Below are 121,896 nucleotides of genomic sequence, written 5' to 3' on the forward strand. Positions count from 1 at the left end.
CTAAAGGAAAAAAACTTGGGAAATTTAAGGAGGATATGGTTTTTACTGAAGATGCAGTAGTCAAATATTAATGAAATATAAAAAACAGCATTGTAAATTTCAGCCTGAAAGATGAGGTCTTTGAAGAAGAAAATAGGGAAAATGAGTGGTAGGATTCTTCTATCTTTTGTTTGTTGGCATGTTTGCTAAGACCTGCCTCATAATGGGTTAACATTTCAAATGTGAAGCCAAGTCTATCAATTGTATTGTTGTGGCCTGATCATCAGGACCAAAATGAGACACATTTATCTTTAAAATACCTCTATGAGTGCTAAGCATATGTGTGTATATGAAAGTACAGAAGAGTTTGATGAGGCAATACTATTGATTATGAATGGACATGGGCTAATACACATAAAAAGACTGGTGTGCAATACATGTGCAGAGGGAAGAGTTAGGCATTGCCACAACCATTCTTTCTGCAGCCCTAGAGCTGACATATCCTAATATAACTGCAATCTTCACCTTCACTATTAAAATAGGACTCAATATGGAATATACAGTAGTGGATACAAATAAATGCCTGCACATACACATGCTGTACATATATACAAAGCATGACTCAAAATACTTTGAAATCAGTAAACCTGTTTTAGTGGAGCCACGGCAAATAAATGTGATGTTCTCAATATAAATTAGCAATTTTAAATTTTAATGCATTATTAAAACCTAGTAAATATTTTTGTTTAGTATCTCTAATAGGAGATATTTCACACCTTCACATATAAGTTTCATAAACCAGACATTCATCATAAGCATGCATAATTTTGTCTTTCTGGCCACAGGATTTTCTGGATTTATGTGCAGGATAAACTCTGATAGTCTATTCACACCCTGCATTCTTAAGATGCCACTCAGAGTATCTCATAGTGAATTCACAGTTATTGCTGTTTCTTTAGACTTCACTCTACAGCTTATTTCAAAAGCACAATGAAATTTCTTAGGAGAAGGAAAATAACATTTAATCTCTTAATATAATGACCAGGTATATGAATCAGTTTACCAGCATTTGTTCCATTAAAGAAATATAGGAGCTTAGTTTCAAAAGGTCAGTAAGTTCTGAAACACTCTTGATTCTCTTCCTTGTCTGTAGCTGAGGAAGAGCAGAGACCACTTTATTCTCAACAGTAAAGTAGTAAGCTCTACTTAGCTAATTTCCCCACACACTCTGTAGCTCACTGGTGACATATGCTCAATGCTTGCCCAGGTTTAAAGGAAAAGGAACTCACATTTTTCCAAAGAGCCAAGACCACAGAGAAGATGAAATATAAGATAAAGTAGTAACATTGCAGTGGAGTGAACCCAAATGGGACCTTGATTTTTTTAAGGTGACATATTACAGACATAAACCTGAGTTGGAGAGATCAAATCTGTATCAGCAGCAAGAGCTAAGCTCTCCAAAATTTAGCAGGGCTCAGATCTCCTGGCTGGGCTTGCTCACATCCTTCTCTGAGAAGAAAATGTAATAGGAAACTCTAGCAAGAACATGTATTTTCAGCTCCATTATTTGATTAATATTTGTAGAGCACTTTCTACGTTACTCATACTGCATAGCATGCATTTCTCTTGAAAAGGATTCAATCCACTTTTAGACTGACTTTTATCACATTCAGGAATGCACAAATACTATGCTTTACATACATTCCATCATCCTGTGCATACCCTTTGTTTATATATCTGTAATAGCAATGTCCCTCAGACAGTTTTCTGGCAATAAAGCCAACCGCCAGTAGAACTGAAAGTAAGTTTGAGTGAAAAATAATTTTGCCCTCCAGAAAAGCACGGGCATGTTCAAACACTTCCTATCAGGCATGGTCATCAGGAGTGTATTAGTGGTTGTAGGTCAAGAACATGGAGATTGTTCCATCATTTTATCAATTTATGTAATTTTCCATACCTGAGAATGTTACCTCACTCTAATTTACCAGTACAGATACAGCATCTGTTTTTACAGTCAACTTACAGTGAGTCATATCTGCTCGTATAAATACATAGCTATAGTACTAAAACCATGAAAAAGAATACCTCATAAATAGCTCATAAGGAAAAATAGATTAGTACTTAATTTCACAGTGTTGGGCTCAATAGACCAAGGTTGTCAGAGAAGCGCAGTTATAGATTAGTTACGCCCATTTTTGTCCTATAAAATTTTAAGCATTTTATTTTCATTATTACTTATTTTCTAAGGATAACTCCAGACAGCAAGGTTTACTAGTGTGATTTCATTAGTAGAATTTCATTCATTGGTAGCATTTCAATTGATAGCTCTGAGAACAGAAAGAGAATAGAAGTGCTCTTGCTGGGAAGGAAGTGTCTGAGGGCAGAGGAGGATGAAGTATCTGCTGGTTTTTTGCTCTGGATGCCACTGCAAAATTTTAGCCATGGACTGCCACAGAAGACCTTGCAATAGCTTTCACAAGAACAGTTCAATGCATTTCACTTAGTTGTCACTTTTTTCAGAAACAGTGTTGTGCAATGGCAGTGGTGTGGAATAGAAGCTGAATTTCACTGTAGAGATAGCTACATTTCAGTGGTGGGTGAAGTGATCCCAGCAGACTTTGTGAAGCACTTTGAGATTCTTACAGATGAAAGGTGCTATATAAATGTCAGGTATTGTTATACACCACTTAGGAAAAATGTTCCCATTATTCGTCTGGATTTACTGTTGAGCATTTAGAGATAATCGTCATTGCTGATAATAATAGTAAGAACAGTATCTTGAACACTGCAGACTGTGCAGATTGTCCTGTATTCTACTGGCCTGTAGCAGGAGGTTGCATACTGATAAGAAGGAGGAATTTTTTGATAATGTGATTATAGAGAACAAGCTATTTTTCATATTATATGGTCAAAGTGCAGCAGTCAGTTATTTACATGGCTGCATCATTTACAGCCCAGGATTGTTGAAAAGACTCAGCTGAAAGGTAAGCTGCTTTCATGATGATATTCAAAACAATATAGTATAACATCTCTCTGTAGAAGGGCCATTTGTTTTACTGTATAACCTCTCTATACTTGTCTAAGTTCTGCTCATTCATTTTATTAATGGATTTTATTTAAATCATGACGGATGTTTCTAACAATGCTTACCCAAGCACTGATTAGAATTTGTTAGAGGGATTTCAGTGTTTATCTTAACATGAGCACTTTTGGATTTTGGTGTTTTGTTTAGGGTTGGGGGCATCACTTCATTTTAGCATAATGGAGTTCCAGATGTAGTTCAGTATGGATTTTAACAGGAGTGTAAAAGGCAGATGGCATTTGCCAGGTAGATGAGTAATTTCAGCAGTGCACTAGCAGATCAAATGGTCTTTATAGTACTGGAAAACAAACCTGCCCCAGCAATTCTCTTAACTGAGTAATACCTGAATATAAAGAAACTCACATTTCCCTTTCCTCTTCTGCTTCCCAGTCTCTCCTCTCAGATTTCTGTCTTCCAGTTGGGGTATCTCATTAACCTGCGGGCTCTGTCCCTGCCTCATTATCTTCTCCTGAACATCTGACGGAGGCAGAAGTGAGGCTGTGTTAACCCACTGATTGCTGCTGACCGACTGATGCCCCTGAGCCCTTTTGGAAACAGCTTTGGATGAATAAAAGCTGCTGGAGAATGTGGTCCAGGACTGACTATTGGCTAAGTATAGAAGCAATCTACAGTGGGGATTCCTTTTATTAAAACCTTGGCAAAACCTTTGTGTGGAAGGGAGCTGAATCTATCTCGGAGAAAGGCGTGCAAGCTTCCCTGCTATTCCCAATGTCTTTTAGTACAGAAGCTGTAAAAGCATTAAAATGTATAGAACTACCTCCTCTCCTTCCTGCTAGCCAGCAAGGGCATTTTCCCAGCTAATCCAGAAAAATTACCCCCTGGAGAAAGACTAAATGCTAAAGAAAACTTAATGTTGCTGAGATTCCTTTTACAGTCCCATACCCTTATTAAAAATGCTACATGAGAGCTAAATGCCCACAGCAGTGAGAGTACTGTGCCCAATACCTGCAGGATTGTATTTATGGCTCTATATATCCTATGCAAATTCCCAGAAATTCCCAGTCTTCCTAGAGTATTGACATTTACACCCACCTTCAGAGCACTGTTCAGAATTATCATAAAAGATCAGAGTGCAGCTTGGAGGCCAGTGTTAATCATAATTTGACCATGCTAGTATATTTACTCTAGATAATAGAGTTTATTTCTTCTTATTTTTCCTTTTGCTGCTTTTACCTTGGTCTCTCCCTGTGGAAGTTTAACTATCTACACTGACTATCATGGGAGGAAGAAAAATCTCAACATTCTGGAAAAAGTCTGCTAGATTTTTCCCACACACAAAGAAAAAACAGCCAAATAGCAGGAACAGAGATTAGCATCTATAGATTAAGGGGGGTAACACAGGATGCTACATGTTCCATGGGCTAAGCAAAAATTAAACACCAATTATATGTTCTTAAGGACTTACACAAGAGAAGGCATTTTAAAATGATAAATCTAGAATGAAACCTGTGAAGTACATATGCAATTGGTCAGACATGTGACTTATGAGGAAAGACATTTCTAAAATCTCATACAAAAAAATCCACAGAGCTTAAGGTTTACTCCAACAGCATCATAAATTCTCCTCACACACAGGGTTAGTACAGGAGAAACCAAAAGCATGGGATGTCTTTCAAATATTGACTCTTTTCAAATGAAATAATATTTAGTCAAATAAACATATACACAGAGTAGGACACATGCTCATCGTATGATAGGTGGTAGATCCATCTAACTCTTCCCAGAGATTTCTTTATGGAAGCCACCAAAGAACCTCTGTAATTTAATCACCGGCTGCTGCAACTGGCTGCCTGCCTGTTAATTGCTTGGACAATACCCAAATTGTCAGACCAAAAGACCACCCAGTGATTCATTGGGCTGTCACTTCATATAACCAAAGCAACAAATATAAGAAAGAGTGCCTGAAATGAGTCTTTACTTGTGATGTCTTCTCTGATATTTTCTCAGTATCCAATCTGTTAAAATTGTTCATCACCTTCTTTAAAAAGCTTGAAATGTTATTGCTGCAAATCTCAAGTTCCTAAGGAGCAGTTATACTCCAAAGTGATTCTGCAAAAATATGTCTAAGGAAAGCCTTTAGTTCTAAGAGTTTCTATATCATATTACTCAGGTGATTTTGCTGCTTAAGCCTAGTAAGTTTAGGCAGGGATAATGAAAATCTTCCAACATTTTTATTATGGAATTTTGCTTTTGTATTAACTTACAAAATGCCATGACCTCCTCTTATACAAAACTGCTCCAGTGCACTACACAGAGATAACACTAACACTGTGACAGTTATTGTAAGTTCCTAGGAGCTTTTAAAATATATTTTCATTATAGGTCATGAATAATCAGCACTGATATGAATTCTAAATGTATCCTTGGTTACAATGCATAGAACTGTCCCATAACTACACTGAGTATATTACCAGTGAGCTAGAGGGAAGGTGAAAATATATTTTTTTATTACTTAATCAGTGGCATAATTTTAAAAATATAGGAAAAATAGTGGATTTGAGAGACATTGAAGCAGCTTTCTGACAAATATCTGTTCAATGAAATGAAATCTAAGATTGATTTAATGGATGCTATGAAGTGAGAAGTAAAACCCATCAAATCTTCAAACTATATCCTAAAAGCAGCAAGAATATATTTGCTTTCAGCCTGCATTAGTCTGGAAGACATTTAAGAAGAGGAGTGCTTTTCCCATTAACAATGTCCAAGGCATTGTACTCAACAAGTGTAGGAGAGACAAAAGCTGGCTGCCCCAGTGCCTTGATGCAACACATGTCCAGTTGCTGCTCTTTTCTCATCACTCATCTACTTTTACTGTTGTCACACATTTTCTCAGCCAAGAATTCCTGCTTTCCCTTTGTAAATCCTTTTCCTAAAGCAGTAGTTGAAGAGTGCTGTCACTCCAGGACATGTATCACATCCATACCATAGCCCCATTAGACATTAGAGGATTGTTTGGTCAGAGCCCATCCACTGAGGCAGGGTGACAGAGCCTCCCATGTGGAATCCTGGCCTTTGCAGACTGCCTGACAAGCAGAGGATGATCCCCTGTGCCAAGAGTTTCTATTTCTTTCCACAGATCAAGGGCATCACAGGGATATCAGTTCCCTTTTCTCTCCCAGCTTCTGCAGAGGGTTAGAACAGACCTGCCCAAATCTGCAGCTGTGGCAGCTTGATGAGATGGCTCAGTGCCACAGTCTGCCCACTTTCCCAGTTGCTTTAGCTGATCCCACACTCAGTGTGGATTAAACTTCCACCCAATGCACCCTCAGACAGGATCCTATGGCATCAGATACGTTGTCCATAGGATATTTCATCTTCCCTTTCAGTTGCTACTCATTTAGAGGTATTGAGGGAGCTAGTGCTGGTGTACTTTGTATGACAGCTCACTGTAACAGTGCTGTTTGCCCCCAGCATTTAAACAGCATTTATTTTCTAGTTCAGGGCACTACCATCATTATGCTTTCTTGTGCTAGTTTTCCCTCTGTGCACAGTTCCATGTGTAACACCTGCTTTTATCTCTGAGGGCCTGGAGATGATCCCTCAAAGTCTCCCTGAGGTTTCAGCTGATGCTGCAGAGACTGAGTGCTAGACAGCTTTGACTCTGGGTCTCAGTTTTGCTGCTTCTCTTTCAAAATCTCTCTACTTCTTGGCCAAAGTAAATGCCAGTGCAGACAGTTCTACACTATGCAGAGATGAAGATATTTGGACCCTCAAAACAGTTTTTTCCAGATAATTCATGATACTTCCTATAAAGCACTGCAATTAGTAAAACCCATAGCACAAAATCCTACACTGTGTATCCCACTACCTTTATCTGTCCTTTCTTTTTGTATCTTTGACAAGGATGTCCACAGTCAACAGCTTTCCTGCCCAGGCTGCGGCTCATTCCACAAGGAAATACAATTTTGAACTTTCTGTTTGTCTTGCAACCTAGTGCAATGGGAAGAATTCTAGAAATTAAATATACAGGGGAAAAAAAGTCAAAATGTAGAAAAAAATAATGGTGGCAATTATACTAATACACACAGCTATGACTTACTGTCTTTTGAACACTGATATTATGAAGATTAAAGCTTCTTTAGAGGCATATGTTACTAAACTGATATCCATCTTTAATCAGGCTCTCAGTTCTGTCTCAGCAATAATATTCTTAAACATGTTTTTTTTGAACAAACTGAAGAAAAAGCTGGAGTGAATTTCAAGGCTTGAGTGCTGCTGCCATCTACATGGCAGGAAGACTATAAACCAAAACAAACAACAAAAATCTGTATGTTACATTAACTGGTCAGAGTTATAAGTCTTCAGATCTGTATGATGATAGAAAATACAGATCTGAAACTGAACAGAATCTTTTACTACCTTCAGTTTCTGTGTGGGAAATTCATGATGATTTTGGATATGATTTCCCCACATCCTTATTATCAAAAAGATCACACATTATTTAGATAAAATTTAAGAATAAATAAGGAAAATATCACTATTTCACTAGTTTTGGATATTAATATTTTTCTGATGAGTATTATGTTTTCAAATGCCAAAAAAAACCCCAAAAACAAGAAAGAAAATCTTCCAGTTGATGTAAAACTGGAGTCACTAAGATACTAAATGAAACAACATATACTACTTACATATGCTACTTACTCCAGAGAGGCTATTTTTCACAACTGTCATATTGAGAGTATTGCAGAGGAAGAAACATGGTTTTTATTGCTATATTTGCACTGCACAATGTAAATTCAGGCAGCAGAACTCTGTACTCTGAAGTTAAACCTTCTTAAAATACATGAAAGAAAAAGATAAATGTAATTAAATTTGTACTGCTTAGAAATTTTCTCAAATGCAGCTTTCTCTAAAAATCTTCGCAGATATTTGCTAAGTTTCATAATCTTTGACATTGTTTAGCAACTCGCAGTGCTTCACCTTGGCAGCTCTGTTTGTACTGACCCATCACAGCCACATCCATCAGAAGACAGGGAAGAAAGGTGTTCTTGCTGTGATGTGCCTCTGTCCCACAGCACAGCTCTCAGACACACTTTAGACTTTCCAGCAGGTGTCATTCAAGAAACAAACTTCCCATGGGCCCCAGTAAGACAATCTTGGGTTATTGTGTGAATTTTATGTTGCATTCAAGTTCAGAACTACTTCTCCAAAAGTAAAATAGATGCATTTTCAGTTTGCGGATCTATAAATTCAAATGATACCCCAACTCAAATGCTAAGAGTAGTGCTAAATCTTTGTCTAGCAGTTCAGTCTACATATTCAATGAGGAGGGAAAAAGGGGAAAACCAGTCCTTGAAATTCCTCTGCATCCTTTTCTCATCCAAGAAGCATGGCAAACAAAATCCAGCAGAAATATCCATTTCAGGAAGCAGGACTTAGTCCTCACAGATGTGGATGCAATGCTATTCAACATAGCTCTGGGATTTGTGCTGGAGTTCACTGTCCTGTCTGCCTTCAGAGAACTTGTTCTTTCAAAAGGAGTAAAATCCTGGGCAGAGGTAATGCTGCCTACTGAACTGTCCCCTTCTTTTCTGAATTTTCAATGCTTCAGCTCAGTCAGATTTACAAAACCATTTCCCTTGCTAAGCTGCTGCTGTTTGGAGCCCCATTACATAGTGGTTTTGTGAAAGTGTCACTTTGTTTCAAACACTGAATCTCATTAAGTCCCATGCCAATGTGCTTTGGATTAGGGAAAGGCATTACTACACAAAATACAACCCCAAAACAGAAGCAGTTTATTACAATGATCAAATTTAAAATACATATATGGCACAAGAGATTTCAAAATATAATGTTTGGATTTGGAGACATAAATGAACAGTTCAAACTTTAGGGAGGTTTCCAGACAGAAATCTAGAGTTAGTGACCATTCAGTATGACCAGTCAGACCAAGTGTGAATTATTTGGAAAACTCAAAATCTCACAAATAAAAGAGGTGCTGAAGAGTTTTGATTTTGTCTTACACTAAAGCAATAAGTGCCTTTCAATTAAAAAAAAATAATATAATGAACTATGCATGTAATGTAAAAAATGCTTATAGGATTTGAAAGCCAAAAGTCTAGGTTTAAGTAAGAACCTTGCACATATCACCCTAAACTTCAACTTCATGCTCATTTTTGTGTGAACTGTCCCACATTTCCACTCTGGATTGCTCGTTCCTCCTCTGGTCTTTGCACTGAGGCCAGTGCTTGCCCTGGCACAGCCTGGGCACACAAGCAGTAGTGCAAACATAAATGAAGAGACACAGAAGTCTGAGGGTGGAGTGGGGAAAAATCACCCTGACTGTGAAACCATACCTTGAACTGTACAGGTCATTGGAGCCTGTGACTTCTGTATGGGAAAAAATACAAGCCAAACCAAAACACCAAATTCCTTAAACAGTTTAGGTATTCATGAAGCTTTTACCCCATATTTAAAGTTTAAACAACTACTCAAAAATATTAGCCTACTATTCCTTTTGACAGGATTCCTCAGAGTAACACAATAGAAAAAGGTATTCTTAATTGCCTTGGGACTTTGTTGTAAACTCCATCTCCTTTAGCATGAATGCAGTGATACATCAGACCACAATCCTAGAAAATGCTTCTTCAGTTTGGCTTACAAGAAGCTATCACAGAAAGTTAATCTGTATTTGTGTATTCAGCTCTGAAATTGTCACTTTCTTGCAAAAAAGATTTTTCTGAGTTCATTGTGAGCACATATAATAAAGTTGGTTGTTTGAAAGACATCCAGAAGACAAGGGGAATATATTTGCTTTACTGGGAAATAAATGTACCTAATAAAAAAGTTCCTGCTTTACCTTACTGATCCTGTAATGATAATTAGCACAAAGCACGCACAAGCATGTGCCAAACACCAATCATCACTGCACAAACCATTCCAGCGGGCTGGCTGTATTGGCAGGCTGCTGATGTGCACTGCTTTGCAGAATTAAAGACAAGCAATCAAATATCATGTTGCACAAATGTAATTGCTACTACAGCAGTACTGGGTGTTATGGACAGTGCCAATTCCTTGAGCTATGAGACCTCCTTGAACACACCCATTTCTGAAATATCTAGATGAAAGGGTTTTCAAAAAATTTGTTATCCTGGCCCAAGTGAGTAGATGCTGATGCAAAGCAGTGATGGCTCTTGTGAACAGACTCTTTAATGTCCATGGAAGAGACTGCTGCAGCAACTGGATGTGGTTGTTTATATGGAAGAGGAGCAAAGGAGGAAGACGGGTCCATCCTTTGTTTGCAATTTGTTCTACTCTCTGCAAGGTTCTTTTTACCTTCTTGATGTTTGCAAGTCTCATTCAGCCACAAAAGTTAAGAGGAGGATATATGTCAGCTAAAGACATGTTCTGCTCTCAGTTGTGGAGTGCAAGTATAAATACATCAATGATAATATTCCACACATCCAGCATAAGAAATGCAAGAATGAAGCCGTAGCACTCAATATTCAGTCACCATAATTCAAATACTACCACATATGAACAAAAGATACATTTTAGAGAGGAAAACTCCTTCTATGAACAAGGAAAGTTGTTTCTGAAAAATACCAAATGTGTTAAAACCATTGACTTTTCTGCCCAAATAAGTCATTTTTCTTCATGGTATTCACAGTCACAGAAAAAATAGCATTAATTATCTTTATCTTCTCTGGATTGCAGCCAAGTTGAATTACATATTCTTTAGCTGAATAAAAACTGGGTTGCTTCTCACAATGCCCTTCCACCACCCAGTGTGTCAGAAGATCATACACTGCACTGCAGGACATGGACTTACAGGATATAAAAAAACAGAAGGAAGAAGCTTTCACATTTGCTTCATTCAAACTATATTGTAGCAACAAAAACCAGGTTTTATCACTCCTGCAGCCCCAGAGGAAAAAATGAGATTCATTGCCAGAGAATCTTTTCACATTGAAGAAACATTGACTCTCCTGGTTAAGGGATCTTATGGCTGATGTGACAATTAGAAGGGATAACTCAGACCAGGATTTCCACCATAAGGTCCAGATCCACAAGGAACATCCTGAAGATCCTTTGCCTTGAGGAGCAGCTTCAACTATTGGCAACAAAGAAAGTGAGCTTACTGCTCTGAGCAGCCATTATGTGACAAACCAGCTTAAGTCCCACAGGATAGAAGGTGATAAATGGGTCTAATCAGCCACATATATTCTACAAATATAACAATATTTTTTTTTTAGGAGAAAAAAAAGTAAAAAAGATATAGCTGCTTTTTCCAATGAAAACCAATTGATATTCAATGAAGTACATAATTTCAGAAGAGGACCCCAATGGGCTTCTCCAGTTCCATACTGGTACTGCATTTTTACAGACGATGGTAATGGTAGTATTTAGAGAAATGGAAAATTTGCATTCTAGACATGACCAGATTTGTTATCAATTTCCTATTCTCTAATGTGTACAGATCATTCTTTGTATTTTAGTTATTTCTAAATTTTTCATGTTTAATTCAAATTGTGAATTTCTCTTTTTAGTGAAAACAGGAAATTATTTGAAATGCATTTGGTTTTACTCAGTGTTGAAATGTAAAAAAATTAAGAAAGAAGGAGAGAGAAAAATTTAAATTTGATGCATGTAAAACAATACTAAAATTGATATAATTGTTAATGGAAATCAAAGTTGTAAAGATCACTACATAAACAACTGAATGCTATCTAAAAATGAAGAGTTAATATTTTCTACTACAAAATGCTGAAATTCAGTTGAATACATGTAAATCTATTAGTAATGGAAGTGTGAATTGAAGCCAATAAATCAGCCAAAATAAGTTGGTCTTATGGAAGGTATTTCTTCTGAAAATGAATTGTTAAAGGTACTGTGATAAATCCAAAAAGCGATTTCATGTCCACCACACCATATATGTCCTGTTTTGGGCTGTCCTTCTACATCTTCCAATTCTTTCATCTCAACAGGCTTGTTCTAGCACACCTTACAGGAGCACACCTTAGATATCCAGGGATGTGGCTTCATGTCATCTGGAAAAGAAATGCACAGTTTCTTACTGATTCACAATCTGAGGCTTAGTTATTTTACAATATGAAGCAATAGCTGAGACTTCGTTACTAAAATACGTTATTTACAGTATTTTTATAGAGTAACAAACTCTATAATTTTTGTAACAGAATAAAAACTTTCAGCACCCTCATATTAGTGTTAAAAGGTCCAGAAATCTACTTCCAGAAGCACAGGAAGCAGTATGGAACCCAAAACAGCTCAAGAGAATTTATGGCATTCCTCAAAACTCTTTCCCTGTACTGATTTCTGCTTCTTCCTTTCTTTTGTTTTAAAGGAAGGTGCTCCAGTGGATCAGCAAAAAGATAATTCCTCTTTTAAATTAATAGGGTTTTATGTTTCCTCTACAAAAATAACTGTCAAATAATATATATTTTCTCTTAGCAGAAAATAATCATACAATAATAATCATAGCTGTAAGCAGAAGTAATGTTATATTATATTTCCTGTCAAGGCATTTTAAAATCCATAGAAAAGTTTTCAATCATCAATTTTGATCTTCATGTTTTCTTTTAATTTGATGTACAGTAATATTTACAACCTGAATTTTAAATGTTACTTGCATTAGAAATACTGCTCAAACAGGTACCACCACACTTTTCATGAGTATATGAACACAGAGAAAGCAGTACACATTATTTTATTGCAGTACAATGAATATTTTGTAAATTTATTATATTATCTATGACCTTTCTGTCTATCTGTATCATAGACACAGAGACATATGCATTTTCTTGATGACTATTAGGCAATCTTCTAATTTTATAGTTTAATTTGCTATTAAAAAACAAAACCAAAAGCAAACAAAAAAATCACAAATCAAACCAAAACATATGAGTCTTGATTCTAGTAACCCAGAACACTGGTAGAACATGGCACTACATCTACTGCAGTGAAATTATAATTAATACATCCATGTCTACACTGGAAATTCCAGAACTTCTTTCTGGAATATTCCTGAGCACTGACAATTTATGAACAGTCCCTGGGCCATCAGTGCCTGTGACCAGTGGGCTGCCCCTACATTGCATCTTCATCCTGCTTCATGCATCCTCACAAGCAACAGCCTCCAGCATCCCATTCCCAGGTCAGTCCTCATTTACTGCCTCCTGCTTTCCATGAGGATGCAAGCACAGAAAATCAGTATTTTCTAGAGTGCTTTGTACCTGAAAATTTACTGAATATTTCCTTTTCCATTCTGCCTGTGTTCTGATCAACATCCATAGAGGTGAGACAATGCTGATTTTAAAACCACCCTTCGGTGGATGGGACTTGGAGCTGGTGAGTATTTGATGCAGTAATTATAACTTGCCTGATAACAAGATAGTCACACTTCTAGTGCTGTATTTTTAAGCAGAGTGTAGCTAATAAGAATCTTCTGTTCTTCTTACATTTTTATTTCTATTTGCTACAGTTCTGCCTCCCACACACTATATTTCAGGGACAGTCAGAGACCTTTCCCATCTCTGTGCCAAGGTCTCTAAATAGGACAAGCAATTAAGCAAGACTGTGAAAACTGCTTGGATATCCCTATTATCTGTTATGCACCCAGAATTACATTCTGTCCTGAAAAGTGAAAAATTGAAGAGAAAGAAAATTTAATATGTGCAATGGTTTTGGAATGAAGGGACAGGAGAGATCATGAGCTGCAGAAGGGACCAGGCAGAGACTCAGGCAGAGGCTGTCTGATACCTAAGGCCATAAATATATAGGGGTTTTACCATTTTTGTGCTTTCTATCCAAAAGATGGAAAACACTGTACTTTCCATCTACAGCTTCCAATTCAATCTCCCATTATAGAGGCTCAGTTTCCCTCTATTTCCAAGTGAAGTAATAGTCTATTTCCTACTCTACTGCAACGTGTCTTTTGGGGACTATAAGAGGGAAGAAGCATCTGTGTCTACGTGGTGATTCTTGTGATTTCAGTTCAAGTCTATTCCTTTTTCCCCACAGGAGCTGCACTTGCAGAACCCTCCCTAGTGAGACTGCCCCACATATGAAAGCTAAGACACCTCAAGCTGTGTTTAGCCCCACTACAACCCTCTTAGATTTTGACTAAAAAGATTCAGAGCATTTTCAATCCCCTTAGGAACCATTTCAAGCAACTCCCTTTGGACAAGATGATCTGCATCTGGGGATGTAAATTTTCCACCACTATTTGTACAAGAAAACTCAGACCTAGAAGTCTAACTAACACATCCATGGGCACTCATTTTCAGCTTCTTTTCCAGTTTCCTTAAATGTGGAAAATTTGTCTGGTAAAATGAAAAACTGTTAGGAATATTTATTTAAAGAAAGGGTCACTTTAAGGGATAGTGCATTCTGCATGGGAGATTGATATGATTAAAAGTCAAGTTCTACAGAAAACTGTTGCAATTCTTATCTGATTATTACATTCAAGGCCAGAGCAGAGACAAGTTTGAAAAGCCAAGGCTTTGCATGTCAAACAGGAGTAGTCCTCAGCATGTGCCTCAGCAAATGGCAGTGATAAACCTACTATTAGGCATCTGGGAGAGAAGCCCAGCATCTCCTCTGTGTGGGGCCTAAAATAGACATGAGCCACTATCACAGATAATGGCAGCCTGTAGCCACATGAAGGGAGAAACTAAAATCTATTTCACTTAGACAAGAAACTGCAGTCTGATATTTACCTGTGTCCATCACTTGTGAAAAGTGTTTACTGTGAATTATCCAAGAGAAAAGTGCAGGTTGAGGGGTTTCATTACCTATCTGAGAGTAGTTCAGATCACACATTAAACACAAGAAATCACAGGTAAATCTTGGATTGGTGTCTTGGGTAGTCAAATGGATTCCTGCTATTCATCTGAGTATCTGCCTCCTACAATTGCTGGAGGCCCACACGCAGAGCAGTGAGAACATGTGCAGACACAGAATATGTGAAAGTAAAACAGAGTAAGTTTAATGTGATTTTTGAAAAAAAATATCACTTTGAAAATAAAGCTCATTCTAATGTCAAGGAAAGAGACTGCACCTTTCACCAGCAAAAACCACAATGTACAGATAGATGTGTTAATGGCTGCTCTGCAGCCTTCCTGAATCTGGTAGAAGTTGCAATAAAGAACACTTTCTAGGAATAGCTGGAATTCCTTCCAGGTATATTGCCATATTTTCACCTTTACTTCTTCAGAAGAGATAATAAAATAAATATATTTCTTAACATCATTTTTGCAACTATGACAATATCTGATAAGCGAAGCAAAAGAGATTTTTATAGATTTATTAATAAAAACTTATAAATTAAGTTTGCAAGTTTGCCCAGACTTTAAATATGTGTGAGAGAGACTCTTAAGTCACAGGTTTCACCAAATCAAATGCTGACTCATCATAGCCAACTGAATGTCATACTATTGTTTCAATGTTTGCTACTAAAAGTAAATGGTAAGCTTTAAGTAAATGTATTGTGTTACCAAATCTTTCCTTTCAAACAAGCACTTCTGTCAGAAGTGTCTTAATTTCTTATCACAGAATTTCATCCGCACAAGGAGCAATAAATAATTCATGTTCCTAGCTCTTTGTTGTGTGTCCCTGAACTGCACAGAGCTGGAAGGCTGACAGCTGTGTCAGGACAAGCACCAAAGATCTGACATGACAAGTGACTAACAAGTTTCTTTCAGTCTATAGTGAAAGAAGACAATGGCATAAAGTGCAAAAACGAAATCCTGAAACAAAATGAAACTGTTTCTTTCTCTTTACCTAAGTGTTTGCTATGAGCTTATTTCCGACCCATAACCTCTGGTCATTTTATAGTACTGCCCAACCCCCTTTACTCCTCACATTCGCCTGGCCATTTACGCCTGTCCACGGATCAATATGAGCAATTCTTGGAGAAATACGATGTCTCCATGACAACCAAGCCACAAATTCTCAGTGGAAAGCAGTGAGACCAGTAGTGAAATCTCCTGAGGTTTTCAGACCTATAAGACAAGATGTCTTAAAATGCAGGAATGGACAGAAACAAAAGCTAGAGTAATTCATTGTTTATTACTAGTTTAATGATGTCAGATGGACCGATTGGAACTCAGTTTTTAAGTTTGGATGCTTTATCAACATGTATTTTTGCCAGTCAATATTCACCTACTGACAGGCTTTTATTCTTCCTATTACTTCATATAGATATGCAGTGTGCAGAATTGGATATGTAAGTTCCCATCCAAACAGGTACACTTTGCCAGAGAGAATTAATTTAAGGCTAAAATTAGTGTTGTCTTTAAGGTACATTAATTATCTCCCAAACACTGTAGTGACACCTTGCTTTAATTCTTTCTCACTTCAAAACTGATCAAATCTTGGACAATCCATATTTTGGCTCATAATTTCTGCTGAAGAGACTACAGACGGTTTCTGAAGGAGATACTAAACACCACAGATTGTCAAACCTGGCTCCTTTCTGAGTAAATTATCTATTTATTTCTAAATCTCATGCTGGTTTCTGCTGGACAACATTGAGTCCAAGTCTATGTGGCTTTAAAATGAATAGAGATTTACAATTCATTGGTTTCAATTATTGTAACATACACTGGTGCTCATTTCTCTGGAAAAGATGAAAAGGGAATGTAGTTCAAATCAGGTATATGACAGTAGTTGAACTCCCAAGGAATCTTGGAAGAGTGGAGTGTGCTGAAATATAATCCCCCAGACATGGGTCCTATCCGGGTTCTGAGATGACTTAGGGGACCTGACATGGATTTCAGACTGCACCCTTTGACTGAAAATTAAATCTCAGCAGTGTTCCTTGGGGAAGGATCAGGGGACTGTTGGCAGCTGCCCCCTGTCAGCACAGCCTGCAAGATTTGGAAATCTCTTAACTAAGCTGACAGGCCGCAGAGACGATGAATCAAAAATATGATACACGGATCAGCACACAAAGATGCAGGAGGGTACAGAGAAACCAGATAAAGCAGGAAGGAAAATACCAAGTGAAGAAAGATGTTTAACTCTTTCACTAATGAGGACTATGTGTAGGTTATGTGTGGTGTATATGGGTCAAGCTCACAGTTCACTTAAAAGATCTTAGTATTTAGTCGCATAGAATGTTTTTAATCAGCTGTGACTGGATACAATTTATATTTAATTGTTTCCTTTTGGGATTCATTTAATAAATTTCGTAGATGTTCCATAACGAGAAAGATAATGAAACTACATGAAGATAAATCTTTCGGTTACCAAAAAGGATGCACTTTATGGATGTTCCTGTATTTAGCTGAATCAATGTTAAGAGTCATTAAAATGAAATAATGATTGTGAGCTGATTTAAAGGAAAGAATCAAGCTATTTAATGCCACCAATTTTCTTTCCTCCAGAGATACGGTGTTTGAGCGTCCGCTGCTGCATTCAGCTGCAGAATATACAGTACTTCTAATTTTTCATAATCTCACGCCACCTTCAAAGGGTCAGACATTGTACATATATTAAGTAAGCAGTGTAGTCCAAAAGTAATTATAATGAACTAGTAGTGTCAGCTTTCTTTTTGGTCATAAAGCCTTTATCCTTTCTAAGACCTGAATTCCTGATGAAAGAGGAAAGGATAACAGCTCCACACTGTGACCCCTGGAGGTGACCATTAATTTGACATTGCAGCTGCTAAAAAGGAAACAGCATTACAATGTGCTTTTTTTACAGACCCAAAAGCTGTGCCAGATTTATCACTTGATACTTGGTGGCTGTCTTAAAATGCCTCTCACCTGGACTCTCAGACTCTTCCAAGACACATCTGTCAGGCGTATCCTCCACATCTTGGAAGTTTGCCGAGTTGGAGCTCTTGTCATGCTTCAGCACACTGACTGGAACAACAAGGAATAAAAACACAGGGAGGGAGAAATGTAATGTATGCAGAAATCAACACTTCCTGGTTTTCTGCAGAGCCTTCAATGCTGAAGACATAATTTGTAAACACAAATAATAGATTGAAAAAACCTCCAGAAACACAAACTACTTATATGCAGCTACAGGACAGTTGAAAAATCCATAGACAAGAATGCATGCAAGGTGAAACTTGAGGCATCAGCTTAAATGAGGTCCCTTTGAAGCAGAAGACCAAGTTTTTTCTTACAGAAACCTAAAATAATAAAATAATTTAGAAGTCATAAAAAAATGCTTGTCTGTTCCACCAAAGAAGCCAGTAAACAACATAAAAAGATCAATTAGATGGTTTTGTAATTACTGGAGTCATTCAGCAAGGAGGGAAATGGTGTATGTTTTAAGACAAAAATATGTTGCATACAAAAATTGGAATGTGTAAGAAAATTACTGATAATTCCAAAGTGAAGTGAAACCCAGACTGAGTTGCAGTTTAAAGATTACCAAATTTAGTTACATGTTTTATGTATTTGCTAAAATCAATTTCATTTCAGAGCACACAAATATTTTCAGGGAAATAATTACCTCTCTGTATATGACTTTTAAATTCACTTGGCTTTTGAACAAATTCCACATAACTGTTCCTGAGCAGAAGAGAGGTACTTCCCTTTTCAAAGTCCATTTCCCTCTCTTCTGCTTCATATCTCTACATGGAGCCACAAATATAGCTTGAATAAGTATTTTAGCAATTATTAAACAGTATATTATAGAATAGCATAGTAAAGAATAGATCTCAAGTTTTTTGTCTGTTAAAACTCTTAGCTGATCCTATTTCCTAAGATAATAGCAGTGGCTAGAAAACATTTCTTTTTTTGTAATATCTAGAAAACCAAGCAAAGTTCCAAACTTCCAGGGGATGGGAATACCAAGGCCTATGAACAATCTCTGTGTTCATCTTCTTTTCAAAAGAGGAAATAAATTCCCTTATAAATTTTGATGGATCTTTTTTTTTCTTTTGACCAAATGAATATTTGCTGAAGGATTATGTAATTTAAACACCTATTTAAATTTTCCAAGATTATGAGTGAATCAACAAGGCCTCAGGGCAGTATGAAGACAAGCTCAAAAGACACATATCCCACTTCAGTGCTCTGTGCTTTCCATGGGCTTGCAGCTATTGATCCCAGGTCACCAAAAGGTTCCATCACTCTTGACTCGTGAGGCTACACAGAGTCTGTTTGAAACAATCAAGGCTTCAATACTATTGTAAAATTAGAATCTTGAAAAGGTAATATTAAAACATAATAAATAATGAAATATGTGATAGTGACACCATGCATTTCACCTGAAAAAAACAAAAAACCCAGTAAAATTTGCTGAAAAGATTTGCCTCGGGTAGCAACAAATCAGTATGTAAAACTCCACCCAGGTAAATTGGGGAGTCTTGACTTGATAATCTGCATGGGGTGAGGTTGACATTGGAGAACAATTACAGCAACAAATAACAAATTTTCTTGCTCACACATAAAAAAGCTACGATATGTAAAGGAAGAAATGGCTTTAAAGATATCTGTCCTTTTCTCTTTTGACAACATTTAAATAATTTTCAAATGCACTAAATGGAGATTCCCCCTTTGAAAGAAAAATTGGAATATACAATTATTCATATTATATTTAAAAACAAAATAATTTTATGCCAAATTTCTAGAACACCTTTTTCTAAAGCAGTTCTTCATACAGTGGAATCAGCTGCACTGTGCTGAGCAACAGATTGAGTAATTACAGCTGCATGAATTTTTAAGTCAGAACTACTCTGAAGTAGAATAATAGGAAAATTTCCAACAGAGTACCCCATGATGAAAGAGAGAAAACAAGAAGTACAGCTATGCCTTTGAAGAGAAAGCAAAAAATCACAAGACCTGTCTGTTTTGGTCTAATAGTAGTCACCAAAAATTCAGAATCAGCTTTTCAAATTGAATTGCATTGTGTACTTTCATCCAGTCAAGAACTCTTATAGTGAACCAAAGAGGGAAAACACTTCCACAGCACCAGAACCAGTCCCAGGTAGGAGCTGGCAGAGATTTCTCTTACTGGAAGTCGGTGCTGCAGCTCCTTGCATGGGACTCAGACAAAACCTGCTCAAGTGCTCTGCTCCTTCCCAGGCCGTGTCAGCACAAGTCAGACAATTTCAACAGACCAGCTGGATTTTACATCACAGTACTGACCAGTGCTCTCAGTGAAGGTACCAGATTCAGCTGGGAGGTAACTCAGAGAATAACAAATAAAACCCACTAGAAGCACACCCATACACAGATGAGGCATCTCACAAGGAAGGTGTGAAATGAACAAGAAAGAAATCAAGACAGGACAGAAAGATGCTTGAACAAAGCAGGAGGATTTCCAGTTGATGTAGCTGAGTAGGTGCTGCAGAGATTTGGGGAAATCTGGGAGAGGATGGAGTCATTAAAAGCCAAGAAAGACAAAAATGAGAAGAAAAGGAATGACAGGCAGAGCTGATAGAGCTGAAAAATGCCAAAAAGCATGAAACACCTGCAGTAATAGCTGGTCATTAGGAACAGTTTAAAAGGAGTGGAAAGCAGGGGTGGAAAGGGTTTTCATGGGAACAGAGAGACAGAACTCTGGACAATTTGTGAAAAAAAGCTGTCAAAGAAGGCAGTTCAGCAAGTGTGAGTGAAGGAGGGAAGTGCTTGTTTCAGAAAACGAGGATACAGGCTGGGATCAGGTCACTTGTGCAAATAAGGAAAGTCTCCCTCAGCCATGTCACCTGCTCAGAACTACACACACCTCCCTAGACAAAACCAGGCAAAAAAACTTCACAAGACCCTGGTATATGAAGTTACATAATGAATGCATGCAGTGAGCAAGAAAGGGACCAAGGCAGAGACCTTCAGATGTTTATTTTCTAAAACATCACGTTATATGCTCAACTGGAAAAGAAAGGTTTCTTAAAAATATCATAGAAGAACAAAGGGAATTGAAAAGTTAAAAATAAGGAAAGTACAGTCTGGCCCAAATAAAGGGTGAAAGTAAAAATGGCATTATGTAATCAAGGAAAAATATAAAAAAAATCTCAACACTAACACCTACTTTACTACATGTTCTCTTAGGGGAATAGGATTTGATAATGTACAAATATCAGTAGGAGAAAGAGGGTTCTAAACAGCTTATACTAAACATAAACAGTGCCATCTTTATTCAGAAAACACTCTGTCCTACTTTGGGTTTAAATGGACCTTAAAATTACTTTTGCTTCCCTTTGAAAGGTAATCTCTGTAGTCAAAGTGACATAAATAGAGTATAAATGAGCCCCAAATCTACGAGTCATAAGCAAGTTAAAAACCATTTCTGATATTATAACTCCAACAACATTTTCTTTCTATTCAGTGCAGTATAATTTCCCTTGTTACACAGACAGTAGAGATTACCTTTGTTAGCATGGAAATAAGGTAAAAGGACATATTTCATTGAAGCAAATGACCTTGAACTTAGCATATAAAAATGATATAAATCTTCATTGCACAGGATCAATCTTGAGAATTGTAGTATTTTTTTCTGATGCATCTTAATCAGCTGTTAGGACTTGTTTACTGAACTTGATACCCATTCTCTTAATTTATTGAAACAGAAAAAGTCATTAAAATAGATATGGGATTTAGAATAGTAAAGGAATGTCATAAGATCATAGTATTTAATGAAACATTTATGTGTCTAGTTTCAAAATATTTCAAGCAATTCCACACAATAAAAACAAATAATTTCCAAAAGGATACCACAGACTGGTGATCAGTCTTTAAAGAACAGTCTTTGAAAAAACTATTGAAGCCATTCTTTGTGAATATAGCCTAATCACGAAATACAGCAACAACTTATCATGGTGATTTACTTCTACACGTTTGCTTCAAACTCTGAAAAGCCTTGTTCCACCCTGGAAATACCCTACACTAAAGTCTAAAACACATGCTCTGCATAACAATTTTTGGAGGGCAGACACACTGAAGAAAGAAGTTTGCATAACTCAGGCTAAGAAAACATTTAGCATTTTCTGATAAGATGCCTGTGTTATTGATAAGGTGGATTAGTGACTTAAAGACAGTCTGTCTGCAGGGAAAACAAGAACTTATTTGTCATTCAAAACAACAGGACAAGGCAACAAAAATTATTTTTCATTCAAAGATATTAGGCCAGAAAGGATACAGGTGATAAATATATTTAAGGTTCAATATGAAATACAAAGCACCAGAATATATGTAAAACTGCATAAAAAAAAAAAAAAAAGCTCTAAAGGGAAACAAAATGTTGGCATTTTTAAATTTTTTGTAAATGGATAAAACAACTGTGCTGCAATGTCACTTCTGAGCTGTTTGGCTTCTACAGGCACTTACACCGAAGAAGCTTGATGGAGCAATAAATGCTTTGAGTACTATTTTAAAAGCACGTTTCATAGACGTCATAAAAATATAATGAAAAGTATAAGAACAGCCATATTTGCTGAGACTTAAAAATATCAGTGTAAGAGTCCAACAACCATAAAATAATACTTTACCAGAAATTTCTCCTAAAGTCCAGTTTGAAACTCAAGGAATTACAAAGAATTTTTTCCCCTCCTGGAATAAACCACATTAGATTTTTGTTTCACAAATTTCTTCAGTTTTTCCTTAAATGTGGAATTTTTGCATGGCTAACATCCTACACCCTAGCTCACTTTGACATGGCAAACTCCGTAATTTTATCACACAGGAAGACACCTCATTTTGTTTGTCTGCCTGTTCCCTGATGGCTTAATGTGCAACTTCTTGTTTGAGAAAAGGCACAGGTCTGAGCCCAGCACACTCTCTCCATGACCCCTGTGGCTGAAATCCTTTGTCTGCTCTCCAGATGCATGGCTCCTAACCTACTTTGCTTTTTCCATGTATTTCCAGACAAACTAAAAGGGTAAGATTATTTCATAAATATTACAAGAAAGGCAGAACATATCATGAGCTGCCAAGAGAAACATCAGCAGGAGCTCTGCACATCCCAGACACAGGAAAGGCAGGCACTGAGGTGACACTGTGCAGGTGGAGCTCCCCCTGCCCTGTGGCAGGTGATGCCCCTGCCCAGCAGGGTCCCAGCAGGCAGGAGCCTGGCTGGATGGGGATGTGGCCCTGCTGGCACCAGTGCTGAGGCTCACTCACAGGTTTTCCAGGTGATACTCCCTGGTATGGTGCTTGCCTTTGTTGCCACAGCAGGAATGCTGTTGACTAATGCTCAGCTTGCAGTCCAGATTCTTTCCTGAGAAACTGTTATCTTGCTTTTTCTTCCCCATCCTGACTCTTTGCAGAAGACTAATCCTGCCTCAATCTAGATCCCTGTCCTCATCCTTATTGAATTGAACCCTATTTTATTTCTAGACCATTTCTCAGGCTCTACAAACCAAAAATTCATTTCACTAACAGAAGACATCAGATGCTGATCATTTCATAAAGGTTAGTGTCATTTGAAAAAATCTGCACAGGCATATGTAGTTGTCATTTAATTGAGAATGGCTGGTTGTTCTCTTCTGATGATTAAATATCACACTGGCCCAGTTTTCATTACATTTTAATTTAAAAAAGAAAGATGAAGATATTAACCTAGAGAAACACATTATTATTATTCTGAAGTGAATGCTGCAGAATATGGAAGTTGAAAAAAGCCAGTATGGAACCAGTCAAACTGGAAGGTCCTTTAACTTGAATCCATAACAACAAATGCAGAAGTAGGACCTGATATGACACAGCAGAGCTCAGTTTGCAGAACAACCAATGCTTCTTCCTGGGAAGCCTGAGCTGGCTCTTGCACTTCAAAGGCACCTGCAAACAGAGCCTGTGCTGCTCGCCAAGAACATTTTTCCTTCTGTATGTGAGAAAGGTGTTAACATATCAAAAAAACCCTCCAAAGCCCATTTTCCTTTCTCCCCATATATATAAGGGCAGCATTCCTCCAGACAGAAAAACTGAAATTTTCAGTGATTCTTTTCCCAATATACCTGGAAGTTTTATTCACCCAGAGGGACTTCCCTATTTCTCTCAACTAAAATATAATGTCATGTAACAAATTATGCTCTCAAAGGACATCCCATTTTTGTTTCATTAGTGCAATGAAACATTCACTCAATTTTAAAGCAGTTGTCTTGATCTTAGTTGTGATTTATAGCAGATTCTGTCCATGTATTCTGTGTAGTATATATTATAAAACACCTAACTAGTTAAATTTGTCTCTGTGGGTTCTGCTGCAAGAAATAAATTCTTTCCCATAAAATTCTACAGAGCACCTACTGCACAGCTCTGAAGCACAAGCTTCTGTAAAACATAGGAGGATTTAAAAAAGGAAAAATGCATCCCCAAACTGCCTTTTATAAATTCTTCTATTGTTATGTACTGTTTCTTCTTCTCAAGGTCCTCTTTGGCTAGAAAGCCTAAATTTCTCTTTTCCAGTTTTGCTAAGTGTATCCTTTAATCAAATATGATGTGAGACTGAATTATTTGATCAACATTATTTCTCCCTCTCTTATTTTTTTCCAAACAGTAATTGAGAGAAAATAGGGAAGGAAAAAATGGTTACAGAATTAGTAAGGAAAGCCAGAAACTATTAGTTACTTGATAATCAGTCTCTTTTGTAAGTTAAAGTATATAGCATTTCCTCGCCTATCCAAACCTCTAAAAATATCACAGAATATGCTGAGATGGAGGGTGCCCACAAGGGTCATCAAGTCCAACTCCTGGCCCTGCACAGGACCATCCCCAAGAATCCCACCCTGTGCCTGAGAGCGTTATCCAAACTCTTCTTGGACTGTTTGGTGCTGTGACCGCTTCCCTGGGGAGCCTGTTCTAGTGCCTGGCCACCAACCACCAAGTATTAAGAAGCTTTTCCTAAATAAAGCAAAATTCTCCCTGGTTTCTGTACATCAGACCAATGGTGCTGCAGAGCACACAGTGCAAATGTGAATCCTATCCCTGTGTCAGTAGCACCTACAAAACCAACAAAGAAATACTTCCTATTTTTAAAATTGCATAATTGACAGCATTGACATTATTATTTTCATGATAATAGATTGATTTGGTATTCAAATATAAAATCATTAATCAGGAAGCTTGCAGAGGATTCTAATTCAGTCCCCTTCTACAGAGAAATTATTGCTGTAGATTGCGTCAATTTGCTTTTAAAACCAAAACGAAAATGTGCAGCACAGTTATGACACAGACACATCCCTGTGCATAATACGAGTGTTACAGCTTTTATAGTCTCCCCATCTCTCGATCAAAGCTGTCCAAATAGCTTAATCCATGAAAAAAAAAATACACAGAGCCTCTTTATTAACCTCTTCTGGCCAGATTATTGTTATTCTTTTGCATTATGGCCTCGGAGATGTATTACTGATAGGGAGGTAAAGCCAACTGCAGCACAGCATGACTCTGCTGAATGGCTGCTGTAGGAAAGTGGAAGTACTTATTTCCAAGACATTTCTGTGATGCTCCCTACTGTTAAAATGTTATCTGACTTTAAAAGATTTTCAGTTCAATTGTAAGCAATAAGTAAACTCAAGCAGTACAGAACCGTATACTGAGGAGTTTCACTGGCTGGTCAAACAGGCATTATTCCAAGAAACTAATGTTGTATAGGACTGCTTCCTGGTGGCTGAGACCTCTGATTGGCAAAAGACAGTGGACTTTTCAGTCAGCAAGCTAGTTACCCATGGATGTGGCTCAAGGCTGACACACAGATTGACTGGTTCACACTAATTTACTTCACACAGATTCCATTTATCTCCTAGAAGATCCCCTGGCAGCAGCTTATAATGGCATATCCTAGGATGCCTGCCTGCATGAGTTTTTAAAGCGGCAGAGCTTGATGAATCTAAGTCCAGAAAACAGTTCACAGATTGAGGACTAGGTGCAATCAAAAAACATCAAGTAGCACAGCTGGGACTTGCTAGCTTGCTTGACTGGTTTGAGCAGCTGAGCATTAACTACGCTTGCTTTCCTGCTGGCAGCCCTGTGTCACCAGGACAAATCGGAGCACTACCCGACAGAGGAGGAGAAAAAGAAAGGAAAGAAAGAAAGAGGAAAGAAGGAAAGGAAAGGAAAGGAAAGGAAAGGAAAGGAAAGGAAAGGAAAGGAAAGGAAAGGAAAGGAAAGGAAAGGAAAGGAAAGGAAAGGAAAGGAAAGGAAAGGAAAGGAAAGGAAAGGAAAGGAAAGGAAAGGAAAGGAAAGGAAAGGAAAGGAAAGGAAAGGAAAGGAAAGGAAAGGAAAGGAAAGGAAAGGAAAGGAAAGGAAAGGAAAGGAAAGGAAAGGAAAGGAAAGGAAAGGAAAGGAAAGGAAAGGAAAGGAAAGGAAAGGAAAGGAAAGGAAAGGAAAGGAAAGGAAAGGAAAGGAAAGGGAAAAGGAAAGGGCTGAACAGCACAGATTATTGCATTGCATGGCTACTATTTACAGATGCATGAATAAATAATTAGAATTATTTAATCCCTTTTCAACCCTAGGAGTATTAAAGTAAATAATCCACTGTTACAAAATAATGCAAATTTTGAGGCTGTATATCTGGAGAATTTTCTTTTGGTCATGGTGACAGTTCTTAGGAAAAAGACCTGAATGAAACTAAAGCTGTTCTCATTTCTTTCTTACTGGAAACAAAATATATTGTTTTAGTAATCTAATAATTCACGTACAATGAAAAATTGTTACCAATATAGTTGATTATTCATTAAAGCAATGTGAGCTACATGTCAATGCATTGCCTTGACCCCATGGAGAACAATAGACTTCAATACATGCAAGTTTGTAAGCAGTATTTTTAAAAGGACTGAAAATACGATCTTATACTCTAGCTCTCCAATAGGCTTAGAGCCTATTCTAAAAAGTACTTTTTAGAAAGGAAGCAAAAATTAATATTATCAGAGAATAACATTTGACAGCAAATGTATTGTGAGAGATCCAAAGCACATTTAGTACTTAGAAGGTTAAAGACTCAGCTGTAGTGCTAGTTGATGAAAAAGTAGGATTAAGGCTTTAGTATGAGTCTTGACATGATCATGTTGTCTGCCTGCTGTCTTAAGCTTTGAAAAACAGCTGGGATCATCTTCTTATAAGCTCCAACTCAAAGATGTTTAAGCAGTTCCAAATCCAATTAAACAGAGGTAAATATAAGGAAGGGCCCTACTGAGCCAAATCATCTTATTTTTTTAATGAAAACCAGCATAATTGCAGGTTACACAACTCCTTAATCTCACTTTAAACCTAACAGACTGCCGCCTTACAGTGCACATGGCAAGTCCAGTTAACCCAAGCATTCTATATTGCTGTGCTTAATTTTTGATCATTATCCTTTATTATGTTACTTGTAATCCTAAAAGCCTATGATTGTGTCCAGATATTTGGCAAGGATTGTACCTGGATATACAGGGATTCCTCTTCTAAGAGTAATGGATTAATTGGATAGCACTGTATGACTAGTAGATGGTTTGCAGTGAAACTGCTGTGCAGTTTTTAATTTGTGAACTTCCTTCTCCTTCTGTGCACATCCTTTAAACAAATTGCCTTTTTGAACATTAGCAGAGTTGCTGGAGTAACCTATCTATTCTCACCCCTAACATGACAATGGATTAGAAATAATACTGCCCTTTAGAGTGAGCTGCTTACTAAAATCCTCTTCATAAAAATTAATGGAAGATATGGAAATTTTATTTTTCACAGGGAATTGCATATTCAATTTAAAAGTGGCTATCTTACAAATATGACCCAATCAGACTATGATTACTTAAAGACTTAGAGCATTAGAACCTTTAACTTGCCATAGAGTCATAAGATTTTTGAGGTGATCATATTGTACCAAGGTATGTATTTTTTACATTAATACATTTAATACCCTAAAAGCAAAAAACACACATAGGTAATCCTTCTACTTTGTCCTATAAATATGTACAAGGACACTCTCCAAGGATGAAAAGGCAAAATCTCATCAGGGACTACTTCAAATACAAGCTCCTCATGTCGGTTAGAGCAAGAAGGAAATTTAAATGATCAGGAGCGGACTGTTTGCAGTAGCTGTGTTACATTATGCATGATTCTTGGCTGCATAGGATTCAATTAATGATTTCCAGTTACATGGCTAAGATGTGTAGTGAATTGGTGTTTAGGGCAGCAAACTAATATCTCAGAGCATAATTTTGTATTTTTTCCTAAACACCAGTTACTGGGGGTTGCTTTCCCCTTTGTTATTTTGTGGCTGGAAATCATTTTTGTATGTATGAACAATAATTCTGGGCTTTGTAACAGAAGCATGAATTTAGATTAATTTCAAGGCAGTTATTCTCCTGATGTAATTTAGAACAAAATTTGGACTTTGCTATTCTCTGAATTAATATGCAATATCTGTTGCTATGTGTAAATATAAAAGGTGCTTGTTGAACTGTGGGATGATACATAATTATATTTTTAATGAATGTGAATCATGTGCTCCAGTTGCCACAAAACAGACACAGGCTTGAGATACATGCCATCAACTTTAAGCACCACTGGATGTATCTCCAGAAAATGAATATGGCATTCCCTCAAATGAACAGATAAGCAAGAATCTGTGAAGTACTTAATGGCAAAAGATGACAAATACTGCACCTTCACCTACACTCAGCCCTATTCTTCAGGCCATCAGCAAGACCTATCTGTAAGTGAACAAAAGAGCCTGAGCCTCACCTTTGAGACAGGTAATAAAGAGGCAAGACAGACACCACAGGCACTTCCAAGAAGGTGGACATCTAAGGAGGCGACTGACAATATCTCTGTGCTCCAGAGGCTGTGTGACACCACGTGTGTGAAGAATTAAAAGGCATGAGTCCAAAAAGTGCAGCTGATCTGCCTTGCCAGGTAAGACATTGTACAAGACCACATTCTTACTGAAGTTAGGGACCATGGTGGGATAAAGAGCCAAGGACAAGAGCCATAAAGTGTGAGCTTTTCCATGATCTCTTTGATGTATTCAAATGTCATGTATGTGTGAGGCAGAAATTTTCTAGATGGAGAAGTGGCAGGATATCTTAAAATGTCAAATTCACTGCACTTTTCTTAAATAAGGTTGGTCAAATATAACAGGAGGATGCTGCTCAATGCTGCCAAACTTAAAAATCTATAATTAGTTCTGGTATTGCTCACTTTCAGCATAAGACTCAAGCCTCCAGAGGTATTAGGTTAAAAAACAAACAAACAAAAAAAACCCCAAAAAACCAACCAACCAACCAAACAAACAAAAAAAAAAAAGAGAAGAAAAAAAGTTTTATTAGGTTCTTTTTTCACTTTTTTTTTTTTTTTTTAAGTATTAGCCTTCTTAGGTGTTGAGCTTTTATTCCTCAGGAAGAATAATATGTGTAGAGCAATAATTGCATACTATCACTTTGCCATATGAACTAGGACTTTTGGGGAAGAAACACACAAGATACCATAAGATTTTCCATAAAATTATGAGGGTCAGTGAAACATTACATTCACTGGCTGTATTTGTACTACCATAGTAGCCAAATCACTGATTAGAATTTGATTTTTCATTGATGTCTGATCATTAGTTTCTTGTTAACTCCAAAAACACATTTATATTACTTTTTGTATTATACCTTGTGACAAGTATCTGGAATATCTTTATTTAGGTATTCTGAAACTTAAGTCTACCAGGGTGTTGTTTATTTGTGCACATCTATATTCTAATTCACACACAGAAGTTTACACTGACTATAGGAAATCATCCAGTCCTCCACAAGAAATTCCATATGGAAGTATCCTACCAGTCTGCTGCTGATACTTCAAATTGTATTGCAGGTATTCTTCTCTTTTAGCTGATTTGTTTCTGCTCCTATTTCCTTTCAACTACCAACTTGTCTGCACATTCAGAGGTGAATCTAGGGACAGTCATATATATCCTTGTTCATATGGAAGGATAAAAACAAATTTAGTGTTTCAGGATACAAAACTGCCAGTTCAAGAGATCACTGAAGGTTGCACTCCAGCTTGTAAGATGAGTGAAGTGGAAATGCCAAAAGGGCTCCTGCACAAAAAAGGTACAAATGTGCAGCAGGACCTTGGCTGCAGTTTCAAAAGCACTGTGCAATGGCTGTAGCATAATTAACAGAAAACACAGCAGTCTTGTAAAATAAATCACAGAATGCTCACTCCCTTCTTCACCTCTGTGTTGACTAGGCGTACTTTTATAAAAAGCAATAGAGCTGTTCTTGATTTAGCACAATCTGAGTTTGGCCAAGGTGACCGAGATGAAGCAAGCAGTGTAGAAATTCTAATGGATATGTGAAAAGGATCAGAAGAGATACTGTACAAGCAAGATGATTTTCCATAACTACTTTCAGAAGAGCAGAATACAAGTCCACTTATAACTGGCACTCAGGAATCTGCTTAATCTTTTCCAAAATAACCCAAGTAAATTCTGGGCTTCAAAACAGAGCTTCAGACTTTTTATTCCAATGATTTGAGACTGCATAGCTGCAGCACCACAGTGGAACTGCTTTCAATTGTTAATTAAATGCACTGAGCCCATTGAAGCTCACAGACACCTCAGTCTTTGCACACCCTTTATCACATATTACAAATGCAGACAAATCTCTAGCCATAAACTGCTCCCATAACCCAAAGCTTTTCCCAGAGAAGAATAGCCTACCTCTGGCAAGAGAGCTCCGCATTTTTACATTGCTACAGAACTGCAAGAACTCCTGTGGCAGCATGTGAAAAAATACCTACAGGGCCTGTTGGACTTCAAGAGGGTGCAAACAGATCTACAGCAGCATAAGGCATTAGTACCTAGGGGTATTAATTTACTTAGAGACACTATTTTTCCTAGAAAATATGAAAGGCTAAAGAACAGATTTAAATAGTTCTCACAATGAGAAATGTTAAATTCAGTATTAAAAAAATGGGATTACTGCAGTATTTACCACACTGTATTGTCACAAAAACATTACCTCCACCTGACACTTTTACAGTTGCATACACAGCTGCCACTTCAGGTTGCATTCCCAGGGAATTACTGATTCAGAGCTAAAGGAAAGTGAAAATGTGTTTTAGAAGAACAAATTACTTGATTTGTTTTAGCTCATGAAGACAGCTTCAGAGTGCAAATGAATAGGCAGGGCTCACTTTCCTTCTTGTCTTGTGTCACCTTCTACAAAGCCGCTTTTTTTTTATTTGTTTCTTTGAGACTGCACCCTCTTCTGGATACATATTTATTTTCTTTACTTTTGACTTCTCAGGGAGCTTCACTTACCACTCAAGGTAAAGACAGAAGAGGGGTTCTCCTTTCTTTTTGTTTGTTTGGTTGGTACTTGTAAAGACAGGTCAATGTCATGTCAAATGTTTGTTAAAAGAGGAAGATGAAATTTATTTTTTCATTAATCTGTTAAGTAACGTTTTCTATGTATTTTTCTGTTCATTATGTGTATGCAAGTATTATAGTTGAATTGCTTCTCACTTTTAACTAGCAGTATTGCTTTTTTGCATTGAGCAATAGGATGCCATTCTCCACATTTCTTGAATCTAAAGTTTAGAACCTTTGAAGTGTTTTTATGACACTATGAAATATAACTTTGGTCCCTTCTGTACACACATCTCCTGCAAATTATCTTTCATGGACATGTAGCATTCATAAAATGTATAAAGAAGAATGATAAATGCCTTTTTTCACTTTATAAAGTACACTGAGATATGCGCTAGAATGTTTCACAAATGTTAAGACAGTGTTTCTCAAACAAACTATTGTGAATATTTATTGGACCTTGATTGTTATTTTTTTATTTGCCTGATAATAAAGTCCAGAGGACTTTATTAGGACTTGGGGTTAACTTGCATATGGCAGCACACGGCCATGTCTCTAGAAGATCCAGAGGGAGCACTGAGAACTCCCCACACAGCTCATCTGTACTAAAAATAAGTTCCTTGTTTGGGAGCACTGTGTGTAGGTAGAAGCAAACAAGTATGATATGTAAAATTACAGAATACCTGCAAGATACAGACATTGCTTGTGAACATGAGAAACTCTGCACTTCAAACACTCACAGGGATAAATCCTGAATTTCATTAATACCAAGTGGCTTTAACTTTCACTTTAAAACAGCTCAACCACAAAAACCCTTAATGTGCCATCAAGACAGTAATGTGTACAAGACTGTAAAGCTGAAGAATTTGTTAAAAGGACTACTGCACCATGTTACAACTCTCCCAACAAGCAGAATTTTAGTTGACCATTGTTAGAAGAAAACACTTAATTCCTACCAAATGCTATGCACACCTTGACATCTTACTAGCATACATTTTTTTCTCCCCTACTAGAAAAACCCAAAGAGAAGAGCTGATGACCTTACTGAATACTAATTAATGACATAAGGCAATTGACTACAGGTATTTGAAACACTAGAAATACAGTATGTACAACAGTTTGAATATCTATATGAATACAGTTGTTCAGGGTTTTTAAATATCATTTTAATTTACCACTACTTGTTCATAGCAATTTTCTTCATTTATGTACATATGATTGATCATATTTAAGACAGATACAAATTCTGTTACTTAAAGAATTTATTTTACAGCAGCATTTAAGAAACCATAAATTTATGACAGTATTACTAGAGGAAATCCATTTCTATGAAAGCTGTATATTTGCAATACATTGTTGAAGTATATATTGCATTAATACTTCACTGTGCTTCTAAACGTTAATATAGGTTATTTGTTTATTACTACGTCAAGGTTATTCATCATATGCAGTGTCAGAAAGCACAAGCTGACATCTCATATTGTCTGCTTCAAGGGCAAGACCAATGTGACCTTTGGCTCCTTCTTTTAAAAAGGATGAAATCATTCCAGAGGGATAATGCTGAACTGCACAGCTCCCTTTAAGAATCAATCTGCCATTTATGGTTTCCAATTTTCCATACTGTAGTATGGCTTGTTAAGATCTCATGGCTAATTTTCAAAGTTTAGTGTTCTAAAATTCCCCAAATATGTTTCTTGTTGCAATGTTATTTATGCTTCCTATTTCAATCATCACAGAACTAAAATTTCAGATCACCAGTTCTTCTTAATTTTGCCAGGGTGCTTCTGGATTCTGTTTGGACCAAAATCATGCTGGCCAGTGACTTCCTAGATCTAGATCAAATCTTGAATCAAAAAATATGTTGGAGTCAATGTGGGTTTTTTTTCCAGGTTCTGTTATAATCTCCAAGAAAAAAGCCTTCATATTTATTAACTTTTCTTGCTTTTCCATGCTTCTAAATTCTTCTATATTCAGATACAGATGTGCAACTGAAGGTAGAAGATACAGTTAGTGAAAATGCATCAAAAATAGAAACAGTTAATAGGTAACCATGCAAAAAGTATGGGAGTGATAAAAATGAGAGGTCATCTGTTAACTACAGAGCTCTGCCTTCAGCTGCCTCTGTACCACACCAGGGGAAAGCAGATGCACAATCAAATAATGAGCTAGATGTGAAGCTACGTGTGTTTTTCACAAGGATGACAAGGCACCTCCATGATCTGGAAGCAGACATGTTTGTACAGGCAACTCTTCCAACTTCATCAACCTCAAAGTGAGTGCATTTTTGGAGAGAGAGGGATGAGATTCAGGTGTATTGGTAATTTTATTATCTGTGCGTGATACTGATTTCACTATAAAATTCGACCAAGGAGAATGCAGCATTCTTTGACCTAGCTGATAAAAGGTCAGAAAGCAATTTTGAATAATAAATGAGACCTGCTGACCTCATGACCCAAGTCTGGCAGGGTCAGCAGCAGCCCTCTCACCAGATGCTGATGGCAGATATACAAACGGAGACAGCTCAACTAATGAGCTTCCCGGATAAAGGTTTTAGATACAGTGACATTTAAGTGCTATGCAGTATATAAAATAAACTTACAAATAATCTGTGCCATAAAAAATTAAAGTGATATTTACAGTGAGGTACAATACGACATACTTTGTAATCTTCACTACAATGATTATTTTACTGCTTCTCCTAGGTGGCCATTAACCAGAAAATATAATACCTAACATTTCCTCTAAGGTCTTTTCACGCTTATATGGTTCCCATTCAGTGGATGTACTTTGAAAAGACAGACATTGATAGTGCTTTTGCTTGGCACCTCATTTAATAAAAGTCAACAAAAATTACTTTTAAGACACGTTTGAATTTATTTTATTTAAAGTCAAACCAACATATTTTTCCTAGTAAGTAAAAGACAAGGGTCTTTAGGGTATGCAACACCAAGAACTGTTTCTTCTCATTGCTTCATGAACACTTCCACCCAGAAATGAGTTACACAGTAGATGGTTCATGAAGAAAAGAAGGAAGTGTGCTAGAATTCATTCACTCACCTACCTTATATTTCATTTCTGCAAATGTCTTATTTCATCCAGGTTTCTTCACCCTGTATGCTGGGTCTGAGTTTCACAAACTATCATCTCATTCCTCAGGTATATTAGCACTGCTTGTTTGAATTTGTAGGAATATATATTTATGCTCTGCATGAATTAGCAGAGCAAGGACAAATTTCTAAATTTGTGAGGAAAGATAATTGATTAGGTTCTCTTCATCTGCAAATAATTCACCGTGAATACAATTAACTACAGGAACCACAAAAATCAGCCTTTCTGTCTTAAAAGTCACTATTATTAACTCTATGGAAGATGTATTTTAGCCGCTTACTGAAGTCTAGAGACTACATTAAAAATGTTACAGAAAAGTTCAATTCTGTGTTCCTTTGCATAACCAGTTTTAACCTATACAACAACTGGTGTTTAAGAACTCAGAATAATTCAAATATTTTCCAGAGATGAAGGAAAACATAGTGTCTCATTTCATTGAAGGGGAATCTGAGACACTAGGTTACATGAAGAAATATTTTCTTTTAAACTTTCTGAAGTTTCAGCCTTTGGATTTAATTGCATTCCTGCATGTTCTTGAATTGTGAAAAAGGATAAAGAATGATTAGCTGATTTAATTTTGTCAAACAATATGTATACTTCTACAATATTATTTCCAATTTATCTCCTCTTTAGGATAACCAGCTTTTAAAATTACATTTATATTGTTAATTTTTTTTGCCCATCTCTAAGGTGTCCTCTATTTAAGCCACAGCTTTTCAAAGTCAGTGAAAGAGAACATGACCTCTCCAAAAGGCCTCCCAATCAATGTACATAATAAATTTGTAATATTTGGAGTGTTATTTACATTCTTCTTATATCTTCACAGTACATCAGCTCCTCTGAGTGCCACTGTACAACTTTTGACTGAAATGTTACCCCTGACATTTATAGATGGAATTTACCTACCCAGTGGTGACTGGCATACCACTAGGGAGAGAGCATCTGTATCCTTCTGATCCTGGGGCTGCCAGGAGCCATTTAGATCTTTTTAATCAGTGCTGATTAAGGCAAGTCAGATGACTACCCTCAAATTTATCACTGCCTCTAAAGACCTTGTAGCCGCCAGTAGCTTGGGTAGCTCACGCAAGGGATTGTCTTGGCCACTCGCCTTCCCTCTGCACTTGGGAGGACTTTGCAAGGGGAATTACACACTGTCTCTACATAATCTATCCCAATTTTTCACTGAGTCAAGTGTGTGCCCAGAATACAATTTTGGGACTTCAGTACTGTGTGTAGATACCAATTAAACTCATTGTTAGTGAACACAGCTTCTAAATCTTAGTGCATTCATTTAGGGAACCAGTAACAATAACCAGAACCAGCTCCTGCACTCTCAGCCTGCATGCAATTGAAATAGAATTTGATTATAAATAGATTAAATTATAAAAGTTGCTCAAAAATCTGCCTGTCACTTTGCTTCATGTATTTAAAACAGTAGCTTCCACTACCAAGAAAGATTTTCTTTCTGCATCCAGTATATATCACTAAAATGTACTCAGTCTTGCTGCTTTTATTTGTCTTGCCACTAGACAATTATGTGTATATTGCTGTAAGTCTGCTAGATTTCCTTAAAAACATTACATCCAATCTGTCTTAAAACGGCTTCTCCATTTCATAGCTGAGAGAGTAAAAGGAATTTTGGAAGTCAAGAGTTGTTCACAGTAGCTTCATACCCATTTTCCCCCAAGACCAAACAAAGCTGTGCACCAGCAAAAGCTCGTTCCTAGCAGAGTAAATATTCCAATACATAAATCAGCTTATGTTAATTATTTACTGGTGAAACATTGTGAATTCCTGAATCTGGAATTAGATTCAGGATTTGGAGGAACATCTCTTAATGAACACCTGAAAATCCTTTAATCAAAGAGAGAGAGGAGGACTCAAGATCCACACAGTGGGATCACCTATGAGCAGAAATTCCATTTAGCTTTGCTCAGCAGGAGAAAACAAATGCAAATGACAGAGTGGATCTCACTATAGGCATACATGGATATATGTATGGAAAGGAGAATCAGAAAAATTACTGTACCCAACTGGTACTGTAATATCAGGAAACAATTCTTTTACAGAAAATCATCCTAGATAAGTACTACACACTAAAATTTTTAAACAAATCTAGCTGTGTTTTGATGTACCCTCTGTCCCTGCACCATTGTAGTGACAGCTAATGCATGGTGAGCTGCTCTTTTCCACTGCTTGTCCTGCTTTTCATGCAATACAACACCACCATCCCATTTCATTTTTTATTCTGCACATTTATGCTGTGACTACGTCCACCAAAAGATCCATTTTACCTCTGTACTCTAAATGAAGAATGTGTAAATTAGTACTGTTCACATGCTTTTCAGAGTGTACAATATTTATTCTTCTTAACCTGGAATAGCGTATTCCCAAAAGCAATTAACATGCCTTATGTTCTTTCCTCTCCTCCTCCTAAAATCGCTACAAAGAAAACTAGAAACCAGATCTTCATCTTGGTATGTTTTATCCAAATACAGGCCAAAAAATCAAAGCCCTACTTGCCAGTCTTCTAGCAAAATTATGCTTGATAGGAGCCACATTCATTTATTCAGAACAGTTTCTGCTCTCTGTGGCTTTTGCTTTAGGAAATTACATATGCCACTTTTCCTTGAAAATATTGTTTTATTCTGATTCTGAATGTGTACTATACTTCTGCAACTTGAATGAACTAATCAGCTGTGAATTCTCTAAGTAGAACTTGCACATTATCACAGTAATAAACATACTGTGATCATTTTTTTTTATTTCAAAGAAACAGTTTCTCTGCATATAAGCTCCAAAACATCTAATAACCCAAAACATAAAGCTTTTACTTGTATTCTTGTTTAGGACCTTAATTACTACAACAGATTTTACAAGTGTTTTGTTATAAGTCATCGTATTTTCTCAGTCCTTAAACTGCACTTAATTTCAGTCTTCTCTTTTGAATTTCACTTAGGACAGGCTCATAAATCAGAGGCAAGGAAACACTGGTCTTCATATATAATTGCCTAAAAAGATATTAGGGATTTATACTTGTTCATACAGATTCCCTTTAATTTTTTTTCTTTATACTAGGTAGCTTATTCACTGAGTAAAATCTAGTTTTCTGGCAGTCCATTGTAAAGCATGGTAGCTTTCAAATGTTACCTTTGCCATAGGATAACAGGAAAAAAAATAGATAATCAAAGCCTGTGGAATAATAATTGGTAAAAAAAGCAATGTTTCTGATGAAAACAATTAGTTACAAGCACTATAAGTTGAAATTCAGTTCAGTGTTAAAGAGACAGTTTAGAAGCACATGGTACATTTATCACAGCTCCACAGACAAGTTATTGAGCTGTCTGTGAAAAACAGAGCCAAACAGGAAAGCTTTCAGCAGAAAGCAGTGGTTGAGGTCCTTGATTGATAGAGTTAGATGATGCAAAGCTGTCTGATGGCCTTTCTGCAAAATAAAGTGAAGGAACTCAAGGTCTTTCATGACGATCTCTGACCACAGATGAACAGCTACTTTATTACAGCGCAGATTGAGGTTGCACCTTAGTCCATATTCTGCCACTTTTGGATGCACACGGTTAACTTTACCAACAATCCACTGTGTTTAACATAAGTGTCTGCCATCTTTATACGATTTTAAAAGGGCAGCAGATTGCAGTAGTTAAAAGCTTAACCTCTTTTCTATTTAACTGTGGTGATTGAAAAAATATAATCAGTTTTATCACAGGGTTCTTATTGCAGTGATAGGGCTGATTGTTCAGGGAGAAATGCCTCATTTAAAAGCTACAGCAAAATCCCTGCAAAATGCAAAAGAGCAAAATCTGCTTGTGCTGCCTCCCTCAGAAATGAACTAATTTATTCTTTCCAAAATATAAATCCTGTCTTCCTGATGACTTGGGGGTGGTTCTATTCTTAACTGATGTGATACTACGGATATCATAGAATACATCTTTGAAAAGCCTAAGAATGATTATAGCACATTTAATTTTAGCAGAAATTGAATATTTATCACCTTGTTTGTGATATTTAATAAACATTATTTTTTAGGAAAAGACTGCCTCATGTGAATATGAAGTGCTTACAGCCACATAAACAATCCTGACTTGTGGGGCACAATCCAGGCAGGAGCAGTGACTTCTCTTCACAGTAAGAGTTGAGGATTCTTTTGCCTGGGGTTCTCACAGCTGCCTGTGATTCACACTGGCTGAGGCTGTACTGCCTCTTTCTTTTGGAAGTCCAACCAGGAGCCAAATACTATACTATGACCCAGTCACTTCTGCACTTCTCACATTGACTGACATTTCCAATTTTAGAAAAGCAAAAAATTCCACAAAGAATTTTTCAGAGTACATCAGTTTGATACTGGGCCATGTATTTTAGTTAAAGCTCCTATTAGCATAGTTGGCTAACGGGGTCGCTAAAGCAACTTTCCACACGTTACTCTCATTCACTATCTTCAACTGTCCTTTGAAGAAAAGTATGTTTTTGGATATTTAAAGTACTTTCTCCTTAATTATAGGTCTCTCTCCCTCATTGACAAGGCCAAAGTAGTGTCCTGGACTAAACAATTGTCATAGACTCCTTCCAGATGAACTACTCCAGTCTAGTGCATTTTAGATTTGAAATGCCTCAATTCATCCTGACATTCATTTGTAGACTTCACTCTGGGTTTCTCTCCCAGCTCCAGTGCTCCACTGTGAGCATCCTCAGAGCAGAACAAGTCACAGTCAAGCAGTAAACATCCCTCCCCAGGAAGTGTCTCAGTAAGCAACCAAAGTGTCATTGACTGCAAAAACCTCAGTTCCAACAAGGCCAGGTTCATGTCTTCAGACACTGTCTACAGAAATTATTCAGTTTTCTAACATTTTCTGTTCTGCAGTGATGAGCCTTGCTAATACCAACACATATATTCCCCAATTCTTTGACAACCTTGGTTTTAAAGTCAGTGTTAATCACTACTCCCCAAACTCTTTTTTCAGAATAGCTTTTTCTTTCCATTACCTTAGTTTAATATTTACTTTAGAGGCTGCTGCCTAAATTGTCTGGTTATGGAATTCAGTGTGTCATCTATCAAAAGGGTGACAAGAGGAAGCCTGCCCTGAAATTCTGACTTTTAAATTCACAGAACTGCCTAGCTTCTTTTTCATGGTTGAAGTGGCATACAGATACTATGACCTATGTACTCAGCTTTCAACCCAGTTATTTTGCCATTTTTACAATAACATACATGAGTAGCAGTTTTAAATTGTAACATTTTAAACATCTCTGTTGATATTATTTGGCTGGATCTATTCTGTCTGCTGGCACAAATGCTGCAAGTCTTGCAGGACTTCTATGCAAAATGAGATTTAGAGAATTATCTAGGTTTTTCCTCCTGTATCATATAAAAGACTCTTCAGCACAGTACGACCCCACAAAAAAGAAGATGCTCTCAATTTCCTGGGTTTGATACTGGTGGAACAGAGTTGAGGAAAATGAACACTGAGTGCTATCAGTAGAGAAAGGCATTAAGAAATAAAAATATATTTCAGTCTTAAACTTTAAACTGATATTACTTGTTTGTAAACACAAAACTGTAAACAACTTATAAAGCATTTAATATTATCTCAAAATAGTCTTTCTCTCTGATTAACATTAGGAACACTATGTTTTGACATACTAAAGGCTGAACTATGACAAGGACTGCTTTATTATACCTTGATTGCATAAGTTCAATCTTGAAATAAAAAACCCTTTAAAAACAAAAGGCCATGTCTGGTTCATATAAATAAAGGTGTTTTAAAAACATGTATTGACTTTTCCATGTTATTAAGCTTTTTAGATTAATCCAGTTGTTAAATGGTTGTTCTAGTAACTGGCCTGTCATCTGGAAATGTTCTTAGATTGTTTTTTTGACAGAATGTCCCTGCAGAAAGTTGGGCAGTGTGACACAGAGAGCACAGGTTTGCCTATCACACTGATTACTTGATGTAATAGTAAGCAAGCTTAAGTGAACTGTGTGTCTTCAATCTTTCCAATCACTTAGGGATGGGCACCAGAGGATACCATCCATCATCCATGGCCTGAAACATATGGTGTATCAGCAATCTTAGGCTGACCTAAATGATAGTAAAAGCTGCTATGCTGTTCACAATAAGGAATTGTTGTCCACTGAATTACAGGATTGTGATTAGATTGCTAACATGGCCAACTTGATGTATAAGTGAAGTGTCCAGGAAAGATATTCCCTAGGATCCTTTGAAGATTAATTTATACCCTTGAAATGTGCACCAATCACAGAATGAAAAAATATGTCAAGGTATTTTTCTTGTGAACAAAAAAAGCACTGCAGTGGTAACAGCTATTAATTTATTTTTGGCAGTTTTAGCCAGCAGAATTCAATAAACGATGTTCTTAAATGTTTTTGTTTTGTTGCAAGATTTTTACTCCTTGACTCTTAAAAGCACTGAGTTCTACAACAATAGCTTTTATAAGGGGGACAATTCCCCCTCATATTGTATTTGAAAATCTCATAAAGATTTGTCTAAGTATTACACAAAGGCAGCAAGAAAAAGACTGAAAATTCTTCATTTTGTATTATTATATTACCTTGTAATGGGCATATAAATATACTGCAAGATTATGTATCTATTTTTAAGATAAAAAACCTACACATCTGACCACTAATCCCAAAATTATCAATTTTGTCTCTCCATAAATCAGATTATGCTTGTCATGTTATTCATTCATCAATTTAGGAAAAACCACCCACATCACAGAGCTAAGGCTTCAACTGCAATATCAACTTTGGTGTGACTCAGGTCAGGAGGCAGCAAGGAAAGGGGGAGTTATTATTCCAGACTAGCTCTATCCCTTAAATCCTCTTTAGGAAGTAAAACACAAATAGTGAAAAGCACATTTTGGGAAGCATGGAAGCACGGTGAAAATGAAAATTATAATAGCTATGAGCTGTATTAGAACATAACTAAAAATCAACATGCATTTGTGCTGAGCATTCAAAAACCAGCTTACTCCATGCTGAGGGAAATGACTCCCTTATAAGACATGAAACTTCAAAGAAATTGTTTTGGAAATATGTCTGCTATATGCAATTTTCATGAGAAGACTGGAAACAATGGTCTTCTCTGCCCTATCTGCCAGTCTATTTTTCTTTTGTGACTTGCTTTGCCTTTCCTGGAACATGTGAGGCAGATGTGCCTGCTGTGCCTGTTAGCTCAGACCTTCTGCTGGTGCTTTTGCTTTATTTCTAGTGTGCTTGTCACCAGTCTAAGTCCTTAACCACATACAAGTCCTATTTTAAAACATTCCTAGCCATGCAACTAAACCATTCCATTTCATTACATAAAAGCACAGGTTTAAAGTCATGGACTTTTTTTTTTTAAACTATTCCCCAATATAATCTGCTGACAGAAGTGTAATTCATATAATATACCATATATCACACCTTGACACAGATAACAATGGTCACCAGTGAAAGGGGCTCCTATTGAACCTCTCAAGGGGACATACTAATTAAATAATAAATTCCTGTGCATTGAGAATGGCCTTAATCTGCTAAAAATATCTGAGACACACCTATTAGAATGATCTGCCTAAGATATCAAAATGTTACTTTTCACTGGAAACACAAGCTAGGAACAGTGACTGTTTAACTTATATAAAAAAATATGTTGCCTTTTCAGTCAAGATAAAGACTTCTGTTCATTGCCAGCATTAAAACTGACAGTTTTGTGAGATGCAAAACCCTGACAGCACTTCATGTCTAAAAGAAACAGAAAAAATTTAGCATTAGCATATTGTTAGTACATTAAATTGAGCTTGTATGCTTTACATTATGTCAGATAGGGTTTGCTTCTCTCTTTTTACACTTTTGAAGAAAAAAGGAAAGGAAAAAATAAACCCAAAACCTATTCAGATAAAAGGATGGCAGAGAGAAAATAATAGAGCAGACAAGCTACTATTCTGCAGGAAATACTTCCTGGATTCAGGCTCCTACTTCACCCTCTTCACTAGGCTATCTGAGCATCTCCTAGTAGTGCAGCAGGTGATGTGACCAACATCCATCATATGAGAACAATACAGGCACCTGGTCTTTAGGGAATTAGTGATACATATCTTAAGTGTATTATAAGTTGGATTTTTCCAAGAGTAGGGAGAAAAAATTGTTCTGCTGAAACAGTGGAATCTGACAAAAAATTTCCTCAGATACATCAGAAAGGTTTTTGTATTCTTTAACATTTGAATAGTCATCCTTACTAACAATGCAATTGAAAAACTAGAACTTGATGCTGAAGAAAGATAGAATACTTGGTGGACATAACTTTGGTCTCTTAAAATAACACATATAGTGAAACATTAAATATGAACCAGTCATGAGAGAATACTGAACAACTTAAGTTTCAGAATTTGGGAGTCATTGTATGCTGGTTGGTTCTGTGCACCATGCAAATATGAAATACTATTTCTATTAATGATGTTCGTTGGCTTTGAAACAACACTAAGTTTATTTATATAACAAAGAGAAATAGATTATGTACATGAGACATGAAATACAAATAGATGCATTAAGCCTTCTAAAAATGTGTACAGGTACAGAAGTGCATCCAGAGATGAACACACTGTCCAGCCTGAAATCTAACAGTTCTGTTGAGATACATTCCAATGGTGATGGATATATATATGTACCTCCAACTGGTTCAATATTTCCTTGATAAGCTTGGCAACCAAGAAGGCTACAAGGCTTCTTTTGAGCTATTTCCATTTTTTGTTTGCCAAGACAGATGTCTTGATCTCATTATTAGAAACAAGCACTGTTCAGTTGTGTTAATCTGCTGAGTGTTAGCTGGGGCTCTCTACTTCCATACTGGTAATGACTTGTATAAATAAAGTAGTTTTACCTTTCAGCATGATTTTCACAAAATGCATAATGAAAAATTTCCATCTTACTGAAAACTATTAGAAGCAACTTGAGGTAATTTCTCTTTTTCTGCAAGGTTTTTTTTAACAAACAAAACTATTAAAACATTTAAGGTGTCTTACTGCCAGATAATATTAACAATACTGTTGGTTCAATATTTGCATTATCTTAATTTTATAATTTCCTTCCAAATAACGTAGGTGAGTCTGTTTTTCTGGAATTTAAGGACAGAAACTTTTCAAATATATATAGAGTAGGGTCAGAAACCCATTCTGTACCTCCTAAAAGTTTAAAAAATATAAGAGACAAAATTCAAATATACCTTGCTTCATAGACCATTAAAAAGAATCCGTTCAATAACATGTATTCCAACTACATGACAGAAAACTAAACAAAGCATGACACAAATTAACTGCACATTGCAGATTGTTCTGCCTTCCCTACAGCCCAGTACAAGCCATAGGTAACTGCAGTCAAAATGTCTCAGAAAGATTTTATTCCCCATGATAAGGAAAATTCAGGCAACAGAGCCCAAAGAAAATATTGCCAAACTCCTGCAAGCCTTTTTCAAGCATGGCAGCAATATAATCATATAACGTGGAGAAGGGGATCATCTCTTTATCCATGCTGTTCTGAACCACTCCTTTCTCAGAAAGGCATCCATCCAGCTCTACAATCTTTCTAGGATAGAATCTATTTAAGTCTTTCCTACCCTTTGTGTACTCATAGTATCCTACAAGAATATCAAATGGCAAAGAAATTAATGAAAACAGTATCAGGAGGTGGGAAATTACACAACTCAAAGCACAGAAAAACTCTAGATGGTGTCGTATAAATATGAACAAGGTATTCTGGTACTGTGTTGTTATCTATGGCTGTGAGCACAGAGCTCAGTTGTAGTGTTAATTATGGATTATGCACAGTAGTACTTCTTCCCCCACCTCAACCTGCTTCTCATAACAGAAACATCTAGAAAATCACCAGCTTTGCAAGGACTAATTGCACAAAAAGTTCTAGGAGAAGTCCTGGAATTTAAGTACTCTACTTTTGCTATTTTAGTCATATACAGAAGCTGAGCAAAAAAGGAGAGAGAAATAGGGAAACATCACTAAGGCCTATGTATTCCTTAAAAGTGTGGGCAATAAAAAGGACAGAGCCTGAGCAGTTAGAGATTGATTATTACTGAGTTGAAATAGTAGAAGGATGAACTTCAAAATATATCCTAATCAAGGGGAACACATCAGGTTTTGTTCTTTCTACCTTTGTGAATAAAATTAACACTATATTATACAGACACAAATTGATTAAAAAGGAGAGTATGACAAACACGAAATTAAAATGTTACTTTGTAACTTACACACTTATTATAGAATGTTCATATGTCTTCCAGTTTATTTGGGGTTTATTTGACCCATGGCTCTGTGAACTAAATTAGTCACAAGAAATCCAGGACTCCAACTAAATATAAGGATTGCAGATTATATATGTACTATTAGTACATCTGAACACTGTGTTGAACTAAGAACAATGATAACAAGGTGACATTCAGACTAAGGAAACAAGATGCAACAAGGAGTGGCTCCAAAAAACCCAAATTAAACAAACCCAAAACCCAACAAAAGAACGAAAACACAAAAAAAACCAAAACAGTAGCAGACAGCCTTAGAGGAGACCAAGTAGCAGGGAACATTTGCAGTTCCTTCACACATTATTTTGAAGCCCCAAGTCCGAATGAGCTGTGAAATCTTTCCAAGATTAGCACTGCACTTTGCCTCACCAAGTGACCTAAATAAACAAAAGAGACTAAAAATGAACCAATGATCATTTTATGTCTGTATTACCAGCTCCTCCCCTCCCAAAATGTTTACCTTTAAAGATTTAAATAGAGCATTAGAGATTCTCTGCATTCAGTAAACACTGACAAAAGCACATAGAAACCAAAATTGACTAAAGCTTACTGTGCATTTGAATTTGGAATATATGTCATCCTTATGCCTCCCTTGACCAGTGAATCCTATCTTTCCTAATGTTTTGTAGGAGTCTGAGATGGCGCCTTTAGAATTTGATTTTGTGTAAAAATACACACCAAATCTGATTTCTGCTACATTAAGGAGTCCTCTGGTAAAATATATGACGCATGGAATGAAATAAACTGTAGTTCTAGAATGAGTCTTTAAGCTTACTTCCTTTAGTACTTGACCACTAATATTAAAGACTACTGGATCAAACTACAGTTTTAATTGAATATCTAAGACATGATACAGTAGTATAGTTAAACTGCAAGTTAGATGCTAAAATACAGCATTGATTTGTATTTTTTTACTGAAAATATTAGTAATATGAAACTAGGATACAATACACCCATTTTTAATGTGTATTCCATACAGAGGAAAGCTATTACTGTCACAAGCTTATGCTCAAAGTCCATTCATCAAGTAAATGTTAGATTAATTGGTTTGCTGTTTCTCAGTCTAAAATGAGATTACAGATTAATCTAATTCTCATTAATAGTGATGAAATGTTGATTATAAAATTCTTACACTGCTTATTGCTAATGCACACACACAAAATTTTTTAAAATAGCCTGATGTCTAATAATTTCATGAATTGTTACATATAGGAACTTGCCCAAATATCAGTTCCACCTAAAAACTTTGTTTTATTGGATGAAATGTTTGCACTAATAAGACAACCAGATTGAATAAAGAAAAGAAATTTCATTTTGGAGATAATTTTTAATATTTTCATGATTAGTATGAATTTTTAATTATGTCATGATTAGTAAGTGCAATCTATTTGTCCTAATGCACTTTTTCCTAAGAAATTTAGTTCCTCCAAAGCAATAAAATCTTGAAACATAGGATAAATCACCTTGGGTTTCTTCAAATATCTTTATGTTAGAAAAAAAAGAACATTTGTGAGCTTAACAGTTTATAAAAACCTAACACAAACACCTTGCTTTCCTTTGGGACATCTGCCACAATGAAAGATACTTATTGTCTTTGATTTTTATGCGGACAACTGAATTGTCTTTTCATTTTTTAAGTGATTTGAATGAAAAGGAACATTTTCTCTTATGCTTTTCAAAACCCATGCTGTTAGTGTACACAGATTCCTAACTGCTTGTACACTTAATGGTCTCTTTTCTCAAATTATTTTGATCCAAAATAATTTACACTGTGAGAGTTTCCTCATTCCAGTTAATCTCAATAACCTCTCTCATAAAAGAAATGGGATCAAATTCTATTCTTCCAATTTTTAAGCAGCAGCCAGTTTCCCAGACATGATTTCCACTGGAAAAAATGGCACTGTTTTATACCTGTTCACATTGCCATGCATCTATTACAATCTTTTTCTTCTCCATGTTCCTACTTTTTCTGTTTAACCCTGGTTCCTTCATGTTGCATTCTCCTCTTTAGCTTTTTGTTTATTAAAAATGCTCCCATGAGTTTGCTGCTGTGCATCCTCTCACTCTCTTGTCCCTCCCCAACAATTCCTGATCGTACAAGCAGTCAATTCACAGGAGAAGAAGAATTTCCCAACAGCTGCACTGGTAGCTGCCAGTTTCTGGTCCTGCATTTCTAGGACTCCAACATATTTTGCCTGGAAACCTTTTTGCAGATCCTGTTTGATTGCTTTATTTATGCTGGATATGGAGCCCAGCCCCAGCAAAGCAAGCAGTTCACAGATTGAATACATTACATACATCACCTTATATACATCACCAGCCCAAATCCAAACTTGAAACACAGTAAGGGAGATGTAAGGACATGAGGACAGGTGTACATTTATCTGAATGCAAAGTGTTAGACCAGAAACTGATTCCTCAGATTCTGTTGGAGTTTTCTGGGCGTTTAATATCTTACCAGAGCACAAACAATATAAATTATGTGAATGTGTTTATAAAAAATATTTACACCTCAAGAAGTTTCTTCCTCAGCATTCAGGCAACAGAAGTTTTCATTAAAATCTTGTGTAACTTTCTTGGTGTCCAGTGATCCAAATGGACTAATGCTCCAGGTCAGGATTATCTTTTGGGACTTTGTTTATTTAAATACAGTCCAAATGTGTGTCTGGACTAAAAGAAAAAGGCAGTAGGGTTGTAACAAGATGGCAATGTGAATGAATATATCAGAGACAGAACAACCCTTCCCTTTGGCTGCACTTCCTTGACAAAAACTTCAGCCTTAGCAAGAAGGCAAGGAGTTTCATTTGCTGTATAGAAAGACAGGCAAAGAATTACTTCCTAAGAGCTGACATTAAAAAGTTGTCTGTAACTGAACAGATTTCTGAAACCCTGACAATGGAAGTGCTTAAAGCCCTGTGCTGCAGGTCACTATTCCTCTCTAGTGCACAGGAGCTGTTGTACCCCGCCTTTCATTGATTTACCATTACTGAACGGATTCCTCATTTTAACAAAACATATTGTTATATTCCAGATAAGTCTTTGACAATTCTTTACACTAACCTATGGAATTCAATTGCCACCATTAATTTCACCCTGGTATTTATCAGCAGAAGCTTTTTTCCTGCAAGAACCAATTTATTTAATTGAATAGTTTAAAGGGCTCCAAAACCACATACAAAAGATGAGGTTATAGCTAATAGCTTTCAAATACACTTAAAAGCTTGAATCATTAGCAGTTGCTTAAACTAGGAACTTTTAAGTGCAAGCCAGAATTTATTGCAAACTAATCTTAGTATTGTGATTTTTCTCATTTCATTTTTTTCACAAATACAGAAGGCAGTTAAAATATTATGCTGTATTTAGGAATAAAACCTTTGCTATCCTTCTACTCTTCCAGTTTTTGGAATTCCTGTAATATCACATGCATCATTTCCTCGATTTCTTATCTGAGTATTAAGTTCCTAAACACATTTATCCACACAATTTTTTTAAAAGGTAAATAAATCCAGTTCTTCACATTTTACAAAAAACTGAGGCATGCAATTCCAGAAGAATTGGAATGCTGTAATGCTGCTCCAGATAAGAAATTTTTGGCTCCCTATGCCTTAGAAGAAACAGGCATGAAAGGATGGCACACGAGAAACTGCTTCAGTGCAGTAGCTATTGGGAGATTGTAGTCCTACACACAAAATCCACCTAGAGGCTAAAGAATCTCATTTCTAGCTCTTACCCAAGCAAATATTTTGATATTTCTATGAAAATGGAAAAAAAATTTCTGTAGATGGGCCATTGCTCAATGCCCTGGGGATAAGAAATGAGTTACCACTGAGAAAGATACAGGTTCAGATCTAGTCCAGGAGGGAATATCCAATTTCTTTGTGTCCAATCAGTGGGCTAGGGAATGACAACAGTGGTATTATTCCCACACTTCCTCTGATCAAAGAAGTTCTGCACGTGACTGGGTATGGATTAGGCATGTATGTCATAAGATCAAACACTACAAATGAAAAATGAATGCCAGCATAGTTCCTCTTAGCTTTATGCTAAATGGATATAAAAGTAGATAAATAAATTTTTAAGACATGAAAATCACTGCCTCTGACTCACAAAAGTGGAAAACAAGACCACACTGACAACCTGTTAAATGGTACTATTAACCTGAGATTATTGGTGTGTAGAAAAAGGCAAGAAGGCAGAAAGTCCAATATTCTTTTTCAGAATTATGATGAATGTTAAAAAAATTAGGGAAAACCTAAGCTTCTTTGAAGAACTGAAGAAAATCCTGCAGGAATCAATAGTAAGATTGCTATCAATATGTTTGGAACAGATCCAAAATTATTATCTCTGACATTAACACAAAGAAATTGCAGCTGTTTGCATTTATATTTCCTTTTAGCAACAGTGGAAGAATGTACTAGGGCAGAACAGAGTTAACCCTTTCTCTGGCATGCTTCACATGCACAGATTGGATATTTTTAAAATTCCTTATCTTAAAAAAATATGAGTTTGGTGACTTGGATTTTTTCTTTTGTTTGTGTTGTGGTTTTGTTTGTTTGGGATTTTTTTTATTCAAAAAAGCAATTCTGTCTGTATGGAACCACAGAAAAATATGACATTTTAAATTATTAATCAAGTGAAGCTGTTGTCTACATCTGATCACCCTTAACCATGAAGGAATGATGCAGGAGCTTCAAAGGAATAAGGACCTGACAAAAAACCAAACAATTACATAATATACTATAAAGATTAAAACTGAATGGCAAATTCTGAAAGTTTGTTTTTAAAATAATGTTTGGTTTTGGTTTTTTTTTGTTTTTTGAAAAGCTTTAAAAAAAAGCTTCTACTCCAGTGGAAATGTGTTGAGTTAAATTAGATTAAGCATCTCTAGATCTAATCTACTAATTCCAATTAAAGAAAAGTGCAATGGTGATGGCAGCCAGGATTCAGATTATTTTAATTTAGATCAGAGTACAAAGACAGTCTTGAACTATAACTTAAGAACCTGAAATAGTATTTAACCTTTACCTTGATATTGCACAAGATGCCAACTACTCTATAACCCATAAATAGAGAGTATTTAATAAAATATGACATACCTATCAGATAAATTACTAAATTCAGACATATGTACTTGTCTTAACAATTACTCTGGTTGTGGACTTACTCCTGCATGGGTTTTTAATAATTTCTGCATATCATTACAAGCCACAAATAGTTATAGTCATTCATCTAGAAATCACAAAAAGATTTGTCCAATTCTCTATGAACTCATTAAGTTTTACAATACATATGACAAAATCATACAAGCCAAAGCAAGAATACTTCTGCTATTTACATACTGTGATAAATAGTGCAACAAACATGAGTGGAAATGAGAAAAAATCTAATATAATATTAAAACCATGCAAAATCTCTTTTCCAATCTGTTTCCATATGTCTGTATGTTTTCTACCTCTTTCAGAATACATTAAATTCTGAATATGTAAAACAATCCACTCTTTTTCACAGCATATATTTATGTATTTCAGATCATGAAGAATGAAAAAGTCATAGCCAGTGCAAATGCTTGGGCATACTGTTCTCCTAGAAAATCAATTTTCTAGTTTTTTGAATAACCATCAAATAATTAAGAACAAAATGACAGTAAAAAGCATGTGTTACTAGACATACAAATAAATCCCCTTTCAGAGAGTGGAAGTAACTCTCCTAAATTCATTACTTGTTTCAAACTTAATTAGAATTAAACATAATTGACTACTAGAATCATATCAGCACTTTTTATGTAACAGAAATGTTTTTTTCATCTAGTACAGAAAGTTTTGAAATAAACCCCAATATCTAAACACATCTGGATTTTGGAGAGATCTGCATTTGCAACTTTCAGTTAGTTCCATTTAAGTTGGAAATCTTTGTCAAAATACTTCACTGAAATACACCCTGAAAATTCAGGAAATTGGAAATAAAGTCCACACATGAATTTTACAGCTGGGGCTTCTTTAGTTACAATGTACCTGGAGGCAAACCACATGAACAAAATGATTCTAAACAATCTTCAATGTAAGTAAAGTATAAACTCATATATGACAATCAGTGGAAGTGTTTTGCATTTCAAAATTATAGAGACACATCTTTGTATTGTGGCCTGAAGCAAGTATCACTGATCATTTTTAGTATGCTGGGACAAGGATATTGGTAACAAATTTTCATGACAGACACACACACTCAATGAGATAATAAATTAGTTTCCCAAGTGAAGGCTCACTAATAAGATTGGATCTAAAATTTAGGTCACTTAATTTTAAGACTCAGCTAATGGAGTAAAAAAAAAAGTATAACTTCATAACATAAATTCAGATTCAATCTTTTTTACCATAAACATTAGCACCATTGTAAAGTTGCAAAGAGTAAGCTTCTTGTGAAATGAAATGATCTAATTGTAAAATGCATTTGAGATCTCCTTGCCGGGAGGTTATTTCTAAAAGAAAAATAAAATATTCTGTATTACATTATGAAGTTATAAAATTTAAGCAATTAATTTTTAGTGCTGTGTAAAGTCTGATGTCACTGGAAAGATAAATTTGTAAAACTTCTTTATAATATGATTTATTGATTCTATATCAAACACAGTGCTTCTTTTATTTGCAAATACCAGACTTATTATACAATCAAAGAAACTTTACCTTTTCTTCTTTAGCATTCAGAGGTAATCAGAGTGTGAAAGTCCTTTAACTCCTTGACAATTATAAAAGAAAATTCCTAGCCTGATAAGGTTAGAAATAGGACATTTGGCCTGTCACACACAGAAATAAAGTATTGTGAATTTATACTCCCAGCTTATTCTGGTTACTAGAAGTTCTTTTCATATAATATACCAACAAATTTTCCACTTACAAGGCAAATAAAATTTTCTGAAAGGCATGTTTTACAAGGTCATGTAGTGATAGAACAAAGGGTAATGTATTTAAAGTGAAAGAGGACAGATTTAGCTTAAATATAAGGAAGAAATTCTTTATTGTAAAGGTGGTGGGGCACTGGAGCAGGTTTCCTGAAGTTGTGGATGGCCCATCCCTGCGAGTGTTCAAGGCCAGGCTGGACGAAGCCTTAAGCATTCTGGTCAAGTGGAAGGTGCTCCTGCCCATGGCAGGCAGTTGGAACTGGATGATTGTTTAAGCCCTTTCCAACCCAAACCACTCTATTATTTTTAATGTATTGCAAATCCCTCTTCTCCATCTTTGTCAGTGTCCAAAACTTACCATTTCCATTCTCTACTATGGCCAGTGGTTCTCTGCAAACTGTCGTCTTTCTCAAGGGATTAATAGTCCTTTGAACTTCTGCCAGCAGCACTGCTTGCATTGCCTCAATAATCTGTCATAAATGCAAATTATTATTGGATGATATCAGTGCCTCAATTATTTATCTAAGTATTAGGCTATTTTAACCAACTAGCACAAAATCTGGAGACTGTCCTGCTGAATGTCAATAGAAAGTCAACACATATTAATAAGTCTTTCAGACAGGGATAATCATGTGCCTCTACATACACATTGAGAAAAAAAGGTTAACTAGATAGCAATAAAATAGTGTAAGTTGTCAGTCAGGACTGCTTCCCAATAAACATTCATTTTCTTTAATGTCAAATCTAAAACCAGTCTCCTTCTGCCTCCTTGACTTCAAGGATAAACAATTACTAACAAAATATGCTAGGAAAGCACAAGACAATAATGGCTAATAAGTATTTTCATTCTTTTTTTCTGATTCATGCAAAAGTGCTTGATAGGCTGAATAACGACCTTGTTGTCTTGGGGTGATTTGGTTTTGACTTTTTTAGAATTTTTGGCATCTAATCTCTCTGATAAAATTTAAAGAATGTTTTGATATTAGTGGTGATGCTCTATTCCTCTAGCTTAAACATAACACCCCCGCATTTTTTGTTTAACATGGAGAAATACCATTCTTCAAACTTTTCTTATGCAAAAGGAACAGCTACTGGAGTTGTGAGCAGCCTGTAAATGGCACTTGCAGTAGCTGGTGCACCTCATGTGGGCACTGGGACAATGCAGTGTGGAGACTGACTGAGCAAACACTTTCCTTCTCTAGCAAAAAGGTGTCATAATAACTAAGGATATTTAAAGATGTAAAGATGCTTTAAAAGCACACAAGCACCTTAGACAAAAGACCCCAAACCTTTGTAATTCTTAGTCTAAATTTAAGCTTGGTGCACCTTCTTTGCATTTGGCATTTCCTTCAAAAAAAGAATACGATTTTTCCCATTTGGGAAAATATTCATTCTCAAGTACAAGAAATTTCCTGAAAAACAGGGTGAACTAAGGTTTCAACCTCAACTTACGTATTAAATTGAATAAAAAACTTTAATATATTTTATTATATATTTTAAGCTTATATCCTACTTATATTATAAAAAAGCTATTAAAATTAGTTGAGTTTCACATTAATTGAAGATGATATGCAGAATCCTTCAAACTGGCTGGAAGAGAGATCATTTCAGCTCACTAATCAAGTGTCTGTCCTCAAAAATATCTCTAACTGCCCTTGTAAATTCAAATGATGAAGTGGAACAAAGGCTCTGGGTGTCCTTTGTGAAAAAATCCTTTATTGTAGACAAATATACCATAGTCAGGTCCACAATGTAAAAGATCACTGCAAGTGAACCCAGCCCTATGTGATTAAACATAGCACAAACCTTCATCTTGTTATAATAGAACTTTATTTTATAGGGGACACCAAAGGCAGTTTCCAGCTCCTCACATCTATACAGCCCTGAGCTTTGGGGATTACAGATCCTGACTTTGCAGCACACTCTTACAATATATCTACAATAATTAAGAAAGAGAAGGAAACACAAGCATGTTTTCATTGTCCTGGGGAAATTTTTGACAAAACAATTCTTACAGAGGTACACACACAACAGAAATCTGCTAAGAACTTGCCACTTCATCTGGATCAGATGCTCTTCACTTGTATCACTGCTGTGCATGCCAGGCAGCTTTTGTAATAACTTACTCTAACATCTTAAAGCAAAGAACTGTAACAAATGGCACAACATGATATTACTGTAGAGGCACCTGTAGATGTCTCTGTATGTTACTTGACTGTGTCTTTGTTGTACCTGCATTTCCACAGTGCTTGGTGTGGTTTCACATTTAGTTTTGTCTTCTCATGGAATCTTACTCCAAAATTTATATACCTCATCTATCCTTATCACCAAGTTTAACTATCTCCAGCAGTTTTTCTTGTTTTTAAAATATAACAAATATACATGAGCACCTTTCACTTTTTCTGATAATTTCCACTTTAGAGTTCTTCTGGATATAAATTAGCTACCTTATTGGCTACATATACTTTCAATTTTTTCCCTATAATTGTAATTGCTGTTGAAAATACAATGTGCTTTTTAGTTGGGATTGTTATATGTGATAAATTATGCTGTTTCTTTGACTGAGGAAGTATAAATAGCATATGTCAACCTATAAATAATGATATTAAAAGTGAAAGATAATTGCTTGACTCTGAAGCAGCAATAATACAGAATAATTCAAAAAGACAAGTGAACAAAAGTTGAGGTAAGTTGTACTGTTACATCTATACTAAGTTATCCTGGCTTTCCTTTCTACACTTTATCAATTACTTCAATTCTCTTCCTAATGAGTGGGTTTAAGGAGAGAAGTCAATAGCTATCACTCCTGGTTATTGCTCAGGCCATAACCTCTACAGGTCTGAGCCTTGCAGAAACTGCCTCCCAGGTGCCTCCATAACACAGTCACTTAACAGAGCAAAAAATACACATTGAAACATTAACCTGAATGGTCCAGTCTGCTTTGCTCTAATTCTGCACAGTAATTGTCAGGAAAGCTGTCTACATACTTCTACTGAACTGTATATTTTTCTTCATATATCTGTCTGGAAAGGTGAACACACAGGTAATTTCTGGGTGGGACTGGAGTGTGGCAAGGAATGGCTATATTTTTTCTGAATGAACAGCAAAACAGATGACCTTTCCTTTCAAACCATCTGGGGAAAAGAAAACACTAAAAAAATACTTTTAACACATACACGTTTTTAAAACTTGATTCAGAAAATGGCAATCCTACAATATTCAGTTTCAACAAATCAGTTGATAAAACAAGACCCTTGATAAAACATTTGCAGCAGGTTTTTTCAGCAGGCTTTTACAGTTTCTTTTTTTACACACAATCTGTTACAGTGCTGTAAGGGGATGAGGTATCAATAATTGGTAACTCCTTTGGGTCAAGTCTCAGAGTCACTATCCTTCACAGAAGATCATAATAGAAAAAATTTTTAAAAACAGCCTAAACAGTGATGTTTTTGGTAAATGTACACGAGTGCTTAACTAGGCTGCTCAGGACTAATACATTGGTTGTCAAACTGTGATTAAATAAAGTTTTAACAAAACCATTTTATTGTCAACAAAACCTATCATTTCATACCGCTAGTCACTAAATATCATACCAACTGCCAAGGCCTTTTTTTTCCTGAATCTTGAAATTTTTATGGCACTTTGGTGGCAAGAAATCCAAAATCTGCGCTAAGTGGGCTAACAAAGCTTAGTGCAGCTACAATGCTGTACATGAATAATGTTAAAATTGGAGAAGCGTCGAGAGCATGATATTTCCAGTACTTGACAATTTAAGTGTCCAAATTTAAAGTCTTTTCATGTGAAAAAATGTGAGACAGCTTATTCCATACCTGATCTTCCAGCACACTGACCTCCTGTGCTAGATAAGACCACTATCATTGTATACTCTGATCAGTTGCTAAATACACTCAAAAATATAAATAACTAGATAATCAATTATTCCACAAACACAACTTCCATAAATATATGAACTACTCTCTAAAGAGTTTTGCTGACCAGGTCAGCAAGAGATTATGTACATTCCACATGACAATTGCAGTTATTGAGGTGTCAAAATAAAAGGAAAAAACTTTAAGAGAAAGGGAAGAGAAAAATAATTCAGAAATAATATGGAAGATGTGCAGATAGCAGGAATATAACAAACAACTGATAAGTACAAGATGGAATGCTGGAATCAATTGAATGTGAATATTTGCAGAAACTATTTTTGTCTAACAGAGCAGGCAGGCTATCACTGCAGCACCCTTGCAAAAATACAGCTCTGGAAAATCTTTGCATTTGAAGCAGCAGAGAGTTGCATTCAATTTCAAAAGTAATATCATAAACTAGATTTGTAATAGGTATTTCCCCTTTCTGGAATAAAATCCATTGTGGTCAGAGTATAACATCTTGAGTTTCGTATCCCTGAATATCAACCCACTCAAACAACTTTATTTAAATGCATATTTCCAAAATGAAAAATGGTCTCTAGATTTCACTGCTTAGGTTGTTTCACTGCTGCCTGTCAACTCTCAAAAAGTTATTTATCTCTCAAGACTTCAGATTCTTAACTAATAATAAGGATAAACATCATCTGACCTGAAGAACCCATAATTACATGACTTGCAAGTTGTTCTTAAAGAATGCTGTAATAATTATAGACTCAGGATATTTACCCTTTGCTAAGGTATTTTCAGTTTCTTCTATAGTAATACATTAATATAGGACACTGCCCTTATTTTGGCCTTTTGTTTTCCTGGAGCCAAAAATGGCATTTTTGATGTAAGCTATGTGTAGCTATGTGTCAGAGAAAAAATAACTAATTTCCTAAATAAATGCTATGAACAGGAGCACTTAGATGAAAGATTAGTAGGAGAGTTACTCTGTCATAACTAAACATTTACTTTAAGGCTAAATAGTTTCATGAGTGGCATACTTCATACTGTAACACTAATCTGCTTTCCACAGACCTGAATAGCATGACTTATGTAATAGTTTCCCCATAAATTATAACTATTAGGTCACATTACTGATTCCAAATACTAAATTACAGCAAATGGCACTTAAGGATTACATTGCTACGACTGACACAGGCTATTTCCTACCTTTACAGATTGGTCATTCCAACAACAAATGAGTTTCAGCAATGAAATGCTCCCAAAGTCTGGGGAATGATATCTACTCTTACCTGAAAAACACAAATATACTTTATGGACTGACAATATATAGAGAAGCACACAAACATAAAAATATTTTCAGCAACATACCTGAAAAAATTTATTTTCTTAGAACGTGCTCTCATCTGTTTCAATAAGCACAAAGTGTTCAGACAATCTATTGCTTTAACATTTATTCTCATCCTAAATTAAATTACTGTTGGGTTTTTAATTCTTTCTCCCGGGTTTTTTTGTTTGTTTGTTTTTTTGAACAGAGAAATTACTGTTGGGTTTTTAATTCTTTCTCCCGGGTTTTTTTGTTTGTTTGTTTTTTTGAACAGAGAACTGATATCTCATGGAGTAATCTTTCATCACAATTTTCTAAATATATTAAAAATACCTACTCTTTTAGACTACGTAACTATGCATTCCCTGTTCTGATGTCCAGCATGTCCTTGATGCTAAAAACCAGGTTGTTCCTAGAATCTGAGATCTGCATGTCTCAGATTAGATTTTAATTTGTAAATCTGAACAACTGTATGAAGTATGAGATAAGGTGTATGAGTTAGATTACCTTAGAATTTTTAGGTCACTCAGTAAATCTATTTTTATGTTCATGTACCTTTCAGTCACCTCTATTTCCATACCTTTCCCTTACCTATTTTCTATTGTCACTTGATTTTATGTTCCATCTCTTTTTTCCAAATGGACAGTTCTGCTGTCATTGCAAGTTCTATAGTTTTGGTGCATATTAGACTCAGAGAAGGAAAAATAACTTATTTTTGATGGGGATATTAAGATTTATCTATACAGCACAGCATCATGATTTGATGTAAAACAACTTGTGTTTTCAGTCTAGACATGGCTTATTCTGTGAGAGGAACACTGTTTTAGTCAGGTAATGTGTCCTGACAAACATCCATATTCTGTTCAGGTTTTTATTTAAATGTTCTTTGGTTAGTTACATACAGTAAACAAACCAAGGCTGGCTTGCAAAGCCAAGATTGACGAGCAATGGCCTGTGGGACATTAACAGGAACAGATTACTTTATTCTGCCCTGAGCCAGAAGTCTAAAGGCATTATTGAACAGTCAGGGTGGCTCTTGCATTACTAAGGCAACAGTTTGCTTGGAGGGCTGTATATATTATTGGGTGGGCACATAATGGTGATGAGGGAGATGGGGGAAGGGGGTGAGGGCAGTGATTGTCTTATTACATTTCTGCTTTTCTGATTGCTGGAAAGTGTCTTTAGAAGCTCAGCTAAATGTCTTGTCATAACAGGAAAATTATCATTGATTCCAGTTAACACTTTGTTTACACATTTTTCTCAATGTTCACAGAAGAAACGGAGTAATTCAGTTTCTCTGTTTGCAGATTGGACAGCATAAAGAGCAATACTTTTATCATTATTGAAATTAAATTCCATATTTTAGCAACAAAAAGCATGCAAAAACAGAACACTTAAAAGTTAATACTGCCAATTTATATACTTACTGCTTGGTAAGTCTCCATAAAAACTGGAGCATGAAAGTGTTACAGCTTCTACATTTCGCCATTTGTCATGTACAGATTCTGGTTTCTGTGGACTAAAGTAATAAGAAACTATTAAACAAAACCTGAACACAAATACGAGAAATCTTATGTATTAAGGTATGGTTGGGTTTTTTGTACAGTAGGTACTCTGATATAAATTGCCATCAACACCAATTAAGTTTCTCCTCAGAAGTCACTCACATTCTTTTGCCTACAACTTGGTATTGAAACATTCATAAATATGCAACACTAAAAAGCAACATCCAAATTAAGGAACTTAAACCTAATAAGCTTTGAGCCAGATGTAAAGATTTATTTTGCAATAAAGAAAGAAATTCATATGTAAAAAACTGAATTAAAATACCATTTTCACAAAAGAATTTGTCTGGGGTTTTTTTTCTAATACATAGGACAAAAGTTCAAGGGAAACTAAAAGCCTTTTTTTTATAGGTTTCTTTTTATTTTCCACAGTGGTAAATAATTTAGAGTATCATTACAATACTTGGGATTTCAGTGGATGGCTAAAATTTAGGAGACTAGCGTGTATATATGCTTTCCAAGCATATGTGACTCTTTCTGAGTCACTAACTCAGCAACCTAACCCTTGAAAACAAAAGACATGGAGGGCAGAGAAAAAGTGAAAAAAACCACTGCAAACCCTTGCACAATTTAAACTATTTATTTTAGATAAATCATTATAGTGACCTGCAAAAACTACATTTATGGGTCATTTTAAAAATAATATATTTGCCTTTCAAATTCACTACAATGAATACCGAGTCATAACATTCCAAATGACTTTACAATACCAAACAACTCTGAAAGCTTGCAGCTTGAGAGCTTTAAGTTAGAAACATAAACATCAAAAAGCAGAAGAAAACAAACTCTGTGAAGATCTTTCCTTCCCATCTTCTTCCTGTTTCTGTCCCACTTATATGATCTGACACATTTTCCTGCACATTCCTTTTTTTTCACAGGCTGTGTCAAGTTGCAAAAAAACAACAGACAAACACCAAAACCTGTGCAAGCTGTGAGAGCAGTCCTACTAACTACTTCTGCAAATGCTGCAGTGAATTAGAATTCAGTATGTAGGTTTCTTTTCCTTTGAGCATATTGCAGTTTTGGATAAAGTAACTGTCCAGAGAGGTTTGGCTGCATACTGTACTTGGTGAAGGAAAACTAGCAAAAATAACATTTGCTAAAGTTGGTAGAGTTCATGTGTTTATGTATCCTGGAGAAAACTTAAAATTATATCTGAAGAAAAAAAAAAAAGAACATTTTTTCCTTGCAGCAACTTTAATAGTTTTAATTTTACAGGATATATGTCCCAAAGCCAGGACGTGCATGTCTGGGAAAAATGTTTGATTCTGGTACGCTAATCAATTTCACTTACACAATGTCTTTCCAAAAGAGTGCTGCACAAGGTAAGCATAAAGTAATTTTTTGCATAGAAAAGAATTCATGTTCAAGCTGGAATCCTGAAACAAATATTCATATAAGAGATTGTATTGAGTATGGAGCAATAGGCAACATGATTAGCAGTAAAAGCAACTGAGAAATGTGCATTTGTCCCGTGGGATGGTGCACATGTCTTGAGGGATGCTGAGTGCCTAGAGCTTTGTGGGAAACACAGATATTTACTGCAAGATGAGTATTTTCTGTCCCCCCTTCTTGCCTTAGGGCCATAGCATCACCAACACTGAAGTTAATTGTCCCTAAAAAACTAAATACAAACCAACACTATGTTTGCCAAACAACAAAAAATCCGTGGACAATATCCATTGCCTCATTAACATGCTCTATTTGGCTTGGTCAAATAACATTGAGCATGTTATTTTTCCTTTAATGCTGAAAAAGCATTTAGTCAATAAATTTGCTTTGAGTACCACAAAGCTATTCAGGATGGTCCTCACAACATAAGAGCTGATGAGGCATTCATTCCCAGTAGGTGCCATCACTACTGGGGGCATTGTACTATAGATAATATAACTAGGGCAGACTGTTCTTCTCTCATGTTTTATTTATCTCTGAAGTCAAGGGTTCCATGGCAAAGGAGGTATATTGCTTATAGGGAGTGGAAGTTTAAACAGCACAAATGTGCTTAATGCACATCTCACTTTGTGCCTAAAGAGACCTCATTACTCTACTTAGTTTGAACTCCAAGAAAGAGAGTGATCTCTGGAAAAACTGGGTGTAAGGCTGGATAATTCAAGTTCTTGCTCTAACGAAAAAAATCTTCCATCCATTCTCATCTGCTAAACTGAAAAATGGAAATACACTTAATTATATGCTGATCACCTTTCCTTCAAAGAACATCTGTCAAAAAGCTCTAGAGAAAAAAACATAAGCACCATTAAAGAAGTACATATTTAAGAAAAGTTTGTTTCATTTTTTAACCACTACAAAGGAAGACTCAGAATATCCTTAGTTGGAAGGGACCCACAAGGACCATCAAGTTCAACTCTTAAGCAAATGGCCCAGAGACGGATTGAATACCTCAGTGATATTTGCACTGTTCTCTAACCAGCTGAGCTAATCTCAAGGTCAGACAGAAGGAGCACAGAAGCTGAAAGTATGGAGATGTACTCCATGAAGATCCTTTTCCCAAAAGGTATGTGACTGGCTGCGTGTTACCTAATAACCGCTTCAGAGGTAAGGTTTGGGACAGGAATAATACTGATTTAATAATTTATGTTTAGAGATCACTCTGCTGTGACTTGTTCTTCAAAATCAGGGTGTTGTCTTGGTGTTTTATTTTATGGCATCCCTCTTTTATGTGTTTTCAGGGCAGAAAGGTACAACAAAGTGCATTAGTGTGACTAGGAGGAATCGGGTCTAGACACAGAGACATTAGAAAATATAATCCATTCATAATGAAGATGTTCTTACCTTTCAATTTCATCGGTAACTGCTGAAGATGTGTTAATTATCCTGTTGATAAAAGCTATTCTGCTAAATAAGAAAAATACTGTTTCCAAGTCCCTTGCTCCATAATCATCATTCTCAGGTTCATCCTTCTTTCCAGATTGTCCTTCAGTTGCAGCAAGGTATTTGTTTGATAAATCAAGGACCCTTTTTGAAAACAAATTGAAAACTTCATGTTCTCCTGGCACACCACAATCACTACATTTCCATCCTGGTAACATCAGTGAGAGGTGGCTTTCATCTGACACAAGCCCAAAAGAAACAGGGCACTGAAGCCTCGAGATATCCAAGTGTCTAGCACAGAGATTGTCTATTTCTTTATCTAAACCCCATGGTAGGAGACATGACAAAAACAGTTTAGCTGTATCGGTGGTGACGTTCACATCGATGTTTCCTGAGGGCTGCATTCTGATCTTCCTTGAGCTCTTCATTTTTTTCCATCTTTTCATGCCTCCACCCTCTTCCACAGGCCTAGCTGCATTATTATCCCTATGAACTTGGTCTGAACAAACAGTCTCTGCCTGTCCATCCACTCGAGGTACGAAGGCAGTACTTTTATTTCTTTTTAATGTCAGTGCCCTTTTCTCAGTAGTACTTTTGGCTCTTTCTAGAGTGGATTGGTTGTGGAATGATTTTGATGATTTTAATCCATTGAGTTGAGATGAGAGAAGTTCCTCAAGTTTTTCCAGGTCAAATAAGAAAATATGAAAGTTTGCATTGTTCCATTTTGTCTTAGCTGGTAAAATAGTAAAGGGTTGCTGGATGAAGCTGGTATCAGTCAACTGAAAGAAAAATATTAAATGTCCAAACTAAAATCCAACAGTACTGTGTAAATTTCAAGACAGCAACATGGAATTGCCTATGGAATAGACAAAACCTATTAGCTCCTTTAAGTTCAATTTCATTATATTTATTCAGTTTTGATTAAGTAAAAAAGATTTGCTTCCAAATAGCTTAAGATACGCAGTGACATCTGTGTGTAAATTCTATAAAACAGGCTCCTGAATGTCTTCAATTATACAACCATACTATAGATTACACATATCTTCACAAAAATTCTAGGCTGGTGTTTCTACTGCGAAGTCTTATTTCAAGCTAAAAACATTTTTGGAAAATTTTAAAGCATAAAACCTTTTTTTTTTTTTTAAACTAAATCTAGATAAGCAAATCCTACAATACTGCAAAATTCTTGCAAACCCCCAGTGTCTGTATGCCTTTTTGCAATTTGTTATATGGGATATATATTTATATATATAGATATATATAGAGGATTTGTATGGGATAAAGACTATGCCTTTTGCTATTTCAAAACATGCAATGCTACCTAAAAGTTACATCCTGCTGAGATAAGTCACGTATCAAGAACAATAAGGTAAGGAGAACAATACCTAGGTAAATAAATCACACACAAAATTGTCTTAGCTGAAAATAATTAAGAGAAAAAGGCTACTTCAATGTTTGTGAACATCTGAGTACCTTGTGCCATCCTATTTCCTACCTGCATCTTTCTAGAATTCTCCATACTTTTTCCCCAACTTTGAAGCCCATTCACAGTAATGGCAATTTGTAAAGCATAATTTCAATTCTATATACCAGCATCATAAATACACATGGCTAATTAGGGTTGTTAATAAATGACCAAAGAAAATTTGAGAAGAGCTACAGCTGCTCTCAACTTTAGACTCACATGTTAACTTACAGAAGTAACTTAACAATGATGGAACTGTCAGCTGAACATAAGGAAATGTTCAAATACATCTTCACAAAAAATAAATAAAAATTATTCCTTTAAAGCCTTGCAGTTTCATTATTTAAATGATAAATTGTCATTAAGAAGAAAATTTTACAGCTTTTATACCCTTGGCATAGAGTTGACACTATGGTGTGACAAACTATCTCCAGGCACATTGATGATGAGACAAATGAGCTGATGAGTTCACACAGTGACACAACACCTTATATCACAATCCTGCTGCACCTACTAAAGAAGTATCTTTTACCTTTAGGGAAACACCAGGAGTGAGGAAATATAAACTCCTTGTTGACACTTCTGCCCTTTTCTTTAAGCATTTATGACTGGTATGTTTTTATTGTCCCACACAACCTTATACTCTCAGCACCATACTCAGCCTATTTCACCTTTACAAGCAGAAAGACACATCAAGAAACAACTTTTCATTTCAGCAATACTTCTGCAAACAATCATGCCAGCTTCCATATCACAGGTGATACAAAATTTTCCGGAGTACTTAGTTTTATTTTTCTTTTGATAATTTAAAACATTCCACAAATGTAAAGAACTTCCCATTGAAAATAGTTAAGCCTCAAAACATCAGGTGTTAGTAAACAGGGACGCAACCAGCTCTTGCTGCAATGTAACATTTTTTACCTCATCTTTCTCATGACCACCTTACCTGACTCCTTTTACATTACAAACTATGATTTTATAGGATTAGATACTTTTAAACTGTTACTCTCTTAGTACAAATAGCACAAGGAAAGAATTGACTACATAAACACTATGTAATTTGACTATTTAGTTTTGGGCAGTAATATAATTTGGCTTTTTGTTATTTAGGGAACAATGCTCCCAACCAGATGAGGATGTATTCTAAATACATAATCTCATCTAAAGTTCTCCATAGGGAATCATAAGTAAGAGATTATAACTGCTTGTTCAGGTTTTATTTTTATATTTTCCTTTTAAAAAAATTAAATTGTAGTTAAGCACGAGGGTTATTTTTATCTTTAATTATGCTGTTTCCTAATAGATAGAGAGAACCCCATGGAATGCAAACACTGGAATTCACAGGGTAGCTTTGACATTAATTGAAGCTATTATATTTTAGCCTATCATTTTTTCTTTCTATACACTCACATTTGCTCGATTAACATTTAGAAACCCTTGGTGAAATCACTATCCAAACAAAGAAAAACTGTGCCAATGTCACAATAAACATTCATGGTTTATTGGCAATATGAAAGCTTATGGACATTACTCCTAAAACTGTCTGCCAAGTTATCTTAGCTCTCTGCCACAGACATTTCATTCCAATGAAGGAAGATCCAAAGCTTCAGACATAAAATGCTATTTAGGACATTTGGGCAAGTTATTCTCTGTAACAGAAGATTACAGAGAATGGAAAGACACCCATAATACTAAGTACAAACTAGAGAGCTAGAAACTGCATTTATTAAATATTGAAAAACAGATTAACAGATGTTTACATTCTATACTATACTTTTCCTTTCCTAGTTTGACCATTTCTAGCTTTAAAGTTTATTTTTGGCATAGACAGTCCACAGTTAGCTTAAAAGAAGCAAAAAGTCTGACTACAGACTAAAATTATATCCTGAGACTTGTGAACCTCTTATGCATCACTGACCCACAGTAGAATAAGCTTTCTATATCCAGGAAAGAGTAAGATTCAGGGAGGCTTTGAAATGCTAAACTATTTCCCATGCGTGGCCAGTATCCCCTAACATCTCTCTAGTTTGCCACTGAAGGTGTTTGAGCCAGGATCAGACAAGATAGAAAAGACTATTTCAGTTGGAAGGGACCTACAAGGATCATTTAGTCCAAACTAGACTCTCCAAATTCCCCTTAAACACTCACTGGTTTGGGGCATTGTACAACGCTCTCAGAAACCCATTCTGGTTTTCTGGCATGCAATTCATCACTGCTCCACAAGTTACAGCCCTGTTCCTCTTCATCTTTTCCCTTTTACTCATTCTTAGCACCCAAGAAAAGTTTTCCTGTGACCATGGGAAGGGGGAAGCAGGGGGCTGTGCTTACTGTGGCCCCCAACTGCATCAATATATGCCATTATCTTTCACAGATTTAAGACAGACAATATCACATAAAAATTTCATGGGAAGTACAATTCAAGTGTTATTTTACCTAGCTGCTTTCTCATCTCTAAAGGCCTTTTTCCACTGGGATCCAACTTCTGGGAATGGTATTCCACTTAAAATACACACTTCCATTAGCTGGCAGGGATTCCCATACTTTTTCAGCTCCTCATATGTATGTACTTTCTCCACGTATCTGCTTTCTTTACCAGAAGTATTCTATTGTGGGTTTTGTACTAAAAACAGATTTGACAAGAATGATTTTGACATTCATTTTACATAAAGGAAATAAAGTGGCAAAAAATCACACAGCAGAAATTTTAGAAGGCAAACAAGACTCAAAACGTATTTAGAGGCTGCTTTGATACCACTGAATAGAAGTTGCTCAGTTCTCACAGCACAAGTAATATCAACTCCTATGCCAAACAAATCCTCAAGTATTAAACATGGCTTTCTTCCAGACTTTCGGCCTTCTTTACCCCATTGCATTCTCACTTTATCCCAAATATAACAGAAAAGAAGTGGTAGGAAATTGGTGCCAAAGTTCCCAGCGCTCGCAGAATGAATCACGATGTACAAAGCCTAAGTGGGAGCTATCCTGTTAATAGCTCATATGCTGATTCTAAATAAGTTTTTTTAATTATGTAATATTAAAGGGGTTTAATTCTGGTCATTCTGTTCCTTTGAGCTGTCCCCTTTGAAAGAACATATTCTGGTTCAATAACACTGAACAAGTTCAATTCCCTCCTTTATCCATTGCTTGCCACCTACAAAGGCTCAAGAACATATTAGAGAGAAATTAAAGAACTTACTTCAATGGGAATTTTTAGGTACATTAGGCAGGGGGAGACTGGGGAGGGGAATGTGTAGAGCTTAACTGAAATAGTGCCAAAGAGACTGGAAGGCTCTTTAATTCACAGAAGGTGCACTGTGCACTAACTTTTTATTACACTACAAAGAAAATAGAAACTTTAAAGGCTGTATGTATGTCCAAATCAGTCTTCATTAACTCTAACAATTACTAACAGCAAGCATTTTGGTTTTAAAAACTAAATTGTGGAGAACCTGCTACAGAAGTGAAAGAGGAGGGTAGCAGAACTTGTCAAACAAAAAAATTGTATTGATGAGTAAGAATTTTCTCTATCTTGATCAGACCAGTCACAGGATTGTCAACAAAAGTTCAGAGGTCATAACTTCTCAGAATTACATCTCATCACTAATCTGGCCCACAAAAAAATACATACATCACACATCTGCTTGTAAAAGCTATTTAGGTACTCCTAAATAAAAATAAATGTAACAGGAGGGTTCCTGTTACATTTGCACTTGGTGGAGATTGAAGGACTGTTAACTGAAGCATGGCCCCCACACCTAAGGGTCTTAAACATTAAATTATATTGCCAATGATAGCTCTTTTATTCTATATAATGTTTTATCCTTGATGGTGGGAAGGAATATCTGTGTTAGCTTTTGTTTGATTTAGGTTTGCATTTTTCATGTTTTTAACTACTTAATAGGTTAAAAAAATTATATTTTCTTAAAAAGATATTTTTCTCTTCAACCTTTTTATTGAGAACAGTAGCATAAGAGAAAGTACCTGCAAATGTGTCCTCAAAACATAAATCTTTCTCATGCATTGTTTTGCAAAACAGGAAAGTTGTAACTGTCTCTTGAATTGTCACAGAAAACAAATACATAAACAATGCACAAAATGGCTGGCACTGTGTAAATTAAAGCATTAAATTTATTTCTAAATCCTCTGAGCCCTCAGTTGCTAGAGATGGTAGTCGATGGGAGCAAAAAAAAATTGCCTCCTTGAAATGTGCTTGGTGAACAGCAGCTTGATGATTGGCAGCACAAATAGAAGACAAACGAGAAAGCCTTCAATCTGCAGCTGATGCACAGGAAGAACATGGGGAGCTGAGTTTACAATAGAGAAAACATTACCAAGCTAATGGCACAGGCAATCGTTTGACCACCATGCATCTCTGATAGCAGCAGGGCATCCATTTTCAGTTAAGTGTTAGAGTACCTTTTTGCTTTCTCTGACCACTGCAGGGGTAAAACAACCCCGTGCGTGAAACCCACTGACTGGTAATAAATTACTATATTGGATACTTTTTGTTTTCTTTCAGCAATGACTTTACTGTGTATTCTTGCTATCATTACCAATTAAAGTGGAGCTCACGTTAGCAAGCTGTATCTAACTGTACATCAGTCCCTACGCTCCAATTGCTTTGGCAAGAATCACAGGGTCAAGAGGCTCCTTTGACCTTTATCAGCTACGTCTCTCTGACCACTCACTATTTGAAGCAATCTCGACTGAACAGATGGACACTTTTGCAGACTCTATAAAGCCTAGAATATAAAGATAAATGAAATTGTGTTTGGGGCTTCAAACTGGTTTATGAGCATAAAATATAGTTAGCAAGTTCCACAAAAACCTCAGATTCCAAATACCACATCTTAAACTCACTCCACGAGCAGAACACCTCATTATCTATTAGAAAATTGTATTTTTTGGATGTGTCTTCCACATATAAAAATCAAAAACTTGATATGACTTACACGTCTACTTAGCATTAAATCATTTCCAAATTTAGTAAGCCAAATTTACTTTGATCATTAAAAGACAAGCAAGAAGAAAAGCTAGTAAAACCTATTCCTATGACAGCACAGCATACATGATCAAACATCATTCAGTGGAAGAGTACTAAGACAGTCAGAGTACAGACCACTCATATTTTATTACTGGAATTTTGATACAATAATTTAAAAAGTGAGAGCTTTAAGAAATATAAGATAGGTAAACTTGAAATGAAGGTCCAAGTCTTCCTTAAAAGAAACTTCAAATTCTCAAGGTCATGCTTGAAGAATTGTTAATTAGATAAGAAATATGGTCTTTCAATCCTATTTAGGTATTTGTAACTTAAAAATAATCTAAGCATTGAGTGGTGTCTTATTCAGGCAAATCCCGTCAGCAAACCTGCTGTCTTCAGTTCATAACCTTTTTGGAAATACACAGCTATCTTATTTTCTTGCTCTGCTGAAAGGATGAGCAACCTAGGATATGTGCAAAGATGCATTTATTTAAAAATAGTTACAAGCAGCAGGTATATAATTGAAATAGCACTTAAACATACACCATCTCTAAAAGAACCTGCTGAGGAAGAAAGGATGCAAATTATTGGCTACACTTTCATCTCCACATAAAAACCATACACACTTCCTAATTCAATATTAGCTCCTATCAGCAGTCTACATATCACACCCCTGTCTAACCCTGCCCACCTCCCACACTTCAAATTTAGGGAGAAGAGTTTCTGTCACTAAGAATATCCACGGCCTCCCAAGGTGCACAAAGAAGACAGGCCTACCTGCTAGAAAGCAATGCTGGTCTCATGCATAGGGTGAGCATCACACAGTTTTGGTATCACTATACCAAGTTCATTTGTATTCCCTACCTTCAGACACTTCACCTAGACACAGGATGGAGGATCCTTTGATGGGGTATTCAGAACTTTTTTCTTATTCGTTTACCCTTTTATAGCTCAGTACTCACATATAAAGGACTATCTGTAAAAAGCCTGGAGTCAGCAGTAGTGCCCCAGTTTGCTTTCACATGTAATTTATGCTTGACCTGAGGCTTCATCATTTGGACAATGCAGTCCCAAACAAATGTGTCAATTCATGATGAATTTTCCCATATGAAGTAGTATAAACAAACTGTTTTGAACTTGCTTTACATTACTTTTATTATGGTATTCATTTCAACTCTGATCATATTACTGAGGATGCCCATATCCACCTAAAGGCTCCACCTCCCATGAAGAAAAGGCTAAAGTATTTCTTTCATTTGCACCAGTGTTTATCAACTTAACTGCAGCATAAGCAGAGTCACCCTCTTTCCTCCCAACACTGTAACCTTTCTTTCTGCTTTTGTTAAATCCCAGTGGAAGGCTTTACTATCCTCACAGCACTTTGAACAGTAACTGCAGCCTCACTGCTGATGCATCTGTGGCACAATGTAAGTAATTAAGCCAAGGAGTCTTCAGGCTCAAGCTGTGTGATGAATAGTCCAAGCAACTGAATAAACCCTCTTTTTATCATGTATGGAAGGCCACTGTCAGGCAGATTGTAGTCCAGATGGATCTACTGGGCACAAAAATTTCAATTGTTCAGGAAGAATTGCTAACACATCTATTCTACTGCTCAATGTAGAAGTCTGGTATGAAAATTTAATGTTTTGCACATTTTGTTTTCAAGTTAACTCAACTTAGTGTTTTCTGTTGGATTTAATTCAAGTTTACACATAAAAGTGATTCTGGAAACAAATCTTTAAAAGATATCAAAGAATAACAGGAAAGTAAAATTAATATCCTGAATATCCTTCACAAGTTTTCAGCACTAGGAAACAAGCTTAAACTTTATTTTTCAGAAAAATATTTGAAGAAATGTATAGAATGTTTTTTACAGACAACTCATGCTTTGCTCTAGAATTCATATCACTGCTTGTCTGGGCACACTATCAGTAAGGCAATTCTAAACAATACTTTTGACAAAATCTTGTCTAATAATTTTATCATAGAAAGAATATAAAAGTGGACTGTTAGTCCAGTCATCTCTAACTAAAATCCATTTCTAACATGGACAGTCTCAGCTGTGAAAAGTTTAGATAGAAAGAAGGAATAAGATGGTGTTTAAAATTAAGAACTACTTATACACTCTGTTTTCAAATACTCTGCCTACATCTTAATAAATTAACAGGTCAGTACTGGCTGGTACTGAAAACCATTTTCACCCTCACTCAGCACTTTAGAAAAAAAGATGGAAGATGGAACACCTCCAAAACTTTCTTGATCATCAACTGGACAAGAAATGCTACAGTAATCCAAAGCCACAGGCCATTGGCTCAGGATTCAGGAATTATCACAGTGAACAATTTACTGGATGAATGAACATCCAAATGTCTGTGAGACATAATGCTGAACATAGAGATACTGCCAACAGGACCTTTGCAAGAGCTTGAGAATATTGCTTTGTCCTAAGAAGGACCAATATATGTAAAAATTAAGTTCGCCATACATGTGTGAGTGCTGACTCCAACTTAAACATTTTCCCTGGGCTGTTCTGAGTCCATTTCCCATCTTGAATTGTAAGAGTCCCACCCAGAAAATTTATCTACATTAAAGTTCTAGATCAATTAATAAGCAACTGACTTCCTACTAAGGAAAAAGAACCCCAAAAAATTCCTGTGTATTCTATAATGTGCCATTCTGGAGATTTTAAGAATAGGCGAGCTGGACTTTCTTCAAATCCTATAGCATTCTAGAATGTATCAGGAAGGCAGCTTCTGTAACCCACAGATTTCATACTGTTCTTTCCTTGCAAGCCATTCAGTCTTACTGCAGAGCTTCCAAAGGGACAGAACTTGGAAACAACCATTCTTGGGTGTCTGCTCGGATGATTCATGCTTTCCCACAAGTATTGCAAGATCCAAGCCTGACCACTTGAACAAGTTAAGGTTTGAGTATTAATATACAAAAAATTATATCAAGAGAATGGACATGTAACCACTGCTGTTACTTTGTTTGTTTGAAATCAAGCCATAGGTTAGCCAAGGATTTTATTTCTATTGTATAACTGGGACAAGAATTTCAATTAGCTACCAGAAGTTAGCAGATAATAAGCCTTCCTTTTGCAGCATAAGTTTTGTTTACTGCAGTTCCTATTTCTAAAGTTGCATGTAAGATGATGATGTGCTTCTGAAAAAGTCACTAGTTCTTTTTTTAAATAGATGTGCGTGTAGGTGGAAACCGAGGAAAAGGTTTCACACAATTCTTGTTAATATTTTTCTTCACTAAAATAATACTGCTTAAACTATAAGAGGTCAGGGAATTCATGTTTAGAATAGAAAAGATGATTATTAGAACTGTAAAAATTCCACCATTTCACTATCATGAGTTGTGAAGAATTTAAAGAATATCAATGAACAACACAAAAATATAAAGGTTATAACAAAGATAATGTAATTTATTTTAGAATTAGGCAGAGCACTTAGAAGGAAAATCTATTAGGCTGATCTACAGAACAAGTCACACCTTCTAGACTACAAAAGTAGCAAAGGTAAAATTCAAGATAGGAAAAGTCAAACTGTGCCCAGCTCCACACCTAGACCTAAAAGAGACAGTTCTAAGTAGTAAATACAATATTGTGAACACCACTTCCAAAAGACAGAAGCTGTATGTTTTTAATTATAAGTGTTTATCCTTAAAAAAACCAAATGCAAAGTTTGCTAAAGATTCCAACAGAGAGAAGGGAATTGCAGCATGGCAGTTGAGGTATGGGAAAAGACAAAGACAATAGCTACATTAGTTTCAATAAATCATCCTTCAGCATTAAATACTTCACATGGACTGTTGATATTGACTTTACATTTATTTCTAGTAGGATACTACAGTATCCTCTTCAGCTTTATCACACAGTCCAACTAGATGTCCAGGATGGGAAAAAAGTTTTAAGTCAGTCACCTTCAGTATAGTTGCAGAGTAGAAAAGAATCAGTATCAGAAGCATTGAAATAAGTAGTTAAGACTTGTTATCAGATTTCTATCACCCTGTGTTAATTGCTATCATGTGTGTAAGATTAAAATATCACAATGGCAACTTTTTGGTTTCATTTTTCTTTGAGGCAATCAATGGAGAAAACACAAATCAACAAATTCTTGACTTGGTGAGCCAATTCAAAAACTACAGTAACTTCCATCAAACATGGCATGTAGTCAAAGCTATTGATATCCCTCAGGATCATAGTTCTTTTTAACTGGTCCCAATTTAATCACATAGCTTCCAAGTTATTACTTCACTGTAGTTATGTTGCTACCTTGGCCCCTTGATAAAATACTTAATTTTAAGATTTCATGGGAAATGTAGTACTAAAATGTTTTGCAACTGAATTACAGGGAAAAAAAACTCTATATACATGAGTCCTTTCTTCTTCACTCATTTTCCTTTTGTGCTTACATAATAAACTACTAAATATAGCTACTGAACACTAATCCCAGGGAAAAAAACAAACCCTTGCAGCAGCAATGTGATGCTACCAACTTTAAGGAAAAATATTCTACTACTTTCTATATTGCTTTGTCCTTATTAATCCACTTCACATAAATCAAAATCTGTAATTTCCTATAATAATGCTCCAAATATTATAAAAGGAAACAAATTAAACGAATCCATGTCTGAGGCACCATTGTTTATAGCATCATTCCTGATTTCCTATTTGCCAAGTATTATTTTGTATTTGTGTTTCTATCTTATTTCCATTTTTCTATCAAATTATCCATCAGTAAGATTTAACTAGCAGTGATTTTCCAGGCTTCCAATAACAATTTTATTTTCAAGTTGCCTCCCATGCTGTACTAAAACAAATAGCTGCTATTGTCCTACAGTCTTCATTTGCCTCTTCCTTACCCTGTGCAACAAAGTAGATATTTCTTTTATTATTTATAACTTCTGGACATTCTTGCTTTTACATATTTTTGTTCAGAGTAGAATGTATATACTATTATGTAAGTGAATATCAAGTTCTAAAGGACTCGTACTACAATATATTTTAAGGAATTGCTGGGTTAATATATCAAAAAATACATATACTTATTAAAGTCCACACATGAATATGTTTCTGTCCCCCATCTTTGCCTTCTCTTACATACACAGTGAAAAAATCCCTTTTCTGATCTAGAGTTTCAGTAGTATAATTTGAGAGTTCAAGCTTCAGCAACTAATTCACAGATTTCATAAGCTTTTGCTTCCAGTGTTTTTACCCAGACTACTCTGCTTACTTTAACTGATATCACTTGAAATATTTTAGTGCATGGTAAACACAGGTTTATATCCAAAATATTGAAGCTGAAAAGGTAGAAACTTCCCAACATGAAGGGTTTCTGGAACATCAGGAAAACAATTCCCAGACACATCCAGCTTTTTATGTGCATCAATGAAATCTTCATATGACACACTGAAGCATTTCAATTTTTTTTTAAAATCAGTTCTTCACAGAGCTCCAATTTTCAAACAGAACTAAAAGATATAATGAGAGCTAGCACCATACAAACACCATGAGCAGAGTCTAGTGTGTACTCTATTGTAATTAAGACCAGTGATTCAATACCTATTGCTACTGGCCAGGTATCATAGCAACCTTGTGTCACTGAATACTGCTGGAAAACTGTTCAGCACTAGCAAGACCATGCTTCAGGAAAATCTACAATGGCACTACAGATTGTCAACATCTGTGGGGGTTGTTACAGGGAGAACAACAAAGAAACCTGCTTTAAAAAAACCCTATACTTAGAAAATGGACAGGGATACTACAGTGGCACTACACAATGATAAAAAAACCACAAAGACAAAGGAAAGAACATTTTTTGTCATTACTTACACAACTTATGCACCCACATCCTAACATCCATCCCTATAAACAGAGTTGCAATAATGCTGCATCATCACATTATTTATATATATCCACAAAGCACTTTTTCTTTTTAACACAAGCATCATTCACCACCAACATTAATCTGAAAATAAAACAGGCTCACTTCCAAAATAATATTTAAACTTTCACAAATGAACTCTAGATAGTCTTGTATAAATCTGCAAAAAAAAAAAAAAAAAAAAAAGAGAAAACAGGTTACTATGAACAAGAACCCAATATTGATTTTTCTGCGGTGCAGTAAAGCATCTCCATTCTATTTGGCTGCTGTCAAAGCCACTCTTTAACAGCTGGAGTCAAATTGCACTATTTACAGCAAGAGCCCTTGTCAAGTGGACCATAAGTATTCTAACAATACACTATTCAAATGGCACTTTGCCACACAAATTGCTGACTTGATGAATACCCTATGTCAATGACTAAGGCCAATATAAAAGTTTCATTTTTATGAGAGGTTTTACATTCACATATTAAGTAAAGCTTTCTTGAAGAACTATTAAGCTATATATTTTGTGTCTTTTGACATTAAAAATAATTAAAATCTGTTTAAATATATCAAAGGGATTTGACAACATTAATATGGATCTTGTGTTAACTGCATTTGTCACAGTCATCTGTTATTGGTACTCCCACTGGCACGTGCAGCACAATAAAAGAATTAAAATGGTCAAAACACCATGAAATCAAAACATTCTGCTTTTGTATCCGTGATTTACATGATGGCAAAAGTTTTGAAAGAAAGCCTTTGAAGCTGGACTACTGTGTGAGGATATTTATCTTTTTTAGGTTAGAGGAGAGAGAGAGACCATTATTTTGAAAATGTTCTTTCATCTTAAATATATGAATGGTAAAAACGTGATAATGGAAAGAATAAAAGCTGAATTTTACTTGCAGTCTTCATGTGGATCACTCATTATACAAAAGGATCACTCACAATTACAGTACCAACAGGACAGAATAGCTACCCACTCATTTTTCCTGTGACATAAATCTTCTGAAACTGAGTGCTTCAATATATGCTAAAAGTGATGATGGGGTTTTTGATAGAAAAATTATTAGCAATTTAGTATGTTGTTAAATTTCTAATACACAATTTGCCAAAGAAGGAAATTGATTATGAAATACTCATTCTATATTAAAACCCTCTGATAATCTGGAAGTTTAACATGTGTAGTAATTATACACTTCAATTAATACAGCATAGAATGTTCAAGTCTGATAACCACAGTCCTCTAATTAATTGGGATCTGAATTTCCAGAATATTTCAAGATGCTAAAATACAATGGAGCAAAAGAGTCAATAGAGGACTTTTTGAAAAACCTGAAAAAGTTCTCTGCACAAAACTTAAAAAAAACAGCAGACTTGATATCAAGCCTTCAATTCAGCACTAACAGAAAAGTGCTAAAAAAGCTACAGTTCCACACTCCTTTTGTGTAGCCAGCACTGAGCTTCTGCAATAGCATTAAGGGGACTTCCATTGTTATGTTTTTCCCAGGTTCAGCTACACTAAATACATTTAGGCTCCAGCATCTCCTACACCAATCTACAGAACCCTCTCTAATGCAGATGCAAGAGGGAAGAAGCTCTGAATGTACTGGATGACACAAGTTTGATGAATGCAAAGTGTTTTCCCAAGTACAGAACCTAATTTATTATGAATTTAGACAAACTTAACAGGTCTGCAGTAACAAAAAAACATGAAACTAAAAAAGACTTTTTCTGTCAAAATTTCTTTAAGAAACATCAATAGTATTCTTAATATGTTTGCATTTGGACAAGGTAATTCATGAACAATATTTAAACATGAAAATAGACTATTCTTTTGGAAATCAGAGTAGACAAGACTTAGATCAAAAAAAGCACTACAAATTATTACATTTCCACAGTTTCCTGTTGTGGTATTTCTTCCAGTTTAAGATCATGATAATTCCCAAAACATGTTAAACTCCACACTTTTAAGTTGACAAAAAACTGTTTTCCCATATTTCATAATCAGCACATTTTCTTTCCTTCCACCTTGTTAAACCCATGCAATTTTCACTTTAATAGATGTGCCTAAAACTACTTACCAAACAACTAACAAAACTTTTTTCCTTTGTTCCTATTTAAGAAGGCAAGAAACTATTCCTTTTAACAAACTAACAGGGAGATCAGATTCTGTGCCAATGGCCAACTAGTGCACCATCTGCCCCACAACATGCTCAGCAGGATTACACGCTAATAAGACTTTTCAGAAAATGGGATCAAAAAGAACTTTAGAAATCAGACTAAGGTTAGTAAAAGGTCAAAGAAAAATATTAAGAGTTAAACTACAATCATTAGAAACTCAATGTTATATGTAAATTTTAAGATACAATGAAGAATAGACCATAAAACTCAAGAGTGAGGGTTTGGATCAAGCTGTACTTTATCAGTTTTGAAATATCTTCTACTTCATTTCCTTTTATTAATAAAGCCAGAATAAAGGCCAGAGACCATTCTGAAGGCTGTTTCTATATGTGATTGAGAGAAAGCATTTTTCATTCTCAATACTTGTGGTAAAATAATTTCTATGTACACTGAGGTTTGAGGAATAGCTGACATGACTTTCCCTGTTTATTGCAAAGAACAGAATTCCCAAAACTCATTAATTAAAAAGTGGTAAGCAAGAACGAACAACATGAAAGCCCTATTCTTAAGATACACTTTCATCAAGAGTTCAGTGAATATATTACCTCCTGATGCATAAATTTGGTTTAAGAAAATAGGTTTGTACCTGATTTTTCTACATGAAAAAAACAATACCTATCTCATTGAATTTGAGATCGTATTAAACTAGAGATAGTACAATAACCAGTTTTAAAATTAGCAAATATTTACTATATTAATTTTTTTAAATCTACAAACAACTGATAAAAGTATAGATATATCTAGGCCACAAGAAAATAGAGTGACTATTGCATTTTTAATCTTCTCATTATTTAACATCTCTGTACTAGCTTTCTCAGTTTTAACTGTACATTAACACTCCTTGAAGCCTATTTCCGTCTATTACTTATTCAAAACAAAAAGAAAGAGCAAATCTTCTCCATCAGTCACAATTAGTTAGTTTAATGATTTTGGTAGAAAAGTATTTCTAGATAAAGCTAAACACAACACTCTCCCTGGCTAATTCTCTCTTGAAGATGGTCATACCTATTTGCAGCCACGCAAGAGCATTACCATCTCATTTTTAACCAATAAGATGCCAAATTTAATCACACTAATAAAAGCATAAGGCACTTACAGTCTATTCTGTGATGATGCTAACAGAAAACACACATCCAATAAAAATTGTCCCTGAACAACAGGGATCTGTGGTCTCATTAGAAAAGCAATAAAAGACCAATAGCATTGGATCACGATGTGCTTGTTCTCAAGACACATTTGAACAGGTGAAAGGTGCATTCAGTTGTTCTCAGGATGCAATTGACAGGTGCAGTCACAAGCTAGAGGCATGAGGAAATAGGATCTAACTACAGGTAATAAGGTCTGAGAAAATCCTTTTGAGATTATCTATTAATGACCTTGTATAAGGCCCTCTTCCAATTTTCCTCATTTGTCTGTGACATGGGGTTGAAGGAAAGTTCATTCAGAAGAATGAAAAAAAGGAAGCCTTTATAAACTTAAAACCAAGCCACCATCCCACTTACATATCAGTGGGTGAAAGGGTAAAGAATTGAAATCACAACTAATTACTCTGGAGAAATGCATTACTCTACACTTCTTACCTTATCTGAAGATTTCTCTGCAGGAGTAAGAGAAGGGCCCATGCCATGCTTATATGAGCTGGAGTGTTTGGATCCAGAATTCTTGATTTGTTTTGACTCCTGAGACACAGGAAGTAGAGCATCTGCCACTAAGTATTCTGAATCTTCAATGGCAGCAAGAATTGCTCTTGCTGTTTCACCGGTTTCATGTCGTTCCAGAGTGCCTCGAGAAACACAACAGAAGTTGTAACTTTTTCAATGAGCTATACTATCACATCTCTATGTAAGCATCATAGTACTAATATAGTAAACTACATGTGAGCAAATAAATCACAGAATATTTACAGATGAGGCAAATAATTCCTCTTCTTAAAATATAAAATGTATTCTACACTATTGTTATTAAAAAAATAAAGCTTAATTGCTAAAGAAATTACTGCAGCAAATAACTTTGTTTCAGACCACAAGCAGCTCCAGATTTTTATATATTTACATGTGGAGTAAGATGCAATTTTCAAAAGGAGCCAAGGATATTCACAAAAATATCACTTGCCCTAACTGCTCAAAACAGTAATTTGTTTTCTCCTCACAAAGGCCTCACAGAGCATCTATATCATTAACACTGTAAACAACAACACATTTATGTAATATTTTAGTGCTGTCCTCTAGTGTTCTGGATTACAAATAGCAAGGGAAAGCTCAGTTTTTTTCATTCCATTCCTAAAAATTGTCAGATGTAAAGGTTTATACATGAATGTATATGTAGCTTAGTCATCAGGGTATGAACATGATGTTTCAGAGAGTATTTCATCACTTGTGTGGTTCTCTGGAATCTAAATCCTCTAGATGTTATACCCAGTTGTATGATTTTAGAAAAAAATTCATCTAGTAATAACTTTAGTAATACTATTTTAATTATAACTAACATTAAAGATATCAAAACTGAGCTTAAATATATTTGAAATGAGCTACTATTATATACTACACATTTCCTATAGGAATTAAAAGAAATTGCTGAAATAGCATGTTTCCTATAAATATCAGAGATAAAATACATCTGAAGGGTTTTTCAAGTATTAAATATCAGCTATAACACAAAATGTTTTTCCCTTAAGTTTGAATTCTTTTTACCCTCAAGTAATACAACATGAATTTTCCCTTTCACTCCTACAAGAAAAAAAATGTGTAACATTGAAGTTCTATCAGTAACACCTGCTAAAAATATTGGACTGGGATTGAGGGATCTCATACAATAAGTGTTTGTGTGTATATGTGTGTATAAAATCTCTTTATCTGAAATTATTTCTCTGAAACTCATTCATTTCTGTTCACTGCAGTATCACCTCTACTACTCATACGACAAAGTCTTTGAATTCAGAACAGAAGAAAATAAGGCACCTGATTCTTTGTCCCCTATAAAAATCAGTTGAATACCACAGATTACTGCAATATTACACTGAAAGAAGAATCATCCCCAATTGGTTTTAATGTGCCATTTTCTTAATTCCTCCCCAGGACTTGCAGCCAGTGTCACGGGGACAGTTACTGAAAGTTGCCCAAAAGGTCTTCCCTAGTCAGACTGTCCACAAAGCCCCCAGCACTGACACATTTCAGTACTTCAGGAACACAAAATCACGTGTACAGATGCCTACAAGAGATGATTATACAGCTCATGCTGGACATGAGCAAACATTCTTAAAAGTACTACAGCATTTGCAAGGTGAAGTCTGGAAATAATACAGTCACTCAACAAATATCATTTTGGCCTCTTATATGTGTAAAGTAGCCTTTCAAGTTGTTAACATACCACAGAACTATGTGGATTATTCAGAGAAAAATATAAACAAAAATTCAATGAAATCATTGTTCTTCCTACTTTTAAGTGGAGGGGCTGAAGCTTTCTCTGTCACCTTCTGTGGCAAGTCCACTACACAGTGAATATTTGTATGCATAAAAAAATTTTAGTTCACAGAAAAAGAAACATATCAGAAGCAGTAAAAGATACAGAAAATGTGACAGCAGAATTTAACCTTGGAAGGCAATGGCCTGAATGGAATATACTGGTATTCTTGACATACATGAAAGCAAATTCAGGTTTTATATATTTAACACATCTTATTTTAAACAGATGACAGATATGCTTCCATACATTATAGACTTACCAAGTGTAAAGTGAGAAACCACCAACAGGTTGTTGGATTACCAAACATTTCTGCTGCAAACTCTTTTTTAAGTGCATCAGGACAATGCCATTGTAAGCATACCATTTTTTGGGTAGTTTGGAGAAGAGAAAATTAACATCAACTGAAAAAAGCCCTTCTGAGCTCACGCTAAGCAAGAAATAGGGCTTGGCTTCTCACATGGAGAATTTATAATCAGTTTGGGTCTTTTTCCTATTAATTTTTCTTTTTAAAGCACATTTATAGAGAGGAACATTGAATAGCAAATACCCTGGACAAACAGCTTATTCTCTTACTAGCAAAACATTGTGGCATCCTGGAAACAATTTGAAAAACTCCTATTACATCTTTAAATCATTTATATATCAGTCATAACAGCTATCTCAAATTTCTTCTAAGAAGCACCTTCCAGAAGATGTCTATTTTCTTAAAAAAACCCCATTCTTTCTTACATCTACTACCCAATCCTGTTCCCTATTATAAACATCTGTATGCACAGGTTTGTGTGTACAGCTGGAGCCACAACAAAATGGCACAAAGTGCATAGGAAAATGTGTGATCATGAAAGTATTACAAAGTATTTATATTATATCCTTAACTTTACTCTTCTGAAGAGCCCAAAATACTCATTTACAGATGAAGTAGTTGGCAGCGACAAAATAAAGGAAGAGACCTATATTCTGTGATGCCTGAATACATCTGAGAAACAAACAGGAAGGATGAGAGGAAAGGATTTAGAAACCTGTATGCATGATGACGACTTTCTGACCAGTGCAAACAGTCAAAATGATACTGGGGCAGGGTGATTATTGCTCAGAAACTGTTATTTGAATATACTGTCTCTGATTTTAAAGGAAAATAAAGTGTAAGAAAAGACAAAGCTTGTACACACGAGAAATAAAATTCACTCTCAAACAAAGTATTTAAATCTGAATAAGCCCAAAGGATTTTGATTGAGGAGCATAAAATAACAATGGATGAAACTGAAGAGATAGGGGTGTCTACACAGCAGCAACACCACTGCTATGACCCTCTACTATACATACAAAATACAGAAAAAGAATGTCTTTATCTCTCTAAAGCTGTGACCATGGCAACCAAGTCTCAGGAACAGTCAAGAGTGGAGTATTTCACTCTCCTGGGCAGCTCTGGACCACCAGATGCGACTGGCTGGAGACTGCTACAACATCTTATTCTTCCTGTGGACCAAGTACTACAAATTGTGTCTCTTGGTGTTAGTGCTGTCCAGACAGTTCTCTGGGTTCTGCATACTGAAGGACGGATGTATTTTTACTGGAGAGGTCACGCATATTTTCCTGCCTCAAGACGAGGCATTCACTGCCATCACATGACCTGTCATATCATCAGGCTCCAGTGCTTTCTGTTTGCTGTCACAGCTAAAGCATCAAAAATCCTCAACACTGCAGTGCTGCTGTGACCTAGTAATTCAGATGACTCTTACAGCATAACAGTGCTGTGTGAATGAGAAATTATTTCACAGCTGATTTTATTTAAAAACAGCATGTGTGTCAAGAACAAATGCTTCACTAATAGTCAAAACGGAAAACGCCTCTCAGAGCAAGTACCATCTGTAACATTAGTTGGTTTATTTCCTGTTAAGATCTTTTCCATAAATACCCATTTCACCTGAAACTCTCCCAACATGCTTTCTACTTTGATGGTAGAGTAAGGCATACAGAAATTTTATGTTCCTTGCTACCAAAATGCTTGAATTTTACAATTCTACAATCTTGCTCCAAGACAGTTATGAAACACTTTGTGTTGTATTGCTAGTGCTACCACTCCAATATAAATTGGCTCAAAACAGATGGAACAAACTTTACATTAAGAATAGTTATTCCAACCAATACCAAGACAAAAGTAAATGCCACCTAGCAAATAGAAATTGACTAGATTACACAAATTAACATATTATATTGTTACATCTATTAAAATAATCTAATAATACTTTAAAAGGTATTTTACTTATAAGGAAGAGATTAAAAATGGAGATGCACTGTGATGTGTCTTTGCAGATCCTTTTTACTCATTTTTGCATTTGGAAGATTTCTGTCATGTCCAACTCTGTGTGTTAATGACATTCTTCAGAACAGACACTTTCAGAAGAGCATTAGAAAACTACTGTCAATATCCTTCAGCTGAAAAAAAGCTATGAAGAACAACACAAAAAACTACTGAAATCTAGCTTATAATGATGGTTTATATATGTGGGTAAAAAGAGCAATTCCCCAATGCAGCCAGTCCTTACCTCGGGATTTCTGATGCAGGCATAAGACCCCAAAAGAAAGGACACTCCCATTCTCTCCCTGACTCCATCTAAACTGTTCCAAACAATAAATGTGCTAAACTGGGCTGAATGGAAGAAGTTACCCACTCTGAACTTAGAAGATATGCAAGTAGTTTGCATCTACTCCTTTATCACAAACTGAAAGATGGAAGGAGAATCTATCCCTTAGTGTCTGGAATGAAACCCCTCCCTGGCATGCACTCTTCTGACTGCACTGGATCACAGCAGTTTTCAGTTACACTTCCTATATACATATATACACACATGTATGAAATCTTATTTATTAACAATAAGAATGGAGACCAATTATCAACTTGAGGGAACAGACACATACAGCTAAACTCCATACATGTCCCACAAAGTATACAGAAACATACATGTGTGTATGCATACATATGAGTATACACTCTTGTATACTGACAAGAGTCAGGTATCCTCAGCTTTAGCAAATTGGGAAAAAGATGACACCACCTTCTTTTTTTTACCGAGACAGGCTTTCCCAGGCTCCACTACCCTTTATTATTCTACATCAATAAGTATTTACTGAATGATGACTCAAATTTAAAGAGCTATGAAATATTCAAGTACAAGCTACAGACTGACCCGAGGCTTACACGTATGAAATATAAGATGCAATAAAAAAAGAGGCAAAACATTAGTTAAGTTTTACCTTACGACTGACAAAAACAAACAAAAAAAAGCCCCACGCCCAACTGCTAAGTTCCACAAGGTGTACATATTAGTTTTTAAAGCTTATTTGGAGATTTGCAGATCATTCAGCTATGCAAAATTCATTTAAAAAGAAACAAGAAGGTAGTGACTGCTATGACTTTGACCCTAAACCATGGCCTCCAGCAGATGAAACATAACCACAGGATTTATCAGTTAGGCCACATTCACCCACTCAGATCTAATTCTGACCAATGACCTGAAGAGAAAAAGAGAATAATGGAGAGACAGGGAAAATGAAAAATATACCAAAAGAGATTGTAAATCTCTAAATTTTACAAAGACAAAAAGGTCGCAAAAGTGTATTATAATTAGTCTTGGTTCTACAATTATCTAGGCAAAAATCTTAGTAATGACCAACTTTACTTTGATAGAGTTCTAAATTTTAATGCAACTATACAACTTATTTTCTCACAGACACCTGAAGTTTAAGCCTTAACTTTCTAAAGTTTAATCCCTAATTTCTGTATGGGATGAGAAAAGTTGTCAGACATACTAAATAAATATCTACTTTGGAAAAAAAAGGCAACCAAACAACCCAAACCTCACCCTTCAAATTCTTCAACTCATGTGATACTTGCTGTTTACTACTGGTTTAGAAGTCTCATTGTTGGTACCAATTTTAAAAATATTGGAGCATATATAACCACATAAAATTATCTTTAAACAGTATTTGAAAACCTTCCAGCATGTTTGACCATCAATATGATCAAAGGTTTGATCCATAACGTCACTATCTGCAGAGTCATTTTATTTCCTCCATGGCAGGTGTGCTTATGAAACAGCAGAGGTTTCATGCTACACTTAAATACATTGCTGTGGCGTTAACTGGAATTACTTTCAGAGTATTTCTGAACTCTTCTCTATTTTTCGTAAAGTTTCTTATGATCATACTGATGGATTTGACTAGTGCTAGACACTGTATATCTTATTAGGGCTGACAAACTCATTTAAAGGCTGGTTTATTTTATTGATACCTGTACAGCTTTTAAATGCTTGAGGTAAAATTTTCTATGCTTGACAGCTATCTTAAAGTGGTGCAATTTTTTTTTCTTTCTCAACAGAAGTGTCTTAAGTCATTTATCATCCTTGTTAAAGCCATGAAACACAAGTGTTTCAGAAAAAACTTCATGCCTTTAAGTATGGACTCAAAGTGGAACAATCACCATCTGTGAACTGAACGTCCAAGCTGACGCCTTTTTCCCACCACAGCGACAGCCTGGCTTGAAGCACTGCTGCTTTTCCTGCTTCCTCCAGCAAGAGAGCTCCATATGGACCATTCCACTCCGTGACAGAGTCAGTCTCATTACAGTGAATGGAAGTGGCAAGTCATCACTTAGCAAAGAAAACCTCTGAAATGAGGTAGCAGATACTGCTATGTACATCTCTGGTATATGCAGTACATCAGAACATGGGGGGTTTAAAATTACATATCACCTAGACTGTTCTCAGAATAATTCTGTAAAAAACACTGCCATTCTTAGGATTTCTGGTTTGTTAGAAGCAAAGACAACTGTATGGTTCCGCACTTAAAAAGAAAATGGCAGGACTATTGTTACTAAGCACTCTGATACTGTGATAATAAGCACATCAAAATACAAGAAAAAGTATTCTATTCAGAGGATTCAAGTAGACCACAAATAGGAAAAGCAATGCACAAGCAGTGTGGATAAAACAAAATACTGTATATGTATTTAGTTACTGTCTATTATTTACTGATAATTTTTGACCTTCCCTGGAAAGGATTGTAAGCAGTTAGTTTTGGCTGTTCAGATCTGACCTCAAAAACACTTTTTAGGCATATATTAGAATTTTATTTTCCTGTTGGAGCTAGAAACATGTAAGACAGTTATGAAAATTTGAACTTCCTGGGGGAGTATGAAAAAATCACAATATAGCCAGTGTAAAGCTAACACTATGATAACTGAACAATAAATTGAAGTTTTATTAAGTGAAGTTATTCTATCTTTAAACCCAAACTAAACATATCATTAACAATAAATCAAAACAGAGCTATGTTTGCAAGGCAAAAGAAAATAACAGGTAATTTGAAAATGATTCATTCTGCAAGTATTATGAACTTCAAGGAATAAATTAACTTTAAACTTTTACTAAGTGAAAAACAATTCATCATAGATAGATGAAGATTGTTAACTCTGAGCAAGGAAGATTGCTATTTAATGTCCACCCATTCATTCCTCTCTGTTAATACAAGATGGATCTAAAGGTAGCTTGGTAGACACATTGTCATATCCTGTACACAGAACGCAAAAATCCTTTGATCCTTTTTTTAGTATATCTCATTGTAATGACATTCACTTTTCTAAAAAAGCAAAGATACCAACTGGTTAGGAAAATGTAGAAACAATACAGATAACAGCTAATTTCCTTACTGAAGGGGATTTCAAGTGGCGGCTATTGGAAGAAAGATTCTACACTTTAATTAGAATAAAATTTGTTATTGATTTTTATATTTGTCTTCTAGCACACAAGTTTGGAGCATATCCTGTACACATACTATATTAATATTCCAAATGTATGATTAGATCAATATTCATTGTCATGGAAAGATATTCCACTGTAATGGAAAGTTGCTGTATACATATATTAAAATTTAGGTAAAATACATTAAACCACACAGATATTATTTCATGGTCTCTGTATTGTTTTCTATATCACAACCCACATGCAGGTGCATTATCAACATTTTAACTTAGAATAATTTTACTTTGCTCTGTAAATCAAGGGAATAAAAGAGTATAATTAAATTTCTCCTATTCTAGACCTGTAAGAGAAACACCTTTTGCCTTTTCTTCCTCCACCTTCTTTAGACTTGTCTTCTATTCAGTAGGCAAGAGATACAGACTAAAATGACACTTGAAGTCAACTATACTCCTATTTAACATTTCAGCATAAACTATGCTGAAATCCTAATTATTTAGAATACATGCAGACTATTGTACACAGAAAACTCCCCAGTCATGATGTAAAATAAGGTTATCTTTGTAAACCTCATGAAAAGAGAATACAAGTTGTACACAAAATAGCACTAGAGTTTAATCTAGGACACAAAGTTTCTTCTGCCTCATAAAGTGATGATTATGAAAGTCTGTTGAGACAAACATTTTTAGATTCTTTGGAATGCTTTCTGTACAAGTGTGTCAACCTCTGTCACAGGAAACTGGACAATGAACTGTTATGCACAATGAAATCTTCCATCTTTAAGGGTCACCCTATTATTACCTGATGGAAGAACCATTCTAGACTCAGTGGTACTAGGTCTCAACTTTTCTAAAGTGACCTGAAAAACTCAACAGAATTATTGGTGACTCTACAACAGTGTAGATATTGAACTATTCATAGAAATTTCTTAATCCACAGCCTGAAATTGTAAACAGACCAGCTGTTTTCCCAGCCATCCATTACCTTTTGCACAGGAACACTGTTCAGATTTATTTTGTTAACTGCAAACAGAGACATATGAGTCTGACACAATATTCCACTGACTTTAACTTACATGCAAAGCCCAAGTCATGATGCTAACTGCATAGCCAGAAGAAATAGAAACACTTTTTGACTGTAGAAGCAATAAAAGCTATCTCATGTCCCTTTCCACAATGGAATTCAAGCACAAGGCTACCACTCAGATTTTATCCTATTTAACTGAGTTAGGGAATATGTGCAGAGGTAACTGTAGGCAAGTGGTACTATGTGTGGTTGCCCATTCATTTGCCAACAGATGAAATCCTGATGAAGGGATTCCTTTCAGAGGCACCTTCCTGCAGAGGTGCCTCAGTGATGCTGTGTACATCTCTGTCACACATCTGAACAACGCTTTGTCTGCCTGAGTGCCACTGAAGTATCTACATAGCTCTTGATCTAGGTCAGGCCAATTTCAAGGATCAACGCCATGACCTCTTGTGTTCTGCTGCAATACAGATGTAATTCAACATTAAAGCAACTACAGTATATCCTACTAGGCTTTCTCAGGTATTGACCCTAGATGGCACCTTTTAGTCAGCAATGCATAACAGGAACAACAACAAAAGATTTGTTAATTGCTACTGTATAGCAAATAACAGCATCTTTTCCTGTGTACCAGCTACTCTTAAAGAGGTGGTGATTGTGGCACTCATTCTTCCCTCATACTTGTAACAAATGACACTTTTAGCAATCTGCACCCTGAGTATGTAATATGCATGAGCAGTGGTATCAATTTTACTTTCTCTTTAATCTTGAAATCGGCAATGGTTTTATGAGTGAAGGAGGGACAATTCAAATATACTCTGATTTTTCGTGTTTGTCTAAAGCAAACCATGTAGTTAGTGTGTTGGAATAACCTGTTAAATAAATTGTGAACTCAGTGCTCAGTTATTAAAATCCAATTTTACTGCAGTTTTAACATGTTGTGCATTTCAGTGGTTCTGGACTCAATGCACCTTCTTCCTCTAAGGAAGCTCTGAATTACCCGGACACTCATATTGTAGTGTCTAATACCATTACAACCTCTAACAGTTCTATCTGTTCAAGCTCAAATAACTACATTTATTACCCATATGAATCAGCATGACATTCTCAAATCACCTGGGAATCTACAGTTTAACCTGAAAACACTCAGCTTTAGTTTTGCTGACTACACAGTTGTGAACTTTACAATTATCTTCCACTATTAACTAATTATCAATTAAATCAAAATATCTCAGATTATGAATTTTTGGAGGAAAGCATAGCTTTGTGCTCCAACTTGGGACAATTTTGACTGAAAACAGTCATTTTAATAAGTTTTGTTTTTATTTACAGCTCCCAGGAGTATTCTACTCAATTCACTGCCATATCAGCTAAACTTCTGAGTAACAGTATCAGATTTAAGATTCTCGATTTTACTAGTGCCATACCTTGAGCCATAAGAAAATTTTCTTTATTTCTTTTTTGTATAAACATTGAAACTCTCCAATTCCTATAATCAATGTGTTAGTATTTCTACTAATGTTTTCACCTTCTAAAAATTATGTTCCTATAACACCACATGACGGACAAACCTTCAGGAAAGTGAGGAAAACAAAAACAAATAGGATGACCCCTTTGTATTATTACCTGTTTCAATTTCCCAAACATAAACTGAGTTGTCTTCACATCCAACAATTAGCACATTCTCAAGAGGGTCAAATTTTATCTTCTTCACAGGAAACAGATGCTTTCTGGCATGTAAGAGACACTCTCTCTTCTGAAGGTGTAGAACTGCTACTGAGTGGTCACTGCACACACAGCACACTATACTCTGGTCTCTTAACTGCAAAACAGAAAACTCAGGTTTCAACACTGTAACTACGTTCATAACCACATCATTTCAACTGGCCTAATAACAGAATTCCAGCAGTTTCTTTCCCAGAACATACTCATTTTAGAAAATTATTTTTTATTTCAGCCAACATCTTCAACTTGTTTTCAGAAGTCTAGCTAAACAATTCATTTCCTGATGGGAAAACATGCCTTCATCTTTGGTTTTTCAGTAATTTAAATATAATAAGTTAATTGCCATTTATTCACAGTATTAGCATATCAAAGCTATGATTATATAGCCAACTATACAGTAGCAGTTGTCCTACAAGAGAAAGCAGTAAAAAAATTACCTTAAACCAAATAGGTATTCATGTGATATAAAATTATGTCAGGTCTAAAAACAAAAGCCAAAGGTAACTTATTTCTAATAAAACAAACTAAGTTATGAAAATAATTTCATATTGTATGGATCTGATACTGCAAAGCCTTCCTTCCCTGCAGGTAATTTTTGGTGACACACAGGAATTCCCCTACAGAGCAATTCAGCTCTTTAAACAATGCTGAAGCAGCAGCCAGACAGGCATTAAATCCTACTCAGTTTTAAGAATTAAGATGAAAAGGAGCCCTACAAATATTAAAAACTTGGTTATTGCAAACCATTTTTTCACTACCTAATTTTGGCATGTAAGTGAACTGTGAGTCATTCATTAGTATCAATTATGTGTTTGCAGGCTAAGAGGAAAAATGGAAATCCCAGCCCCAGAGAATATAAGGTTCAAAAGTTACATAAAACATTCTGTACAGTAATGTACAGAATTAACTTTAAAATTCAATTAATTAGGAAAAACCTTTAAATTGTTCTGATTATAAAATGCAAAAACATACACATAAAGGACCAAAAAGATATTTCAGGGGCCAAAATGAAGTATACATATTTTAGAGCAATAGAGAAGATTAAAATACTATGTTCAAGCTCCTAGCCTTACTGAGTACATTCTTTAATTTTCAGGAGGAGGAGTTAATCAGATTGACATATAAGTTGATCATCATCATAATAAAAATGGTGAATAGAATGTTAAGAGCTTCAATTTAATATGTCACAAACTCAAGAATTCATGTCCCTACAATTAAAAGGAACTTTCAAAGACAAAAATTAAGTGAAAGTACAATATCTTAAAATGGTGTGGGCTAAAGTATTGCCAGACAGTGTTTTCTTTTTATTTTCTCTTGTATATAAATATATATACACGCACAGATGTGTATATAGAGATTTATTTTTTTGTTTGAGACATTTATTATGTTTTCACTTACTCTGTAGTGTTCTGGGGGTCTCAAGAGCTCTGTCACTGCACCAGACTGCAGATTAAACTGGTGTAGGATTCCTCCAGCAAATATATCCCAGCAGATCACGACAGAATCCTGACCCCCTGATAACAGCCAGCTTGGATCAAATCTCATTGATTGGTCATGTGGATAAAGTAAGCAAGTGACTCTGCTACTGTGACCATTCAAAACTTTATAAGGTAAATTATCTGAAACAAGATGGTACATGAATTATTTTTGCTCTTTAAGAATAAGAGTTCCATATCTTATAGCACATTTCCTGAAAATCAGGATAAATATAACCAACCTTTACATGGGATCAAAGAATTTTGGACCTGTTCTAAAAGAGAGAACAAAGGTCTACACTCTGAGCTTCACTACTGAGATGTACCCTTTATGTTCCCTTCAGTGGAATGATCTTTTAGAGAACAAATAAAAAAGAAAACTGCCAATATAGTGACATGCCACATATCTCACTTCTAGGGCATAACTAATCCCAAGCCATTCCCATTTTCCTACTAATGGAAAGCACCTTGGTAGTACTAAGCTGTGATCCAACAGATCAGATATGGAAAGAGAAAGATCATCACAATCTACCATTTTCCTCATTCCACTCCTGACCACCAGCCCTACTTTTCAGAGAATTTTTACAGGGATGACTAGAAGGGATGCCAGAAATATGAAGTCATGTGTGCTTGACTGAGATGAATCTGAACAAATTTTTAAAACTTACCTTTAAGAAAAGATATGTTTTCTAAAAGTCTTGCTCTTGCAGTTTTTAAACCTAATGTTACAAAAATTTTCCCATTTTCACATCCGCATACAAGCCTATCAAGACCAGGTATGTACACAGAGGAACTGACAACTGCATTTCCAAATCCATCTTCAGATCCACAAAGTTGATCAATAATGCCCTCTGACATGGAACGATGCTTATCAAAATTATCCTGAAGAGTCCACACGGTTGTAATTGGGATCTCTAGAGAGTGGGGCGGGAGGCCTTTTTTATTAATGCAAAACAAAATATACAAAACAAACTAAACAAACACACTTTTTCATCTCTTGATCACTTCCCTTAAATTATCCTTTTTGCAGTCTAGGGTTGGAAAGTCAGCAGTTGCTATTCCTCCTAACTACAGGCAATCACCACACAATGATTAAATGAGTATCACTTTTTAGTGTAATAAGTTTTTTATGAGAATTTAGATTTTCATGGAAATTGACTCCAAGACATAATGAAAAAGATGGTAGCAAGGTGCCAAAAGTGCCCAAACCTTTCGGAGAACCATCAAGCGTTGACACAGGAACATCGGGAACATGCCACAAAGTGATCCGTCCTGAAGCTTCACCAGAATAAAGAACCTTGTAGAAAGGCTCCTTTCTTTCATTCATGAAGCCCATGACAAAAGGAAGACTCTGAAAAAGAACAGTAAACCAGTAATCTGAAAGAAAACTGATAAAATAATATAATAATTAATTGTAAAGGGTTTTTTCATCAAAAACTGTAAAAATACAAAACAAACCACAGCTGATTCCTTATCTGCCACTAAATCCTGCTCAGACCAAGTCTACTCTGGCTGGTACAAACCTTCCAAGGATCACCTCTGCTTTACAAGTACACTTGGCTAAACCTACATCCTAAATGCAAAAGTAGACTGGGACATCTCCCCCCAGGTTTATAGTTTCACCAGCATAAGGACCAAGGCCAGGCTGAAAAAACAATGCAGTGAAATACTGATAATATTTGAATCAAAACAAATTCAGTAAAGCTCCAGTAATCACAGCTAACATAACTACAAATAATGAAAGGTAAGAATTATGCTTTTACATAGGTAACAGTCTATAATACCATCATTATGTTATGAGGTTGTGGAGCATTTCCAAAGAGTAGCAAAGCTGCTGAAGAGTGTGGAGCAAAATTCTGATAAGAAGCAGCTCGAGGAGCTGGGGTTGTTCACTCTAGGGAAAAAAAGGAGGCTCAGGAGAAAGCTTATCACTTTCTACAACTACCTCACCTGTTGGATATACTTATTTACAACAATGAAGTTTGAGAGTCAGTTCCAAAATAATTAACTGTCCTGTAAAATGGTTCCATTTATAGCTTCAAAATGGAGTTCAAAACAGATCATCACACAAGGGATTTGGTTGTCTGACAAATCTGCTAGAAAAAAACTATTCAGGCAGTAAGGCAAATATTAAAAAAGAGCAGGTCAATATTTTAAAGAATCATATATTTGGGGGGAAGTACATGTGAACTTCATACCACCACTGTAACCCTATTTTTTGCTAAGCCATGTGTTTTGGCTGTTTCTTTTCCCTCACCTTTGCCAACCTTTTGGCATCCTTCAGCAGTTTTCCTATCTGATTTTTAGATCACAGCACTTGGAGAAAAGCTGAATGGTTTATGCTGTTTTCCTTAATTGAAAAATAAATCTGTCAGGCTTCACAGGATTATGCAACAAGAACGCTTTTTAAGGGCCTACACTTGTCAACAGAAAGAAAGAACACTAGAAAACCTCACACAAGTATATATTTAACAGTGTTTCTAGTCAGCTACAAATACAAATATGTTTCTGTTGCATATCATCAGAAGCTGCTTAACAACCTGCTTGAGCTGTCAGACAAACACTCGAACTAATGCAGTTTCAGGCAGGAATTAAATCCACATCTTCCAACAATTACAACTTCATTAACAGCATTAGCAATCAGACATAGCAAAAAAACCCAGAATCAAAGCTACACAAAATAATTCATTCTATGCTCTGGTTCATTTTTAGCCCAAGTAAGAAGTGCAAAAACCTACCTACCTTTCCTACCACATATCTTTCCTGCCCCCCATTGCCCAGCTTCCTAATTACAATAAATGTTCTACCTTTCAAATCAACTCAGTTTCCTTTGTAGTTACACAAAGCACTGCATAACAAGTGAGTGAATATTTACGTTCTCCAGCACAGTCGGGTCCATTTGAGATACCTTGTCTACGCAGTAACTTTTGTTACAATTTGGTGAGACATGTTCTGCTGATTATGTATTCTCAAAAGTATAGAGATCACCTACTTTTTCAGCTTCCTCTTTTCTTAAAATTAGAGGCTTCCTCAAGCTAAGACCACGGTTCTCAAGAGAGTCACATGTATCATTTTATACACATTATGTACATCAGTCTGCTCACAGTCTAAGAAAGTTCTGTGTGTGATTATGCCTCTGAAAGCTCAAACCAGCCATATTCTGGACAAAATGTTAGAATTAGATCCCTTCAATTTCAGGTGGACACACAATCTATTTATGCAATCACATTGAAACCTGCATATATTCTTCAATAAAACAAGAAGTAACTTGTTTAAATTTTGCTCATGGGTTTCCTTTCTTGATTTTGGTTTTATGGCATGGTTTTATTTGTTGGGAGTTTTTATTATTTATTTTTGTTAATTTTGATAGATTTGAAAGTAGAAATTCTAAAAATATTTTAAACCACATCTTTATTATAAAAATATTTTTCTTTTTGCAAAATTAGAGAAAAAACACAACAACCAATCTATAGCAGAAGATAAAGGCATTTTTCAACTGGATAAAAAACCTAAATATAGTCAAAATCAAAAACAAAATAAGTTATGAGAATCTCCAAGTTTCTAAGTTACAACTTTAAAATGAAGGAATAAATATTACTCATTTTTTTTTATAGAACAATTAAATCTGTTGATGAATTCTTCAATTTTCTGGGATTATTCAGGTAATTGCAAAAAGACAATAAATAAACTTTCAAATCTTTATGAGTTTACCTTATTTTCCTTCATACCAGTAAAGCTGAGTAAATGAGGATAAACTGTTTCCTTTAGCACCTTCCCATCAGCAGGGTACATGCTTTTAGAAAGGCCACTGCATAATTAAAAAATAAATTTTAAACATACAAGCTTTAGAACGTAATTTTTTCAGAAAGCAGAACAGTAACATCCAAGATTCACAAGTTCAATTAAAGGTAACCAAGTAAGTAATTACAGGAGACTTTTTGAAATCTCAGCACCAGCTGCCCAAGTTCTACATGGCTAATCTTATTCCTATGTCCCCTGCTGTGTCAAACAAAGACTGAGGGCTGTCAAACTCAGGGTAAATCTTTGAGTGCCAAAGTGGTTTTGTTCTGGTTTTTGATCATTTGCAACATGCAGAGATTTTCCATAGTAACCCTCCAAAAGTTCATCTTATACCTGAACTTTTTGTGTGAATTTCCCATCTGAGCCCACCTGTTTAGCAGCTGGTAGATGTAACTGTGGCCATCTTCTGTCCAGATGATAAGTCTGTAAGCTGCCAGCACTTCCCCACCAGCAAAGCACTGACCACTCTTACAGAACTCAGTACAAAGCAAGGAGAAATCACAATAATCATAGACCTAAGTTCAAAAAAACAACAAAATACTATTTGTTTAAATAGCATTGACACATTCATTTCAATCTAAAGTGGGTTTGGGCAGTGGATCTGTAAGTAGAACACGAGTTCAATTCTTCATAGTTGAACAACTATTTTTAAAGCCTAATATGTTTTGATAATTAACGAAAGTCAAGTTAGAGTTAAACCATATAACTCAAAGTTAAAGAAAATTACTGTTAAAAAAACCCCAAACAACCAAAAAGTAGCATTAGGGTGTTATAGCCTCATTATAGAAATTATTAGGAAACAATGCATGTTACAGATATTTTTCCATAAAATACCCTATCCATTCTACACTCTAAAAATGCTTTTGTACAGAATTTAAGTAGCCCAAGAGACATCTCAAGCATAGTCTACAACTACATTATTCGAAATTCACCCAGGTGAAATTTTTTGACCCATTCCTGTCCCCACAGAGATGTTGGAATCAGGTGTATGATCAGGTATATATCAGCTATATGTCAAAATAATACTGAGTGATTAGTGTAGGAGAAATTTTGTAGCACTGTTAAAGAAAACTACAGAATTTTTACAGTAAATTTCAGTTTAAATATATGGTGCTTTCTCTAAAACTGTTAGTAATTTCTTTTTAAATTTTAGTTACTTTATTATAGTTACAAGAAAAAGCAATATAGCCTAGGGGCTTTAGTTTTGCTGCTTCTATTAACAAACAAAGGTCCCTGGCTGCTGAGGACTTGCCAACTGTGAGTACTTCTGTCATACTTAAACAGGGTTTTTTAATCTTTGTCTCCCTTTCAAATGCACTGTGGAGTGGACAATAATGCACTCAGTGCTCTAAAACTGTCTAATACTTAAAACCCCCTTCTATCCAGACAATTTGGTGTTAAACTTTCAAAGTGGAAATACATTTATAAAAAATAAAAGCTTCATCTCTTTCACACAGTTAAGATAAGCAAAGAGGTGTTGCAGGCATAATTATATCTATTTGTGAACACTTCCTTTAACCCAGGGAGAAAAACAAATATCTACCTGTAAAAATCATATTAGATTTTTCAACATTATCAAGAAAGTATAATGCTAAAAAATGTACCTGCCAGCACATGGAGGACACAACTAGAAGGAGCCTTTCCGTGTAAGTACAAAATCTTACTGCTTGGCAATTCATACAGTCCAGAGACTTTGATTCCTTCTCGCACACACTTTGTTTCTCCTTGACAGCACAGAGGGGAAAAAAACTATAAAATTTGTTTCAGATATCTAAGCTTTTAGGAAAGAAACAATATTTAAAATATATTATATTTTAATTACTTTCTGTTAAGACTTTCAAAATTCAAAGCAACATACAATTCTTAATTAACAATAGAAAGACAACAGGGTTCACAACTAATAAGTAAACAGAATAATGTAAACGTTCAGTGTGTTAAAAAAATAAAAAATAGCTACAACAACCTATGAAAAGAGCATTGGATTCAGAAAAGCCGATGAATATTACACTTTCCTATTCATTCTTGTTGAAACCAGGACAATCTGAGATGCTGGTGTTACCATATGTCTTGTTTGCTCTTAACACCTTTAAAGGTAGTGTAAAAGTAATTAATTTTCTTAGCTTTGTATTGCTAAATGTACTGTTAAAAACAGTGTATGTATTTTCACAATTTTTGTGGGAATATCAGACATACTAAAGTCATCACGCTTGAAATTATTCTATTGGAATTATATTAATTATTAATTAAATCACTTAAAATGGATGTTTTCTGTTTTTTAAGACACCAACAGTCTCAAAACCTCACAGAGAAGGGATATATATGCTTGCAATCATGGCTGTAAAACTAATAGCCATTTTCTTACATTTTGCAGCTTCAGTTAATTCCAAGTAAATCCAACAATATTTATTAAAATACTGCTCTTTAGAATTTAGCCAGATTGTTACGAACTCTGCAGCAATCCCTCCACAAAAGGTGGCCCCAGGCAGTAAAAAGACTGCACCACACCATATGTTCCTCTGACATCTGTAATCAGTAGAGTCCTCAGAATTTTTACAACATGGCAGTGGGGCTTGCTCTAGGAATGTTGAAAAGATGCACCCACCCCAAAACACCACAGATAAGTCAGAAACACCAGGATGGCGTCAGATTTGACAGACTCTCCTCAAGGGCCTGATTCTACCCATGAACAAGGAGCATTGCCCACACCCTGCACTTTGTCAAGCCAGGCAGTGACGAGTTACCAACGTTCAGTCAAGTCTGCTGATATTTTGCCATTTCTGTCTCACTGTTGAAGACCCTTTGTGAATCCAGCTTTTAGAGTATTAATTAAAACACAAAAATTGCATCCCAGTTCTAGCACTTGTTCATGGAAAGGTGACAGCTGCTGAGAATATTAATACGAAAGAGAGTAAGTGGGCTTAAAGATAGAAAAATAGGACACTTGACACAGGAAGAGTCTTTTCCAAGTGAAGACAGCACTGTGAAAAGCAGACTGAGGAAAACAAAATCTAAAGAACCATTTTGAAGAGAGTAACATGGGTGAAAAGAGAGCACAAAGGACAATATAGAAGAGCTTTGAGTTTAAAGGACAGAGTGAAGGGGATCAAAGGCTTTATCAGGATAGCAGGAAAGCATTGCAATTTAGGCATCCTGGAATATGAAGAAAAGAAGCCTGGCCAAAAGGTAGTGCAGTTGTCAAAGCAAGAGCTGTCCAATGGCCCAATTTTAAATAATGCTATGAAGATGTGTTTTCAGAATTTTGTAACAAAAGTAATGAAATCTATTTAATAAATATCCAGAAGATTTAAATTTATTCACATTTTGCTTCAATGTAGCCCTTACTTGAGAACATTCATGTTAACACTGACCTGAATATTATTCAGAGATGAAGACAGGTCCCACACTTTGAGAACTCCAGCTACAGACACTGCAACCAAAGAGTCTTCTGTGAAAAGTTAACAATGAGATAGTCAACTTGAAGCCAAATTCAAACAGCACTAAATATTCAGCACTAAAACAAGGATTCTGCAGGACACTGCTTCGAGGACATATCAGTTTTACACAAAAAATAAAAGTAAATTATATACAGAAACACAAAACGTGAAAGCAAACAGTGAATAATGTATTAACAGAAGGCACAGAACTGTGGTATTGTGCCTTTAATTTCTCTGATATTACAAAACTTATTCATACTTCAATATAAGAAATGAGCTGTTTACAGCCAGTATAGATGGTGTTTCTTTCTCCAAAAAACATTTAAAATAAAACAGAACCAATATTAGGAGCCTTAAAAACACCTTTTTTGCTGTCAATGAAACATTAACATCTAGGTAACATCTCTGTGAAACAATTTCAAATTAAATGAAGAAGGAACATATCATCTGTACAGAAATATTTTATCACAATTTGATTTGCCTACATAAATACATGTATAACATATACCTTGAATTCTTGCAGAGTGTACAATACACATACAATTTATCCAATCAGAAGACTGAGATGATGATAAAGTGTGAAGAACTCCCAAAGTTTTAGCATCAATAATAAGAACATCTTGATATTCTCCACAACAAAGAAGCCAACCTTCACCTGTCATTCGGAATGAGCAATGGTAATACTGTCCAAATGGAAAGCAGAGAGTCAGCACACAGAGATACACAAATGGCATGCAGATTTTTCACACTGAACATGTCATAATCAACACTTATCACTAAAAAATCAACAGCATTTGTGAAACCGTACACAATATTGCTAGTGACACTAGCAAGGCACAGAGCTTAGTAAAAGATGCTTCAGACTGAAAGCAGCAACTGTCCTTCCTAAATATTAGGATTTTTCTAATTTTTGGAAGAAAGTCAGGTGTTAATTTTCCTATAAATTGCTAAGAAGTTTGAGAGTTTACTACTCCATAGGATATTCCTCATTCTGACATTAAATGCCCTAGTGTTCAGAAGATTCTCTCAGCAATCACATAAAGGAAAAAAACAGACACAAAGCAAAGGAACAGAGACAGAGTGACTTTGAGGATTTCTTTTTTCCTAGGTTTTTTTATATGTGCAAGGACACCTGCATTGCATCTCTAGCTGCAATTGTAAACAATTTCTATAAATCCATAAGCAGCCACCTTAAAATAAAGGGAACACTCATGTAGTCAGACAAAAATATCAGACAACCCAAAAAAACTGCACCCCATTTACAAATTTTCTGTACAGTTTTGCTTATATAATAATTCTCGTTTTTTCAGTCAACTAACAAGTATTAAAATAAAAGTAGTATAAATAACTGGAAATAGGATGAATAGTACTACATATATTGTGAATAAACAGAGGCAGAAATGCTTAAATTTTACAATTACTGTTACCATTAAATTAGGCTTGATACAGAAGATTTTTAGTAATTCCTCTGAGAAAATTCCACACTAGTTAAGATCTGCAAATGTTTAAATGTTGACCCTGGTGTCAAATTTCATTTCAAATGGCAAATATTCAGTTTACACTATTTGACATCTGCCATTCATAGCTAAATCATCTACACTGAACAAAAGGAACCTAGTAGAGCAGAGAGGTTAGTAGTTGAATTAAAACCAAACATTAACTACAGCACAAGCAACCATCCCCCATGGAATAACAAGAAAAAAATCTACTACAAAACACACACACACAGAAAAACGCATTTTATTATAACTATCTGAAGGCTGCATTTTAAGAATAATTTCCCCTCCTAGCAATACCTACTTTTTCCTAAGAAACTTTTCCTGTTAGATGTTCCTATTTTCCTTTAGTAGCTATCTTGCACAAATTTTTGAACAAAAACAATTATTAGCCACATTTAGGTTTAGCTCACTACTAAAACAAAGGAAGTACCTATTTTCTACAAGAATTTGCTTCACCTATTTGAAGAATAAGAATGAATATTCTGCCTCTGATCTTCACAAAAAATATGTACAGATTGTCAGCTAATCAGCTAGGCCAGATTTGCCTAGAATTCATCTGTAATTTCATCTATTAATACCTAATTAAGCACTAGAACATAGCAGGTCATACTGCAGCTCAGATTATAATTTAAGCATTGTTTTATTTGTGTACATATATTCACTTAAGAAATATATATGCTATAAGCACATGCACAAATAAAAGTATAGAAAAATTCTTAATTTATGTTTTTATACACACACATATATATATAAAAAATTAAGAAGTTTGTCTTCCATAATTTTTGTTGGCAATATGTCCAAGCTTTTTCCTCTTCCCTTTACAATTAACAACTGTGTTTGAACTCCTCATATCAACCAAAGCAGTGTCAGGAAAACATTTTTCTTCTGGAAGCTTCAAAAATTTTGAATTCCAAATTGGCTGTGCTTTGGAGTTACATGAAGGCTCAGGTGGCCATCATTTGGAGCCTTAGTTCTACCCTAGACTTCCTCACTGAAGAAAAACAGCATTGTAATTAACACAGGAGCCCTGAGCTTCTCCTCTACTAACACATCCAGAAAAAAGCCATGTCCCAGAATCAAATCCATAAATGTTGAGCCCCTCAGTCTTACTCACATGTGTATGTCAAACTCTGCCACACTCCAAAATCTAGGTACTTATTTTACCTAGATACAATTTCAACCAGACACATGAAATTATCTGAAGCAATATTGAAAGTCTCTGAAAATAAGGGATTTGTCCTAAAGTTCTGCAATGAATGAAAGTGTATTTTTGAAAATGGAGCGAAGTCTTTTGGAGATCAAGAGTTCAGCATCAAAACCATTCAAAAGTTTAAAAATATGTCTTTCAGCAGATTGTCTCACAATGTTTGGCCAGATTACTTGCACTTAAAAATGCCATGAAAAAGCCATAACAAACTCGAAGCTTCCATACAATTTTAACAAGACAAGAGCAAAGATTAAGACCATTTCACTTGGCTACCTGATGCACTTACACTAAGTTAATCAATACTGCATTTCAGATATTTGCAGCTTAAAAGTAATCAGTCTGAATTGGTTAAGGAATTCAGAGAAACTTAAAAGTCTTAATTCTTTCCTGAGAAGAAACAAAACGGAAGAAGAGACAAAAACTACTTATATTGTGACAGGGTCTTTTCTCCTATGTTACAAGCTATATATGTAGAACTGTTTCTGAAAAATATCATGTTAATAAAGCAAAAGTCTTGTAATGAACAGAGACCCCATGAAAAGTTGCTATACTTACATGGATTGCTGTATGCCTATAAGGAAGCTTTGCGTTCTCAATGCACTGTCCACTAGTGACATTCCAAACACACATCTCCCTGCCAAAGATAACTTCATATTATTCTCTGTCATTTCCACTCAATTGGCTGGAATAATTTTATGCCACCAAGTTTTTCTTTAGTGCTGTATTTAAGTGCAGCCTGGTCATTTATAAGGCTTTTTGTTACAGATTGCTGGGTAAGAAAATGTAGTCATTAGGAGGGGATGACATACACTATCTGTTTCTTTTTGTTTTGGTAATTACACCCTACTGCCTTGCAACCAACCTGACTTTAAGACCAACTCTGGTCTACAACAAATTGCAGGTATACTGACATTACAGCTCGTCAACATGTCACTGTAACTATCTGTCACTGGAACTACATCCTCCTGAAAATGATTCATTTCACTGAACTTAAACCACACGTTTCGAGAAGCATTATGCATCTTCTCCCACATCAGACTTCAGTTCCTGAGGAACAACGTTTGTTAAGAAGAAACAGTGCCATCATGAGGCTGTTCCCGAAATCTGCTCTCAATACACTCAAGCACCTGAGTACCTGTGCAACACTACAGCTACACTTGGGCGCATTAAAGGTTGTTTGAGAAAGACACTTTGGCACACCTTCCTTATCTACACATTATTCAGCATGCAGTGGGACTGGATTACAAGAGACAATCAAATTTAATGTTGTAAATGAGGCCGTATGAGATATGCTACCACAGTTCAGCAACTGAATGTTAAACTTTGATGCTTTCAGATTTTGTTAAAAAGACAAACATTACTTCCAGAACTGAAACATTCATTAAATTTATTCTGACGTGACATTGTAAGACATTTTCTCTATTGAAACTTAAAGAATACATTGGGAAGAGTATCTTATTATATAAGAAATACTACTTAGTGATTTATATATTAACCTACTTTCCCATTTTATGTTAAACTCAAAGTATTATTTCTTAATATTTTTCAGCTGAGCAATAGCAGTGTCAAAGGTAGTAGATCCAAAGTCAGAACTTAAGTTAAAGCTTTACACTGTTTGTTAAGCATTTCAGAGCAACTATTTTCTCCTTGTTTATATCAGAACTTTACTGCTTTATGTACATTACTGTGATAGATACATACTTACAAGCACAAATGAGATCAGAATGTGAGAATATAACTTCAGCTTCGGGATGATGTATTGAATTTACTGTGTGTACTACTAAGGAGTGAGCAATATCACACACTCCATACAGCACATGTTTTAAGACTTTCTTAAGGGCTTTCTTTCAAGGTTTGTCATTTACAGGACATCAATGAGAACTTATGAATCATTAGATTCACTTACAAACTTCCATATTAGGAGTACAAAAAATAATGTTCAATGCTCATTCTTTTGGGATTAGTAGGTTATAGAAACTCTGAAAATCTGGAGTGGAACAGTGAAGATTATCATAGCATCATCTTCTATGCAATTCCTTCCATCCACATGAGGAGACTGAAGCTTGAAAATGGCAGAAGTGAATTATTCACAAGCCAGAAAATGCAGTTTGGCAAATCCTCCATCTCCTGAAGACAAGGCTTCCTATTTGTAATTATCTCAACTTCATGCTGCAACCTTAAAGGGATCAGTGATGGATGCTTTGCCCTTATGTAATACAGATGAGAAGTCAGCAGTAATTTGGTGAAAGTGAGCACTTAAATGGGCCAGAAGACAATTCAATCCTACCTACACACATTCCAAACAACTCAGTGATCCCTTCAGAGATAAAATCTTAAGGATGCAAACATATCTGTATGGTATATCTATAGCAATTTCCTCATTTGGTTCTTAACACTTTCCACCCCAGCTTTCTTGGAAATACAATATCTTTGCTCCCAGTATGATCTGGAAGCAGTACTGCTCTAACAGACCTTCAAAACTGGGTTGAAAAGCAGTTTCATCTCAGAACCCTTGAGCAGAACTGTAGAAGGCAATACAGAATTGGTTCTGTAGATTTCTCACCCTCTCTGCATAAACAAAACAAACAGTAGCATTTATCACTAGACTGTCTCACTGGACAGGTAATCTTTCAAGATCAAGAAATTTTTTTGCAGGTTATCCCTTTTTTGCATACTCATGACTGAATGAAAATCCTAGCAGCTGGAAAGGATAAATAAGCTACTCAGTGAGAAACCAGCAGCCTTAAGGGGCTGTAAGGTACAGGCTGAAGGACAGTTGACAGGTACTCTTCAGTTGACAGGAAAGCCGTTTTAACGGAGCTGCCCTTCTAATTCAAAAAGATAAACCCCCAAAAAAAGAGGGGGATCTAATTAAACAGACAAAATTGCTTAAGAAAGCCCATAAGAAAGTAAACAGCTAGCCCTGACTATTTTTAACAGACGAAATCCTAAAAAGAAGGTCTTCAGAGCCCAGCTGAAAAGCTTATCAAATATTCTTAAGTGTAACCTAGCAGAAATGCGGGAAGTAGTTTGACTCAAGTGACAGACAATGTCATAATAAACAAATAGCAGAAAAGCTGCAAGATCATGGCCCTCTGAAAGGATGTTCTCCAAAAGAGCATTGCACATTTAAAGACAGAAAAGGAGCACATATGCTTTCAATTCAGTCCATTCTGTGTTTCCATACATACTGACTGAGGAACCATAAACCAGATCAGAGCACATTAGCCTCTTTTACTGGTTTAGTTCTCAAGACTGAGTTCAGGAAGAAACAAAGAAAAATACCATGATATTCAAATGCTGTTGAACTTGCTGGTGCCCTCCAATAACCCATCAATTTCCCTTTGAAGAGGGGCTAGCCAACTCCTTTGGTTAACTCCTTTTTTTATGTCAACTAAGAGAATATGTGAATCTGCCAAAGCTTTCTGCTGTCCATGGGATGAGCTCATGAACTATGGATATTAACAATGTAGTCTATTCTAAGTAGCTGCTAACATTTTAATGTCATGGAAGTAGATTGAAACATTTTTGCAAATGCATAATCTGACCTACACTTGACATTGCATGATTTGAGAAATGAATAATTGAATATTTAGTTACCTACCCATTTTCAGTAGCACTTACTACATATGGCTGTTTCTCAAACTCTCTTGCTTTTGCCAGACAAGTTATGGAAGCGGTATGGCCAAAGAGAATTTCTTTAGATGAAATCTAGGAGAATAATATAATGATTTATCTTAAACAACTTCTGTATAAACTAAGGGTATCTAAAACCAAGAGAATATTACTTGTAGATATATATTATTATCAACCTGCTTCATATTCTTATCTTCTCCAGTCATATTTCTAGAGTGCAAACAAAAATGTGGATGAATTTTTATGCAGATTAGCATAAAGCTAAGCTTTTGTATTCGTTGCATTCATCTTCTGAAGAACATATGGAACATCAAATGTTATAAAATAGGCAATGTGCAGAACTACTCCTGCCTTCACCCTACAGCATGCACCAAAAGTGGCACAGTGAAGTGCCACTGATCAACCAAAGCTCTTAAACGTGTTTCATACCAATGTATAAATAACCTCTCTGGTTATCATCACTGCATGCAAGTGTTTTAATTGGGAAAGGAAGCCTTATAAAAGTGCAAACTTTCAGGCTGTGTTTGAATACAAGTGGAACAATTAACATAAAAAAAGACCATAGTTCTGGAAACACAGAATAAAAAAATCAGGAACCATTTTCACTCTGCTCCAGTCTCAGTAAAATAAATATTAAATAATCAAAGAAATAATTTGCATCTTAATTACATAAAAAATAGAAGTTTCATCTTTCTGCTTCTCTCACTGTAGACAGATTTGGTTTTATAAGTAGATACTTTTTCTTTAAATGACAAGTCATGATCGGGAATTAATTTACAAAAGAAAAACCTTCACAAGATAGGAATCATGATAATTTTATGTATTTACTTGCTGTCATTACTCAGAGCACACGGTCTCACTTTATAATTCAAAAGTCATGCTAATCTATGAAAAATTCTCTGAAGTTTGCAAGTAACAGGTTACTTATATAGGCGTTTTACTTTCTGTTTCATGAGTTTCCTATAACAATTATCACACTATCTTGAAAAATTCATCTGAATAAGTGCAAATCTAGATAATGCTATTACCAATAATAAAACATGAAACTCCGGTCTGTCTATCTGGCAAACTGTAGCACAATGGACACAAACCTGTAAGTCTGATGAAAGATTCCAGAGACAAATTTGTCCTTCTTGGCTTCCTGTAACTATGGTCTGCTGGTCATCTGTGATCATAACAGCAGTGATGCTGTGAGAGGGAGCTGTTCTCCCCCACACAGCCACAGCCGGTACCAGTGTCTTCATGGTCAACACCTGAAAACAAACAAGTCATGATGATTAAGAAAGATTAAACACAAGGAAAAAAAAAAACCTAAGAAGGGAGGAATTTAATCAACATCTGGAAAGGGAAGCTATAAAATATTGCTGTAAGAAGCTGATGTGGCATTGAAACATTTCTTTGCTGTTGCCAACATGACACTAATAATTTCAGGGACCAGTACTATCAGAATACTGAAACATCAGCAACAAGAACGGCAAGCTGCCCCACACAGCCTGGCTTAGCTCAGATGGGCTCACATTGTTCTGCCTAAATGTGGCTGGTGGAACACACACCTCCCCTGTTCCCTCCAGCCAGCAGTAGCCAACTGCTGGAGCAGAGATGGCACAGGAGCAGGATGTCAATAAAGACTCTGTGGTTTCCAGGAGGATAAGGCGAAAGAAAGATAATATGGCCAAAGGAGAGAGCTGGTGACAGGTCAGAGAGGAAGAGAAAAATGAGGCCCGAGATGGCAAAGCACTGCATTTCCAACCATTCTGTTGCATCTCCTAGAGACAAGAACGAAAATAAAGGTGGCAGCAGAGTTGCAAGCTGAGAAACAGGGAACAGACTCTCTCTGTTGCTCAAGACACGAGTTCCTTGTCCAAAAAAAATTATCATCTAATAGATTTTTCCCCACTGCAAAAAATTGATTTAATGGAGTTGTCCATCGGTCTGAGGGCAGTTTTGACTCCAACCAGCCAGGCAATAGACAGATTGACAACAGCTGACAGATTGAATGATGTCAAAATTTTTTGTATATGTCAGCATATACATTATTCTCAAATGTCAACGAACAAGAAGAAACAGGTTTTAAGCTGTTTCAGATTCACCATTGTCTAAGGTCACTTAGGTGACATACACTACTTTTGTAAAGAACAGTTAAAATATTTATTTTACTTTTAATCCAGACAACAATAATACAATTGAAGACATTCTTCAGAATGACCACTTTGCAAGAACTAAGCAAAATCCACCTTTCTGAGAAGGCGTGCTCCAATTTGTCCTGGAGAAAGAAGAGACGCTGGAACCCTTTGCACATCCTTGGGAAAGATGTTCAGAATGAAAGATGCTAGAGCAGTGCAGCTGGGAGAACTGTCAAAAAACATGACAGTAAAGCTGAACTTTTGTGAGGAGAGACAGGAAGTGGGCAGAACAAAATGCATGACAGCCAGTAACAGTGAGTCAAAGGAAGTAACACAGGAATGATGAGAAGCAACATGAAGAGCAGTTCCTGTGATAATTCAGAAGAGACCACAGGACAGAAATGGAGCACAGAAGCAGCCTTCTAAATTATCCTTAGAGAAACTGTAACCCAGCACAACAGCAGCTGAAAGCAGGGATGCAGACAAGATATCATCATGACTATTACTAAAAGCCTTAAGTAACACAGAACTAAAGAAATGGTCTTGCTTCCTGACAAGAAAATGAGATAAAGGAGCCAGCTATGAGAAAAAAGACTGGTATGCCAGAGCGATGAGGTCTTGCCATACAATCTTAATGGACTGAGGGCAGAGGAAGAAGAATCTAAGAAAAAATTGAGGTCATGAGTTCATTAGGCTAAATCTCAGTTTTATTTAAAGACTCTTTGTGGATATGTAGAAGTACTGAGACTTGTTATTGTTCCCAGCATTAGAATCTGACTTTTCTAAAACTTTTTTTTTTTAAATCTCCGGTCATATGAAATTACTGGTGAATACTGAAATCCTCTTCCTTTGCATTTTATGCCCTGAAATAAAAGCTGTTCTGGACAACCTTTAACGACATGTTTTTACTTATCAGGTAAACTAGAAAAGGATGTCATTTTCATAGGGCTTATAAAAGGAAGGCTACCAAAAGAGTTTGATAAGCCAAATCCTGCATCTTTAAAATGCATTTGCCTGCATATCATGTAGTTATTTATACTTGTACCATGGGAGTGCTCAATTAGTATAAAACACCACAAGGAAGCACAATTAAGGTTTGTACTGCATTGAATATTAAGTCATAAATTATGTTTTCTTATAATGGAAGCATAGAATCAAGCTCAATATTCTTAGCCAAAGACCTACTGCTGATAAAGTGATGAGTAACAGAGAACTCAAATCAACAGATGTTAAAAAGAAAACAAACTGATAGAAATTGCTGATGTGAAGATGATCTATCTGCAGACAGTTTAGTTACTCATGAGTAACAGGAATAAAAAACTATTGCTACTGACAAAACACTGGTTGTAAGAGAATCAATTTAGACTGAAATGTTACGAGAAGATTTTGTATGTTTTCCTTTACATTACAACTGAAGCCCAAGAGAAGGAAAGCAAAAAGTATATGAATTTTTGTATTAATACAGTCCTTAACATTTTTCTCCACTTGCTTCTTGATTTTTTGGATTAAGACATTATGATGCACAAGCAGTTTGACTTAAACCTTTGCTTCTTAGTGTAGCATGACTTCACTAGAAATACAGCATATCCACATGGATATATTCTACCTGAAAATACTTAGCTTTACCAAATTTTTTAGTGATACTGATAGCACATAAACTTTTTTGAAATAAAATCAACGGATATTTATCAGACTGTTCCTTTTAAAAAGGTAAAAGCTGTTTTCACAAAGTCAAATATTGCCCAAGGCATATCAAGCTGCATGTAGCTTATCAGCACGTGTCAAATTCCTCCAGCTCTGCCCACTCAAGCATGTCTTATTTGCAGTATTAACCCATAATTCCACTTGAAATCACATTTCTCAGTCCTCAGTGCCCATTTTTCCCTGCTTACAGCCTAATAAGCTTATTTGTGCTGCCCTTATAACCAAACTGCCAGAGTGCTATCTCATTTCTGAAAAGCTCTGGTTTTAGTTAAAACCATACCAGCCTATCCCACCACTAACTTGGTTCCATCTCTGCCATTCTGTCTCTAGTTCCTTTTCACACTGAAATCAAGCCAAAAACCAAAGCTGGAATATCATCCACATTTTCACAGCTTCAAGGACTTTAGCTGTACTACTTTAGTAATTTTGGACCATTTGTGTAGTACTAAAGCTTAATTTGGAAAGCTGAGTACACTACCTCTTATTCTACAGGAGCCATGACATATTTAAAACTCTAATCAAAAGATTTAAGAGGCCAGAAAGCCAAAGGTCTGACCTTAAATGCCTTACTAAGCACATATTTATGCAAGGTCTTTTCCTCATCACTCAGCTTTTTTGACTAGGTCTGGTCATGAACTGACGAGAATGAAAAAGGTCAGATTATACCACAAAGAATCAGTTCCATCGTAACTTAACATATTCTTTCCCCATATATACTAAGTGCATCTTGACTTTGACTCCTCTACTGACCTTAAAACATGATGAAACTATTGTTAGCTTCTCTATAGGGCTCATCTCAGACCTTCCAATCACCACTACATAATTACTGCTTAACCTCAGAACACATCCCTTCCCTGAGCTGCATTTTCTCAAAATAAAATTTATAACCTTAAAGCCAGTGGCCTGAGAACATGAAGGGTTAAAAGGGCAGAGTGGTTGAGGTCTCAGGAGTTTGCACACCCATGCACTCACAGTGATCTGAAGTGAGAAATCTGGGTTCTGGTTTTGCCCCACTGAAGACTGTGGCACATATTCCCTACTGGTCCTTGCATTTCCAGTGCTTGCTCAAAAGCCTGAAGGAAGCTTTACTGTATGACACAGCCTCAAGATGTTAAACTATTAGCTTTAGTTGTAAGAATGTTTCTTGATAAAGGAAATACATACCTTGATCTTTAAATGAATTAAGAAATAACACTTCTGATAAATATATATACACCAAAGTTCTTAAAATGAGGAGCTAAGCTCCCCCTAGGGACCTAATCTCAAATAACTCATCTTCTAAAATGCTGGTTGTGACAACATTCTTTCTCATCACTATAATCCATAAAAAAACTACCAAATGCAAATTTATAGTTTATTTATAGAAGGAGAAAGACTTCTTACAACACAGTATCTCTTTACAGGTAACGGTTAACCTGCCAAACCAACATTTTTTAATTTATAGCCATACTTATTTCATGTTTCCTACACATTCCAAACTGTCAATAGAAGACCACTTTCTTAAAAGTCCAGTTAAATGTCTGACAATCAATGCAGGCACAAACCAAAACAAAACATTGCAGAAATTTGCTTGTGGTCCTGAAAATATTAAGATACCAGCAGAATTTAGCTGTTTGCGTTGGATTCAGTAAGTTCTCCCCATGTAAACACCATTATATTCATCCTTGTAGTAAAGGAAACCTTAGGAAGTAAAATTTAGGTTGAACCTAAATTTTTTTCATTATCAATTCATATGGTTTTTGTGTTTCTAACGTATCTCCTTCTCCTGTTCCTGTCTGTTTTTTGGTTTTGTCTGACAAATTCTCTCAAGTTTCTACACAAGAAAATAAAGTTCTATCAATATTGGTTTTACTCTTAGTAAAAGGCTAATAATTTTTCTTGAAAGTAGCTTTGCAGTCTACTGGTCCTTTCTAGCCTGCTTTCACAACTTCCTCTATTTTATGATATAAACGTACTCTCCTTAAAGATGTTGCATACCACCTCTGGTAGTCCACTTTAAGATGTGACAAGACTTTCCTCAAAACCTGTTGGGCTACACCCGAAAGGGCTGGAGTCACTGCTCAGTGACACCCCCACCTCCCTGGGGATGGAGATGTCCTGCTCCTGTAGTCCAAGGGAGCAGGGCACTGGGACCAGCAATCGATACAACCCATTTTAACTAGCAAGAAGCACCTGGTAATACCTTGTTTGTATTTCTTGAACGAGTGACACAAGAAACACTTATTTCATTCCACACAATAATTCACCACAATCAGAAGGAGCACAGTAAGGGCAACACCATCTCCCAGCTGCTGATTACATCAAAGGTTTGCAGCACAAATTCAATTTTATGATGTTAATCTCAACCTGCCACTCAGAAATTTTCTCTGAGGGATATGATTTTTTTCTCTGGATTTCATTTTAAGAATGATTTTCTTCTTCTACAATCAATAAAGATATGTTTTCATCAAAAGACTCTATCTTGGCAGAATTCAATTGGCCATCTCAAAACCTTTTGGTGACACAATATTAATTAAGATAGTTTATGTTGCACCTAAGCTGGAAAATGGGGCAGTGAAAACATAGCAACCCAACATTTGTGCTTTTCACACTGTCATAAGCTACAGTAAAACAATCTTCACTTTCTTGAAGTTCCTTTTTTACCTCAAACTGTTAAATTATATTAAGCTCCCCAGAAAAATATCACATGCTTTTTGGCTAAACAGATAAATCAAAAATGTGTCCAAAAATATGAGTTTCCACTTTTTTTAATGGTCATTAAAGGCTTCAATAACACAGCTGTTTAATCATGTTAGACAACAATTAATGCACATGAGCTAGCAAACTCTCTTTTAAATCCCATATATCAAGCATATAAACTAAATTTAATCAAAAAATAGAACATACGATGCGTGTGTGGAGCCATAAAAGAGAATGTCTCTTAAAGAAAAAAAAAAAACCCACATTTACTTTTACTGTCTGAAATATGATGTCTGAATATCCTATCAACTACAAGAATGGATATGTCCAGGAAATTAAGCTTTGCTTAGGCACTATGCAGAACTATAAGCATATGAGTTGTCACTTCTAAAGCATCGAGCATAGAGAAAGTATCACCTTAAGTCATCTCCAGTGGAGCTTCTCACATCCAAATGGTGAAATGCTTTGTAGGAACAGACTTTCCATCAGGTTTTAGGACAACCACACATCAATTCTTACAGGAAAGCACACGTGACAGAACGGGCCATCAGTCTCTGCAGAAAGCTTTGATTTCTATGAAATCTCATGTTACTCAAAGATTTTACCCTCAGTTTTATACACATTCAGTCATGTCTGGGTTTATTGAAAATAACAGTTTTTCCTGCAAGAAGGTGCTCCATCCTCAAGCTAGTAAAGGAAGAGCTGCTTACATTTTCTTAATTGTAAATTGGTTTTTGAGCAGAAACACATTTATGCCCTTTAAAGAGTCAGTGATCCCAACATAATCCTATATGAACCAAAGGACCTACTAAGGTAATGTCATCTCCAAGTTTATGGCCTCCAGAACCTGGAAAGTGTAGAGATTAATAAACTGAGTCTGGGTCAAAATACCCCACAGATGTAAGCAAATCCACTTGTAAGCAACAAGAGCTTTGACTTGCATTTTATGAAATATCACAAATGCTGCAATGAACTAGACATAATTACAAAATTCAACTTTATTTACACTGTTTTAACACAAAAAAAACCCCATGCAATCTGGTAAAGACAAGATATGTGAAAGTTAAACCCAAAATTTACAGTATCTCAAAATGACAGGCAGGGAATGTGAATCAAAGTTTTAAGTCAATTTTGTCTTCCTTAAGTGACCTTGAATTCATAAAAAACCCTTTTGATAACAGAAAGGTAATGTTTTTGGTTCAGCTACACTGTACTCTGGGCTGTTTAAATAACAAACAGAATTGGAATCAGATGGTGAAAATAAAACCACCAGAACATTTCACCAGTCCTTGTTTTTTTGGCTGTCATGTAATAATCATTGATTAGTGGTATAAGCAATTGAATTTTTCTAAAATTTCTAAATTCTGACAAGCTACTTTTTTCTATTTTACACTTTGGATACTCTCAATTAACAAACAGACTTCTCTGCAGTGTTCTTCGCTACAGGGCATGTAGATGTTTAATGTAAACAACTCTGAATGACTTGCTATATACACAGTCTAACATGCTTAGGTAAAAAGACAGTGTTTATTATGAAGCAGGATTGAAGTCCAAAACTTATTCAATGCGTTGCAGTTTATGGATTGCAGTTTTCTTTACAGTGAGCTTCAAATTCGAGTATTGAAATGCCTTTAAATGATAAAAACCTGTTGCTGTCACATAATCAGTCCTCTTGACACAAACCATTGAGCAGACCTACCTCACCACAACAGCCATTTTTTGCAATGAGTAATCCCAAAAAAACCATAGCTCTCTACCAGGGACATTACTGGCATGTTAAAATTTCATTGTATATTAAGACAACCATTACTATTTCTAGCACCTGCTAAAAAGTAATCGTGACAGAAATGCCACAAGACTCTAAGTGAGCCATCCTAATTAATTATTAATTGAGCAAGTCTCAAAAGAATCTCACTGTTTAACCAGAACTATTTGCAAGAAAAAATGGGACTGCTAAAAAGAAAAAAAAAAAAAAATTAAAAAAAAAAAATAATAAATTTGTATTCTTTGCATCTACCCAGTAAGGAATACTCCATAATGAATCACCAAAATAGCACAAAAGCATTTTCACACTTCAAAGAGCTAATATTTTGCACTCTATGTGCTCTTACCTTACTAGTTCTCTCCAATTAATCCAGTGAACAGATACATGCCGAGGTAATTGATGGAATCTATGCAATTCACCAAACTACTCTGAAAACAGAAAAAACAAACATCTAGCGTCACAAACCACAGCTGAAAGTTACAAAGTTGAGGCTACACGTGCAGCAGATCAACAAAGCCTCCCAGAAACGGATGAAATTTGCCTAAGTAAGAAAAAATAAACACTGCATCGGCTAAAAAGGCTTCTCACCCACCAGAGCAGCTCTGGGGAGCCAGCTATTGCCAAAGCTGACAAACCTGAGGAAGCGGAGCCTTAGGGCGGCACAGGGCATCCCCAGCGGGACGAGGGGCTGCAGCCCCGGCAGAAAGAGGGGGGACGAGGGGCAGCAGCCCGGAGCTGCCCGTAGCTCCAGCGGCTCCCAGGCACCACTCGGGGCAGCGAGGGCGCTGAAGGGAGGGGGAGGCAGCCGGGACAGGTTTTATCCCGCTCGGCAGCGGCAGCGCCCGGCACGGGCAGTGCGGGCCGGATCCAGCCGGCGCTCCCCAGCGGCACGGCCGCCCTCAGCCCGGTGAGCTGCTCCCTGCCCCGGCTCTTCGGGGCGAAACACGGCCTGGAGGAAAATGACATGGGGAAAAGCCGGGCTGCAGCCGCTGCTCTCCCCTCACGGAGCCTCACCCGCCTGCCGCGGGATGGGCAGGGGCCCAGCCCAGCCCTCAAAGCTGCTACGCGGGCAGTGAGGCGGAGGAAGCTTCTCATCTGCCCGGCCTGCCTCAAGTAGGGTGAAAAGAACATTTCCACTGGCAGGAGGCGGGTGGGGTGTGATTTCCCGCAGGTATGGTGTGGTTTTTCCTCAGGCGGGGTGTTATTTCCCGCAGGTATGGTGTGATTCCCCCAGGTGTGGGAGCAGCAGCAGCTGTGGGAAGCTCGAGGCCGTCGCCCAGGGAGCTGCGTGCGCACATGGTGGCATGAGGGCTGTGCATCGGCGAGGATGCGTCTTGTAAATTCAGGTGTTTCTTTCTGAGAAAAATGAATAAACGGCACTGAATGGATACCGTAAGAACGCGAAACGTGATGTGTGTTCAGTCTTTTTGATTTGAAGGTCAGTCCCAGAGAAGCTCAGAGATTCTTGTGAGGAGCGGAGCTGAACAGGCTGTGCAGTGCACGGGTGAGTTCATCTTAACTACAGAAATATGTAGTCACAGTCACATCTAGGGCTGGAAACAACATCATGAGAGTCATTACATACAAAGAAAATTCTCTTCTCTAAAGGCATACCTTCATTTGTCTGAAATATACAGGAAGTTGGAAGGATGCCAAGAGATTTAACTTTATTTTTTTTTTCCTATTTTAATATAATAAATGTAGTAGCTGAAGTATGCAATGTTTTTATTTTAGTATTACTGAATTCAGATTTACAGTAAGACTATTTCCCCAAGATATTGGCCTTGACTTAAATAGTAATGTTATCAAATGTGCTAATGTTTTTACAGTCTGCGTCAATAGGCTTTGTTTTATAGGTACATGAATGCAATGAAAAAGGACAAAAGTATGTAAAGTAATTTGTTGAAACATGTTTCTTGCAAACTTTATTCCTAGCACTTCTGGAGTTTAGATTACAAAATGTTTTTAATACAATAAAATAAAAAACCTTGAAGAGGAGACTTCATAAATCACTTACCATATGAATAATTTTATGTAAGCAAGTTATAAATCCTGAAAATAGAGCTTTAATGTAAAGGGTGATATTTGATAAAACTGTATCAGGCCAAGTACTGAACAGTGAAACATGGTATGTCAGATGAAAACTTATAAAGGTACTTCTTTTTCTGGGCTTGTTTATGGAGATTTTAGGAACAATTATATTGAAAGCAAAACAAGATGATACAAGTCAACTTACTTTATAAACCGTAACACTGTTTTTCTCAGAAGAAGTGAACAAACACTAGCCCTTTAAAATCAGAATCAGTAACTGGAACCTCAGTTAAAGTTTTTATGATCAAAAAATGCTATCAAGAAAGTGAAATAATTGTATGAGACCAAGTAACCTAACAGAAAAACTAGATACTGCTTGTGCTTTTTGACAGTTCAGGTGAGTCTCAAATTCTGCTGTGTGAACCTAAATAAATTATTTTGACAGCTTCTCCTTAATCTCTGATACATGGAGGTTTCCATAACAAAAACTGTCACATATGTTTTGGCACAATTTGACACAAAGGGAAGGTCACACCAAAGACCTTTAATTGCATCTTACACTCAGACAGGGTCACACAACTCTGTGACTTCTATTTTGTCTTTCAGCATCGTATTTGTTGCCTTGGGAAAACAGCTCACTTCATACAATAAAAGTAATACACATTAATACCACAGAACTGTATTTCATACAATCCTAATATGGTTGGGGTTGGAAGGGACCCTAAAGACTATCTAGTTCCAAGCCTGTGTCATGGGCAGGAATGCCTTCCATTAGACCAGGTTACACAGAGCCCCTTTCAACTGTGACTTGAATCCTTTTAGGGATGGCCATCCACAGCTTCTCTAGGCAGCCTCTTCCACTGTTTTACCACCCTCATGGAAAAGAATTTCTAATGCCTAATCTAAACCTTCCCTCATTCCTCCTTGTCCTGTCACTACATACCCTTGCCCAAAGTCCCTGCAGCTTCCTTGTAGGCCACCTTCAGGCAACCAGTAGAAGACTTCTGCTGAAAATTGTCCTGTTCACATTCCACTGTTCTTGTAAAAATAATGACTTGGTTCTGAAAAAAAATTGTATGACTTATAAATACGACAAGATTTTAATTTGATGTTGTTGAGGGTTTGGGAACTCTGTTGTAATTTCTTTTAAGAAACTAGAAAGGGAGATTTTGAAGCATGCTTCAAGAACAGGATCAAGGATGTTAGCTGTAATGCCAAAAAACACACTTGAGATGAGTATGAGGGTGAACCAGTTATTGAAATCATTGTTGGAACTTTTGCATGTTTTTTTTCTGAAAGTGTTGATATGATGATCAGGTTCACAGAACTTTGGATTGTCATTCTTCTTTTCCTGTGAAATACTGCCTTGCTGTGTCCCTTTCTCAATATCCATGGTTTAGCCATCTCATTATTTCCTTGAGCAAAGAGAATCACTGAATAGTGCCATTATGTCACTGAGAAATCCCCTATAGACCATAGCAGTAGTAGGAAAAGTAATTAGATGGGGTTTAAGATTTGATCCCTTAATTATTTTCTGGTGTTCAATATTTTTTCATGTAAACACTTTAATATTTTTTACATAAGTAAAAATACACATACAGATTAAGTTAAAAATGTGGCAAAGACAAGATTCACAGAGGAAGATAAAATTGCTAAGTTGTTCTTCCGTATTTCCCTGTTTTGTGCAGTGGTTCTTCAGAAGAGCCTGCATTATGGGAAGACAGAATGAATAGACTCATCAAACCTGCTGTGATGTCTGCTGGGTTTGCATTTGAAAGCAAACTATAAGAATTATCTTGGCTCAGCTTCTAGGAATAACTAGTGATGTTTACAGAATATTCTTGAATTGAAATTCATAGTGAATCAACACTGGGCAGGGGCATTTCAGAGATGAGTATGTACAAAATTGGAGACAGGGAACAGTGTGGGCATGGGAAAAATCTCTTTTGAAGGAAGTCAGGCTTCTTTCCCAAAGTGAGTTTTCTCAATCACTGCTACAGGCACCAGTTGCACGCTGGTTGCATTCCTTGGGCACAGCGTTCATAGGCTGTTACAGAAAGCTTGCATTCTAATTCTAGCTCTTTTCTTAATTATTGGTCTGCACACCACTTCACCTCATTTTATCCAAACATAACTCTTTGTAACAGAATGTGTAAAACGAAATTTTGTTTTGGAAAGTATTTTTCAGATTCTTTTGTTGAAGAAATTTTATTTTGTCTTGATGAACTGCTGCTTGATTCAGAAATGCAGTGTTGCACTGCAGACTTGAGTATTCATATACTTGGGAAACACTGTGCAGCCAATTTTCCCATCAGTGGTTGACTTTTCCCATCTCTAATTTAATAAAAAATTATATTTACTTCCACTGTGTAAAGCTTTGACAACTGTTAATGAAAAGCACATCAAAACTTTGGAAAAAATCCTATACAAATGTGAAAAACTTGGCCTGTTTCTTATGATCTGGGGTTGTATAGGTACCTGTACATTAATACTTCTTACAAAAAATATTTTCTCACTATTTTATTAATCATTCAGATGATATATTGTTTTCAGTCTCTGTTTTTATTGTCATCATCACCCAATAATTAATTTCTCCAGTTTTCATCTTCTTTTAAAGATTTTTCATCTTTATCTGAATGGGCAGCAAAGCAATTTCAATGAACTGAAATATTTATCTGGCCTCAATTAGCAATCAAGGCATGTTTCTGAGATGAATAAGAGCAATTAGTGGTTAACAACGTTGTTGACAGATGTCACATACTGAAATATGAAATAGCATTAGCTTAGATTGCATTACGGGATAGTTGTCAAGTAGTGAGAATTTATTGTATTAGTCTATGTATAATGTGATGAAATATTGATGAAAAAATGTCACATTTCATGTCAGTGGAGCTGTTGTTTGCACAGATAAGCTATGGATGTGTTCACCATTGGCTAGACTTCTGGAGAATGCTCTTGATTAAATCAGCAAACCGTTATGAGCATAAATGTAATATCACAAATTGCTGTCAGATAAATTGGTGCGATAAGCCTGTACTTGTTACATTGTGGAAATACAGGCAGGAAGTGTTTGGTAATACAGAATTCAACATCTTAATTTTCTAACTGTATTTACAAACTGTAGGGGTTTTATGAGTTTTTCCTTAAAAATGATAAAACTTTAAACACTAGATCCGACAAAGGAGAAGTATCACAACGTTATTAATTTTAAAATATGAGTAAAAAGTACGAGTTTGCTTATTTATTTTAATTAGCAAGGGCTGTCATGCTCAATTTTAGCCACGAGAGGGAGCAAAGTGCAAACAGGTAAAACAAATTAGTTCTTTCTGCTCGGCCTGCAAAACGTGGATTGTTGAATTGCAGTTTTACTGCATTTGGTGCTCGTGGAAGGAACCTCCTTATTTTGTCCTTCTCGTAAATATTTTTGAGCCCTTCTTCCTTGCTATAATTCCTCACTTCACACTCTTGCCCTGCAAGATTGTACATATAAAAATGGATTTATTACTCATTCTTTGTGCTTTGCCAAGGAAAAGTGTACAAAGGTGGAAAAATATAAGAGAATTTTTGTTGCACATTTTCCCAATTTTAAAATTTCTTATTATAAGGATAATGATCACACCTTTTCCAGTAGTCTTGATTCTGTAAGACCATATATATTTATTTCTAAGAGTTCCTTGCTTAATATTTTTGTGGGTTATGAGAATCCAAGAGAAAGATATTATTATGGGAAATATTTGCATTTCTTGTAGGTATGTATTTAATGTAGCTTTAGGGTACAAAGTAATTTTTTTTAAAAGAATAGGCTGAAAAAGCTGAGCTATTATAGATACCTTAAAATATTCATTTAAACACTTCTTGAGTATTTATTTAACAGATACAGGAAATAAAGAAACCTCAGATTTTTTTTTTTATTTCTGCTATGGTTTCATGGCTTCTTTGTAATACAAATATTTTAAAGTGAGCTGAAGAGAGAGCTATGATCTTAAAAACATGGGTACAGAACTGATGTAGATTAAAAGCAGTCATTGAGAGTTCCAGGAATGGAGCATTTTTGAAAGCATTAAGACAAAGTCTGTTAAATTTGCAGCGTATGTAACTAATAATAGACTCGTAAGATTAAGTGGGTTAACTGGGTTAGAAAGAATTCTGTTAAATATCCAAGTAGTCAAACTCAAACTGTTTGCTTAGGGACTTTTTTTTTTCCCATTTAAAATCGGAGAGGAAGGAATTACTGAGGCTTACCTAATTTTTGGTATGTTCTACCATCTTTTTTTTCACATATAGAGCAATACTACTGACACCAAGAGGCTTGGTTAGGTTCAAGCACTCCATTAAATAAAAAGTTCAAAGGAATGTATGTGTACAAACATACATAGAGAAATGGCATCTATTTGAGATGTGTATTTAGGACAAGATACAGAAGCCAAAATAATAAATCTGGTGCACAAGATGAATAAAATTGAAGTTTCTGGCGAAAAATAATTAAGGTACATTTTTGATGGTATTAAACGAAATAGACATGTTTACTCCCAGGGTATGAATTTCAAAAGAGAATGAAAAAGGGATACGTTTTTTGTTGTTGTCTAAGACTTTTCATGCTACTATGAAATACAGTTCCATGTTTTGGTAATTTCTTTTGTGAACTATTTACTGTGCTATGGTTTAATAGGTAAGATCTGGAAACCCACGAAGTTCATTTGGAAATGCAAAATCATTGCTGCTTTCCAGAGCAAATCAGACTCGAGCCACTAGGTGTCCCTAAATGTAAAATACAAGTACTCAAGGAGGTAGCCAAGGCTATGTAAGGACACATGGAGCAGCAATGGAGATTGGAAAACATTTCCTTTTGTAGGGAGCCAAAGCACAATCAGTTACCGAGCACAAATATTTGATTTGGCCTCTGATAAGCTAAGATTCCTTTGAAACTTATTTCTTCTTTATTAATACAAGTACACTTTAATTTTTGTGTGACGGTGGGCAATTTTACATAAATCATAGCAATGCTAACAACAAAATAAAATCTTTGGAAAATCTTGGTTAACTTAAAATAGGTTGTAAAAAAGAAAATACCTATTTTTACAAGATTAATATTTCCTTGCATTATTTAAGTACAGATGCTAATTCCAGCACTATTTGCAAAAGGCAGATAAGTGGTAGTTTTCTGAGTCTTTTTGAAGTCAAAGAAGGAGAGATGTGAACTGACATGCAAAATTTGGACACAAAATCCCTAAGGTTAATAAAAAAATAATCTATTTCTAAAGTTTAGGACTAAAATAAAAATTATATGGTTTTCTTGATGCCTCTAAGTATTCAATTATGTAAAATTTAAAATTTGAGGCACTTATTTTTAGTTTGAATACTACTTTTTGTAATATAGTAACAAACCTGTAAGATATCTATTTTTAGTCTAACAGCCTACTAGTTCCTGTGACTATCACAAATATGACAGGTGGAATATGAATCTATGACAAGTTCTTGTATTTTTGTTTGTGTTAAAACTTCAGGATTTTTTATTGCTGTGGCTAGACTTCACTACAGTTTTGGAGATGAACAGATACTTCAATAAAATTTATATACTTGATGTTTAATAACATAACATTTTGAAGGAGGGCCCTTCACTTGTTCCCTCTTGGGAAAGGGTCAATGGAGTGCTGTGAACTCATTTATCAAGACTCTTGTGAAGCCCAGAATACATCACCAATTATCCCTAACCATAGGTGTGCCTGTCTTTTGGAGGCAAGGACAAAACTGATCTAATTCGTAGTTCCTATCTTCAGTATTGCTTATGGTATTTCGGGGTCAGAAATCAACTGATTGATTTTCTACTTATCCTGTCACTTTGATGATGTATCCCTTGATAGCATATTTTGTTACAGAGTTCATTATTTCTATCTTTTATCACTTATGAAGTCTACTGAAAATTATAGTAGACACCTGGGAATGCAGAATCTGTATTTCTGAAAGGTAGAAACGGACTGCCTGGGAAAAGTGACTTCTTTTTTTTCTTGCTTTGCTGGTTGAATTCCTGTTCATGGGTTTCATGTTTCTGTGTCATGAGGATCACATGATGAAAATATAGCTATTTATCTTTGAATTTGATCAGAAGAGTGCATCATTTTTTCCCCATACTTGACAAAAATCTTCCCCCATGAGTTCTCATTTTAAGCCAATGAATGACTTAAAGGGGAATTCAAAAAAACGCTTCATGACCTACTCTTCTCAGGTGACTGGCATATTTCTTCATGGGCAAGGGTTAAGGTGGTTCTGATGAATGTTGATCAGATGAAAAAGTCACTCCCAGAATTAGCTTGCAAAGGAGCAAAATTACTTTCTCCTCAAGAGAAGAATTCCATAAAAAAATGTAGTTAAAATGCTGGTGTTTCAAGGCCATAAGTTCTTTAAAACCAAACATGGGTCAGCATAAATTTGCCAAAAAAACACAGCTTCATGATAGTCTCAGACAAAAATGTAAGGGATGCAAGGAGACTGTTCCTACACTTTGTATTTGCAAAAACAATTGAAAATTTGATGTTTTTCCTTCTCACCAGGGTTTTTTAAAAAATATTCTCTTTCATAACTGACATATTTTTAAACAACAATAAGTTGTGTTTTCATTTTCTTGCGAAAGTTGGGAGGGTGTCTTCCACATTTTTTTGCAATTAGTATTTAGATGAGCTATGTTTTCCTTTTGCAAAATAGTATATTAGAATCTGTGAATTCATGACCTCTGTTATTGCATTGCAAGCATCCTGTAGAGGAGGAACTTCCTGAAAAGAACAATATATAGTTTTAATGCCAAATGGGTGAATCATCAGAATGAAATCTCCTTGCTTTTGATGAATTAACTAAAAGATGCTGGCAAGCTTTAATTTGTTAATATGTGCTGTATGGATTCATATAAAGGATGAAGTTTAAAAAAGGCGGATTCTCAGTAGAAAAAAGCTCACAAATTGAAAGAATCATATTCTCCTTATATCAGCTGAAAATTTGACTTGAAAAATAATTACATAGCTCTCATGGAAGAATATCACTCAACAGTGTCAAGCATCTGGTGACACATCCTTAATAACAGCATTGTATACCTAATTATTATCTTCTGTGGAATAGAGTGAACTAAAGCTATAAGCAGTTTTGAAATAGTTCAGTTAAAAAATGCAATCTAAACAATTAATTTTTCTTCTTTTTTTTTCCCAGATTTCTTCCTACATTCTTGATTCTACATAGAGGTCATTGATGTTGGGACCTTTTAACTGAAGTCAACATATAGGGCTGAAGTGTTATATCAGGCATTGTAATAACTGTAATATTGAAAGGGGAAAACCTTGGGGAAAGCATGGCTGAGTAATAGGGTAAGTACTTGAGGTACTGAAGCATGGATTTTATCCTGCAGCTTCTATTCTTATGCCCTTTAGCCAAACACCATCTTGACAGCTTGTTCCAACTCAGTGCTCTTCACTATTCTTTTGTTAAATATAATAAATGCTTTTTCCAAGTGAATGAGCATTTGCACATGCCCTGTTCCCAGCCCACAGTGACCTTCTGCCTATGTTCAGGTATTCTCTTCATATTTCTTCTCATAAAATCATAACATCTTTCTGAATTGCTTATGAACAATCATGGCATCACAGGAAAGTAAATGAACAATGGCCACAGTCGCAGCTGCAACCCAAGGATTCAAGGAAAAAGGTAAGTTTGATTCATGTTAAGGCTAACTTTGAACTCTACTTACTAAATCTTACTAAGCAGCAATTAGGTTTTTGCTCCAAGTCAATATGTTTTTTTATGTGATCCAAATGCACCCTTGGGATCAGTGTCTCATCCTGTGTGTACCAGACTAGCTTTGTTAACTTCCCCAGAATGCCATTGTTTGTGTAAGGTGGAAACCTGTCTCTAAGACTATCAATCTGCTGTGGGAGACTTGTTTAGAACAGAACTCAGAAGAGAGATATGCAAATATACAAATCTAAAACACAAGACCAAAATGTAATAGGTTGACAACTTCCCATTATGGTGTAGTAGCATGATCCTGAAAAAACATAAGTACTTCTTATGACACTTCTGTGCAGGGAAAAAAGCCACACACATTATGTACAGAGACTGTAGGCTTTCATGATCTCCTGAATTATTTACTTCAGTGTCACACTTAAGTTTGACCTTGTGGACTATCACAGAATCACAGGGAAGGAAACTCTCAGTATCATCTAGTCCAGCATCCCTGCTTAAAACAGGGTCAGCAAGAGCAGGTTGCTCAGGATTGGGTTCAGTCATGTTTGGGGTATCTCCAAGGCCAAAAGACCTTTACATCCTTTCTGGACAACCTGTTTTATTGTTAAACTAGTCTCACAGTAAAAAAAGACCTTTCTGTTTCTGTGAGTTTCAGTTTGTGTCCCTGGCCTGTTCACCTGTTATTAGATAACAATCAGAAGAGTCAGTCTTGTTTACATCTCTCATCAGGTTTTTATAAACATTGATTAAAGCCACCCTGCCTCTCCAAGCTTTCTCACAGCCCAGCTAAACAATCTCAGCTCTCAGGTGGGCCATCTTCCAGATCCAGTTTCTTTGAAGTGCAGACAGCAGCTCCTGAGCTCCCCTCTGATCTGAGGACACTCCCCTACTTGAATTCAAGACCTCAGCCTTCAATTATAATATGATGGAGATTCAAAAATTTACAAAGTAAAATATTCTTGTGTCTGTGGAAATATATATACACTGTTAGCCACAATTAGAAACAAAAAAAAATAAAAAAAATCACAGTATAATTTGAACAAGTAGTCATAAGCACCACGGGTTTTGTAATAATTTCAGTGTTGTTAAGTATAATTTGAATATTGCTATAAAATGTTTTAGCACTTCATGAGAATGTTTATTAT

General features: G+C 35.8%; 1 protein-coding gene and 1 long non-coding RNA gene across 10 annotated transcripts; one reads left to right on the forward strand and one right to left on the reverse strand.

Annotated features, from left to right (window-relative positions):
- Positions 1-8,794: 8,794 nt before the first annotated feature.
- Positions 8,795-112,308, reverse strand: WDR72 (WD repeat domain 72). 9 transcript variants are annotated; one of them, XM_086848907.1, is made up of 21 exons: positions 112,010-112,293; positions 111,342-111,423; positions 103,816-103,977; positions 102,693-102,799; positions 99,644-99,722; positions 96,891-97,065; positions 96,317-96,393; positions 94,553-94,672; positions 93,318-93,463; positions 92,859-92,955; positions 90,357-90,498; positions 89,816-90,061; positions 89,071-89,291; positions 87,574-87,769; positions 77,284-77,486; positions 61,153-61,970; positions 58,225-58,316; positions 56,680-56,762; positions 51,954-52,065; positions 17,812-17,910; positions 8,795-12,072 (listed from the first exon to the last, which is right to left on the reverse strand). In XM_086848907.1, exons 3-21 carry the CDS (start codon positions 103,966-103,968, stop codon positions 12,017-12,019), a joined length of 3,222 nt encoding a protein of 1,073 aa, XP_086705033.1. In that variant the 5' UTR covers positions 103,969-103,977; positions 111,342-111,423; positions 112,010-112,293; the 3' UTR covers positions 8,795-12,016. The 9 variants fall into 9 exon arrangements, with proteins under 9 accessions (XP_086705033.1, XP_023789806.2, XP_023789811.2 ...); XM_023934038.2 differs by having other exon boundaries at positions 111,631-112,233; XM_023934043.2 differs by having other exon boundaries at positions 102,713-102,799; positions 111,631-112,020.
- On the forward strand, positions 111,768-117,368 carry LOC147650706 (uncharacterized). The gene is made up of 2 exons (XR_015275798.1): positions 111,768-112,108; positions 112,210-117,368. It is a non-coding gene; the product is annotated as an uncharacterized LOC147650706 (long non-coding RNA).
- The last annotated feature ends 4,528 nt before the right edge of the window (positions 117,369-121,896 follow it).

The sequence above is a fragment of the Cyanistes caeruleus genome, chromosome 13 (assembly GCF_971803275.1).
Source record: "Cyanistes caeruleus chromosome 13, bCyaCae1.hap1.1, whole genome shotgun sequence".
Lineage (NCBI taxonomy): Eukaryota > Metazoa > Chordata > Aves > Passeriformes > Paridae > Cyanistes > Cyanistes caeruleus.

What these genes read in the sequence shown, in the direction of transcription:
- WDR72 (XM_086848907.1), bottom strand. Translation starts at nt 103,968, where the DNA reads ATGAAGACACTGGTACCGGCTGTGGCTGTGTGGGGGAGAACAGCTCCC. An exon ending in TGTCCTCCATGTGCTGGCAG is followed by an intron (nt 93,464 to 94,552) that starts GTACATTTTTTA and finishes TTTTGAACTTAG; the next exon opens with GTCTATGATTATTGTGATTT. An exon ending in TTATGGAGACTTACCAAGCA is followed by an intron (nt 56,763 to 58,224) that starts GTAAGTATATAA and finishes TGTGTTTTTCAG; the next exon opens with GTAAGAGTAGATATCATTCC.